The sequence below is a fragment of the Pinus tabuliformis genome, chromosome 6 (genome assembly GCF_031772625.1).
Source record: "Pinus tabuliformis cultivar Carrire ecotype Pingquan chromosome 6, CPIR1, whole genome shotgun sequence".
Lineage (NCBI taxonomy): Eukaryota > Viridiplantae > Streptophyta > Pinopsida > Pinales > Pinaceae > Pinus > Pinus tabuliformis.
Window position 1 is genome coordinate 124,802,335 of NC_142292.1, and position 144,179 is coordinate 124,946,513.

Below are 144,179 nucleotides of genomic sequence, written 5' to 3' on the forward strand. Positions count from 1 at the left end.
AAACCATTTATTTTGTTTATATGTTACATAATAATGAAGGTAATCCTCTAAACATTTGGTGTCAATTTCTGTTTGACCATTTGTTTTAGGATGATAAGCTAAAATCATGTTGAGGTATGCTTCGATCTATTTGAATTTTTTTTCTTCATAAATTCCATTTAAATTTTGCGTCTCTATCACTAACAATGAATTTTTGAAATTTGTGCAATTTGTAGACATTTTTGCAATTGCTTCAATGATTTATTTTGTCGAGTCCAATTTATTTATTCCCATGAAGTGTGCATACTTGGTGAGTTTGTTGACTACTATGAGCATTTTTCCATTTCAATCCCACACGAGTAGTCTGTCAATAAAGTCCATTGATATTTCTTTTCACTTTTGTTTTGGAATATTTAGGGGGTGGATGAATCTGGGTTTCATAATGTTCTCATTTTTATTTATTTGGCATTGACCACACTCTATACATATTTTTGAATATATATATTCACCCCTTTCCAAAATATGACTGGTGTGCACTATAGTAGGTTTTAAAGAAACCCACATGTCATGTTGCTAGTGAGTCATGGGATTCCTTGATAACTTTGGACTTAGATTCTGAATTTGGGCTTAGGTAAATTCTTCCTTTATACCAAAGAATACCATTTTTCTATTTGAATTTGAGTTTTGAATAGGATTGTTGATTATAACGCATGTTTTTGGATATTTTTCATACTCACTTCAAATTTCGTTAAGGCATTATGGAACTGCAACTAAAACTGCAAGTGATGGTGACTCTTCATCTTCTCGGGAAACTCTTGGAATAATTTCTTTTTTTTTGAATTCAACTCTTGAATATAAAGTGGTTCTTCATTAACTAATTTCGGGGCTAGTATTTCCATTTGAAGACATTGCACTTATATGCTAGTGCTCCTTTTCTGACAAACTTCACCATTTGATGGGATGATACAATTTGATTTTGAGGTGGTTGAAAACTATATAACTTATATTTATGTCCTTCCCATCTAAACTTTATAAAGTGTTTTTGATGGCTGACAAAGTAAGTGCCTAATATTTGTAGCCATTGGACACCTAGGACCACATCTACTCCTCCAAGAGGTATGGCATAAAACATGGATTTTATATTGTAGTACTAATTCTGCAATTTAATCTTATGGCATTTTCCTACTCTAGTTTTCCTTCCATATGATATCATCACTTCCATATTAAGCATTTGATATGTGAAAATATTCAACCTCTTTGCAAGATTTGTATCAACAAAATTGTGAGTGCTTCCCGTATCTATTAGAACCATTACAATGTCCTTTTTGATATGCCCATTTAATTTTAAGGTATGGGGTTGAGTTATTCTTGTCATGGTTGATAATGATACTTGTGAAACATTCTCATTGTTTGATTATAGGGAAAATTTTTGATAATCCTCAACTTATTCTATGTATGATTCTTCACTATCTGAATATTTTTTTGCTTCACATTTACCTAAATTCTTGGTATTATTTCCTGTAAAACATTTTTTTTTGGGGTCCCATTTTTCACCACAATGTTTGCATTTAACTTTTTTTTGTTATTTGGACCTATATATCAGGTTTTCCTCCTCTCTTAGATGTGGTGGAAGGAATTTTGTATTTTATATGTAAATTGTTTGGGTAATCCTTCTACTCTTTCAATTTTTTGCAACACAATTATTTTAAATTTCTTTTCTGTAACTTTTGCTCTACGTATTTCATTTTCCATAGTTTCAATATCATGTAACTTTAACCCATTCAGGATGGTGTCAATCCAGTGATGTAATACCACACTAAGAATTTTGTTGATAAACCAAGTACCCTTGTAGCTAGTGTTTCCCAATCATGTTTGAAATCATCTATATTTCCTCATTGCTAGAACCTGGTGAGTTTAGTGAATAATTTATCTTCTTTAATGCCCTAAAACGATTTAAAGAATTCATCTTTATATTTGTTCCAACTTGTTGTGTATGCCAATTTTTTCCACTACATGTACCAATTGTTTGCATATCCTTTGAGTTTCATATATGCATATATGATCTTTCCATCGTCATTATAAATGTTGTAGATATCAAAATATTCTTCTGCCTTGTTGAACCATGCCACACTTTGTTGTTCATTCCAGTCGAATTTTGACAATTCTAGTTTGGATCAAGGAGGATATACAAAAATTGATTTTCTATATGGTTGGTATTAGTTCTAAATCATCATACCATGAGTAGGTATATTTATTTTTGGATTTGGAGCATTAGGAAAAGTTTGAGGTACATTTAGTTGGGGGTTTGGTATGTGAGGCAAGCGTAGGTTTTGGAGTATTAAAAAGAGTTTGATGTATATTTAGTTGGGGGTTTGGTATGTGAGTCGAGTTGGGTGAATTAGAGGTCTCAGAAGCATTTTCTTATAAACCAAATGTGTTTTGCGATAGAGAAAGAATGAGTATGACCTTCTCTAATGATGCAGATTTTTATGTAGAAATAACTAGAAATTTGCAATTGCTAATGAAATCACACCGAAATAAATAGACACAAATTTATTCTACTAAATTATGCGGAAGGAAAACTAACAATCGAAATACATACAATCATTCAATCACAATGAACACAGTTTTTACTGGGGAACCCAGCTGGGAAAATCCCCTCCTCTGTTTGTATTATATCAAATGAGAACAATCGTCAATTACAATGACTGCTTTGATGCTTAAAGTTCAATCTACATTGCAATATTGATCTCCTCTTGACTTTGATTTGGCTAATAATTAGCCAAAAATATGCCTCCTACTTCCTCCTATTTCCTTGCACAATTCTTGCTCCTAAAGAATAGGGAAGCTCCTATCACCTTGTGAAAATCTAAAGAGAAATGGCTCACCTGCTACATGCAAACTCTATACACTCACTATTATACCATATAACAATTACAATTGTGCCTTTTTCTCCAACTTCACTAAGCAATTTGAATTGCATGCATGAATAGGGATATTTTTAGTAAATTAACTAGTTAACTGAGAGTTAGTTGAGTTTACAATAGTCACATCTACTCCGCTGAACTCATACTGACTCTATTCTAGACTATATCTCAACTAACTGACTTTCACTAAAGGTAACACCTCTAGATAGCTAGATATTAGCCACCAATTTGCGCACAACTCAACTTCTAGACCACAAACTTGAATTGACTAACATAACTGAGTGATTTGGCCATGTCAGTCCTGCTAACTACCTTCCAACTCATCTTGCTAAAGTGGAAATTTGAATTTCGTAATTTGACTAAGGCACAAGTCAAACGAAGCCTTTTCTTACTGCAATTTAACACTCCTTAGCAAGCAAAGGGTTCTAAACAACCCCAATCTTGCTCTTGTGGAACTCAAACTTTCTTATTGACAAAGGCTTTGTCAAAATATCCGCATCCTGCTCCTATGTAGGAGTAACAAAGCAATCCTCCTCTACACACATTCTCTCAGGTGATGGTACCTCATCTACACACAATCCTCCTCTACACACAACCCTTTCATAGAGTTTTATATGACTCTGATTTTCATAATTGATCAATGTAGGCTCCATCCCCTTATTGAAGAGACCAACCATGATCTTCCTCATCCAAATATCCTCGCATATTTCTTGACTAGTAGCCATATACTCGACCTCTACTGCGCTGAGTGCTACATATCTATGTTTCCTATTGTAACAAGAAACTACTATTGACCCAAAACTGAAGATTTATCCCAATATGCTCTTACTATCTAAGGGGCTCCCTGCCCAATCTACATCTGTGAAGCCTTGGAGCTTCACTCCAATCAATATTCCTATACCATAAACCAAAGTATGTTGTGCCTTCGAAGTAACTTAGAACATGTTTTTCTACTTTCTAGTGAAGCTTGGTAGGCTCCACCATGAATTGATTAACTCAGTTCACTATAAAATAAATATCGGGACTTGTGTTCACCAAGTACATCAAGGACCCCACTAGTATCTGTAGATAGTTCCATCTACTTCCTCTCTTGTAGAAGCATGCTCTTTAATCCAATTAGTACCTAGAGGAGTGGTGAGCTCCAGTATTGCAGCAAGAATGCTGCAACTCTTGGGGCTTCCTTCTTTACTTTTATCAACCCGATAGTTCGTAACAAACTTGGAAGCGACGGTGCTGTATGCACAAGTACTAGTTCTTACTGTAGTCCGTCACTTGATCAGCTGGCGCAAGTTCGCTAGGAGCTTAAACCAACTTCTATGAGTTCTCAGAAGAAGCTTTTAATTGTGATGGAAGAAAGCTAACTCTACAAGGACTATTCTACTTGCAGAAAGAGAAGGAAAACTGAAATGAAACGCAAACCCTAGCAAACCCTAGTCTACCCACTAATCCTACTTTTGCAAAAAGATATGGAAACTACTGAAATGAGTGCCATTGACTACTGAAAAGGTAAATTGCATTTATTCAATCTACTTCTGAAAAGAAATGGGAAGAAATCATCTTTTTGTACTTTTGAGTATTTTTATGTGGAATTATTATGCTTGTGATTTAGCTGGTTGTGACTGTGCAAAGGGTTAGTGGCAAAGGGAGATGGAGTTGGATTTTTCAGAAGGTGAGGAAGGTGTGGAGAGGCCCTAAGAAGCCCCTAGTACCCTTCTAGATACTTCCATTGTGATCAGACTTCGAAAAATCACTCGCATGAACTTCTACAGGAGGCTACAGGGGATCTACAGGAGGAGGCCGAAAGTGGTTTTTGGAGGTTTGAAGGTGGAAAAATGATGGGAAAAGGGAGATGAAGGCTGGACGAAGGTGTTGAGGGGTCTAGGACTCTGTTAATGAAGATCAAGAACGAAGGAGATGGTTGGATTTTTTCAAAGGGCAAGAAATCAACTTTGTGAACAACGCAGAAATTAGGGCAGATTGGCGAAATGAGGCGAATGAGTGGGGAAATCTTGAGAGATGAATTGGTATAGGCTGTGCTATGGAGGAATGATAATCTGGAATGTTCTACAAGTGAGCTTCACACTTACTTCTCTAAACTAACCCAAGAAAGAACCGAAAAACAGAGTTTTGTCTATTTTAACCTAAAATCTGACCTAAAACCAGAGAACTGCTGAACAAAACTTTATTAACAGAAAACTATGCGAGAAATCCATGGTAAATGAACATGAAAGGATCTAAGCATGTGAATCCAAACTAATATCAACTTCTCCAACTCGAAATATCACACTAGCAATTGCATTGGAAGAGCAAAAACAATGTGTTTTGGTGACAGCAGTAGTGCCTTGACCTCAAATCATGGTCCCAGGGAGGGAGAAAGGAGATCAAGACCTGCTGGTAGCCTTTTTGGATCTTCTTCTATTACTGCAGCAAACTACTCAAGCAACTTGAAGCAAAAACAACTAGTCTAACCATCAAAATCAACCTAACTTAACAAAGCAAGATTAACCTAAAGAACATAAACTATCTTATGAATGCAACCAAAAGCATATAAATACACAAAGGAGGTGCTGGGCACTTGGGTTGGGCCCTAACCCAAGAGATTCAACCCTCTAGAAAAGATCAGTGCTGGTTCAAAACTTGGTTCCTCTTCATTTATCAAAAAATAACAGTTACATCACAAAACTGTCTTCAAAAAGAGCTCGAAAATGAGCTGAGTACAAGGCTGCACAAAAGTGCGAAAATATACTATGAAATGGCTAACCTACTGAGGCTTGAAGCCTTCTTAAGTATACAAGTGGGGACTCCCAACAGTCCTCCTAAACTTAAAGAACTCGGCTGCCTAGCACTGAAGATAACAACAGCCCTACTTGAGTTGCTCGGCTGCCCCTTGGAATCATCAATGTGGGCCTTTGTACTCCGAGCTGTTAATGAAGAATTCGAGGAAGGGGTCATTTAATGAAGGGGACACCCCTCCTATCAGTCCTTATCCTTGTTTCCTCGAGTTTGACTGTCATTTTTCTCATAAATTCCTGGTCCTTGTCCAAAATTGTCCAAAAAATTTGCAATAAAGACTCATTAGACGACATGTCAAAATGACCATCCCCATTCACTCTACTGACATAAATATATTCAAAAACATGCACAAAACTATTGAGAATGGTGGATTAAATGAAAATAATAAATGAAAATAATAGGCAGAATGAGCCCATACAGTTACCCATTTCTGGGGCTCATCATCACCCCCTGCTGAATGGGTTGCTCATCCTCTGAGCAACTAATCCAGTTCTTCATCTTTAATAGATTTAACAGCTTCCCTAACATCCCAAGCCTCTGATGTGATGTCTTCCTCTCTGTCATGGAAATATGCTTTCCTGTCCACTTCCTCCCATTGTTTCTGTTCTCCCTCCTCCTTAACCCCTTCCAATAGTCCTAACAGTAGTGGATGATTGAAATTAAGACCAATCCAGTTGGCTTTCAAGTTTTGTATTGATTTTTTATATAGGGGCACTCTCATCATAGCCTCCCTCATTCTGGTTGGGGAGTGATACTCCCTGATCTTTAGGCTATGTGACAATGTATTCCACCTTCTCATGCAAGCATGAAGGAAGTCATTGCCAAATAATCTCTTCATATCTTCAAAATGAGCAATATCTTGTGCTTTCCTGTCAACATAATCAGGGAGAACTTGAGATTTCCCTGCAAGGTGTTGATGGGCATAGATGAGTGCTAATGGTTCTGCTGGTTCTGCCCTTATCATGAGGGGCTCACTTAGCTCCTTTGTCATGATTTTTTGAATTTCCACTGCTCTCTTTTCTTCATGGCTCAACCAAGAAGCCATAGCCATGAGCTGTAGGTCTCCCAATGCAACATTTGGATCCCATAAATTCATGTCAGGAAGTGCCATATTGTGTAGGTAAAATTCTGCTAGTTTGGCTTTATCCTCGGCTGAACTATTATCACATAAATGCATAAACTGGCCATAATCTTGAAATGGGATTGTGCCCCTCTGGGCCAATGTTTTAATCTGGAATTGGAGCCACTAGTCTTTGAGATACAGTGCATAGGATCTAGCTGGTTGTCTACACTGCAAGGCCTCCATTGCCCAGCTGGCCATGCAGGCCATCTGGGCTTCCTTTTCCTGCAACTGCTTTTTCAAAATCAGCACTTTAGTTGCTGCCTGAGATTCTTTTTCTTGCTGCTGTTTCATCAGCGTTTCAACATCGGTCTGTGGTTCTTCTTCTTGCTGCTGTTTCTCTGCTGCTTCATTATCTGCTAGGGGTCCTTCTTGTTGTTGCTGCCCTTCCAAGATTGGCAACTTGTCTCCCCCTTGAGGTTCCCGTTCCTGTAACTGCTTTTTTAACAGTTCATTTTCTTCCTGTAGTTGGGCTCTTCTAATGCTCTCTGTGTGCCTTACCATGCCCAACTCCCTTCTCAACTCTCTCAACTTGTTTTCCATGTGCCCTATATCTTCAACTCCTTTAGATTTAGCAATCTGCATCCAGGTGTGGGTCCTGACCCTTTCTTTTTCTAATTCGAAGAAAAGAGGCACAACGAATTTTTGTGGGATGATCTTCCCACTTTCTAGAAGATTGTAATAGGAGCCTAAATTAGGCTGAGGGCTTCGATAAGGTATTTCTTTTTCTTTACCCTCCTCTTGTGACTATTCTTCTACTTTCTTTTCCAAATTTTTAGTTTCTTTAAGCTTGGCCAGTGTCTCCTGTAGAGAGGTTTGTGCCTCCTGTAGGACTGCTTTGGAGTCCATCAATTTGATTCTTTCCTTCCAGGTGGAGGTTTTGGGACTCCCTCTCTCGTAGGTGATAGAGATTTTGGAGGGAGATTCCTCCTTTTTCACAGTAGGTGCATCCTCAATGATAATGGGTTCTTTTGATGGTGGCTGGGGCTTGCCCACCTTAATCTTGGTGCTCCTCCGAGCTTTAAAATACATAGATGTCTATCTTTTTCTTTTCCCTTTTTGCTTAGCTGGAGTGCTCAATGCCGCAAGCACAACTGCTGCTTCCCTTGCCAGTGTCTCAGGGGACACTGCAGTTTTTCCTGTGTCTACTGTTTCTATTTTTGTCTCTCCTATCTCTGGTGGTGTTTTCTCCTTCTATTGTTGAGTCTTTGCCTTCCCTGTGGCAGTCTTTTTCTGAGCTTTCTTGGGCTTCTTCTTCTCAGATTTTGTCCTCTTCCTCTTCTCTGCTTTTGATGCTGTTTTCTCTTCTGCCTTAGGTTCAACTATGGTTTTGTCAAGTTTCTCCTCTTCTTTCTGTTCTTCCTCTGTTTCTCCTTCTGTTTGAATATTTTGTGCCTCCTCATGAATTTCCTTCTCAAGTTCCTCTTTCTTCTCCTCGTCTTCACTGCCAGATGGGTTAAGATCATGTAAGATTTTTGATGTCATCTTCTCTAGACATGTTCCTGAAAATTTCCCAAGCTATGGGGATGGTGTATGTGTGTAGGGCATCTTCCACCAATAATTTAATGAGGCCATGGTGGGTCAGCTGGTCTGGGACCCCTGCATTCAACTTGGTGCCACATTCTATCAAATTTTCCAGAAGGAAATATGGGAGACTGAGTTTTCTAGCTGCAGGTAGGTCCATCCCATATCTCAATTCATGCAACAACTTGAAGTGATAACCATAAACTATACTGAATCTTCCTTCACAAGTGATATATTTCATGATCTGGTAGCTGACTTCACCCCATGGATGAGGTAAACTTGTCCTTCTGACCCCATTCTTATCCTCTACAGGATGCTCATCAGGCTGAAAAATGTCTTTTTAGCAACCTGTCCTAATGGTTTTTCTTCTTTGCTCCAAGGGAGCCCAAGTGGAAGACCTGTGATTCTGCTAATAAAATCTAGTGTAAGCTCTAGGGTCAAACCCTTGAAACTAACTGTAGCATGTGTTTTTGAATGGGGTCTTAAGGACAGTAAAAATTCCTCAGCCACCTCCTCATCATATCCCTAAATTCTCTCAAATAAAGTCATCCAGTTTGCCCTGGTGAAGAGGGCCACCACTTCGGGGTGCTCATGCAATTTGTTGGAGTTCAAAGGCTCCTTTCTCATAAAACCTCATGGCATGTTGTTTAGTGACTTCTGAAGATGCTTAGGTGAGGAAGAAGGCAACAATTTCCAAAACCAGGAATAGAGGGATAGCTGAGTTTTGTTCTGTTTTGTTTTGTTTTTGTTTTGTTTTGTTTTGTTTTGTTTTTTTTTTTGTTTTTGTTTTTTGTTTTTGCTTTTGTTTTCTGTTTTTTGTTTTTTGTTTTTGTTTTTTTTGTTTTTGAAACCAGAGAGGGAATTTCTCATGTTCTTCTTTTTCACAACATCAATTTGCAATTTTTCCCTCTCTTCAAACTGTTTTCAACCTGAATTTGCTTCTTGGTTTTTGAAAAAAATCAATGCTTTGACAGAAAAGAGAATATATAACACAATGTTTTTTCACAGCGTAGACAGACTTGCAAATTCGTTTTTTCACAGGCTTGGTTTCTATGGTTGCATCCCCTTTTTAAGGAGAACATGGGAAAGGAAAGAAAAAAAACAGATTTTTGAGCGCAGAGAAGAAAATGGAGAGACTGTATGGAATTCCAGAAAACACAGGCAGACTTTTTAAGCTCTCTTTCCTTTCCTTTTTGAACCCAATACTTTACTTCTAATCCACCACCTTGTATAGATATATCACATGCAGAGTGGGTTCCCGAGCCTACCTCTTTTCAAGATCGAATTTGACAAAAATTCTGGATTTTTCCTCTGCAGAGCTGCTCTTTGGCCTTCTTGTAGAAAGGCTCCTGTAGACGGTGTTCCTGCTCCCATAGAATGCAGTAGTGCTCCTGTATAGCCCAATAGGTGGGAGGGTTTTGAAAAACTGGCAGAGAACGATTGGTTCGCTGTTCTGAAGGTGGTAGGTGAGTGCTGCAGTCGAGAACTCGTTGACTCAAATGAAGCAAAAGGTGGTGGAGGCTTAGACTGCACTGTACTTAAGTTGATGGCGTAATCTGCGGTGACGAGGTGAGGTGGCCGGATGGGTACGTTATCCCCATCCAGACCGTTGGTCCTACGCCAATGTCATTATGGTTCTTCATGTCGCCTGACCGCCATCACCTCCCTCATTCCCGTTATACACCGCCACCACTACCGGTTCTGAGTTTTTTCTTCCCGAGTTGACGGGCCACACGTGCTGACTGCGTATCTGAACTGCGGTTTGAATTGGACGAGGCTCATTTGAACTCCACGAGGGTGTGTGAACTGAACGAGGGTGGCCAATTAGCTGGCCACCGATTCCGTTTAATCGTGACCATTGCAATAGTTTATGTTGTTCCTAAATAATATTCATGCAATCGAGGAATAGGTTTAGCCACTTACCTGCTCGTCGCTGCTGTGTTGTGCATGCTGGACTTTGGCACTTCATTTCCTCGTTGCTGTTGCTATGCATGCTCGGCCTTTGGCTTATGCTAATGATGTTTCGATCAGGCTCTGCTCCTTGCATGCTTCATACATCTTGGCTGCGCTAACCCTGTCTCTGGAGTTTGTTTTTTAAAGGGATCAGCTGCTATAGGAATCCTGCAGGATTTCCTGTAGCTGCTTCTCCTTCTAAAATTTTAGGCTGTTGCTTGAGTAGGGGCTAAAAAGACAACTGAAGAAGGTTTTGAATGAAAGGAATAACAACTGGAAGGCATCAGGTAAGAATAAGTAAAGAACGCTGCTGCTTTATTTATCAACATTTTTTGTGTTTAAAGAATGTAAGAAACATAATTTCTGTATTTGTCTGTGCAGGGAAAGAAAAGCAAATGGAAGTGTGGGTGTGTAGGGATGGAATGTAGAGTTAGGCAAATGGATGGTGGTAGGGAGGTCCACAGGCCTTCTAGACAAATTTCCAGCCCTCGGATTCTTCTCTGAACTTGATTTTGAGCTCTTTGTGATTTCTATAGGAGCGTCTTGTAGAATACACAGAGCTTCCTTTAGGATGCGAAATTTTCAGAACAAATGAGACCAAGGCCCAGGGAAGGATAATGGCGATGGAGGAATGAGTTATCAAGGGTGTATATAGCCTGGCCATGTCTTTTTCTCTTGTGTGACCCTCCTGCAACTTGCAATTTATTAAAGACAAGTTAGGTTTTCTCTGTTTTTTTTTTTTTTTGAGACAGCTGGGGCGCCTCCAGGAGGTTTTCACCCTCACTGCTTGCCCTGGGCACCTCCAAGAGGTTTTCACCCAGGGATCCTTTATTCCTTTTTCTGTTTTTTCCTTTTTTCTCTGTTTTGTTGTTGTTGTTGTTGTTGTTTGCTCAGGGTGTGGGTGGAGTGGAGACAGGGACCTGCTCCACTACCAAAACCATCTTACTCAGATTCTCGATGAATTCCTGCTTGGAAAGGGGCTTCCTGTAGATCTTCAACCTATGCCCTTGACGAGCATGGGGATGGCTTCTTCATCGATGGTCGGGATCAGGACTGAACCATTGTCATTACATTTTTCTACTGTGTATGGTCTCAGCCATCTTGTCCTCAGTTTGCCCTTGAAATCTTTATATCTTGAATCATACAGCAGCGCCAAATCTCCTTGTTGGAATTGTTTTTCTTTGAGGTGTCTGTCATACCATATTTTTCTTTGAAGTTGGACCACCTTTGAGTGGATAAGGGCCTGCAATCTCTGTTCATCCAATCCATTTAGCTGAAGCAATCCTTCCTTTTGTGCATCGCTGAGATCTAGGTCTAGCTAAGATGCCATCCTTAATGTGTTATATTCAAATTCTATTGACAGCAGAGCCTTCTTCCCATAGACCAGCTCATAGGGTGTAAACCCTGTGGCGGTTTTCCAAGTGGTGTTATAGGCCCAGGTGGTCTCAACCAATCGATCTGCACAATCTTTTCTGCTGCTGCTCACTATCTTAGTCAAAATCCCTTCCAAAGCTCTGTTAGTGACTTCCATCTGTCCATTTGCTTGCGAATGATAAGGGGTGGAAGTTCTGTGCTTAATCTTAGGGTGTGTGAGCAGGTCTTCAACCAAATTGGAGTAAACTGACTCCCTTGATATGTGACTAACTCTCTTGGATAGCCAAACTTGTAGAAGATATTTTCCCTCAAAAACTCAGTTACTTTTTCTTCTGTTGCTGCTTTGATCACCTTTGTTTTCGCCCATTTTGTCAGATAATCAGTACACACAATGATGTAAGATTTCTGTTTTGAAGGAGGGTTTATAGTACCCACAAAGTCCATGCCCCACTTCTCAAATGGCTCAAAATTCACTTGAGGTTGCAGGGGAATCTCATCCCTTGGAGTGGGTTTCCCCATCCTTTGACATCGGTCACATTGACTGAGATATCTCCTGACATCTTGATGAAGAGTGGGCCAATAGTAACCTACTTGCAGGATTTTGAAGGCAGTCCTTTTTGCTGCAAAGTGGACCCCACAGGGCCCATCATGACATGTTAGGAGGATGTCAAAAACTTCCTCCTCCCTGACACATCGCCTCAAAATGTGATCTGGGCCAAGTTTAAAGAGATTGCCCCCAATCCAGGTGAATGGGGCACTTTTCCTCACGAAATTTCTCTTCCCTTTTGAGGACAGGTGTGGCGGAAACTGTGATGAAACCAAATAATTTGCTATATCAGCAAACCATGGAGAGAGTACTGAAATAGAAAATAGGTGTTCATCTGGCATTTGATCATCCACGATTCCTTCTTCACCTACAGGCAGATCTAATCTAGACAAAAAATCAACAACAACATTTTCCTTACGTGGCTTATCAACAATGGTCAAATCAAATTGCTGCAATAAAAGCAACCATCTAATAATACAAGCATTTACATCTGGTTTATTCATAAAATACCTAATTGCAGCATGATCAGTGTGTATGAATGTTTGATAGCCAGTGATGTAGTGTCTGAACTTGTTTAGGGAATGGACTACAACTAGGAGCTCCTTTTCGGTTACAGTGTAGTTTAATTCTGCATTGGATAGGTTTTTACAGATAAAGTATATGGCATAAGGCAGCTTCTCATCAACTTGCCCTAAGGTTGCTCCTATTGCTTTGTTCGAGGCATCTGTGTGAATGTGGAAAGGTAGGGCCCAGTTTGGACCTCTCAAGATTGGGGCAGTTACCAGCTTACCTTTCAAGGCATCCAGAGCCTCTTGATAGTTGTCAGTCCATATGAACTCAACATATTTTCCCAAAAGACCAAACAATGGAGAGGCTATCTTACTAAAATCCTTAATGAATCTTCTATAATACCCTACTAAGCCTAGAAAACTCTGAACATATCTTACCTTTTGAGGAGGAGGGACCCTTTGGATGATAGAAATCTTGTTGGGATCCACCTGTAATCCTTGCTGAGAAATTGTATGCCCTAGCACGGTCCCTTTAGTCATCAGGAATTCGCATTTTTCAGGACTGAGGGACAGGTTCATTTCAATACACTTGGTTAAAACTTTCCCCAGGTTAGTCAAAGCTTCCTGGAAGTTAGAACCATAAGGGGTAAAGTCATCCATATAGATTTCCACTGAATCATGAACCAGTTCAGCAAATATGCTCAGTACTGCTCTCTGGAAAGTGGCGGGAGCATTGCACAACCCAAAAGGAAGGACCCGGTATGCAAAAGTACCCCAAGGACAAGTGAAAGTGGTCTTATCTTGGTCTTCCGGGCTGATTTGGATCTGGTTGTACCCGCTAAACCCATCTAGGAAGGAGAAGAACTTCTTCCCTGCCAGGCCATCTAACACTTGATCTATGAAAGGCAAAGGGAAATGGTCCTTCTTGGTGGCCTTGTTTAGTTCCCGATAATCTACACAGATTCTCCACTTCCCGTTTTTCTTTGGCACTAGCACCAAAGGAGAAACCCATTCGCTGTCAGAGATGGGGTAGATGAATCCTGCATCCAGCAACTTTTGCAGTTCTTCTTTGACAATGTCCTTAAGGGCTGGATTCATCCTCCTTTGAGGCTGCCTGACTGGCTTACAATCTTCTTTAATGTAAATGTGATGAGTACAGATTGAAGGGTGGACTCCCTTCATCTCCTTATAGCTCCAAGCAAAAGCATCCAAGTGATTTTTCAATAAGCTACACAGTTCTTTCTCTTGAGAGGTGGATAGGGATGAGTTGATCTTCAAAGTTTTTTCTGGGCCGAATTCCACATTCTTAACTCGGAGAGAGGTCGGATCAGCCACACAGAGATCAACTAAAGGATTGGCTTGGGTTTCTTCCACTAGCTCTTCTAATGGCAACACATTGGGGGGTGGATTCTGAATCAAGTTCTCAATAAGATCATCCTCGGTTTGTGGACCCCCCATGGTAGCCTCTACTGTACACAATGGTGTGGAATAGACTTCATCCTCATCTTCCTCCTCCAACCAGAGAGGTAAATCATGTTCTAGCAGAGGTTGGGCAGGAGGATAGAGGACTAGCTGTTTGGACATATGCCCGTTCTTGATTGTCATGTTCCTAGCTCGACAACTGATGTAGGCATCTGCAGTGGCCAACCAAGGCCTTCCTAGGATGAGAGGATACCTAGTGAGCTTTGCCTTTGGTTGGAGAACCAGGAAATCAACAGGGTACTCCTAGGAATCAATAGAGACCATTACATCTTCCACAATCCCCTCAGGGGTCACGGTGGAGCGGTCTACTAACTGTAGTACTGTTGAGGTCTTTCTCAGGGAACCCTGAAGGTTGAGTTTGAGCATCGTGTCCCTGGTCATCACATTAATGGCAGCCCCTAGCTCAATCAAGGTAAGGGGGATTATGGTGCCATTGATGTGGACATCAACTACAAGACTCCCAGGGTCTAGATATTTCAGACAGATTACCTGCCCCAACATCAGGTCGGACAGTTGTCCTATGACATTGATAGTTGGGGCATCTCTCTTGCGCTTGCCTGGGTGCCTGAAGAACTTCTCCTTGATCATCTTGTTGTATATAGGCACATCCTTTATGGCTTGGAGAAGTGGTATTTTTACACATAACTATTTCAATTCTCCCAGAAGTTCAGTTTCTTCTGGGGTTAGTTGTGTGGTTCCAGTTAGTCTCTCAGGAAAGGGTGGAATGACTTTTGGTTCACTTTCCTATTTTTCTTCCTCATCCTCCTTAGGAGGAGGTTGGCTATCTGGGAGAACCTTCCCAGATCGTAGGTTAATCTCCTGAATCTCCACAGCATAGGTCGGGCATGATGTTTCTCCACTATATACCTGCTGGGCCTGTCTGTTGTTGGGGTTCGGGTTCGGTTGAGCAGGTATTTGGGGTTGTCTTGGAGGAGCAGGAGGTAATGGTTGTGGTTGAGCAGGTGGTGGAGGCAAAAGAGCGGGAGGAGAGTTATACTGGGGCCTCCACCCCTGATGAGGTGCATTCCACTGAGGCTATGGTTGAGCATAAGGGTGAAACGAATGAGCAACTGGAGGAGCCTGGTATTGAGGAGGATACGACCAAGGAGGGGGTGTGGACCAGGAAGGATGAGCAGGGGGACCCCAAGAAGGCATGGAAGTGGCTTGATTGGGGTTGTAATAGCTCTGGGATGTCCCTTGCATTCCCTGCTGGTAAGGTCTGGGTCCATGTGGCCTCCTTTGGTTCATGAAATAGAGTGGTTCAGTGGCTCCTTCAGCCCCCTGATATGCAGCTTTGATTCCGAGCAAGGAAGGGCATTGATTCGTAGGATGGTCTTCTTCACAGACTAAACACACTTCTATAGAGTGCAATGGACATTTGTTCCTAGGATGCTTTCTAGTGCACCTAGGACAAAAGATGGCCAAAGCCCTCTCGACTTCCTCTTGTTTCCTTTTGATATGCAAGGTTTCCATTTGCATGGAAAGAGTCTGCCTCAAGTCTCTCTTGAAATCTTCCAGCCGATTCTCAAGTTTGTTTCTAAGGGATGAACTGGATGAGGATGTACTGGCTAAAGGTTGACTTCCCCTACCTCTCTTTCTAGCTGACCTGGAATGGTTTCTAAACACAGTCTTTATGTCATCATAAGGTACTTGGTAGATTTCTCCCCCAACCAGCGAATGGAGGGTATCTAGAAGGTCTCCAGGGACTCCTCTGAGTAGAACCAACTTTAGAGATTCAAGGTCAAGTGTGCACCTGGCCCTTTTATAACTGAGTTGAAACCTCTCTTCATAGTCTTCTAAAGATTCATCACTACCCATGGTCATTCGAAAGATTTCTTCCTTGGTATCCTTTGACCTGCAGTAGTCCCGATATTTGTTGTTAAAGGCTTGCTGCATCTGAGCCCAAGTTGTGATACTGTTTCCAGGTAACCCCATGAACCAACGCAAGGCTGCATCCTTGAGGGTAGAAGGAAACAGTTTCAACTTCTGCTCGTCTTCTGCATAGTCATAGGTTCGATAGAGAACAACAAATTCAAACAAGAAAGTATCAGGATCTTCGGTAGTTAGTCCATGGAAGTGAGGTAAGGCTGAAGGACTTATGTTTTTCATTTTTGTGTCCCCATTGGTCTCTCGGATAGGAAAGGCACCTTCTATTCTTTCCCCATTTCCTCTAACGTTTCTGTTTTCAGCCATGGTCTCAGGAGGAATGGTTTCTTGCTCTTCTTTTGTTATAGGATCTTCATATATCTCTGGAGGTTCACCTATAGGTTCTTCTGGATCACTGCCACCAAAGAAGAGAGAAGGGTGACTCAGTGATGTGGTGGGGGTGTTGGGTAGGAATTTTCCTGAGTTGTCTCTGTTCCTACGAGGCATGAAAGGAAATCTCTTTTTTTTGGGTGATTTTTTGTTTCTTTTTCTGCTTGTACCTGCAAAAATTCAAATGTATTGAACAACAAATTGCAACTAATTGAAATACCTTGCTGAAATGAAAATTGCGGAATTGAAATGAAAGCAAGAGATGACTAATCTATTTTGCTAAAAGGAAATTGCAAAATTGAAATGAAAGCAGGAAATGTCTAATCTACGCTTGCTGAAATGAAATTGCAGAACTGAAATGAAAGCAGGAAATGTCTAATCTACTTTTGCAGAATGGAAATGAAAGCAAGAAACTCTACTTTTGCTGAAATAAACTACTTAGCAGAATGTTGCAGTAGAAAATAGAAGAAAAACAGTAATCACAAAATACTCTGACGCTTCCCCGACAACGGCACCAAAAAGAGTGGTGAGCTCCAGTATTGCGGCAAGAATGCTGTAACTCCTGGGGCTTCCTTCTTTACTTTTATCAACTTGGTAGTTTGTAACAAACTTGGAAGCGACAATGCTGTAGGCACAAATACTAACTCTTACTGCAGGCTGTCACTTGATCAGCTGGCGCAAGTTTGCTAGGAGCTTAAGCCAACTTCTATGAGTTCTCAGAAGAAGCTTTTAACTGTGATGGAAGAAAGCTAACTCTACAGGGACTATTCTACTTGCAAAAAGAGAAGGAAAACTGAAATGAAACGTAAACCCTAGCAAACCCTAGTCTACCCACTAACCCTACTTTTGAAAAAAGAGATGGAAACTACTGAAATGAGTGCCATTGACTACTGAAAAGGTAAATTGCATTTATTCAAGCTACTTCTGAAAAGAAATGGGAAGAAATCATCTTTTTGTACTTTTGAGTATTTTTATGCGGAATTATTATGCTTGTGATTTATCTGGTTGTGACTGTGTAGAGGGTTGGTGGAAAAGGGAGATGGAGTTGGCTTTTGCAGAAGGTGAGGAAGGTGTGAAGAGGTCCTAATAAGCCCCTAGTACCCTTCTAGATATTTCCATTGCGATCAGACTTCGAAAAATCACTCGCATGAACTTCTACAGGAGGTTGCAGGGGATCTACAGGAGTTTCTATAGGAGGATCTACAGGAGGAGGCCGAAAGTGGTTTTTGGAGGTTTGAAGGTGGAAAAATGATGGGAAAAGGGAGATGAAGGCTGGATGAAGGTGTTGAGGGGTATAGGACTCTGTAAATGAAGATCAAGAACGAAGGAGATGGTTGGATTTGTTCAAAGGGCAAGAAAGCAACTTTGTGAAAAACGCAGAAATTAGGGCAGATTGGCAAAATGAGGCGAATGAGTGGGGAAATATTGAGATATGAAATGGTACAGGCCGTGCTATGGAGGAATGGTAAGCTGGAATGTTCTAAAAGTGAGCTGCACACTTACTTCTCAAAACTGACCCAAGCAAGAACCGAAAAACATAGTTTTGTCTATTTTAACCTAAAATCTGACCTAAAACCAGAGAAATGCTGAACAAAACTTTATGAACAGAAAAATATGCGAGAAAGCCATAGTAAATGAACATGAAAGGTTCTAAGAATGTGAATCCAAACTAATATCAACTTCTCCAACTCGAAATATCACACTAGCAATTGCATTGGAAGAGCAAAAACTGTGTTTTTGGTGGCAGCAGTAGTGCCTTGACCTCAAATCATGGTCCCAAGGAGGGAGAAAGGAGATCAAGACCTGCTGGTAGCCTTTTTGGATCTTTTTCTGTTACTGCAGCAAACTACTTAAGCAACTTGAAGCAAAAACAACTATTCTAACCATCAAAAGCAACCTAATTTAACAAAGCAAGATTAACCTAAACAACATAAATTATCTTATGAATGCAAGAAAAAGCATATAAATACACAAAGGAGGTGCTGGGAACTTGGGTTGGGCCCTAACCCAAGAGCTTCATCCCTCTAGAAAAGATCAGTGCTGGTTCAAAACTTGGTTCATCTTCATTTATCAAAAAATAACAGTTACATCACAAAACTGTCTTCAAAAAGAGCTCGAAAATGAGCTGAGTACAAGGCTGCACAAAAGTGCGAAAATATACTATGAAATGGCTAACCTACTGAGGCTTGAAGCCTTCTTATTTATACAAGTGGGGACTCCCAACAGTCCTCCTAAACTTAAGGAACTCGGCTGCCTAGAACTGAAGATAACAACAGCCCTACTTGAGTTGCTCGGCTGCCCCTTGGAATCATCAATGTGGGCCTTTGTACTCCGAGTTGTTGATGAATAATTCGAGGAAGGGGTCATTTAATGAAGGGGACACCCCTCCTATCAGTCCTCATCCTTGTTTCCTCGAGTTTGGCTGTTATTTTTCTCATAAATTCCCGGTCCTTGTCCAAAATTGTCCAAAAAATCTGCAATAAACACTCATTAGACCACATGGAAAAGTGACCATCCCCATTCAATCTATTGACCTAAATATATTCAAAAACATGCACAAAACTATTGATAATGGTGGATTAAATGAAAATAATAGGCAGAATGAGCCCATATAGTTACCCATTTCTGGGGCTCATCAAGGAGTATCCATGGGTTTCCAATCCTGCATGTGGAATATTTGAAGGATTTCAGAGGTTTACTTCCCCTGTCCAACAAATATTTATCCATCTCCCTGCCACACCTCCAAGCCAAGGAAGTAGTGCATCAAATGCAAATCCTTCATCTTGAACTCTCTTGAAAGGTCCTCCTTGCAAAATTGGATCAACCTGTCATCTCCTATCAATATCAAATCGTTTCCATAGAGAATTGAGATGAGTAGGCAACCATCTACCATAATGTAGTATAGATTGACATTTGTTTCACTCTTAATGAATCCCAATCAACTGAGATAAGAATATGTGTGAGTGTACCAAGACCGAGGTGCCTACATGAGACCATAAAGGGCTCTCTTGAGCCTACACACATGTGTCTCCCTGGTAAAGGTCTCGAACCCCTCAAGATGCTCAATGTAGATCTCTTCCTCAACCACTCCACTGAGGAAGGAAGTTTTAACATCCATTTGATGTATCCTCTGTTGGGTGTGGAGCCTGATTATCTTTGTAATTTAGAGGTCTTTGTTTCAGCCGAATGTATACCCCAGGAATATTGTACAGCCCTCCATGTGGGGGGTGGGGTGGGGGGGGGGGGGACTTGTCCCCCTCATGAGGGTTTGGGGGCCAGCGAGGGTGCCCCCGAAGCTAAAAATAAATGAAAATTTGCTTGTAAAATATTGTAATTTCGTAGTCAATATGGGTTGTTCATTAGGCGGATGATATGATGGTAGAAGTTATGTTAATTTAGTGTTTTTTTTTTCCCTAGAAGGAAACCCTCAATTTATATGAGGGAATTGTATTGCGACCTTGTATTATTATTCTGAGTGAGAAAGAAAGAGGGGACTATGTGAGAGCAAAGAGGAAATTACAAAAAACCTATTGTAGCTTGTAACTCTTCATTTTATTGGATAATATAAAAGGAAGGACTAGCTTTTTCTCCATGGACGTAGCCCAAATTGGGTGAACCACATATATCTGTGTCTCTCTTGTTTTATGTGTTTGTGTTTCCACAATATTTTATGTGTTCCATTTCTCTGTAATACATAATTTTATAAAATTTTCCACCCTATCTGTGTTTCCAATGCAAGTATGGTCCTAATATATTAATATCTTGCACACTGCTAATGAAATCACACTAAAATAAATAGACACAAATTTCTTCTACTAAATTCTACGGAAGGAAAATTGACAATAGAAACACATGCAATCATTCAATCACAATGAACACAATTTTTATTGGGGAACCCAACTGGGAAAAGCCCCTCCTCTGTCTGTATTATATCAGATGAGAACAATGATCAATTACAATGACTACTTGAATGCTTGAAGCTCAATCTACACTGCAATACCGATCTCCTCCTGACTTTGCTCTAGCCTATACTTATCCAAAAATATGTCTCCTGCTTCCTCCTATTACCTTGTGCAATTACTGCTCCTAAACAATAGGGAAGCTTTTATTTCCTTGTGAAATTCCCAAGAGAAATGGCTCACGTGTTACATGAAAACTATGTACACTCACTAGTATACAATAATAATTACAATTGTACCTTTTCCTCCAACTTCACTAGGAAATTCAAATTGCATGCATGACTAGGGATATTTTTAGTAATTTGACTAGTTAACTGAGAGTTAGTTGGGTTTATAATAGTTACAACTACTCAACTTAACTCATACTGACTCTTTTCTAGACTAGAGATCATCTAATTGACTTTCACTAAAGATAACACCTCTAGATAGCTAGATGTTAGCCACCAACTTACACACAACTCTAATTCTAGTCGGCAAACTCAAATTGATTGACTTAACTGAGTGATTTCGCCATGTCACTCTTGCTAGCGACCTACCAACTCATCCTACTGAAGTGGAAATTTGAATTTCTTCATTTGACTAAGGCACAAGTCAAATGAAGCCTTTTCTTGCTACAATTTAACTTTTTATTGCAATTCAACATGATTCATACAAACCGATGTCTTTAATACATAAAAACATCAACTTGTCTCTATTGATATTAATATGGAGGAAGAAGATAATTGTGTCACCCTATTACTTTCTTTTCCAGGCTCAGGATAATATGGTTGTAACAATAGGTAGTAGTACTAAATCGACATTAAAGTATGGCATGTAGTCTTATTTATGTTATCATAAGAAATGAGGAGAAAATACATGGAGGGTGCATGAAAGGATGTCTTATATATAAGAGGTCAAACCCAAGATAGAAATAAAAATAAGTCTTCGGAGGAAAATCTAGATTAGAGGTAGATATAAAGCTTCATGAAAATTTACAAAGAAATGTTGGAAATGCAATGAAATTGGGCATTATAAGAAAAATTGCATATTTAAAATGTTAATAAAAGTAAGGTATATGGTAATGACCCTTCCACAAAACAAAATAATTCATAGAAGAATCATTTTATGTTTATTTGGAATCTACAGGTACACATGTTTAGATAATGACATATGAATGATTACTTGGATGCTTAATTTCACATGATTCCTCATAGGAAGTGGTTTTGCGAATATGGAAAGTACAATGGGGGTGATGTTTTATTAGCATATGAATTGATAGCCAAAATCATGGGATGTCGAAGGGTCAAGCTATTAATTAAATTGGGAAGGATTAGAAATCTCTTCAGGGATTTACATAAAGTTGTCCAGAAACCTAATATCCATAAGTAAGATGGGTGATGTAGGGGCACAACCTTGTATTTGAAAAGGGAACTTGTAAGATTTTTTGAGGAGCGATAGTGCTATTGAGGGGAGTTCAAATTTGAACTCTATACAAGTTTTTGGGAAGCATTATTATGGATGGTTTTTGTTATCCCCCATGGGCTAACAACCTTAGAGGAACCGTCACAAGGGTGCATTTTTGTTGATTCCATGAGCCTCTTGCTAAGACTCTCCAAACCTAGATATTTTTCTCAATTTCTCCTTTAGACATATCATTGAGCTAGCTCAGCTATGACATATCAGATACTCCACTCCTACCTTCAGATTTACAAATGCACTTTTGAATGGTACAATTTAGTTACATCCTATTTTATTTTGATATTCCATGTGTCATTTTTCTACTTGGATGTGGTGCTATAAATTTTGGATCTTGTTGTGAAAGTGGTAAGCTCTATGAGATTCGATAACACTTCATAACATTACAATTTATTATTTTCCTTGTTTGACGATGGGGGACATGGTTTTGTTTTAGAAGTGTTTTCTATTGGATCTGATAACACTTCATAACATTATAGTTTATCCTTTTCATTGCTTTATAATGGGGGACATGATTTTCCTTAAAAAGTGTCATTTCTTAGGTTAGTTACTATTAGGAAACTAGTTAGATAGAGTCTTACAAATTTCAACCATACTTAACACTTCTGATTGTACCTTCCCACTCCATCCTGTCCATAAAATGAATATCTTCTTTCATGTTTGACTTATCAATGATCGCAAAAAGGGTCCAAATAAATAAAATCATAAATCATTATATCCAAAAAGGCTAAGGGGTGGAGAACAAATAAATTTAAAGTCCAATAACATGTAAACCTGAAGAGAATGGCACATTGCTATGAGACCACTTCCCCTAGTACCATGGTTGTCCTTAAATATTTAAAGAAAAAGGGACTTTCTTAATGAAACATGCACTCAAATAAAAAACCAAAAGGGGCAGTAAGAAATAGTGTTGAGGAAAGGAAACTAAATGCTAAGCTCCCTCTTTAAATGCTCTATACATAAAATGCCTAGTTCATGAAAGTTATATGACCAAAAATATAAGGCTTATGCATCATTACTTGACTTTAATGGTCATCACATGAAGTGTCCCCCTTCCCTTTCATATTTTTCTATCACCTCACCTATATTTTACTTAGGGGCTTAGAATATACTCTTTATCCAAGGACTTGGCATATGTATAAGAGTTAATTTTTTTGCCCCCATAGTAAAACTTAGGAAACAATTTAAAATTAACCTTTGTTATGTTGTTTTGGAATAAATCACTAAGGGAATACCACCTAATGGCACATCAATAAGTTGGAACCGCCACTACAAGTGTGCATTTGTATTGGGATCTATGTACCATGTCTCAAGATCTAAAACATTTTATCAAGATTTGTGTACTTATGTCTGGCCGTATCTACCGACATTGAAATCCATGCCTTTTTTCTTGGGATTCATGTACTTCATTGGGATATGTGTCATTTCATTGGGGTCAGTGACAATGCATTGGGAAATTATGGGGTCACCACATCATCATAGTTAACACATGGACCACTCAAAGATGGCCCCCTTGCTCAATTGGATGCCTTATCATCACACATGCATGATTATTCCCTCCTTGGACCATGTGTGGAAGTTTGTTGAGAATTTTTAAGACGACTATCAGGCAGATTCCATAGGGTCATAAGTTTCTATAATGATCACAATGACACGTTAGTTAACCACCTTGATTTTATTGAGGAACACCCTACTTGGCTAGACACACATTCCATCTCACATTGGACTCTTCCTTGGACATCCCACATATGTCGAGGTGATGAAATGTGGTAATTTATTGCTTTTTTCACTTCCTCACTCTTAGGAATTTTTGGGATGGGTGACCTAGCGTTTTGACCCTTGGTTGATCATTTCTTCACTTTTTAGTTGGATGTTGGCTACAATTGAGGGAGGCTTCCTTGAATTATCCTCTTTATTCTCACAAGCGTGACCCTTGGTTACATATTTGACCACATTTTAAGGGGTAACTCATGTGTTGGAGTTTTATGAGCATCATTTGATGTATTTTGCTCATTTTTTTGACTTGGGATAGTGGTTTTTTCCCATAATTTAGGATAAGCACATTATATTAAACCATTTATTGAGGAGGCTCCATATATATATAAGCAAGATACCTCTCTCATTATTATTTATTGGAGACAAATGAATACAACTTGCTTAAAGAGTTATTATGCATAGATATTTTTCTAATTTATGGTTTAGATATTTCTCAAGGGTTAGAATAGGAAATTTTTAAAGTTTGTTGGAGGAAAAAGATATTAAAAGGCCAAAGAAGGGTGCTTTTCTCCACTTGGAAGAGTAATCTAAGGTATGGTATTATAGCCTTCCTCCTTTGACCATTGAAGAATTGTTCCATTACATCATAGTAGGATGTCTTAGGGATCTTACCTCTTATGTTTCTAACCTTTAAGGTCATATTTCTAGCATTTGGAGAGGATTCTATGGGACCAACCCCTCCATCCATCTTTGAGAAAACCTAGTAGCCATAGCCAATGCTTGACAGGAAATCCTCCTTGGTGCCCTTAGCCTTGTATTATCCTAAACTTTGGGAATCACCTAGAATTAGTGTAGTCACCCCATAGTCCTCTTAAGACACTATCTATCATCTTGTTCAACTAAGAACCCAAAAACAATCTTCACATTTGATTTTGATTTTGTTTGTAGGTTCTTAATTATTTGATATTTTGACCTATGTTACTAAATCTAATACATTTCATTACTATATCATATCATTTTAAATCTTGTCATTGCTAATTGATTTTCATGGTTTATCTTTAATATTGACATGATCTAGGGGTGTTATTTGTTTCTCATTCATTGATGAACTAAATATATCTTTGGAATGCTCTTAACACTATTGGAAGCATTTTCATAATTTGATTTGGATTTGAAATGATAATGTTTTTAAATGGTGAAGCTTTATGAACATGGATAGCTCCTTGACATGGCTTCATTGAATTTATTATTATTTTAATTTTTAAAAATATTATTTTTATTGTTAATTATTTAAATAAAAAAATTTCTTTATCCATTTGACTTGACATTTAACAACATAATTGAATTTATTATTATTTTTCTCCTAATGACTAATTACTTTCTTATCTATTAAAGGCTTACTAGCACTGGCATGTCATCATTCAATATTATCTAGTCCCTAATGATGTGTGAAGTGTCCACCCAAAATGTTGGACAAGATAATAATCCTATACATGGTTCCATCTGGGAATATTCTACAGATGATGACACAAATCATAAAATGTTATTACATATTTCATGATACAAGTTATTCTAGTGTAATCTTTGTGGGTGCTAGAATTTGCCACAATTTTGCCACTCTTTGACATTTCAAGTTTGGTCTTCATTATTTTAATGTTGATGTCATTCATTTACACAAAGATAATGTTGTAATACAAAAAATCTATTTTATAACATAAATATAAACATGTTAGAATACTTGTAACTTGGATCATTTACATACATGTTAGAATACTTTTAACTTGGATCATTTACATACATGTTATAATACTTGTAACTTGGATCATTTACATAGCATGGACATACATTTAATCTATGTTACGTCCCTATGCTACTAGTGTAGCCCCTTATTGTTATTAGTGTAACCCCCTTATTTTATTTTTGTGCCCATGTAGTCGTCATATTGTTATTATTGTGCCCCATATAAGTCCATTATTGTTATTTTTGTGCCCCTACATAATTATTGTTATGTTGGCTCTGATTATATTGTGACCCCTTAGACTCCTATATATAGAAATGAGGTTTTGTCATTTGTATCATCCAAGAATTTTTCATTTGTGTAATGTAAAGGAGGTTTCTCCCTCAAAGAGGCTGATTTTGAAGTTGTTGATCTATCTTTTCTATCTTTTTGTGAGCTGGTTTCATAACATTTAGTATCAGAGCTTTGGATTCTAGGGTTTCACTACTTCAAACAGGTCATCATGGAATGTTCACTATAACTTTTGTTATACAAAGTTTCAGAAGCTGACATTAAAACCCATTTGATAATAAATCTTGATGAAACTCATGACCAAATTTTAGATCTTGGATCGCTATAGTTTCGTAGATATGAACTAAGAAAGTTAGGGTTTTTGCAGGCTCCATAATTCCATCTCAAACAGGTCATTGTGGAATTTTCACTATAACATTTTTTATACGAAGCTTCAGAATCTGAAATTAAAAATAAATTTAAGTTGAAATCTTGTTGCACTTTGCGTACGAATTTCAAAACTTGTTTCACTATATTTGCGGAGATATGATACAAGGAAGGTAGGGTTTTTGTAGGATCCTGAATTCCATCTCAAACAGGTGACATTGGAAAAATCATCATAAATTTCTCTTTGACCATCAGATTCAAATTTCATAAAAACCGATAGAAAGAGGATGGACTTTAGGATTTTTGGGTATTATTTTCAGGGCCGAAGGTCAAAACAATGAGATGTGGCACTTCGTATAAGTTCGCTCTACTGAACCAGTCTATAATTAGGTCATCGTAGGAAATTGGGCATAACTCTTTTTTGAAGAATCCAATCTCGATCAGACATATGGGGTTAGAAAGAGTACTCATAGGGATACCACAGTACATATTTTTAGAACTTGGAGATTTGAAATTACAGAGTTACAGTCGTTTCAAGATCAAGCTCCTAAAAGCAAGAAAAAGAGATACGAGGAAGTTTGATGGAAAGGATCCGGTAAATTGGATACTACAAATGGAGCAATATTTTGATCTATATGACGTGAAACTATTACAAAAGGTACATATTTCATCTTTATATTTAGAACCAAATCAGTTTGTATGGTATAGAGGGCTTTGTTCTCATAAACCACTTGTCACTTGGTCAATTTTCACGGAGGAAATGATAACACATTATGAGGATACAAAGAGCAACACCTTCTTTAGCCAATTGATAAATCTAAAACAAAAGGGTTCAATGGAAAATCACATTGAGGAATTCCAAAAATAGAATATGAGGGTAAATGATATTCCAGAGAAGCAGATGATTGATGTCTTCATAGGGAATTTAAAGGATAACATCCAACATGAGGTTCGCCTTTGGGGACCTGATTCGTTGGAGAATACATACAGGTTGGCAAGAAAAAATGAAATTAAAATTATGGAAACAAGGAAGCCTACCACTCATAACTATAAATATGGAAGTGTTGTTGCTCCTAGCCTTCCACAACCTACAAGGTTGAAATCACAACAGTTGGAAGAAAAAAGAGCAAAAGGGCTTTGTTACAGTTGTGATAGAAAATACACTAAAGGTCATAAGTGTGCTGAGAAGAAATTAATTTACATAGATGGGGAAGATGAGGAAGAAAAGGATCAAGAAATATCAAAAGAAGATGATATCCACCAGGAGCCAACCCCAGAGAAAGAAGAAATGAATCTGACCATATATTGTAATGCATTGACAGGAATTACCACTCCTCAAACTCTCAAAATAGAAGGACATATCAAGAAGAGAAAGGTAATAGTGTTGATTGCTTTGGGTAGCACCCATAATTTTATTCATTGTAAGATAGCCAAGGAATTGAATTGATTCCTTTATCCAGCACCAGAGTGTCAAGTAATGGTTGCAAATGGAGGAACCATAATTGGAGAATATGTATTGAATAATCTAATTCTTTCCATTCCAATGGGTGGTGTTTATGTTGTACTAGGAGTCCAATGGTTACAATATTTGGGACGATAGCTTTAAATTTTCAAGAACTTTTCTTGATTTTTTTTTGGGAAGGAAAGGGAGTTGAATTAAGGGGTATTGCAGGGAAACCGGGAAAGGTAATCAACTCTAATGGCATGACAAGGCTTCTAAAGAAAGAACAACGAGGTGTAATATGTTCACTACAGGTTCAAACATCGAAATAATCTATTTCTCTAGATCTCCAAAAAGTCTTGGATAATCATTCTAAGGTTCAAGCAGTGAAAGATCACATTGAGCATCAAAAACAAGTTCTCCAACTCTTAAAGGATAAACTCACTTTGGCACAGATTCGAATGAAACAACAGGCAAGTCAACATTGCAACAAAAGAAATTTTGATGTAGGCGACTGGGTATTTTTATGGATACAACCATACAAACAAATGTCCCTCAAACAAGCTATGAAGGATAATAAATTATCACCAAAATACTATGGTCCTTACAAGGTGTTGCAAAATATTGATACTATGGCATACAAATTGGAGCTTCCTGGATCTTCCCGAGTGCACCTAGTTCTCCATGTTTCATGCTTAAAGAAGGTTATAGGTGAGATTCTCCCAGTTCAAACAATATTGTCATAACTTGAAGAGGAAGGAAAAATCATGTTAGAACCTGAAGCAATCATGGAATCAAGAACCTGCGAGATACGAAATCGATCAGTTTCAGAGTATCTCATCAAGTGGAAGAACTTATCCACTGAAGATTCCACATGGGAGGACAAGAATTTTATACAGAAGCATCCATAACTACTCAAGCATTGAGGACAACACTTGTTGAAGGAGAGGGGCATGTTAGGTCACTATACTACTAGTGTAGCCCCTTATTGTTAATAGTGCAACCACCATATTGTATTGTTATGTCCATGTAGTCCCCATATTGTTATTAATGTGCCCTATAGAAGCTCATTATTGTTATTTTTATGCCCTTACATTATTTTTGTTGTGTGGTCTCTGTTTGTATTGTGACCCCTTAGACTCCTATATATAGAAAGGAGGTTTTGTCATTTATATCATCCAAGAATTTTTCATTTGTTAGATTTTAAGCTTATGTGGCTGTTTTTTGGAAAATTGTGCTTCGAATAATCCACGGTAAAATGCGCATCTTGTCGACATTTTGAATCCCAAAGGGGATCCATATTCAGGACATAAATTTGGGTGATAGATTGAAGGATGAGCTTATCAACCAGAACCAGAATTACAGGTTAGAAGCTCTTCTTTCAATCTTAATCCTTGAATTATCAAGAGAACAAATCTCATTCCATATATCTCCTCCATACAGGGAAATATTTGGAATGAGATATGTTCTCTCGAGAATTGAAGGATTAAGATTGAAAGAGCTGCCGACCTACAATTTTGGTTCTGGTCGGTAAGATCCTCCTTCATTCTATCATCCACATTTATGGCCTAAAGATGGATCCCCTTTGGGATTCAAAACATCGAAAAGATGCACATAACATTGTGGATTATCTGAATCACAATTTTCCAAAAAACAATCACAGAAGCTTAAAATCTAACATAATTTCCTTGTACGAAGGGAATATATGGAATGAGATCTATTCTCTTGAGAATTCAAGGATTAATATTGAAAGAAGATCTGGCGACCTGCAATTCTGGTTTTGGTCGGTAAGCTCCTTCAATCTATCACCCAAATTTATGTCCTGAAGATGGATCCCCTTTGGGATTCGACACGTCGATAAGATGAACATAATACTGTGGATTATCCAAATCACAATTTTCTAAAAAACAACCATAAAATCTTTAAATCTAACATAAGTTCCCTTTACGGAGGGGATATATGGAATGAGATTTGTTCTGATTAATATTGAAAGAAGAGTTTCCGACCTGCAATTCTGGTTCTGGTCGGTAAGCTCCTCCTTTTATCTATCACCCAAATTTCTGTCTTGAAGATGGATCCCCTTTGGGATTCAAAATGTCGACAAGATGCACATAATACCGTGGATTATCCGAATCACAATTTTCCAAAAAACAGCCACATAAGCTTAAAATCTAACATAATTTCCCTCTACGGCGGGGATATATGGAATGAGATTTGTTCTATAGAGAATTCAAGGATTAAGATTGAAAGAAGAGCTGCTGACCTACAATTCTGGTTCTGATTGATAAGCTCCTCCTTCAATATATCACCCAAATCTATCCTAAAGATGGATCCCCTTTGGGATTAAAAACATCTACAAGATGCACATAATACTACGGATTATCCAAATCACAATTTTCCAGAAAACACCCACAAAAGCTTAAAATCTAACATAATAGGAGATATATGGAATGAGATATGTTCTCTCAAGAATTCAAGGATTAAGATTGAAAGAAGAGTTGCTGACCTATAATTCCGGTTCTGGTCGATAAAGTCCTCCTTCAATCTGTCACCCAAATTTCTGTCCTGATGATGGATCCCCTTTGGGATACGAAACGTCGACAAGATGCACATAATAATTTGGATTATCTGAATCACAATTTTCCAAAAAACAACCACAAAAGCTTAAAATCTAACATAATTTCCCTGTAATGAGGGGGTATATGGAATGAGATCTGTTCTCTCGAGAATTCAAGGATTAATATTGAAAGAAGAGCTTCCAACCTGCAATTCTGGTTCTGGTCGGTAATCTCCTCCTTCAATATATTACCCAAATTTCTATCGTGAAGATGGATCCCCTTTGGGATTTGAAACGTAAAAAATATGCACATAATACTGTGGATTATCCGAATTACAATTTTCCAAAAAATAACCACAAAAGCTTAAAATCTAACATAATTTCTTTGTACAGAGGGGATATATGGAATGAGATCTGAGTTCTCGAGAATTCAAGGATTAAGATTGAAAGAAGAGTTTCCGACCTGCAATTCTGGTTATGGTCGGTAAGCTCCTCCTTCAATCTATCACCCAAATTTCTGTCTTGAAGATGGATCCCCTTTGGGATTCGAAACGTCAACAAGATGCAAATAATACTGTGGATTATCCAAGTATTTTTTTTTCCAAAAAACAACCACAAAAGCTTAAAATCTAATATAGTTTCCTTGTACGAAGGGGATATATGGAATGAGATCCGTTCTCTCAAGAATTCAAGGATTAAGATTGAAAGAAGAACTGCTAACCTACAATTCTGGTTATGGTCGGTAAGCTCCTCCTTCAATCTATCACCCAAATTTCTGTCCTGAAGATGGATATCCTTTGGGATTTGAAACGTCAACAAGATGCACATAATAATGTGGCTTATCCGAATCACACTTTTCCAAAAAATAGCCACATAAGCTTAAAATCTAATATAATTTCCCTGTATGGAGGGGATATATGGAATGAGATTTGTTCTCTTGAGAATTTAAGGATTAAGATTGAAAGAGGAGCAGCCGACCTGGAATTTTGGTTCTGGTCGGTAAGCTCCTCCTTCAATCTATCACCGAAATTTTTGTCCTGAAGATGGATCCCTTCTGGGATTCGAAACATTGACAAGATGCTCATTTGTGTAATGTAAAGGAGGTTTCCCCCTCGAAGAGGTTGATTTTGAAGTCGTTGATCTATATTTTCTATCTTTTTGTGAGATGGTTTCATAAAAATCTATCAAGGAACTTGGCCCCAAACATTGTAACAATATGTTATAAAATTGGTGGAAGTATACTATAATGAGCTCTCCTCAATTAGAACCTAACCACTTTTCACTTGGCATCAGAAGTATATATTGAATTATATGTCTTGGCTCGACTTCATTAGATGATTTGTTGTCCTTTTTGATCTTTCAACTATTTTGAAATTGATCACTATTGATTCTTGTTACTATTATGGGGTTAAAATTTAAGTTAAATGATAATAATAGAGGTGCATGAATTATGAAAACATTATATCCTAATGTGCTTGCTATGGTGAATGTACTTGAAGATCAATATTTTAGGATTACACACTATCAACCCCATTTTTCTTGATAATGATGATACATGCCATGTTTCTTTGGTATACCGTTATGACCACATTAAGCTCTTATAACATTATTTACTGAAGATAACCCTTAATATTGATGATATGATGAACAATTGAGGTGATTCCATTGGTCATTATCTTATGTTTCACATTTATTTCACTTGTGAATGGTTTATTGAGCAACATTTATTTCTAATTTTCGAGCATCATTTGAATAAACTCTATTTTACTAAGTTAAAAACACATTGCATTTGTTCATAAAAAATTGACACGCTATTGATGCATAATTGAAGCTTTCTTTATATCCTCGAGTGGATATTTTCATTTATTAAGTTTTTTGTCAAGCCAAGCTAGAAAAGTTCCCCTTATTCACTACATGACCTAACTTAGCTTGACCTCTAGGAACACCCTCCTTAGGTTTTAAATTGCCTTAGTTAGCCTTAAAGTGAGAGGCAAGGTCATCAAGGTGATAGTGGGTGCTTTACTTGAGCGTTGCCTCTTGGACCTCCTAGTGAGGTTAAGAATTTTCCCCTCAAGCGAGAGTTTTAGTCACAACATTTTGGCATTATTTCTAGGGAGAAAATCCACTTCCCAAGTTAGGAATCCCATAGATTCAACCTTATTAATGAATTTATAAGCTTATGTAGTGACTCCACAAAAATAACATATGCCAAGGAGGTACTCCACGAGATCATCTTCTGAAGGCACTCTAATGTTGATTTCCAAACCTAAAAAGTTATTTCATCAAAAAATTAACAAGGAATCTTAGAAACATAGTATCTCCAAATGTTGTAAGCATTGTCCACTCTCTTCAAGTAATCATGGGTGATTGTATTGTTGAATTGAATAGACTTTTCAAACTCACCAACATTTAAGGTCAACTTCATGATCATCTTGATAAGACTATTGGTAAATTGTTAATTTTCTAAGGGAATAATCTTGTATATGCAGTTGATAAATGCAAAACTTTCAAGGGCTTGATTAGGACACAACAAATAAATAAAAAGAATGTAAAGATGAGATCATTTTCCCTTTTTATAGAAGATGACACAAGACATTGGTTTATTTCCTTACCTAAAACTATTATTAACACCTATGTTGAGTTATAAAGTGTGTTTATGGAAAAATGGGGTGAGAAAATGGATAGCACACACTTGTTGGATACCCTTAGTTCAACAAAGAAGAATGAGAATGAAACCATGTGGGTGTTTAACTAGAGATTCTCTCAAATTGTGAAAAAAAATGAATAAAATGTCAAGCCCCATGAGCAAGCCATTCTCATTTATTACCTAGATGATATTGATGGAAAGATTACAATTCATCCGAGACAACAAGAGCCTCAAAATATTATAGATGCCAAAGGATGTGCCATCAAAATAGACAAGAATATGTCTATATTTGATACATATAACAATGCTACCTCCTTTAGGACTAATACTTATCTGGAAAAAAAATGACGCCAACACTACTATGTATGAAAATGAGATGATGAATTCCATATCTAATGTTGTGAAGAGAATGGAGGCCAATTTTTCCAGGAAAACTAAAGTACTTCAATAGCAAAATTAGGCCATGTAGAACAAGATAGTTCTTTTGGAGAGGCAATCTCAACAAGCTAGATTTAAACCAAGAAATGGCGGGTGGGATAAGAAAATCAAACTCAACAAAATCAATATAAAAGACCCTTAACCAACTTGAGGATAACAATATGATGAATCAAGAAGCTTATTATTGGCGTAATCCTTGAAATTTGCACATAATCAAGATACATGTTTGGTAGTTCAGGAAGCCACTAGATTGATGCATGATATGAAAGATGATGGGTCAAATGATGACATGAATTGCATGTAAGATACACCAAACGCAATATACAATGTTGCAATTGATCAAACAAAAAAATAAACCTTGATCCAACAATTATTGCTAAATTTTTGGCATCTAAGCCTACCCAAGAAGTGATCAAAAAAAAAATTGAGAAAATATTGGGTGACCTATCAATGGAGAGGAAAACAAGTCCAACAAGTGATCCCATTACTAGTATCCCTAGCCAAGGACAAACCAAAGGAAAAGTCAACACATTCCAAGTTGTCAATCACAAGGTCCTCCAAAAGACAATCAACCAACTCAAATTTTGCAAAGATCAAGCTTCAACATGTCAAGAAGTGAAGATGGTGATATCGAAATTGACTTGAAAACTGTCAGGCCAGGAGATAACTCCTCAAAATGTAATTGATTTATTGATTCAGGTTATTCATTAATGTATACAAGAGGGAGTGGCTGTTCATTTCATCTCCCGATGACTCTCCATTTCTTCTATTATTTATTTTCACTAATTACAGCTATTCACCCAATCCCTATGATTAGGTGTCACCATTCCCCCCCTTAATCTGAAGGGATGTTGGTGAGTCCAAGCATCGTTCTGAATCTCTCAAGCTTTTCTCTTCCGAGCGGTTTCGTGAAGATGTCTGCAATCTGCACATTAGTGGAACAATGACGAAGATGGATTGTTTTGGCCTCAACATGATGTCGAATCAGATGATATTTTGTATTGACGTTCTTAGTTTGATCATGGAACTTTGGGTTCTTGGCCAAATTTATTGCCGAGGTATTGTCAATCATGAGTGGAGTCGATTGTACTTTTTTTACCTGCAAATCTTCAAGAATTTTCCTGAGCCACACAATTTCTTTTGTTGCCTCAGCTGCTGCCACATATTCTGCCTCTGTTGTGGAATCTACTGGAACTGATTGTTTGCATGATCTCCAGGAGACATCTCCTGATCCAAGACTCATAGCATAACCTGAAGTAGATACCCCAGTTTGTTTATCTCCATCAAAGTCTGAATCAGAGTATCCAATCAAGTTGAAGTCTCCCACCTGTGTATACTTGATTCCAAAGTCTTGAGTTCCCTTCAAGTACTTTAGAACTCTTTTTGCAGCAGACCAATGTCCCTCACAAGGCTTTTGCATAAACCTGGAGAGGATTCCAACAACAAATGAAATGTCTGGTCTGGTAGTAGTTAGGTAATTGAGACTTCCTACAAGTTTTCTATACTTTGTTGCATCCTCAAATTCTTTTCCTTCAATGGATGTGAGCTTTAAGTTTTGTTCCATTGGAGTAGTCAGAGGATTGCATTCAGTCATGTCAAACCTGTTCAATAGATCTCCAATGTACTTCTTTTGAGAAAGGAATATGGACTTCGGATGTTGAGTTACTTCAATACCAAGATAGTAATGAACATAACCCAAATCAGTCATTTCAAAACCTTTTCTCAATTCATTTTTTATGGATGCAATGTAGCTCTAATTGTTCCCTGTCATCAAAAGATCATCTACATATACCACAAGATATACAACTGTTATTCCAACCTTCTTGACAAACAAAGTTGCATCATGAAGATCATAATGTTTGAAATTGAGTTTCAGAAGATGCTCAGTTAGTCTTTCATATCAGTCTCGCTTTGCTTATTTGAGGCCATACAAGGAATTCACAAGTTTGCATACTTTATGTTCATGTCCTTTTACAACAAATCCTTCAGGCTAGGACATAAAAACATTCTCTTTTAGATCTCCATTCAAGAAAGCAATTTTTACATCCATTTGATGGAATTTCCAACCGTTTTGAGCTGTTAGGACAAAGAGTGTCTGGATGGTAGCCCATTTTGCTGTGAGGGAAAATGTCTTCTCATAATTGACCCCTTCCTTCTGTGCAAAATCTTTTGCGACAAGCCTGACTTTGTGCTTGTCAAGTGAGCCATCAGCTTTATACTTGTTCTTGTAGACCCACTTGCAGCCAATTGGTTTGGTTCCCAATGGAGGATCAACCAGCTTCCAAGTGCCATTATTTATTAAGGCATCATACTCCTTTTGCATTACTTCTTTCCATTCATCATGAGAAGAAGCTTCTTTGAAGGAAGTTGGTTCAAAATCTGTAGACAAATTCAATTCACAATCATAAGAAACATCCATATCAACAGGTGAATCAGAGTCATCTACATCACCTCCATTTTGCCGGTTTGAATTTCTAGTTCCTGTCTTTCCAACCTCATCAGGATGAACACTTTCAAGTGTCTTTGTCAACCACTTTGGGGGACCTTTCTCAGATGGTCCAGGCTGCTCCGTTGATTGAGTTGGGATTGAATCAAGATTGAGTCTCCCAATTCTGTCAATCACATCACTCAAAGTATCATCCATTGTTGGAGTTTCATGTGGGGGAGAGAGTGCTTCAGAAGAAGATTCCACAGGTTGATCTAGTATAGGAATCCCCCCTTCAAGATGTGGAATCTGATTATCAAATTCTTGAAATGATTTTGCATTTGCGAATCTATCCAAGTGATCAAGTTGCCGCTCAACAACATTGTCAGTTTTGGATGATTCAAGAAAGATTACATCTCTAGATACAACAAACTTTTTATTGACTTCATCATAGAGACAATATGTTTTGGAGGTGTTTGAATACCCCAGGAAGATACACTTACGACTTCTTGCACCAAGTTTGTTTCTATGTACCTTTGGTATCAAGGCATAACATGTAGAACCAAAGACCCTGAGATACTTTACTAAAGGAATGTGCTCATACCACATTTCATAAGGAGTCTTGTTTCTAATACCATTAGATGGAAATCTATTCTTTACATATACATCACATAGAACTGCATCAGCCCAAAACATCAATTTTACAGTTTTGAAAAACATCATGGAGCGTACCATATTTAAGATTGTCCTATTCATTCTTTCTGCTACTTTGTTCTGTTGGGGATTATAAGGCACAATTGTTTGATGTTTGATCCCATGTTGGCGAAGATAGTTTTCAAATTCATTTGAAGTGTATTCTTTTCCATTATCAGTGTGAATAGAGCCAATATGAGATTGTGCATCATTTTCAATCCATGTATGAAAGTTCTTGAATGTTTGAAAAGCATCAGATTTGTTCTTCAATAAATAAACCCAATGCATTCTGGTGTAGTCATCAATAAATGTCATCATATATTTATTTCCATTTGCAGAAGGAACATGCATTGGACCACATAAATCTAAATGAATGAGTTCAATTTTTCTATGTGCTCTTGAATGTGAATAATGAAAAGGCTGTTTGCTATGCTTTCCTAGAATGCAAGCATCACATTGCTTAAGTTTCCTAGGAATTGTAGGCAAACCAGTAACACCATTTTTCTTCAACAAGCAGAGGTTGTCATAGTTCAAGTGTCCAAATCTAGCATGCCATAATAAACTTGATGGAAATGCACCTTATTCATAATGAGAATTGTATGAGAGATATTGTGCACGAGCAGAGGTACCCTGCAGCTTGAGAAACCTTTCTTCTTCTATACCCGTCATGACAAGTGAGTGGTCTGATGCTTTTCTTACCTCAAGCTTGCCATCAAACATATGAATGGAGTGTCCTTGCTAGTGGATGTGGACCAAGGACAACAAGTTTCTCCTCAGCTGTGGGAGATATTGAACATGATGCAAAAGAAAGTCTGGAAGACCAGACAATTTAAGCCTGATTGTTCCAAGCCCTGATGGCTTGAGTTTTGATTTGTATGCAAAGTATACTGCTCCATCAACATTGTGAGTAAATTCTTCAAAAAATTCTCTTTTAAAATTCATGTGACAAGTTGCTCCTGAATCAAGCAACCAATCATTTTTCCAAGAAGCAAGTGAAGCATTAAATAAGCCTTCATTTAATCCAATGTTACAGTGTGCCACAACATAGTGAGAAGATTCAGGTGCTTTACCTTTCTCTTTGTCATTAGTTTTACCTTTGGGTTGGTTTCTTTCCTTCTCAATTCTGTCCCAAGGCAACTTTAATGTGGATGCATCATGTGATCCTTCTCTTTTGCAGCGTATGCAGTGCAAATCTGGCTTTTCTCCTTGAGAGTGTCTGCCCCCCCTTGCCTCTGAAATTTATTCCTCTACCTCTTCGACCACCTCTTCCTCTGGAAGAACCTTGAGCAAGATTATTTTCTCTATGAGCAAGGCACACAGCCTCTTCAGAAGACTCAGGAGCGGTCTTCTTCCCAAAAGCTTTCTCTCTTTCAACAATTTTTTTTACAAGGGAGTCAAAGGTAATATCTTCGAGGTTTCCATTTTCTTGCAATGACTCAAGATAATTTGAGTAAGTGGGATAAAGTGCCTTGAGAAAAGCTATTAGAGGAATATCCAATTCAACATTAGTGACTTTGATATCATGCATTATAGATTTTACTTTTGATGCAAGAGTAAGAGGATCATTATTTTGTAATTCAAGGGTGAAGAGTTTAATCATTAGTTGAATAACTTCAAGTGCAGAGTGTCAGTCATAGAGTTCCTTCAGTTTTTTTAAGGCTTTGAAAGCATTTGAAAATGGAAAAATATGGTGACTCACCTCTTCATTTATTGATGCCACAATCAATTTATAAGCCTTGCTGTTCTTATTTTCCCAAATGGCGAATTCCTTGTCTGAAGTAGGCTGTTCTGGCTTTTTGACTTTGTTTCCAACACACACTCCTTTCCAAAACTCATTAAAAATGAGAGTGTGTTTGATTTTGCATGACCATTCTGGATAATTCCCCTTGCCGGTGAGAACCACTCCCATAATAGATATCAATGAATGCATTTTAAAAAACTGTGTACTGTAAAAAAATATACTTATGCTGGTAAAAAATGCAGTTCTGGTGGTTGGAATGCAAAAAAAAAATAATCTAATATTTATGGCAGCGGTATACCAACCAGGTATGGCATCATTAACACTCCAGTATTATGGGTCCACAAAGGGCGGTTTGCAATGATGGGGGCAGTGTATCACTTCAACGGTGGCATTGGGAGGTATTTTATGACAGTATGTATAGGGGACAATGATAGCGTAATGGGAAAATGTATTATATGAATGGGAGCAGTATTACAAACCAAGCGGTAGTATGATGTCATTGCTCGAGTATTTAACTCTGTTGTCAATGGGGAGTCTCTCCATTATGTTGGACACACACACGACCAAGTAGTGTGGTATTGCACACAGCAATACAATGACACAGTGGAGTGGGATTACTGGGTTTGGTGGCATGCTTTAGGCAGTGGAGCGGTTTTTATTGCACAATGTTCAACAATAGTCACATACAATAAGTAAATACCATCAACCGATGCCAATACACTCGCCATACACTGATAACCAATATTCAAACGGAGTATACAACGCACTGTCAGTCAATGAAGTTTTGTTTTTCAACATTGGTAAGAACAACACCAACACACATCGAGCACAGTCCTTCAATGGCACAAAGCAAAACCCTCAGTCCTTCAAAGGCACTGAGAACAGTCCTTCAATGCTCAACAACTGAGTATGGGAGCAGTGTATGTGCGTATGGTATATTCACAAATAAATTGTAGGAATCAGAGCAGGTTGCTACCTACCATACAATCGCGAATCCTTTCTCATGCACCTCCACAGTCAGCCCTCCACGACTCCATTTTCTTATAATGACTCTGCCAACAACATTCGACGCACAATAGTGATTTGTCAGTCTGAAAAATAAAAATGCAGAATGGAGGTAGAATAGGAAGAATAGGCAGAATGGGAAGATACCATGGGAGTTACAAAATAGAGAGGCAAACCAAAAATGGCGCTGGCTCTTATACCATGTCAAGCCAGGAGGTAACTCCTCAAAATGTAATTTATTTATTCATTTAGGTTGTTCATTATTATATACAAGAGGGAGTTACTGTTCAGTTCATCTCCTGATGACTCTCCATTTCTTCTATTATTTATTTACACTAATTACAATTGTTCATCCAATCCCTATGATTAGGTGTCAACAAAAACATATTGAACTATATCGCATGTGGTTTTCCCCTTCCTAAAACTTATCAATATTAACTCCTGGAAGGATGAAGTGGGGAGAATTTGCGGATTCACTAACATTGATGAAGACCCTTCCCAAAATGCTTTATAATTTTGAAAAACATTAATAAAGGAGGACCAAATGGTGGGAAAACATCTTTCTACGTATCTTTTATGGCGTGTTACATAATTGCATGTTAGATTAAGGGGAATCAACCAATGTCATACCTTAGAAAGTAATACATCAACTAGGCCTCAACACAATTAGGCCATCTAAGAACATTTGTGTTTTGGAAAAGAAAGAGGTGAAGTTCATTAGAGGAACTTTGTGGTCTAAAATGGGCATCTTAAGGAAAATAATAAAATAGTAGCTAAAATAATAAAATAAAAGTAATGAATTTTTAAAGGAAAAGAAATAAAATTGTTTTAATTTTAATTGTATTTTTGGCATATCTCCTTATAGGCCTACACAAATGTCAAGTGCAGTTACTTGTTGGATGTGTTATTAAATGCCAAATTTAATAAGTACCAAATTTTCATACTTTGAGTAGACCCACATCAAGAAAAAAAATGGAAAAAATGTGTTTCTCAGTGTGGGTCTACTCAAAAGTATGCTAAGTAGTACTCATTGGATGTGGAGTTTAATTCCACATCCAAATACTGCCTACACATGACATTTGAATAAATCTATAAGGATATCATTCAAAAATATGTTTAAAAGTGGTATTATTTTTCCTCCAAAAATATTTACCCTTGCGGATGACATCATCATCTTGAATTATATTGGTTCTTTTAAACTTGACTTTGATAATATTTTTGTTTGTTTTCTTTGAGGCCTATATTTTAGCTCAAAAATTCTCTAATAGTTTGTATTAATCAAGTACTTGGTTGTGATTTTGAATCGATATCCTGATATATTCATCCTTATGGACATCATGGTCATTAATCTTCCTTACTCGTGGGGTATGTTATTGTTAAGAATTTTTTTAGTTGATTTGGGCTGGTCTTTACAAATAGATTTGTATATGTTACTATTCCTACTAGTGATGGTTCCTTTGTCACTCAGTATAGGGAGAATTCTAAAAAATATCATGTGGAGAGTCTTAAGGAACCCGTAAATAAGTTTTTTTCTCCTTTTTGGATGATGATGTGAGAAATTATGTAATTATTCATGTGCCTTTTCTCCCGAAAGCAGTAAAGAAGGAGCATAGTATGATGAATATGAGGTTGGAAAGGTTAGGATTATAAATGAGAACATCATGCATTCCTTGCTTTATCATTGAAGTTAATATTTGAAGAGTTACTTCCTTTTTAAAGTTATTTTGCCTAAGGAAATGTATTTTCATGATTTTTATGGGTATCGAGTGAAGACCTTTGTTATGTAGAGTTTCATGATCCTTGTGATTTCCCACTCTTGCATATTCTTTTACCTTTTGATGAGATCTAATTAATGGATGCCTTGAGTGAGTATTTACAAATCAATAACTTTTTCTTTTCATACTCAAATTTATATACGCTAGTTCAATGAAGGTAGCTCGTGTGTACACGCAACTGTCTTTAAAGCAACTAGTGTATATCCAACAAACTTATGATTCAGTTAATTCATCATATGTTGATCTTTAATCAGCGCATCAATACTTCATTAACCATATAAATAGTAACCATGTGCAGTAATAATAGAATAAACCATCACACATAAGCAACACACATGAACACCAAGATTTAAGGTGGAAACCTGATGCAGGACAAAAACCACCTACCGCTGTCTTCTTTTAATATAAGAAAAACCTGTTTACAATCTTGTACTGGTGTAGACTCATACCAGTACGCAAGCACCCACCTGTAGAAGGCTACCACCATCTCTCGTTCTCCAGCTTCTACTGGAAGGGAGCTACAACCCCCTAGCTCTTGTACTAGATGATCCATTTACTAGTACGCAGGCACTGGCCTACAGAAGGCTCCAACCTTCACTCATTTTCCAGTTGCTACTAGAAGGGAGCTCCAACCCCCTGGATCTTGTACTAGCTGATCCATTTACTAGTACGTAGGCACCGACCTATAGAAGGCTACGACCTTCACTTGTTTTCCAGCTGCTATTGGAAGGGAGCTCCAACCCCCTGGCTCTTGTACTAGCCGATCCATTTACTAGTATGTAGGTGCCGACCTACAGAAGGCTACAACCTTCTCTCTTCCTCCAGGGACCATGTTTCATAAATTCTCAGATTGGATACTCCTGGAACACAATACTACAATATGAAGGCCACATATCAACAAATTTTCACACTGGACCCATTAGTAACATTAAAGCTCTAAATCAATCACCACTACAATACAACCATCAAATACATCTGCAATAATCAATTACTGAAACTCAATCATCAATCTCTGAATAAACCACAACTAAATCAATCAATCACTGAAACCTCTGACACACTGAACCAAACAATCACTGAACCTCTGACAAAACTGAATCAACCATTCATTCAAACTTAATCAAATTCAACCAATCAACTAGAGTGGACAGATCACTGTAACTAGTACTTAGATCTTAACCCAGAACACTGTCACCAGAACACAATCACCAGAACACAGAGCAGAACCCATAACTCAACATCAACAACCAGAACCAACTGCAACTTCAAACATCATAGTTGATAATGTATACGCTACTTCGGTGTGCCGAACCAATGTGTATATGCGCTTTTATCAAAGAAAACCAGCGTACATATCTTCAAATACTAAATTAAAACATCATAACTATTCCAGACTTTAGTTATACCCAGATCAAAACATTTACAGTGTAAATCATTCGTTAGCATTCAGATCTAGATCAAACCACATATGATAATTCATTTCAGGCCTTATGATCCTGATCCATCATTAGATCTCATCCGTCATAAACCACTAAGGTTCATCCTTAGTTTAGATCAAGCAAAGCACTAGAAACCCATAACATGCATATTTGCTTTTGATCTCACTCTTCATAAGATATTCATTACTTGCACATCCTTGCCTAATGATCGTCTCCTCCTTATATAGTTTTAGGCCTTTCTCAATACCTCGGACCAAAACCACTTACAACCCATGGTATTCTTGGATGGGATCAAATAGTCGTTACTCTGCTCAAAATTGTGGGCTAATACCATGGTATTGACCCCTGGTATTGTCTCCTCTTTAATTTCCTTGATTTTCCAACCTGTACGCGCTTTTTCCTCTTGCGAGAGTGCGTGTATACATCTACACTCTTTTTGTTCTGTGGAACAGCGTGTATACGCTACTTGGAAAAGGTGAACCATCGTATAATTCTTAAACCACTCTCTTTCTTCAATCTCTGGAGTCTGATCTGTAATCCTTTGCTATTAACCTGTTGCACTGTGAATTGTCATCTATGTGAGTTGCCATCAAGGACAACACCTGTATCATAATGCCAACAATCTCCCCCTTTGGACGTGATGGCAACCATAACACCAAGATACTCTCCCCCTTTGACATCCAGAGAAAAGGGCAGACCAAGATATTCTCCCCCTTTGATATACATTATGCTGTCCATGCTCCCCCTGAGTACATGCAGAGTCTGCAAAGATATTTTTCAAAAAATAACATGACTCTATAACTCAACTAAGTGAGCATAAATTCCCTAAGACCAATGACTCATACATACATCAATCACCCAACCAAGTGGGGATACACAAAATTTTACTCATCCACCCAACCAAGTGGGGATATACCAAATGTTTATACATGACTGACATAACAATTATTACATCATCCTTCCCATGCATAACGGGATTACAAATTAGGTATTTTCATGACCTTTACATCAAATGACATTTATAACAAGGAGCAATTATCTAAATAAGACCATGATAGTCATCAGCAACTATCATATGCCATATATGATCTGCACCATCAGTATCTGTTAGCAACATCATGATCAATAGCCTGTATATTTCCATCATCAAAAGAGTCACCTTAATCAAACAACTATGTGGATCAAGAAATATAATTATCATCATGTACCAAGGTATTCTAATATAATGCCAACAATGCATTATTAGAAACATATGCTCCCCCTGAACCTATGCCAACTGTTCACTATTAGATCTGATCATTGCATTTGTTAGTAAGAATCATAAAGGCATCATCATCAACCATATATTCATCAACTTATTGATAGCTTATGAGGGCCAAAAACACTTCCACATATCATCAACAGACTGTAACCATCATCAATCAGAACATAATAGATAATTGATAATTGACTGAACCATATCAGACCCCTTTTCCTGAGTCTGTCCCACTGCTTTTTCTTCAAAACACCATAAACGCGACTGTGCAGCTTATAACTCGCGTATATAAATGACTTATCTTCATAATAACTACATATGAGAATTGGTATACTAAAGTTTTAAACTTTCATCTCCCCCTGGGTCTGTTATGTCTGTAAACTCTACTATGCCACATCTCTTTGATTGTACTTCATTGTTCTTCCATACCTTGGAGTGTGATGATGTTTTCTCCTGCATTCTTTTGATATATGCCCAAACTTGTTACAAGCATAACATCTTATATGGTTCATATTCTCTATATAGCAGTCAATGCCTTTGTGACCAAACATATTGCAAGAAAAAAATATCCCTTAAAGTACCTGGAAGCTGATGATCTTTCTGTGTGATAGTCTTGAACCATTCTATTTCTACATCTCGCTGCAACATGTCCAAAATTATGACATATAAAACATTCAACATTATTCATCAGAGGAAATAACCGACTATCTTTTTTTGTGTAAGTCAGAGATTTATATTAATAGAGAAAAACTATAGTACAAAAATTCTGCACTAGCAGATCGAGGCCTGAAGAATATAAGCCAAACATTCTGATTCCCACCCCTAAAAACCACAAAAATGGCTATCACCTGCACACCACGCAGGGTGGCTGTTTCTGCTATCTAACACCACTTGTAAATAGAAAATACTGACACGAGGACCGCAATCCTTCAACCCGCATAGACTATGGTAATAACAAAATCCCATATTTTGGGGAGACCAAAGAAACCGGTCAGGATATATGAGCATTCAGGAAGAAGGATGAGAGATAACAACAGAACCCAAGAATTACGGAGACTGCCCAAACCTGATCATCGTATCCAAGGCCTGTTCCAGCACATGGCTGTCAACTCTTGCTTGCAGGGAGTGATAGCTGCGTCATTCCTCCTGCTTTTCCTGTAGGCCTCCAGTTTGTTTTGCATCTGGACTGAGCATCTGCCTGAGGAGCTTTATGAGCACCGTAACTTTCTTGGACAGTGAGTCAACCATCTCATGCACTGCAGTGACTTTGAAGACTTTCTTTCCTTGGTTGTTGATGGGATTGATCTCTTATCTCCTTGTTGAGCATTTCAGATTTTTTATTAGAGTTTCTTGCCTCATCTTGTGAGCTAGATTCACCTTCAATGGTTTCATGAAAACCAAGACCAATCTTGATGGTAGAAGACCTTTGACTACTAAGCATATTATCCAAAATCTTAGTACTATCTTGAAATCGTAACAATATATACTTTTCTTCTAATTTACCTTTTAAGATATTTACCTCAACTTGATATTTCTCTTCCTTTTCCAGATATTTCTTCTTCATGATTTCTTCATCCTTTCTTCCTTCTTCCACTTTTTTCCTTAATTTGAGAATCTCATTTTCTTGTTCTTCACCTGCTTGAGGTAGTTCTTCATTATGCTTGTTTGAATTGTCAGGATCTTCTTTTAGAGATATGATCTTAGCTTCAAGACTTTCATAGTAACTGGATCTATCTTTAAGTCTCATAATTGTTCTACTCTTTTCATTTACTTCATTTCTTAATGATGTCACTTCATCCTGCAGCTTTTGACATTGATCTTCCTTTTCATTGTACTGCTTCCTTACTTTGTTTCCTTCCTCCAACTGAGATTTTAATCTGGTAACTTCTTCTCTGAAGGCACACTGTTGTGGAGGTAAATCCTCTCTGCGGACAGAGACGATCCCTACTAGCCCAGACCGGGTCTAGCAACAATCACACAATGCTATCACGCAAGTCCCTAATTGCAAATACAAAGTGGATGGTGAAAACCTACTTGGATTCCAACGCTAGTGTTCGTAGAAGAGATGTCACCCTCGTTCCTTTGCCTTGGTCGGTCACGATCCGCACGATCTCCATGATTGGAAACCTGCACATGCAAAGAACAACACGATAACAAGCATAAAATCTATTAGATGCAATTATATATCAGTCAGAAAAGATATAACTCAACATCAAACATAAGACAATGAGAGTGGAACCATAATGATAGTCATCTATTATTAATAAATAACAAAGAAGAATACAACCATTGTTCTGACGTCAAATCCTCCTTTGGCTGGGTAGTCAGCTACACAAGTCTTGCAAAGCTTGTTGGGATGAGGAACAAGCCTCTCTCTCTTTGGGTGACAAGAATCTCCTTACTTAGATTTGGCCTTATGGGTGCAAAGAAGGCTCTTGCAGCTTCAAACTCTTAAACTCCTGGAACTATTGTAATTCTTGTGACTAGCTTGCTCAAGACATAGAGGCAAGCTTTTATAGATGGAGAGGGAAAGAGATAGGATCAACCACATTATTCATGGGATTGGCTTTATCACTTAGAAGCTTCCATGAAAGGTGGCAAACCACTTTCCCTCCTTTGGAGATTCGAAGCCAAACCATCCTAGCTCAACATAGATTCAGTTGGTGAATGGGTTGAAGAGAACCTTCGGGAGTTTGGTCGTTGAAAACTTTACTCAATTCGGTTGGCGTGAGTGCGACTCTGGGACAGAGCGCCAATGGCGTGCCCTTTATAGAGTATTTCCCTCATTGGCACGGGCAGTGAACTGTGAACCCGCGCTAATGTAAAAAGAGCTATTTTCATGAGGATTTTGCAGGAGATGTCTTCAGGGAAAATGAAGCTCATGCTAAGAGGAATATGATGCAAGTGGTTTCAGGTCATGTCACTTCTCATAGGTCCCGGAATGAGTCCTCCAGTGTACAGGTGAGGGGTAACAGGGACGGTGACAAACGGTGACAAATTGCTGTGTAACAGATGCCCCCTAAAGCATGAGGCCCGAGAGAGAGAGGGGTGAAATGCTTTACAAGAACATGCGTGACTGAAAACACGGTTGCCAGAGAACCTGCGTAAAGAAGTACAACTGATATCTCAAGTACATGATATATGTGTGGTATGGGCGCAACCATCCGTAACAGAGTACATAATAATCTAGATCCAAGGTATGGACGCAGCCATCCGGAGAGGATCAATAAATAGACTCAGGCATGGTCGCAGCCATCCAGTAAATGAGTCATGTAATCATAATAATCCACAAATCGCAGCCTGGATCTCAATAGACAAAATCCAGGGTCTTGCGCTCTGTCTCGACCCGTACAGAGTACAAGTTCAAGCATGCGAATGTATGAGTTGAAGTCGAACATGCATGAACATCGTCTGATTACCAGTCAATGATGAAAACTGTTAACAGATGTGAGAGGTACCATCAATAATGACAATGGCCCTCAAGGTACTATAGGTACAATCTACGGCGTGTGAATGAATGAGCTGGCGTCGAACACCCGTAGAATCATTCGATCGGAGGCCAATGATGAAAACCTCTCGTCGAACACGAAGAACCTGCCATTGAGGCATGCAGGCTCCAAGGCACCAAAGGGAGTCTCTAGATCAACTTCCTAGATAGTGAGCTGAAGTCGACAGGAAGTGATATTGATCAAAGGTGGGCCATAATGTTTCCCACATCATTGACACGAGACAGAGGAAAGATGTTGTGGTGATGCAAAATTATGTGAGGTATCAGAGGGAGGTTGTAATTCTGCAGAGGTCAACTTCTCTTGAACATATCAGCGGCACGATAGTGGACTTGGCAGTATTTGACATCAACGGATCAGAGGTCATGGTGACGAGGCAATGAATAGATGAGAGGTCAAATAGGATCACCCAAACCCACGGAGGCAAGTGTAAAAACAGGATGAGATGTCCCCACCCAGACACGAATGCAAACAAGTGCCATGTTCAAGAGCGACATACTACCGACACGACAATAATTATGGGTCCATTTTCCCCACCATTTCTGGCGAGTACCCCAGTTATTTTTAGCAAGCTTGACGGGGATAGCATATGCTTGTGAGCATCATTACGACGGAATCCGATGTCATTAAGTTTTAACGAGTCTGACAAAGGAAGAACTCGGCGTCTTTTCCTATTTAGAGAGTCTGAAAAGACAGCAGAAAAGCGAACTCCAGGGGGGTCCTTTTTCGTAAAGTTGTGTCTCCCGAGCCCGAAAAAGTATAAAACAATGCTCGAAAGAACCGCCCGACCATTACGATCGAGGAGTACTTTTCATTTATAGTGACATCGATCTGAAAAAGTAAAAAAGCGACCGAAATCACGTCGTTTCGTAACCATTAACGAACCTGAAACGACAAGGGTCCGACGATCTTTTCGTTTTTACACGGTCGGAAAAGAGTTTAAAGACGACCGCCTCTTATTTACGTTTAACGAGTCAAGAGGAATAACTCGGCAATCTTTTCGTCTTTAAACGGTCGGAAAAGAGCTGAAAGTAGACCTCCATTTTTATTCTCTTTTATAAGCTCGCATGCCCCCAACATAATGACGCAAATCGAGGTACATGCCCCCCAAGCTTCATTGCATTCAACAAAGTGGATGGAATGAAGGTTCACTCGCGAGAGCGATGAAAGACTCGACTTGTATTTTACGAGATCTTAATCAGAAGACTCGATTTGGAAAGGGAGTTGTTTCATTTTTTAATGAGGTTGACATAGTAAAAGAACTATCCTCAAAACCCTTATTTCATTTTTTAATGAGCTTGACACAAGATCAGGAACTATGCTCGGCCAGACCTAGTTTCATTTTTTAAGGAGCTTGACATAGGAAAACGAACTATGCTCTGCCCGAACTTCATCATAATGAATAGAAAGTCGGGGCTTCCAAAATTGCCACTCCCGGTGGAAGGGAAACATATTGGAAGTCAGGGCCCAATGCCCCCAGGACACTATGCACGATGGCGGCATCACTGGATCCAAGCTGGGGATAGGTGGCCACGTAGTTGATCTGTGGTGGGGTAGATGCAACTGGTGGATGAAAACTAGGAGGGGACGACAATGGCGCAGGAGGCATCGGGGGACTAACGAATGACACTTGATCGATAGTCACAATTCTTCCATCATGCGGAAAGCAAACCACATGGAAAAGAGAAGAAATGAGGGCCCCCATGGCATAAACATAGTCGCGACCAAGGAGAAGACTAAAGTCTAAAACACCTTGGGTAACCAAGACGTCTATATAGACGGTTTTGCCCCCCAAAGTAATAGGGAACTTCGGGAGAACTCCTAGAGATGGACAGGCTCCTCCGTCGAAGGCCAACAGATTCTGAGTGACTGGCCCGAGCTGCGGGGAACCTAAAGCTTGCCAAGTAGTGTACGGCATAAGACTGACAGACGCCCCTTCATCCAAAACAGTGCCAGGTACTGCCTTAGCACAGGCATGTACTGTGATCTGGAAAGGCATATGGGATGGAAGGCGACCGGCGATCAGGCGATTCCAATCAAAGGAAGCGACCAGACTACTTGGTGGGGGAATCGTATGATTACCCCCATGTGCTAAAGGAACCGAAGGAGAACCTTCGGGAGCAGCTGGGTTAGGAGAGTCATTTCGGGACTCAGGAGAATCTGAAGAGACGAGAAGAACATGGGCGTGATGCTCTTCCGAAACAGAGTGATCGATGGGTGGACTCAGATCGACACTCTTTCTGACCAATGGTTGGCCTAGAACAGGCTGGGGACACCCGGGTCTGGGAAGAGGGGCCTGGACAAGAGAAGAATTTGAAGCAATCTCTTTGTCAGCAGGGGAACGATCTGCGGCTATAGAGAGACGTTGATAACCAGCAGGAAGTTGGGGTGAAGGAGCTGTAAAACTTTCCAAGACAACGGAGGCTTTATCCATGAGTGGACAAAGGTGAAGGGGATGATTGCCTTCACAAAGTCTACAGGGGATTCGAATCTTCCCTTTTCCCTTACCATTCCCGACTGATAAGGTAGCATCGCCGTGAGCTTCAGAGGATGATGAGGGGCGGGCCAGATCATGAGACCATACTTCTAAGACCCTAGGAATGCCAGGACAATCGCGAAGAAGATGGTCCTCCTTGCATAATCGACAAGGAAACTTGACCTTCCGCGGAGGAGCGGAAGGGGGCCCGACTTCAGGTGTACTCGAGGGAGTAGCTATACTTGTAACCTCTCCTTTAGGAGCCTTCTTCTTCTTCGTCTTCTTCTTCTTCTTCTTAGCCACCTGGTTACTTGAATCCAGACTTTCACCAGGCGAAGTAGAAGATGAGGACATAGAAGTAGGCGTCGAAGGGGAGAGGTCCACCTTAGAATCAACATGATGTTGTTCAGGTGGAGGAACTGATTGACCAGTAGTTGATACGGTAGGGACCAAAGAGGTTGAGAACAACCAAACAGGCAACCCAATAGTTAACCCTGGGAGGGACAACGTTGCCATGTAAGGAGCAACAACATTCCCAAAAGGAGGGAGGTGACCAGGGTTCCCGTCAGAGGGGATCGCTAGGTTGGTGAACCCTGGAAAAGTTGCCATCGAAAAAGAAACCTACTCAAGCTAACGCACACAAGATCTAACCAGGTAATGTTTATCGTGGTCAAATGAATTTTAAGACGCAAGGACACAACTTGACCTTTTCATGTTTTAAGAGTCAAGAAAAGGACAAAAAGGTGACTCTAGTCGCCTTCGAATGTTTTATGAGCCCGAAGTGACAAACTGCTCAAGTGAGCCTTTTCGTTTAAGGAGTCTGAAAAGGATCAAAAGTGACTACTCTGGAGAGACTAGGCAAAGGGTTTACCAAACAAATCCGTAAAACTGCATATACACATTGGCAGTCATATGAAAACCAAGGACTTCCCGTACGGCAGTCAATCTTCCCGAATGCTGTATTCGGTGCGTTACGGCTTGTAAGGCGGCAGACACGGCTTCCTGTGGATAAAGGATGATAACCTAGTGGGGTCTCCCCTATATACGCGACGGTATGTGGGAGCTCAAGTCCGTGCTAGACCACTATCGAGTCACAAAAGGAGGAATCACCCAACCGTAGTGTGAAACAACAGTGACTAGGTTTAACGACGCCGGAGCACGTCTCTAGCCTAGACCTCTACTTAATGAGCGTTATGTTCCAATGAGTTTTTAAGTTCATTCAGTTCATTTTATGGTTGATCTTTGATTAAGTTTCAGTTTTAGGTCCTACCGTATGTAATCTCTCACAATCTCCTAAATGCAAACTACATGCCAAAGAATATCATTTCGTTCGATGAATGCTAACTACAAGAGAGTTAAGGATTTTTCAAACAAAATGACCACAAACAAGCACGAATCACTTTGATGCAGCTAATGACAAATAAACGAAACTTTTCTTTTGTCTTAAAATCACTTAATCAATGAAAAGCTTCTAATTTTAATTAACTAATGCAACGCAAAAGAGATTATTCGCTTTTTTTTTTCAATGGAAAAGTGCACAAAATGAATTTTGAGAGATAGTAACACCGAGCAAAAGACCACTTTCACTCAATGAGAACACAAACGGATCCCAAAAACACCAAAACAGTCCTTCAAACCAAAAAGGAAATACAAAGACCTCTTATGAGCTATGTGATCCAAGCTCAAACGAAGCCAAGTGAAACCCAAGCGATAAAGAAACAAATCACTTGCATAACAAAAAAAACTTTGACAACTACTGAGCGAATGCAAAGGAATAACCATAATGTTGACTGGATGATCAAAGAACACAAAACACCTCCGGGAGGCTCGACGCACAAAACCACTAGATGCCCTAGGGCTAAGATGTGAAACTGATAGAAAAAAGCAAACACCCGAATGATGAAGGTCTAAAACCAGTCAAATCAGGATCAAACACACTCCAGTAATTTAAAAAAGAGACAGCTAGACACAAATCCAAACTCAGAGGGCTTAAGGACAAGCGAACTTGAAAAGTTGACATGCCTGGTGCGACTGTCAGGCTGCAACTCGCGCCTTTATAGGATTGGCGCGGGTTGTCTTTGAGCAACTTGCGCCAATAGCGCGACTGTTAGGCTAAAAAGCGCGCTAATCAAGTTAACTTAAATCGAAACAAAAGCAGGTGACCCAGGGCTTGAGGACAGTATCTAGGCAAACCAGGAAGCAAGAAATAGCAAGAAATTTGACCCAGAAAGCTATCTAAGCAATCAAAACAAGAAAAAACCAAAGTGACAAGACAAACTCCAAGTTGTTTAGTCCGTAAACCAAACCGGAGATTGACTGAAGTGGCGTTGATCTACTTCGCTAATGCAAAGCAATAGCGTTTCGAAGGCTACCTGGCCGTACTTCAGGCTCCGTCTAAAGTTTACAAATCAAACAACAAGATCTCCCCAGCGGAGTCGCCAAATTGTTGTGGAGGTAAATCCTCTCTGCGGATAGAGACGATCCCTACTAGCCCAGACCGGGTCTAGTAACAATCACACAATGCTATCACGCAAGTCCCTAATTGCAAATACAAAGTGGATGGTGAAAACCTACTTGGATTCCAACGCTAGTGTTCGTAGAAGAGATGTCACCCTCGTTCCTTTGCCTTGGCCGGTCACGATCCGCACGATCTCCGTGATTGGAAACCTGCACATGCAAAGAACAACACGAAAACAAGCATAAAATCTAGTAGATGCAATTATATATCAGTCAGAAAAGATATAACTCAACATCAAACATAAGACAATGAGAGTGGAACCATAATGATAGTCATCTATTATTAATAAATAACAAAGAAGAATACAACCATTGTTCTGACGTCAAATCCTCCTTTGGCTGGGTAGTTAGCTACACAAGTCTTGCAAAGCTTGTTGGGATGAGGAACAAGCCTCTCTCTCTTTGGGTGACAAGAATCTCCTTACTTAGATTTGGCCTTATGGGTGCAAAGAAGGCTCTTGCAGCTTCAAACTCTTAAACTCCTGGAACTATTGTAATTCTTGTGACTAGCTTGCTCAAGACATAGAGGCAAGCTTTTATAGATGGAGAGGGAAAGAGATAGGATCAACCACATTATTCATGGGATTGGCTTTATCACTTAGAAGCTTCCATGAAAGGTGGCAAACCACTTTCCCTCCTTTGGAGATTCGAAGCCAAACCATCCTAGCTCAACATAGATTCAGTTGGTGAATGGGTTGAAGAGAACCTTCGGGAGTTTGGTCGTTGAAAACTTTACTCAATTCGGTTGGCGCGAGTGCGACTCTGGGACAAAGCGCCAATGGCGCGCCCTTTATAGAGTATTTCCCTCATTGGCGCAGGCAGTGAACTGTGAACCCGCGCTAATGTAAAAAGAGCTGTTTTCATGAGGATTTTGCAGGAGATGTCTTCAGGGCAAATGAAGCTCATGCTAAGAGGAATATGATGCAAGTGGTTTCAGGTCATGTCACTTCTCATAGGTCCCGGAATGAGTCCTCTAGTGTACAGGTGTGGGGTAACAGGGACGGTGACAAACGGTGACAAATTGCTGTGTAACACACACTCCCTTTTGTTAAATAGATGTTGTTGATCTTTGATTTTATCTGCGAGTCTTTTAACTTCTGCCTCTATTTTTCCTTCACGATCACTTTCAATATCTTCAATATTACATGAATAGAGAAAAGTATCACTAGAAGACCAAAACTTTGTACCTAATACTTCTTTTGCTTGTTCATCTTCAATCTGAGGTGATTTTGAATCTGAATACTTTCTTCCACCTAACGGCCAATTGTCTCTCCTCCTGTCACTGTTCCTTTGAGATGTCTTATTTTTTTGAGGTGCTTTCTTCTTTAGCTTCTTTCCCATTGTTTCTACGGATTTCCTTCAAGCGATCAAGCTTCTGCCAAAGGACCTGCTCTGATACCAATTGTTGGAAATAATACTGAGAGGGGGGGGGGGGGGGTGAATCAATATTTACAAATCAATAAATTTTTCTTTTCATACTCAAATTTATATATGCTACTTCAATGAAGGTAACTTGCGTGTACATGCAACTGTCTTTAAAGCAACCAACATATATCCAACAAACTTATGATTCAGTTAATTCATCATATGTTGATCTTTAATCAGTGCATCGGTACTTCATTAACCATATAAACAATAACCATGTGTAGTAATAACATAATAAACCATCACACATAAGAAAGACACATGAACACTAAGATTTAAGGTGGAAACCCTATGCGGGACAAAAACCACCTGCTACTGTCTTCTTTTAATATAAGAAAAACCTGTTTACAATCTTGTACTAGTGCAGACTCATACTAGTACGCAGACACCCACCTGCAGAAGGCTACCACCTTCTCTTGTTCTCCAGCTTCTACTGGAAGGAAGCTACAACCCCCTAGATCTGTTACTAGCCGATCCGTTTACTAGTACGTATACGCTGACCTACAGAAGACTCCAACCTTCACTCATTTTCCAGCTACTACTGGAAGGGAGATCCAACCCCGTAGATCTTGTACTAGCCAATCCATTTACTAGTACGTAGGCACCGACCTACAGAAGGCTACGAATTTCACTCGTTTTCCAGCTACTACTGGAAGGGAGCTCCAACCCCCTGGATCTTGTACTAGTTGATCCATTTACTAGTACGTAGGCGCTGACCTATAGAAGGCTACAACCTTCTCTCTTCCTCCAAGGACCATGTTTCTTAAATTTTCAGATTGGATACTCCTGGAACACAACACTATAATATGAAGTCCATGTTTCATCAAATTTTCACACTGACCCATTAGTAACATTGAAGCTCTAAATCAATCACCACTGCAATACAACTATCAAATACATCTGCATCAACCAATCACTGAAACTCAATGATCAATCTCTAAATCAGCCACAACTGAATTAATCAATCACTGAAACCTCTGACATACTGAATCAAACAATCACTGAACCTCTAACACAACTGAATCAACCACTCATTCAAACTTAATCAAATTCAACTAATCAACTGGAACAGATAGGTCATTGTAACCAATACTCAAATCTCAACCTAGAGAACTGTCACCGGAACACAGTCACCAGAACTCAACATCAACAACCAGAACCAACTGCAACTTCAAACATCATAATTCATAATGTATACGCTACTTCAATGTGCTAAACCAACATGTATATGCGCTTTTATCAAAGAAAACCAATGTACAAATATGCAAATACTAACTTAAAACATCACAACTATTCCAGACTTCAGTCATACCCAGATCAGAACATTTACAGTGTAAATCATTAGTTTGCATTCAGATATAGACTATCCATGATCGGACCACATAATGATAATTCATTTTAGGTCTTATGATCCTGATCCATCATTAGATCTCATCTCTCATCAACCACTAAGGTTCGTCCTTAGTTGAGATCAAGTAGAGCACTAGAAACCCATAACATGCATATTTGGTTTTGATCTCACTCTTCATAAGATATTCATTACTTGCACACCCTTGCATAATGATCTTCTCCTCCTTATATAGTTTTAGGCATTTCTCAATACCTCCGACCAAAACCACTTATGACCCGTGGTATTCTTGGACGGGATCAAATAGTCGCTACTCCTCTCAATATTGTGGGCTAATACCATGGTATTGACCAGGGAAAATTTTAAGAACCCCCCCTAAATTTATAAATATAATAAATGGGCGAATCTCCATGGTATATAGGAAAAATGGAAGGCGATTTTATCAATAATATAATATGTATATATAATTTTTTGGCGAATGTCTCACCAAGCATGGCGAATATTTTACTCAATTATAAAATCTTGTAAGATCTTGGCGAGTCTTTCACTAAATAATAAAACTTTGTAAAGTCCTAGTGAATCTTAGCATAGGCTACATGCTGGTTTAATTCCCCCATTTAAATAGGCTACATTCCAGGTGAATACCATGGGTCAATACCATGTGCCATTTTGGTGAATACCATGGGTCAATACCATGTGCCATTTTTATTTTTATTAATTCTAATATTAGGGTTAATAATGGTTTTTTGCATGGTATTAATAACAATCTAGTCCATGGTATTTGTCCCATAGTATTTTGGCCATAGGTTTCACCTAAATATAACCCATTTTTTGAGTGTTCGTAAATATAAGGTGACTTATGGAGTAAATATAAAAAAATGTTTTATTTGTTTACCATACTTCTCGTTTATTTATATTTTTATTAATTTACCATACCTCTTTTACAAATATGGTATTTGGCCCATAGGATTCACTTAAATAAAACCTCTTTCTCGAGCCTTCATAAATAGAACGAGGATTATGGACTAAATATAAAAAGAGGTTTTATTTATTTACGATACGTCTAGTTTATTTATATTTTTATTTATTTACCATACCTTTTGAGTAAGTATAAAAAGACGTTTTATTTATTTACCATACCTCCACTTTACTTATATTTTTATTTGTTTACACCCTTACATGTATATAAGGTGACTTATGGAGTAAATAGAAAAAATGTTTTATTTATTTACCATACCTCTCATTTATTTATATTTTTATTAATTTACCATACCTCTTTTATAAATATGGTATTTGGCCCATAGGATTCACTTAAATAAAACCTATTCTTGAAAATGGGCGAATGGATTCACTTAAATAAAACCTATTCTTGAAAATGGGCGAATGGAAGGTTGTAAGTCCTAATTTCAAGGGCTAAATTTACCTTTTTTACCCTCTCCCTTAAAATAAGGTGGGCTATTTGAGGTGATTTGTAAAAATGTACTATGATACAAAATATTCGCCCACTAAAAATTTAAAACCCCTTAATTTCACCAAAGGGCGAACATTCGCCCCTAAAATTATCCTTGGTATTGACCCATGGTATTGTCTCCTCTTGAATTTCCTTGATTTTCCAACATGTACGCGCTTTTCCTCTTGCGAGAGTGCATGTATACATATACGCTCCTTTTGTTCTGTGGACCCACGTGTATAAGCTTCTTGGAAAAGGTGAACCAGCGTATACTTCTTAAACCGCTCTCTTTCTTCAGTCTATGGAGTCTGATTTGTAATCCTTTGCTGTTAGCTTGTTGCATTGCGAATTGTCATTTATGTGAGTTGCCATCAATGACAACACCTGTATCTTAATGCCAACGATATCCCCCTTTGGACTTGATTGCAACCACAACACCGAGATACTCTCCGCCTTTGACATCAAGGGAAAAGGGCGGACTAAGATATTCTCCCCCTTTGATATATATTATGCTATGCATGCTCCCACTGAGTACAGGCAGAGTCTGAAAAGCTATTTTTCAAAAAATAACATGACTCTATAACTCAACTAAGTGAGTATGACTTCCCTAATAACAATGACTCATACATACATCAATCACCGAACCAAGTGGGGATATACCATATGTTTATACATGACTGAAATAATAATTATTACATCATCCTTCCCATGCATAGTGGGTTACAAATTAGGTCTTTTCATGACCTTTACATCAAATGATATTTATAACAAGGACCAACGATCTAAACAAGACCATGATAGTCATCAAAAACTATCATACACCATATATGATCTGCACCATCAGCATTTTTCAGCAGCATCAAGATCAACAACCTGTATATGTCCATCATCAAAAGAATCTCCTTATTCAAACAACTATGTGGATCAAGCAATATAATTATCGTCATGTACCAAGGTCTTATAATATAATGCCAACAATTTATTATTAGAAACATATGCTCCCCCTGAACCTGTGCCAACTGTTCACTATCAAATCTAATCATTGCATTTGTTAGTAAGAATCATCAAGGCATCATCGTCAACCAGTTATTCATCAACTTATTATTAGCTTATCAGGGCCAAAAACACTTCCACATATCATCAACAGACTGTAACCATCATCAATAAGAACAGAATAGATAATTGATAATTGACTGAACCATATCAGACCCCTTTTCCTTAGTCTGTACCATTGATTTTTCTTCAAAACACCATATACACGATTGTGCAGCTTATAATTCACGTATATGCGTGACTTCTCTTCACAATAACTGCGTATGAGAATTGGAAGTTTGAAGTTTTACACTTTCATCTCCCCCTAGGTTTGTTATGTCTGTAAACTCTGCTATGCCACATCTCTCTGACTGTACTTCCTTCTTCTTCCATACCTTGGAGTGTGAGCATACCCCCTTGGTGCCACCGGTGTCGAGGGGTCGAAGGGCGGGGTCGAAGGCCGAAGTTGGTAGGCTGAAACCAGAAGTTAAACAAAGAAAAATCACTGATGGGGTTGGCTGATGGGCTGGGCCAAGGATGAGATGAGGAAAGGCAAATTAAAAAAAAATAAGCCAAGGGCGGGGTTGAAGGGTCCAAGGGGCCGAGGGGCTGGCCTATGGAGGTGGTAGGCTGAAGCCAAAAGTATAAAAATAAAAAGGACACACTGGGTGGGGCCAAGGTGAGGGGCGAGGGGATAGGGGATTAAATTTTAATCTTGTGAAGCTGAACTGGTTGAAAGCCTGTTGGCCGGATAAATCGATCTTGCGGACAAGGACGATCTCCCTAATATCTAAAGATATCTAGTAACAAGCAGAACAAGCAAATCTACTTTTCTCTAAACATATTGCGATTCATAATAAAAACTATAGAGGTATTAGGCCCTACCTTAAGTCCAATGCTAGTTTGTAGCAGCCAACCTTCAACCGTCTGAAAGAGTTTCCTTTTTAGAACCTACAAACACAAACAAGCACACATCAAATAACACCTGCATAGCTAATATCATAAAACATGTTCATTATGGTGATCAAGGAGTCCATAAAATAAACCATAAAACATAGCTTATTGAGAAAAATAAACTTGATTGTATTAACTTTGAAATAGAAGAAATTTGCAACCTTTGGTGCCTTGATGCTGTACAAGCTCTTCCCAGGGTTCGAAACAAGAATCTCCTCTACTTTGATAAGCCTCCACTCTTCCCAATGAGATCAAAAAGGTATGTAATCTCTCCTCTCAAAAGCTCAATTAGGAAGACTAAGTTCCAACAACATTTCACCTCAAAAATATTCATCTTTCAACCCCCCTAGTAACCAGCCCAATGCCTCATTTTATAGTGCAAAGGAAGGAGGTTACAGGTCCACCTATGAAGGGATAGAGTCCTCCTTCAAAGGGATAAGCTCCTCACATCAAGGGGTTAGCTCCTTAAGGTATGGGATGCATGAACCTTAAAGGAGCGAACTTGCCACCACAAGATTCCTTCTAGAAGATTCCAAAAATGACTCAAAGTGAGTTTTTAAGAATGTACTTGAGCCTTTTTGACTTTTACAGGGGTCCGCACCCATTACACAGAGACAGAGCGGTCAGGTGCGCAGGGGACATGACCATTAGGTGCGGGACCGCAGGTAATTCTAAGAGAAAGTGCGAAACCAGAGTTTTAGAGATTTTTAAGGGCTTTCTCTTATTTTCAAAGCTTGAAATGAAGAACTGAGGATTAAGACTTGCAAAGGAGGAAAGTATGAGTGATGATAGACTCACATAGATTGCAGAATGTCATGGTGACAATTTTTAGTGCAACAGATTGCCGCCTAAAGTGCGAAGTCTGTAATAGATGAAGATGAAGTCTTTCATGTATGAAGAGTGAAGTACTTTGTCATTTCAAGGATCATCCTGCGGAAACCCCAGTCAGAACCTGTAAAAACATTCAATGCAAAAAATATATATGTAAACATATCATCGCTGAGGTAGGCATTCCCATACTCAGATTAAAACTGACTAGAAAACTACCTAAAATGCTTTGATACAAGAATGATTTTGTAATACATCACGAGTATAGACATATGTAGACATAGTATGGGCGCAACCATCTGTTTATGAATAGTCCACTGTATAATGAATAAAAAAATTCCTCGCAGCCTGGATGGTGGAAACTAGATCCGGGGTCTTGATTTCTGCTTCCCGAACTAGTACATTTCTATCCATGTGAATGAATGTGTCGAAGTCGAACATGGTAGAAACCACTTGATTACCAGTCAATGATGTGAACTGTTAACAAGTGTGAGAGAAACCACCAGTATTGTCAATGGCTCTCAAAGTACTCAGTACAATCAATGAAATGCGAATAAATGAGCTGATGTCGAACATGTCATAGAATCCTTTGATCGAAGGTCAATGATGCAACCTGTCGTCGAATGCGAGAAACCTGCCATTAGGGCATGTAGATTCCAAGGTATTGACGATTTCTATATCATCTTTCTAGATAATGAGCTGAAGTCGATAGAAAGCGATTTGTCGTAGGCAAGCCCACAACACGAAATCATAGATCAAGTTTTGAAGAAATATAGTAGCAAGGACCGACTCAGGGATGGTAAAAAATGGATGACAGATATTTTGCAAATGAATGGTTTATTTGAACTGATCTCTTGAACACATAACGAAACTGCAGATGGTTTGGTGACAATTGACCCAAAGCTAATACCCAGAAACCGACTGAAGACTTTCAATATGGTTTGATTAACTGTTAGGCAAAGGATTTCCCAACCCAAGTGAACAAAAAGTGTCGTGTTCAAGAGTGGTTGACTGCTTTTCTAAAACACAAAGTATAACAAACAGGTTCATTTTTCTCTCTTTTCCCCCACCATTTCTGGCAAGTACCTCTTTATTTTTGACAAACTTGAGGAGGATAACATTTGTTTGGTTATAAGCTCATCCTTCGGATGAGTCCAACTTAGTTTAAAATTTGAACCTTAAGAAGGAGTGGTTCGTTCCTGTTTAAAAATTGAACAGGTCCTTTACTGTTAAATTTTAACGAGTCCAGTATAGGGAAAACTCGGTTTTTTCAATTTTAGGGAGTCAGAAGAAAAACTTAAGAAAACTCCATGGGTGTCCTTTTTCGTAAATTTGTGTCTCCCAAGCCCGAAAAAGTATAAAATAATACTTGAGAGAACCGCTTGACCATTACGATCAAGGAGTACTTTTAATAATTAGTGGCCCTGATATGAAAAAGTAAAAAAGCGATCAAAGACACGTCGTTTTATAACCAATATCAAACTTGAAACAAAAAAAATCCAGTGATCTTTTCATGTTTATACGGTCAGAAAAGAGCTGTAAGTGGACTGTCCTTTTAATTCCATTTTAACGAGTTTAAAAAGAAAAACTCGGCAATCTTTTCATATTTTACGAGTCAGAAAAGAGTTTAAATAGGACTCGTCCTAGAGGAATGAGTGGTATAAACGGTAGCAACTGGTTCCAGTAATGGTGGAACTACTAAAAACATGTAATGGTTAAGAGGTTGGCTAACAAAACCACTCATAACTGCGGTCCCTCAGGGAAGGAAAAACAACCAAGTGAAAGCATATGATCGGCCAAAGAGATGGTGGCGATGGAATGAAAACAACCAAGGCTCATCTAACAGAATTTAGCGGATAAAGGCGGCAATCACGAGATATAAATCAGATATGGGTTCATTTTTACACAAGCTTGAACCATAGAGAACTCTGCTTGAATTCAGTTTCATGTTTAACCAAGCTTGAAATGAAAAACTTTGCTTGTTATAAGTTCGCATGCCCCCAACATAATGACGGAAATCGAGGTACATGAACCTTAAAGGAGCTAACCCGTTGATGTGAGGAGCTTATCCCTTTGAAGGATGACTCTATCCCTTCATAGGTGGACCTGTAACCTCCTTCCTTTGCACTATAAAATGAGGCATTGGGTTGGTTACTAGGGGGGTTGAAAGCTGAATATTTTTGAGGTGAAATGCTGCTGGAACTTAGTCTTCCTAATTGAGCTTTTGAGAGGAGAGATTACATACCTTTTTGATCTCATTGGGAAGAGTGTGAGGCTTGTCAAAGTAGAGGAGATTCCTGTTTGGACCCTAGGAAGAGCTTGTACAACATCAAGGCACCAAAGGTTGTAAAGTTCTTCTATTTCAAAGTTAATACAATCAAGTTTATTTTTCTCAATAAGCTGTGTTTTATAGTTTGTTTTATGGAATCCTTGATCACCATAATGAACATGTTTTATGATATTAGCTATGCAGGTGTTATTTGATGTGTGCTTGTTTGTGTTTGCAGATTCTCAAAAGGAAACTCTTTCGGACGGTTGAAGGTTGGCTGCTACAAACTAGCGTTGGACTTAAGGTAGGGTCTAACACCTCTATAGTTTTTATTAATGAAACAATATGTTTAGAGAAAGGTAGATTTGCTTGTTCTGCTTGTTGCTAGATATCTTTAGATACTAGGGAGATTGGCCTTGTCCGTAAGAATGATTTATCTGGCCAACAAAGCCCATGGCTTATAGGTTGATGGATTATTTATATATATGAAAAAAGATAACCCAACAAGGTTGGGTGGGGTTGGTGGATGGTTAGAAGGTGGGGTGATGGGGCCCCATCAAGGCTCAAGGAGGGGCCACATCTTACTAAATGATGCAGAATTGGCCAAATCCAGGCTTGAGGGTTCCATTTTGGGGCAACACCATGTTTTCTCCTTTTGGTATGTTGGACGAAATTTGCTCCTGCATTCTTTTTCTATATGCCCAAACTTGTTACAAGCATAACATATTATATGGTTCATATTCGCTCTATAGAAGTCAATGGCTTTGTGACCAAACATATTGCAAGAAAAACAATATCCCTTAAAGTACCTGGACGCTGATGATATTTCTGTGTGATGGTCTTGAACCATTCTATTTCTGCATCTCACTGCAATATGTCCAAAATTATGACATATAAAACATTCAACATTATTCATAAGAGGAACTAATCGACTATCTCTTCCATAGTTAGGAGTAAAATATTTTATTTGAAAACTTTATTTCCTTGGTTGTTGATGGGATTGACCTCTTATCTCCTTGTTCAGCATTTCAGTTTTTTTATTAGAGTTCCTTGCCTCATCTTGTGAGGTAGATTCACCTTCAACAGTTTCATGAAAACCAAGACTAGTCTTGATGGTAGGAGACCTTTGACTACTAAGAATATTATCCAAAATCTTAGTACTATCTTGAAATCGTAACAGTTTATCCTTTTCTTCAATTTACCTTTTAAGATATTTACCTCAACTTTATATTGCTCTTCCTTTTCCAGATATTGCTTTTTCATGATTTCTTTAGCTTTTCTTTCTTCTTCCACTTGTTGCCTTAATTTGAGAATCTCATTTTATTGTTCTTCATCTACTTGAGGTAGTCCTTCATTTTGAATGTTTGAATTGTCAGGATCTTCTTTTAGAGAGATGATCTTAGCTTCAAGACTTTCATAGTAAATGGATCTATATTTAAGTCTCTTGATTGTTGTACTCTTTTCATTTACTTCATTTCTTAATGATGTCACTTCATCCTGCAACTTTTGACATTGATCTTCCTTTTCCTAGTACTACTTCATTACTTTGTTTCCTTCCTCCAACTTAGATTTTAATTTGGTAACTTCTTCTCTGAAGGCACACTCCCTTTTGTTAAATAGATATTTTTGATCTCTGATTTTATTTACGAGTCTTTTAACTTTTGCCTCTATGTTTATTTCACGATGAGTTTCAATATCTTCAATATTGCATGAACATAGAAAAGTATCACTAAAAGACCAAAAATTTGTACCTAATACTTCTTTTACTGTTCATCTTCAATCTGAGGTGGATCTGAATCTGAATACTTGCTTCCACCTAACAGCCAATTGTCTCTCCTGCTGTCATTGTTCCTTTGAGATGTCTTCTTTTCTGAGGTGCTTTCTTCTTTAGCTTCTTTCCCATTGTTTCTACGGATCTCCTTCAAGCGATCAAGCTTCTGCCAAAGGACTTGCTCTGATACCAATTTTTGGAAATAATACTGAGATGGGTGGGTGAATCAGTATTTACAAATCAATAAATTTTTCTTTTCATACTCAAATTTATATACGCTACTTCAATGAATGTAACTCACATGTACACTCAATTGTATTTAAAGAAACCAACATATATCCAACAAACTTATGATTCAATTAATTCATCATATGTTGATCTTTAATCAGTGCATCAGTACTTCATTAACCATATAAATAGTAACCATGTGCAGTAATAACAGAATAAACCATCACACATAAGAAACACACATGAACACCGTGATTTAAGGTGGGAATCCAATGCGGGACAAAAACCACTTGTTGTTGTCTTCTTTTAATATAAGAAAAGCCTGTTTACAATCTTGTACTGATGCAAACTCATACCAGTATGCATGCACCCAGCTGCAGAAGGCTACCACCTTCTCTCGTTCTCCACCTTCTACTAGAAGGGAGATACAACCCCCTAGCTCTTGTAGTAGCCGATCCGTTTACTAGTACGTAGGCGCCGACCTATAGAAGGCTCCAAACTTCACTCGTTTTCCAACTGCTACTGGAAGGGAGGTCCAACCCCCTGGCTCTTGTACTAGCCGCTCCATTTACTAGTACGTATGCGCCGACCTACATAAGGCTGCAACCTTCACTCATTTTACAAATGCTACTGGAAGGGAGATCCAACCCCCTGGCTCTTGTACTAGCCGATGCATTTAATATTATGTAGGCGTCGACCTATAGAAGGCTACGACCTCCTCTCTTCCTCCAGGGACCACGTTTCATAAATTTTCAGACTAGATACTCCTGGAACACAACACTACAATATGAAGGCCACATTTCATCAAATTTTCACACTGGATCCATTAGTAACATTGAAGCTCTAAATCAATCAGCACTGCAATACAACCATCAAATACATCGGCATCAACTGATCACTGAAACTCAATCATCAATCTCTGAATCAACCACAACTGAATCAATCAATCACTGAAACCTCTAACATACTGAATCAAAAAATCATTGAATCTCTAACACAACAGAATCAACCATTCATTCAAACTTAATCAAATTCAACCAATCAACTAGAAGAGACAGATCACTGTAACCAGTACCCAGATCTGAACCCAGAACACTGTCACCAGAACACAGAGCAGAACCCAAAACTTAGCATCAACATCTAGAACCAACTGCAACTTCAAACATCATATTTCATAGTGTATACACTGCTTCGATGTGCCAAACCAGTGTGTATACACACTTTTATCAAAGAGAACCAGCGTACAGATCTAAAAATAGTAACTTAAAACATCACAACTATTCCAGACTTCAGTTATACCTAGCTCAGAACATTTACATTGTAAATCATTCGTTATCATTCAGATCTAGACTATCCATGATCATACCACATAATGATAATTCATTTCAGGTCTTATGATCCCGATCCATCATTAGATCTCATCCCTCATCAACCATTAAGGTTCATCCTTAGTTTAGATCAAGCAAAGCACCAGAAACCCATAACATGCATATTTTCTTTTGATCTCACTCTTCATAAGATATTCATTACTTACACACCCTTGCATAATGATCTTCTCCTCCTTATATAGTTTTAGGCATTTCTCAATACCTCGGACCAAAACCAGTTAGGACCCGTGGTATTCTTGGACGGGATCAAATAGTCATTACTTTGCTCAATATTGTGGGCTAATACCATGGTATTGACCCTTGGTATTGTCTCCTCTTGAATTTCCTTGATTTTCCAACCTGTACGCGATTTTTCCTCTTGCAAGAGTGTTTGTATGCGTATACGCTCTTTTTGTTCTAAGGACCCGCATGTATACGCTGATTGGACAAGGTGAACCATCATATACTTCTTAAACCACTCTCTTTCTTCAATCTCTGGAGTCTGATCTGTAATCCTTTGATGTTAACCTGTTTCACTATGAATTGTCATCTATGTGAGTTGCCATCAAGGACAACACTTGTATCATAATGCCAACAATCTCCCCCTTTGGACGTGATGGCAACCACAACACCAAGATACTCTCCCCCTTTGACATCAAGAGCAAAGGGCAGACCAAGATATTCTCACCCTTTGATATATCTTATGCTGTCCATGCTCCCCCTGAGTACATGTAGAGTTCCCAAAGATATTTTTCAGAAAATAACATGACTCTATAAATCAACTAAGTGAGCATGAATTCCATAAGACCAATGACTCATACATACATCAATCACCCAACCAAGTGGGGATACACCAAATTTGAATCATCCACCCAACCAAGTGGGGATATACAAAATGTTTATACATGACTGAAATAGAAATTATTACATCATCCTTCCCATGCATAGTGGGGTTACAAATTAGGTCTTTTCATGACCTTTACATCAAATGACATTTATACCAATGACGAATGATCTAAATAAGACCATGATAGTCATCAACAACTATCATACACCATATATGATCTGCACCATCAACATTTGTCAGCAACATCAAGATCAACAACTTGTATATGTCCATCATCAAAAGAGTCACCTGAATCAAACAACTATGTGGATCAAGAAATATAATTATCATCATGTACCAAGGTATTCTAATATAATTCCAACAATGCATTATTAGAAACATATGCTCCCCCTGAACCTGTGCCAACTGTTCACTATCAGATCTGATCATTGCATTTGTTAGTAAGAATCATCAAGGCATCATCATCAACCAGTTATTCATCAACTTATTAACAGCTTATGAGGGCCAAAAACACTTCCACATATCATCAGCAGACTGTAACCATCATCAATAAGAACATAATAAATAATTGATAATTGACTGAACCATATCAGACCCCTTTTCCGCAGTCTGTACCATTGATTTTTCTTCAAAACACCATATACACGATTGTGCAGCTTATATCTCACATATATACACAACTTCTCTTCATAATAATTGCGTATGAGAATTGGAATACTGAAGTTTTACACTTTCAGCTCCCTATGGGTCTGTTATGTTTGTAAATTCTACTATGCCACATCTCTCTAACTGTACTTCCTTCTTTTTCCATACCTTGGAGTGTGATGATGTTTTCTCCTTTTGGTATGTTGGTCGAAATTTTCTCCTGCATTATTTTGCTATATGCCTAAACTTGTTACAAGCATAAAATCTTATATGGTTCATATTCACTCTATAGCAGTCAATGGCTTTGTGACCAAACATATTGCAAGAAAAACAATATCCCTTAAAGTACCTGGAAGCTAATGATATTTCAGTGTGACGGTCTTGAACCATTCTACTTCTACATCTCGCTGCAACATGCCCAAAATTATGACATATAAAACATTCAACATTATTCATCTGAGGAAATAACTGACTATCACTTCCATAGTTAGGAGTAAAATATTTTCTTTGAAGACTTTCTTTCCTTGGTTGTTGCTGGGATTGACCTCTTATCTCCTTGTTGAGAATTGTATATTTTTTATTAGAGTTCCTTGCCTCATCTTGTGAGGTAGGTTCACCTTCAACGGTTTCATGAAAACCAAGACCAATCTTGATGGTAGGAGACCTTTGAGTACTAAGAATATTATCCAAAATCTTAGTATTATCTTGAAATTGTAACAGTTTATCCTTTTCTTCTAATTTACCTTTTAAGATATTTACCTCATCTTGAAATTTCTCTTCCTGTTCCAGATATTGCTTCTTCATGATTTATTCAGCCTTTCTTCCTTCTTCCACTTGTTGCCTTAATTTAAGAATCTCATTTTTTGGTTATTCATCTGCTTGAGGTAGTTCTTCATTATGATTGTTTGAATTGTCAGGGTCTTCTTTTAGAGAGATGATCTTAGCTTCAAGACTTTCATAGTAACTAGATCTATCTTTAAGTCTCTTGATTGTTGTACTCTTTTCATTTACTTCATTTCTTAAGGATGTCACTTCATCCTGCAACTTTTGACATTGATCTTCCTTTTCCTTGTACTGTTTCCTTACTTTGTTTCCTTCCTCCAACTGAGCTTTTAATCTGGCAACTTCTTCTATGAAGGCAGACTCCCTTTTGTTAAATAGATCTTGTTCATCTCTTATTTTATCTGTGAGTCTTTTAACTTCTGCCTCTATGTTTCTTTCACGATGACTTTCAATATATTCAATATTGCATGAACAGAGAGAAGTATCACTAGAAGACCAAAAATTTTACCTGATACTTCTTTTGCTTGTTCATCTTCAATATGAGGTGATCATGAATTTTAATACTTGCTTCCACCTAACGGCCAATTGTCTCTCTTGCTTCCATTGTTACTTTGATATGTATTCTTTTTTTGAGGTGCTTTCTTCTTTAGATTATTTCCCATTATTTCTATGGATCTCCAAGCGATCAAGATTCCGCCAAAGGACCTGATCTGATACCAATTGTTGGAAATAATACTGGGGGGGTGAATCAGTATACACACAACTGTAAACACAACTGTCTTTAAAGAAACCAGCGTATATCCAACAAAGTTATGATTCAGTTAATTCATCATGTGTTGATCTTTAATCAGTGCATCAATACTTCATTAACCATATAAACAGTAACCATGTGCAGTAATAACATAATAAACCATCACACATAAGCAACACACATCAACACCAAGATTTAAGGTGGAAACCCAATGCGAGACAAAAACCACCTGCTTCTGTCTTCTTTTAATATAAGAAAAGCCTGTTTACAATATTGTACTAGTGGAGACTCATATTAGTACGCAGACACCCACCTACAGAAGGCTACCACCTTCTCTCATTCTCCAGCTTCTACTGGAAGGGAGCTACAACCCCCTAGATCTTGTACTTTACTAGTACGTAGGCGCTGACCTACAGAAGGCTCCAAACTTCACTCGTTTTCTAGCTGCTACTGGAAGGGAGTTGCAACCACCTGGCTCTTGTACTAGCCGATCCATCTACTAGTACGTAGGCACTGACCTACAGAAGGCTACGACCTTCACTCGTTTTGTAGCTGCTACTGGAAGGGAGCTCCAACCCCCTGGCTCTCGTACTAGCTGATCCATTTACTAGTATGTAGGTGCCAACCTATAGAAGGCTACAACCTTCTCTCTTCCTCCAGGGACCATGTTTCATAAATTTTCAGACTGGATACTCCTGGAACACAACACTCCAATATGAAGGCCACATTTCATCAAATTTTCACATTGGACCCATTAGTAACATTGAAGCTCTAAATCAATCACCACTACAATACAACCATCAAATACATCTGCATCAACCAATCACTAAAACTCAATCATCAACCTTTGAATCAACCACAACTGAATCAATCAATCACTGAAACCTCTGACATACTGAATCAAACAATCATTGAACCTTTGACACAATTGAATCAACCATTCATTCAAACTTAATCAAATTCAACTAATCAACTGGAATAGACAGATCACTGTAACTAGTACTCAGATCTGAACCCAGAACACTATCACCAAAATACAGTCACCAGAACACAGAGCAGAACCCAAAACTCAGAATCAACAACCAGAACCAACTGCAACTTCAAACATCATATTTCATAATGTATATGCTACTTTGATGTGCCGAGCCAGCGTGTATACGCACTTTTATCAAAGTGAACCAGCGTATATATCTACAAATACTAACTTAAAACATCACAACTATTCCAGACTTCAGTCATACCCAGATCAGAACATCTACAGTGTAAATCATTCATTAGCATTTAGATCTAGATTATCCATGATCATACCACATAATGATAATTCGTTTAAGGTCTTATGATCCCGATCCATCATTAGATCTCATCCCTCATCAACCACTAAGGTTCATCCTTAGTTTAGATCAAGCAAAGCACCAGAAACCCATAACATGCATATTTTCTTTTGATCTCACTCTTCATAAGATATTCATTACTTGCACACCCTTTCCTAATGATCTTCTCCTCCTTATATAGTTTTTGGCCATTCTCAATACCTCCGACCAAATCCACTTAGGACTCGTGGTATTCCTGGACAGGATCAAATAGTCATTACTCCCCTCAATATTGTAGGCTAATACCATGGTATTGGCCCCTGGTATTGTTTCCTCTTGAATTTCCTTTATTTTCCAACCTGTACGCGCTTTTCCTCGTGCGAGAGTGAATGTATATGTATACACTCTTTTTGTTCTGTGGACCCACGTGTATACGCTTCTTGGACAAGGTGAACCAACGTATACTTCTTAAACCACTCTCTTTCTTCAATATCTGGAGTCTGATCTATAATCCTTTGCTGTTAACCTGTTGCAGTGTGAATTGTCATCTAAGTGAGTTTCCATCAAGGACAACAGCTGTATCATAATGCCAACAATGCACTTAATGGAACACATTGCCAAGTTTACCCTTGTAAATAGATGAGACTCTTGAGAAATAATATATTTTTTTGTTTGATTGCTTGCTAATTTTCATGTTTCATTTCATGAATTACTTGATTGATTGCTTGATGCATCTTTTGTTTTCCTTAGTTTAATTCACTCACAATATTTTCATATTTCTTGCTTTTGTCTTGCAAATTAGAATTTGTTTCACTTGGAGTGGTAGATTGGCCCTTGCTAATGCTTTCCTTGGGTTATATGTTGTGTATATCACAAGTGATAAATAGATTTTTGAGTTCTCATAAATTATTGCATAGAGTGCATGTCCCCAAGTAGGAGTTAGATGTTATCCCCCATGGGGTAACTACATTGGAGGCACCCTCACAATTCCATGAGCCTCTTGCCTCAACTCTCTAAGGATAGTTTTATTAGTTTCTCCTTTAGAAATATCATTGTGATAGATCATGTGGTTTGTCAAATATACCACCTCATCTCTCATATTTACAAATGCACTTTTTTATGGTACAATTTCGTTACAACATGTTCTATTTTGATATTCAATGCACCAATGTTCATAGTTGGATGTCATGCTATAAATTTTGGGCCTTGCAATGAAAGTGGTAAGCTCTTTGAGATTTGATAACACTTCATAACATTATAGTTTTATTATTTACCTCATCATACCATGGGGAACATGGTTTTCCTTTAGAAGTGTTGCCATGTCTTGAGTATTTTTGTCCCATTGGGAAACTGGTTAGGATAGTGCCCTACACATGCCAACCATGCTTAACATTTCCCGTTGTACCCTTTCATTCCAATGCATCCATAAACGCAATATCCCCCTTTTTTTTTGAATTATTAGAGATCACAAAAAGGGTCTAAATGAAGAAAAACCTAAGTCATTAGAGAAAAAAAAGGTTGAGAGGTGGATAGCAAATAAAGTTAAAATCTAATAAATGTAAATCTTAAGTAATCCCACTTCTCTATGAGGTTGTTTCCCCTAGCCTCGTGGTTGTCCAATAATATCTAAAGAAAAAGGGACTTGTTAAATGAAACAAACACTTCATGAAAAAATGAAAAAGAGCTAGTAAGAAAGGCTACCAAGGAAATGCAACTTAATGCTAAGCTCCCTCTTTAAATGTTTCTATACATATCCTAGCTCATGAAAGTTATATGACCTAAAATATAAGACCTTGTATAATTATGGTTCGTGAAATTTAATTCACAATTTAGAACAACAATCACAAACATGCAATAAGAAGAACCACACATGCACAATATTTTTCTAGGGGAAAGAAACTGCTAAAAACCCCTTAAGCCTGCTTGCATTAATCAGATGAATAGAGAATGTATTACAATTTCTTGCTTTCTCTGAGCACAACTTTCAAGTGGATAACCTATCTCTCTTCTCAATGAGAAGCTCTGACCCAGACTTAGTCAAATTCTGCCTCAGCTTGAGCCCCTATTGCCTTGCACAAATACTGAGGAGTAGGCTCCTATTATTTAGGATTTTCCCTCCATTTTATTGTGAAATTCCCAAGGTTGATCATTTGATTGCATACAACACATGTACACTCAAGAATAGTCTACACCCGATGTTACACTGCCTTGGAATCTCCACCACATCTGGGGAACTCTAATTCTCTGCATACACTACCTATTTTTAGTTGATTGATCAATTAACTGGATGATCATTGAGTTAGAATACTGTCCTGCTACACAACTGACCTTCCACTAGTTCTATCAACCATTAGAACTAGTTTAATTGAATACAATCGGAAATAATTGACCTTGATTGTTACAAATTAGCAATCAAACCTACTTAACTGAACTTCAAGCCCTCTAACTTGAATTTACTGAGTAAATTGAGTGACACAAGCCATGTCACACAAGTTAACTACCTCCAAGTTGTCTGTTGATGTGGAAATTTTGAATTTACTCAATTTGACTAAGGCAAAGTCAAATTGAGCTTTCTTGCTAATTTTTTCAACATTCCCTCTTAGAGAGAAAGGGATTTTTAACCACCCCTATCTTGCACGGAATTCAAACATCCCTCTTGACAAAGCCTTTGTCAAGATTTCAACATCTTGTTCCTCTGTTGAAATTATTGTAGCAACATTATCTGCCTCTACACACAGTCCCATAAATGATGATACCAGATATTTATATGCTTGGATCGATCGTGAAATACCAGATTCTCAAACATCTTAATGCAACTCTAATTATCACAATAAATCATAGTTGGATCCATCATCTGACCAAACAGTCCCACCAATATCTTTCTCATCCAAATCTCCTCACATGTTGCTTAACTTGCAGCCATGTATTCTTCTTATGTTGAGTTGAGCACCATAGATATTTTATTCTTGTTGTAACAGGAAACCTTTGCAGACCCAACACTGAAAATTCCACCTGATGTACTCTTCCGCTCAAATGGGCTACCTACCCAATTTTCATCTGTGATGCCACAAAAATTCACTCCCTCTATCCATATGTACCATAATTATACTGGGTAGTGCCTTTGAGGTATCGTAAAACATGCTTTGTTGCCTTCCAATACAATTTTGTCAGCTTGACCATAGCTTGGCTCAGCTGGTTGACTGCATAGCATATATCTGGTCGTGTGTTCACAAGATACATAAGCAAACCCACTAGCTACTAGTAAATGGTAACATCAACCTCTTCACCTGAAGTGACATTCTCCTTCCTCTAGTTGGCCACTAGAGGTGTCTCCATGGTCTTACAACTATCCATGTGAAATATCTGTAGTATCTCATTGGCCTACTTGCCTTAAGACATAAAAAATTCACCATCGCCTTGCCATATTTCCATCCCGAGGAAGTAGTGCATGAGACCCATATCTTTCATCTCAAATTCCCTTGCAAGGTCCTCCTTGCAAGAGCTGATCAATTTCTCATCACCTATTAATATTAAACCATCAACACATAAAACAATGATAATAAATTTACCTTCTACCAAAATATGATAGAGGTTTACATCTACTTCACTTTTGGTGAAGCCCAATCCAGTGAGATAATTGTTGATCTGAGTGTACCAAGCTGAGGGTGCATGTTTGAGACCGTACAATGCTCGCTTGAGTCTGCACACATGAGACTCCCGATTAAATGTATCAAAACCTTATGGTTGCTCGATGTACACTTCCTCCTCAACAACGCCATTGAAAAATGTTGTTTTTACATCCATCTGGTGGATCTTCCACCCCATATGCACAACTAGTGTAATAATTGATCTAATGGATGGATACCTTGCTACAGGAGCAAAGGTTTCCTCATAGTCAATTCCCTCAACTTGAGATAATCCTTTGGCCACAAATATGGCCTTATACTTCTCTAAGCTTATGTATTTTGCATTCTTAACCTTGAATATCCATCTCGAACCCACAACTGATTTATCTTATGGTCTTGGGACCACTTCCCAAACACTGTTAGTCATGATGGATTCATATTCTTCCACCATTCCATCAACCCAAACTAGTTTCTAACCTAATTTCTCATAATAGGATATCTCAGTCTCTACAAGATCAGTGATTAGAGCCATGTAGCTATTCTACCTCTCAGGTGACCTCCTTTTCCTGCACAAATTTGAAGCAGCTCCCACATTTTCCCTCACATCCTGCGCCAAACTATTAACTTCCCTGGTTTTTTCTTCCCTTGTATGGATGGTTTTTCTTGAGTGGATGTCTCCACTCTGCCTCCTGTCCGATCCTCCATTTGTGGCTGCTCCACAACTTCCTGAGGCTCCTACTTTGGAGCTAAAAGCTCATGTTTCGTTGGGATCTGAAGCTCCCTCTCAAGAGAGCACCACATTTTTTCCTCCTCATCAAACTTTACATCCCTTTGTACGACTATCATTCTGAGGGAAAGTAAGTAAACACGGTAATTGTGTGGAGTTTCAGTGTAACCCACAAAAACTCCCAACTCTATTTTCGGCTCAGGTTTCTTCCTCAAATCTTTGGAGACATGGCAGTAAATAGAGATCTAACTTTCTCCCCGAGAAAGCCTCCTCTAGTGTAATCATATCGAGAATATGATGAGGACTCCAGTTCTACAAGTAGACTGTTGTGTTACATGCCTCTGCCCACAAATGTAGTGGTAGGCCTTGTTCATGTAGCATAGCTCTCGTAGCTCCAACAATTCTCCAATTATTTCTCTAAGCTATCCCATTATACTACGGGTTGTGGGATGTTCTTAGCTCTCTTTTAATGCCTTCTTTCGCATAGAAATCCTTGAATTCATTCGAAACATACTCACCTCCATTGTCGCTCCTAAGAGCCTTCACCTTCTTGTCGGTCTCTTTCTCAACTAGTGCCTTGAATTATACGAACTTTGAGAATGTATCATCCTTCTTTTGCATGAAGAAGATCCAACACTCTCTTGAGAAATAATCAATAAAGATAACATAGTACTTATTTCTGGTAGTGGAGGTTGTCGAGAAAGGTCCACAAACATCAGAGTGGACTCTTTCCTAGACTACATGTGCTTTGTTGTCTCGATCATGGAATGTGGATTTTACATAGTTCCCCAAGATACAACCTTTTTAGACATCTTGATGCTCAAGTGCTCCTTTAGGGAGGCCAGTGGTTATTTGCTACATAATTTTCAGGGTGACATGATGAAAATGGCCCAATATCTTGTGGCAAAGCTCATCGACATCGCAACTCTTCACTTTCTCTACCTTACAGCTTAATGCAACACAATATTCCAAATCAAGTTTATATAGGTTCTTCACATGAACCTCAATATGCTTCACCTATTTAGTAGATATGTGCCTAAGAAAGGATTTACCTTTGTTGAATATCACATCATAACCAAAATCTTCCAAAATTGCTACATATATGAGATTCTTCTTTAAGCTTGGAACAAACATGACATCTTTGAGGTGAAGAGGGGATCTCGACTCCCTATAAAAAACTACTGTACCAATCGTGGTAGCATTGTACCTACTGTCATCCCCAAGCTCCATATGAATATGGAGATATTTCTCCTTCAGGTCACTAAAAAACTCTCTACGACCTGTCATGTGGAACAAGGCACTCAAATTTAAGTACTACACACTCCCCATCACAGTGTTGGCCATGCATGCAATCAGGGTGAATTTTAACTCGAAAAGTGAAGCCAAAGCTTCATCTATCGCTCCTCCTAAGTTCTTCTTGCTGGAATTTTTGTGTGGACAATTTGTAGCATAGTTCTTGAATTCATGACAGTTGAAGCATTTTATTTTGGACAAGTCTTTCTTCTTGAAACCATGGTTGGATTCTGGTTCTTTTGGATATTTCTTCCCTTTTCCCTTCTTTCCCTTTCCAATCAATGCAAAATTTTCTTCACCCTCTGCTTTGGATGAATTTCCATCCTAGTTATTTCTGCTGAAATCTTCCTGAACCAAATCAGACCACAAGCTTTCCCACTTCAGTAAATTTTCCCTTCCATTCACCGAGTCCTAGTAGCTATACCGTATTTTGGGAAGGCCTAAAACATTTAGGCTCACTAGGTCCTCTTCTGCAACGTTCACACCAACCCCTCCAAGCTCATCCCGAACTCGTGTAAATTTGGTGAGATATTGCAGGATAATATAATTCTTCTCCATTTTATTTTTTCAAAGTTTGTCTTTGAGGGCCAGTTTCCTATGGTCACTGTTATTATCGAATGGCTCGTTCAATGCCTTCCACATTGAAAAATGAGTTTCTTTGCCATGGATATTTTAGACAATGTGGTATCACACTCCCTCCAAGATTATTCTCCTCGCCTTGGCTACATCTTTATTCCATTAGGATAGGTTCTATGTAGTAGCTAATCTTAGTTTTGCAACGTCTGGATCGACATATCCCAACAATTTGTTGTCATGAAGCACCGCCTCCATCTGATCCTTCCATGCAATGAAATTCGAGATGCCTTCCAAGGAATAATCTAATCTTAGTCTATTGAAGGTCCTTTTCTCAATCCTGAAGAAATGCTGCTATACTAAAGCTGCAAATTAAACCTCCCGAGAAACAATTTTGAAATTCATGTTCTAATGTGAATCTAGCTTCGATAACATGTAGAATTATGGTGATAGAATTGCAATTGCTCAAGAAGTTTGATATAAAATCAAGAGACAAAATTCTACTCTACTGATATGAGGAATTTAATTCACAATTTAGAACAACAATCACAAACATGAAATAACAAGAACCACACATGCACAATATTTTTCTAGGGGAAATCAATTGCTAAAAATCCCTTAAGCCTGCTTGCATTAATCAGATGAATAGATAATGTATTACAATTTCTTGCTCACTCTGAGCACAACTTGCAAGTGAATAACCTATCTCTCAAATCAAAGAGAAGATCTAACCTAGACTTAGTTGAATTATGCCTCAACTTGAGCCCCTATTTCCTTGCGCAAATCCTGAGGAATAAGCCCCTATTATTTAGGAAAATTCCTCCAATTGATTGCACAATTCCCAAGGTTGATCATATGGTTGCATGCAACACCAGTACACTCAAGTATAGTCCACAACTGATGTTACGCTGCCTTGGAATATCCACCACAACTAGGGAAATCAAATTCTCTGCATGCACTAGCTATTTTGAGTTGATTGATCAGTTAACTGGATGATCACTGAATTAGACTACTGTCCCACTACATAACTTACCTTCCACTACTTCTATCAACGGTTAGAACTAGTTTAACTGAATATAATTGGAAATAACTGACCTTGATTGCTACAAATTAGAAATCACACATACTTTCAATCACAGAGTGGAGATCTTTGCAACAACTCATCAGAATTCGAGATTTAACAATGGTAAACTCCAGAATATAAATTTGAACTAAACTCCAAGCCATATAGCTCGAATTTACTAAGTAAATTGAGTGACACAAGCCATGTCACACAAGTTACCTACCTAAAAGTTGCTCGTTGATGTGGAAATTTCGAATTTACTCAATTTGACTAAGGCAAAGTTGAATTTGACCTATGCATCATTACTTGAATTTGATGGTTATAATTTAAAGAAAAATCCAAAAAAGATTGTAAGAAACAGTGCCAAGGAAAGGAAACTCAATACCAAGTTCCCTTTTTAAAGGATTATATATGTAAAATGCCTAGATCCTGAAAACTAGACGACTAAAAATATAATAGCTATTCATCATTATTTTTTTAGGGTAATCACATGAAGTTTTCTTCTTCCGCTTTTGTTATTTTTCATCATCTCACGTATCTTTGACTTAGGGATTAGGAAAATACTCTTTTTGCTAAGCCTTGACACATGTATATGGGTTAATCATTATCTCTTGTTTTAATCTAGAGAAAACTACACATGGTTTCTAGTATCATAGACATCAAGTATTCACATAGAAAAGCACACAACAGAGAGAAAGATAAGAGATATAGGTAGTGGATACCTAATGGAAGCATACTTTGTATTATTTCTATTAAAAGCCAAGTAGAACCGATACATTGATACATAGACAAATATTTATATAATGTCGGGATAGTTACAATAGTTTAACTATCAAACCAAACTCTTAACTAATCTGACTTTAGTTATCTTAACAATTGTCTTTACATTGTATGTTGTTTAAATCGACTAGGCTAGTCAACTAAGTCGACTAGCCCCTCCAACATCTCCCCCACCCTCAAAGAATTCTCCGTCCCAAAGAAGGGAAGATTGGAGTGATACAAAAATATAAAATATGATATATACAATTCATTGTCGGCTCTCTACAAGTTTAAAACTTTTACAAAATTTTAATACAAAATAAATTGAAGAATAAAAGATAAATCAAGGAAGAATTTTTGGTGTTTCTTCGACGAGTGCATCTGAAGGCTTAGTCGGATCTTCTTGAATTGGTTTTGCAGATTGGTGCAATGCTTTATCCAGTTCAAATTCATGTGATTGTTGTTCTGAATATGTAACACATGTCAAGATGCTAGGTTCAAAAAACTGATGGGTAGGTCGTGGTGGCTGTGGCGACAAATAATGAAATGATGGTGGTGGTGGGATGTTACGGAAAGTAGTTTGATAGATGGATGGTATGAAAATTTGTAAGTTTTCATTAAATATTGACCATTCATGAATTGCTAACCTTTCCTGAGCAATTGATTCCTTGAGATCTGCTAAAAACTAGATTCTTTCTTCCAACAGAGTCCCCTTTGAGGCCCTTTGGTCGAAAGGCTTGACTTGTTTGATCTGCTAGACCTGGTTAAGTATACCCTACAAGAAGTCAAAAGCATTATTTTCTTTGAGTTGTGCTTTATTTCCTTCTTTGAGCCATTGACGCTCATATTGCATCAACTGGGCCTGGAGCTCCCTTTCTTGTTCTAACTTCATATCCAATGCCTATTTAGCTCTCATATATGTCACTTCCCTTGTAGCCAAATCAAGAATACTATTTCTTGTGCTCTAATATGACTATGATTTTATCCCAAGTAAGTGGGCCATTTGTTGAGTGTCGCCTTCAAAGACAATCCTTTGTCAAGTGTCTACTCCACTGTTTGCTTGGAAACTAGAAACTCATGATGATATTTTTGAAGTATCTCTATGATTTTTTCACTTCCTTCCACTGTTGGTCTGGTCTATAAGTTTTTTATTTGTGCACTAAGCTACTCATTTTTTTCAATTAACTGATACACCAACTGCTGGAAGGTGATGGTATGATCATCAACTTCGACAAAAATGTCAATATTAACTTTTTTTGTTGTTTGGTGCTGACAATCCAATCAAATCTCCCTTTCTCATTCTTGTATCTGTTGAAGCTTAGTGGTGTCTTTCTTTTTGTTTTTCAACTGCAATTTGGTTTCTGTTACAAAATTCTCCAAGACTTCAAAAATCTACTTATCACTGGTAAGCTTTAGGTCAGAAAGCTTAGTGCGAATATCAATAAGTTATTTCTTGATTTGAGTTCCTTGTGTGCTTGTTGATGTCGGTTCAAATGAAGTTATGTTGGTCGAAGAAGGATGAGTGACTAATGGATTGGTCGATGGAAAATCAATCAATATTATTTGTTGTTGGTTTTTTGGCCAAATCATCATTTCTTATGTCTACTCATTATGAGTTTTGACTGTGTCATTCGACTGAGTACGTTCTAATGAATTATCTTGATATTTTTGTTGGTCTGACACATTGTCATCCAATTGATGATGCTCCTCTTTAATATGCACTGGGGAGGTAGGTGGAGTATCCTTAGTTAAATAAATTTTAGTCACTTGAGTCTTAGTCTGTGTGCCTGCAACCTACTAGAATTATCATTGTGTTTGTCAGGCCAGGGTAACTCCAGAATAAGCAGAAGAAAAACTGATATGTAATTTCATTAGAGAACTATTGATTATATACAAAAAGGAGACGGAAAAGTTCATCTTCTTGATGACTGTTCACGTTCTAGTTCACCCATCCGTTGAGGATTAGGTGTCAACATTCCCCCCCTTAATCTGAAGGGATGTTGGTGAGTCCAAGCATCGTTCTGAATCTTTCAAGCTTTTCTCTTCCAAGCGCTTTGGTGAAGATGTCTGCAATTTGCTCGTTTGTGGAACAATGACGGAGATGGATTGTTTTGGCCTCAACATGATGTCGGATCAGATGATATTTAGTATTGATGTGCTTAGTACGATCACGGAACTTTGGGTTCTTGGCCAACTTTATTGCAGAGGTGTTATCAATCATGAGTGGAGTTGATTGTATTTGTTTTACCTGCAAATCTTCAAGAATTTTCCTGAGCCACACAATTTCTTTCGTTGCTTCAGTTGCTGCCACGTATTCTGCTTTTGTTGTGGAATCTGCTGGTACTGATTGTTTGCGTGATCTCCAGGAGACAGCTCCTGATCCAAGACTCATAGCATATCCTGAAGTAGATACCCCAGTTTCTGTCTCCATCGAAGTCTGAATCAGAGTATCCAATCAAGTTGAAGTCGTCCACCTGTGTATACTTGATTCCAAGGTCTTGAGTTCCCTTCAAGTACCTTAGAACCCTTTTTGCAGCAGACCAATGTCCCTCACAAGGCTTTTGCATAAACCTGGAGAGGATTCCAACAGCAAATGAAATGTCTGGTCTGGTAGTAGTGAGGTAGATGAGACTTCCTACAAGCTGTCTATACTTTGTTGCATCCTCAAATTCCTTTCCTTCAATAGATGTGAGCTTCAAGTTTTGTTCCATTGGAGTAGAAAGAGGATTGCACTCTGTCATGCCAAATCTGTTTAAAAAATCTCCAATGTATTTCTTTTGAGAAAGAAATATGGATTTTGGATGTTGGGTTACTTCAATGCCAAGATAGTAATGAACATAACCCAAATCAGTCATTTCAAAACTTTTTCCTAATTTTTTCTTTATGGATGCAATATAGCTTTCATTGTTCCCTGTCATTAAAAGATCATCTACATATACCATAAGATATACAACTGTTTTGCCAACTTTCTTGACAAATAAAGTTGCATCATCAAGATCAAAATGTTTGAAGTTGAGTTTCAGAAGATGCTCAGTTAGTTTTTCATACCAGGCTCGTGGTGCTTGTTTGAGGCCATACAAGGACTTCACAAGTTTGCATACTTTGTGTTCATGTCCTTTCACAACAAATCCTTTAGGCTGGGACATAAAAACATTCTCTTTTAGATCTCCATTCAAGAATGCAGTTTTTACATCCATTTGATGGACTTTCCAACCGTTCTGAGCAGCTAGTGCAAAGAGTGTCCGGATGGTGGCCCATTTTGCTGTGGGGGAAAAAGTTTCCTCATAATCGACCCCTTCCTTCTGTGCAAAACCTTTTGCCACAAGCCTAGCTTTTTGCTTGTCAAGTGAGCCATCAGCTTTGTACTTGTTCTTGTAGACCCACTTGCAGCCAATTGGTTTGGTTCCAAATGGAGGATCAACCAGCTTCCAAGTTCCATTCTTTATGAGGGCATCATACTCCTTCTGCATCGCTTCTTTCCATTCATCATGAGAAGCAGCTTCTTTGAAGGAAGTTGGTTCAAAATCTGTAGACAAGTTCAATTCACAATCATAAGTAACATCCATATCAACAGGTGAATTAGAGTTATCTACATCACCTCCATCTTGTCGGTTTGTATTTCTGGTTCCTGTTTTTCCAATTTCATCAGGATGAACACTTTCAAGTGTCTTTGTCAGCCACTTTGGGGGACCTTTCTGAGATGGTCCAGGCTGCTCTGTTGATTGAGTTGGGACTGAATCAAGATTGAGTCTCCCAATTCTATCAATTACATCACTTAAAGGATCATCCGGTGTTGGAGTTTCATGCACGGGAGATTGTTATTCAGAAGAAGATTCCACATGTTGATCTAGTATAGGAATCCCCCCTTAAAGATGTGGAATCTGATTATCAAACTCTTGAAATGATTTCGTTTTTGTGAATCTATCCAAGCGATCAAGTTGCCGCTCAACAACACTGTCAGATTTGGATGATTCAAGAAAAATGACATCTCTAGATACAACAAACTTTTTATTTACTTCATCATAGAGACGGTATGCTTTAGAGGTGTTTGAGTACCCCAGGAAGATACACTTACGACTTCTAGCACCAAGTTTGTTTCTATGTACCTTTGGTATTAAAGCATAACAGGTGGAACCAAAAATCCTGAGATGTTTTACCGAAGGAACATGTCCATACCACAATTCATAAGGAGTCTTGTTTCTTATAGCACTAGATGGACATCTATTCTTTATATATGCAACACATAGAACAGCATCAGCCCAAAACATTATCTTTACATTTTTGAAGAAAAGCATGGATCGTACCATATTCAAAATTGTTCTATTCATTCTTTCTGCTACACCATTCTGTTGGGGATTATAAGGTACAGTTGTTTGATGTTTGATCCCATGTTGGCGAAGATAGTTTTCAAATTCATTTGATGTATATTCTTTTCCATTATCAGTGCGAATAGACCCAATATGAGATTGTGCATCATTTTCAATCCACTTATGAAAATTCTTGAATGTTTGAAAAGCATCAGATTTGTTCTTCAATAAATAAACCCAACACATTTTGGTGTAATCATCAATAAATGTCATGATATATTTATTTCCATTTGCAGAAGGAACAGGCATTGGACCACATAAATCTGAATGAATGAGTTCAAGCTTCCTATGTGCTCTTGAATGTGAATCATGAAAAGACTGTTTGCTATGCTTTCCTAGAATGCAAGCATCACATTGCTTATGTTTTCTAGGAATTGTAGGCAAACCAACAACACCATTTTTCTTTAATAAGCGGAGACTGTCATAGTTTAAATGTCCAAATCTAGCATGCCATAATAAACTTGATGGAAGTGTACCTTCTTCATGATGAGAAATATATGAGAAATGTTGTGCATGAGCAGAAGTTCCTTGCAGTTTAAGAAGTCTTTCTTCTTCTATACCCCTCATGACAAGTGAGTGGTCAGATGCCTTTCTTACCTCAAGCTTGCCATCAAACATATGAATGGAGTGACCTTGCTGGCGGATGTGGACCAAGGACAACAAGTTTCTCTTGAGCTGTGGGAGATATAGAACATGATCCAGAAGAAAGTCTGGAAGACCAGGCAGTTTAAGCCTGATTGTGCCAAGCCCTGATGGCTTGATTTTTGACTGATCTGCAAAGTATACTGCTCCATCAACATTGTCAGTGAAATCTTCAAAAAAATCTTTCCTATGAGTCATATGACAGGTTGCTCCTGAATCAAGCAACTAGTCATTTTTCGAAGAAGCAAGTGAAGCATTAAACAAATCTTCATTTACTCCAATGTTACAGTGTGCCTCAATATAGTGAGCGGATTCAGGTGCTTTACCTTTGTCTGTGTCATCAGTTTTACCTTTCTGCTGATTTCTTCTCTGCTCAATTTTGTCCCATGGTAGCTTGCATGTAGAAGCATCATGTGATCCATTTCGTTTGCAGCGAATGCAATGTAGATCTGCCTTTTTTGCTTGAGAATGTCTGCCCCCCCTGCCTCTGAAGTATCTTCCTCTTCCTCTTCGTCCACCTCTTCCTCTTGTAGAATCTTGAGCAGGATGCTTTTCTTTATGAGCAAGGCAAACAGTCTCTTCAGAAGATTCATGGATTGTTTTCTTTCCAAAGTCTTTCTCTCTTTCAGCAAACTTTTTCACAAGAGACTCAAAGGTTATGTCTTTAAGATTTCCATTTGCTTGTAAAGACTCAAGATAATTGGAGTAGGTAGGATAGAGTGCCTTGAGAAAGGAAATAAGAGAGATATCCAGCTCAACCTTAGTGGATTTAATATCATGCATTATAGACTTTATTTCAGATGCAAGAGCAAGAGGATCATTATTTTTCAGTTCAAGAGTGAAGAGTTTAATCATGAGCTGAACAACTTCAAGTGCAGAATGTGAATCATAGAGTTCTTTCAGCTTTTGTAAAGCTTCAAAGGTAGTGGAATAGGATGAAATATGACGACTTACTTCTTCATTTACAGACGCTGCGATCAATGCATAGGCTTTGCTGTTCTTGTTTTCCCAAATGACAAGTTCTTTATCTGATGTAGGCTGCACAGGGTCTTTTTCTTCTTCTCCGACACACACTCCTTTCCACAACTCATTGTAGATGAGGGTGTGTTTTACCATCCGAGACCATTCAGAATAGTTCTCCTTGCCAGTGAGAACTATTCCTACCATAGAAATGATTGAATGCATTCTGTAAAAAAATACTTCTGCTAAAAAAACTTCTGCTGATATAAAAAACTTTTACTGATGTACAGTGAAATTGTACTCAAAAGATTTCTGTGGGAAATAAATTTGGTTGTTTAAAAATAATTAGTCATTCACCGCGAGCTCTACAAAGTTGGAGCAACAACGGTATTAACCGCGAGCTCTACAAAGTTGGAGCAGCAACGATATTACAATTTCAAAGTTCACTGAAAAGACTAAAAAATCACCATAAATCCCTTTGATTCTCTAGACCTGAGCCCATAACCAGATTGACTCTCAGCCCTTACAAAAACCCCCGCATTATGGAATAATGTCAGATTACACTCATGAATGATGTACTCACTAAAAAACGTTCAATGCAAACCATCCCTGTGGGTGTTAACAGCAAGCTCCCAAGAAGCACATAACAAACTCACATGCTGCAACATAAATGGATTTTAAATCACTAAGTAAATCGATACCAAACACTAATGCAGTCCGTCCAGTTGCTTGTAATGTTCACTTGAACGGACGTCTATAGCAGGTTCCAAGTTAACTAATAACATAATTTAATAGATTACTGCAGAATTCACCACAATGTAGTTCGTCCAGCAGCTTAAAAGTCGCGAAGAGCCGATTCCGCTAAGCCTTCGATTTTAACAGATGAAGCAGAAATTCCGGCACAGCATCGACTTCTCAGGCCGAGTACTACATGCACGACCAGGGATCCCAATTCGTTCCGCAGAACTACGTGGAGAACACCTTCCAAGATTGCTCTGCAACTACGGGCACGATGCAAGCAAGCTATATCAGCAGATGGAATATTAGTGCGGGATTGCCTTCAAAAGTTATCTTACGCAACTGGTCTTTACCGTACCGATATAAGGCAGCATTTTACTGTATCGGATCTGTCAATTGGCTGTATTTGTTCGCACAGGATTTTGGCTTACAGCTAAGGGACAGGATCAGTTTGATATTCAAATTGAAGGAGAGAATTCTTTTGAATCTTTAAAACAACAGATTGGAGAGTTGGTTTTGGCTATCCGCTTCAAAGACAAGAAGGTCGTGGCTCGTATAACGATAGATGCATGTTACTTGTCTCAATGGAGATGAATGTTCTTGGGTAGATTGATAGATGGGAATATAAAAACTGGAGAGCTGTTGAGTTGCTCCGCCCAATATCTTTACCATCAACCAATGGTCGAACAAGTAACTGTCCACTTCTTGCACGAATCATAGCAACAACAACTCAACATGGAGGCTTTTGGAGAATTGTTCATAACAGGCTTTGATGGTCAGGTCAAAAATCGATTTCGTCGTGGGAAAATTTGTTTGAAAACGATTACCATGCAGATGCGCAGGGTATAATGAGGCGCAGATAATCAATGATGCGCAGAGAATTCAATGAGGTAAAGAGAATCACGCAGAGGAACACTGGAACGATTTTGGACAAAGCAGGTGTGGCAGATTGTCATAGCTGTTTGAGGACAGAGCGCTGGCAGAGGCAGAGGAGTTACAAGGCACGCCAGAAAAAGGGGCCTGGGATCTGCGCTTTGATACCATGTCAGGCCAGGGTAACTCCAGAATAAGCAGAAGAAAAACTGATATGTAATTTCATTAGAGAACTATTGATTATATACAAAAAGGAGACGGAATAGTTCATCTTCTTGATGACTGTTCACGTTCCAGTTCACCCATCCGTTGAGGATTAGGTGTCAACAGTGTTCTTGAGTAGAATCATCATTTTTGTAGGTTTTAACCCTGTATAGAAATTACCTGCAAATGAATTCTTCAAATAAAAAAATAAACAATGGCGAGAACAAAAAACAAATATACACAAATTTTCCCTTGGATCCCAAAACCAAGACTACTAGATTGATTTTTCATTATATTCCTTTCATTGTTATAATACATATATGTACATGCCGAATCATTCATAAACCCTAATATATTAACCTTGGATTAGAACATAAGCATAGTTCCCTTGACCGGATCTACAAAATACCATGGGCAGAAAACCATCATGCCCAAAACCATTTGCAAAACCCATGCACAAAACCATGGATAGGTCCACCCACCATATTTGGGTCCACCCCCCATCCTTGGGTCCACCCAACTATTATTGGGTTTGCATAATAGTTTAATACTAGTCGTGGAAAGAATATAACACACACCCAATAGTTTTTCCAATTGTTAACGATGCCATTTTGCAAAATATTTTACTTAATGAAGCTTGATAAATTTATTGCTTTTTTTGTCAAAATTTTTCCAAAAAAGAATCCTTATCATTTCCTACCTCTTGTTATATATTTTCTTCAACATATGAAACCGTTGTTTTTGTCTTGCGAGGACTTTTGAATACTTTTCATTTTTCTTTGGTAGACTCTACCACTTTTCGAACAACTTCATCAAGTTGTTGTTGTTGTTGAGGGTTTTGTACTGAATTTTTGATAACATCTCCCGCTGAATTCCTTTAGAAGAATTTGCAGTGGTCTTAGGACTCTAAGACTCTTTCCATTTTTATTTTTGTGATGATTCGGCCAATGGGACTAACAAGTCGACCCTAGCAGGCTGCAAATACAATGCAACATTTTCCTCCACCCACTTCGTTAGATATTCCACTGTCGTTATGATGTATTTTTCTTTCATCTGTCTATCTCTTTGGGGAAATGGTTTAATGAAGTCGATTACCCAAATATAAAATGGTAATGACAAGACAATTGAATGCAACGACATGTGGTGTTTGCGTAGTGGTCACCCAGATCTTTGGAATATATTGCATTTTTGTACATGTAGTCGAGAGTCTCAAAATATTGTTGGCCACCATAACCCTTCTTGCAGTATTTTCCTTGCGATCATATCACCTTAATAGTGACCTACGAGTCCCCCTTTATGTGCCTCATAAAAAATGTCCTTCCTTTTGTGTTCCAAGGCACATCTCCGTAGTACCTCGTCAATACCCAAATTGTATAATTTTCCTTTTATCAAAGTGAATGGTGCTACTTTAATTGCAAGATTTTTTTATTCTTTTCAGATAGTCTCTCTGGTGCCTTTCTAGTATGCAAAAATTATGCTATTTCAACCAAATCTATCGGGACTGCTTCGATTCTAAACAGGTGCGCATTTGGGAGGTCATTCTCATTATCCGTCGGCTCTTCTCTAGATTGTAGTCAGGATAAATGATCAGGACTGACATTCTTCTTGCCGAGATAAATAATAACTTTGAATTCAAATTCTTGAAATTGTAAAAGTCGATGAAAATGCACCCTTGATGAACTTGTTTATTAATGAAGCACCACTTTTGTGCTTGATGATGTGTATAGAATATAAATGGGCTTTCCAGAAGATAATGTTAGAACTTATGCAAAGTGAAGATCATAGCTAAGGCTTCTCTTTTAGTGATTGAATAATTTTTCTCATTTTTGTTGAGTTCTGATTAGAACAAGAATTAGGGTGATCTATTGATTCATCGTCAGGTTGCACTAGAACTTCTCCAATTGCCACATTTGATGCATCGACACACAATGAAACTATTTTGACCTATCAAGAAACTTGAGAATAGGTGATTCAACTAACTTTGTTTTTAGTAATTGGAACTATTTGTCACACTCTTTTGACCAAATGAATGGAACATATTTCTTTAAAAGTTCATCTATGAGGAACGTTATATCCGAGTAATGCTTGATGAACCGTCTATAATAACCAATATGACCCAAAAATATTTTTAATTTTATTTTGATTTGCAGGGGGTTTCAAGTCTAAAATCACTTTAATCTTCGCCATATCAACTTTGATCCCATTCTTTGAAACCACATGGCCTATAAATATTCCAATGGGTGTTGTAACGATACATTTTTTGACGTTTAATGATAGTATACATCTTTTCAACATTAATCTTAGCCATTGTATGTGATGTTTGAGCAATGTATAGACCGTCTAGTCGTTAAAGTAGACTTCCATTGTTTTATAAATATACTCTTATAAGGCTTTGACGACGATCTGTGAGAATACTGTTGGTGCATTTTTTAGTCCAAAAGGAATTACACAATAGGCAAAAGAATCAAACTCAGTGACAAACATTGTATTTTATCCATGTTGGCTTGAGGGGGCCTGGCCCAGGTTCAACATTATTTAGCCAAACAAATCCCTACACTACTGGCCCTTTCAGCATCAGCCCGGGGAGCGCAGACTGAAGTCTCACCCGAAGCAGTATGGGGGGGTGCTGGAACCAAGTTTCCGCACCCTTGAGATGGTATGATGTCAGTTATTTCCAACTATTCATGCCTTTGCTAAGGTTGCTTCGCGTTCTGTTTTATCCTTCAATACCTTCGCGAAGTGTTACAAACAACTTTCACGCAGCCCTAACTAGGGGCTGAAGTCCTTTCGCGCTACTAGAGCAGGATCTAGGCTGTCTCTCAAACTAGGCTAAGTATCTTAATCTTATTATCAGATCTTAGTTAGCTTCACGTAAACATATGTTATTACTTGCGTTAGCTTAACCAATACAATTATAAACATTCGCGCATCATATAAGCATTAGAAGCGAAATTCATACCTAATATAACAGATGCATAAACAGGAAATAAGATGAAAAATTTATACGAAACTTCTCTTTATTAATACTTGTAGATGATTACAGACTCGACTCGCCCTGCGCACTCAGCTGCAGGGGTCTGCGCATTCAGCTGCGGACTACTAGGCCTCTACACACTCAATTGCAAAGCCTCTACCTACGCTACGACCAAAAACTTGGACTTACACTTCAGAGCTATCTTGCATACATCTTCATTGATTTTCCATATTGTATTAGATTCTTTTGACTACTTAGAGCTTCGCTCTATTTATACAATCCCATGATCCGTGGACCATGGGTAGATCTTCTACAACCGACATTACATTATGAAAATAAGGGCGGACAAACCTATGACTCTTTAACAACTACGCACTCTGCGCCCACAAATTGCAGAGTCTTTACATTGGAATTACAAAATTGGATCAAAATATGGGCTCTAAGCCCCAAAACTACCCTTGCAGGATCCCGAACCCAACAAGCCCCCAACACAAACATCGTGAATTGCCCTTGAGTCACTCTACATGTGCGGAGATCTTAGAGAGAAGACCCCCCAGATTTGCTTGGATTGCTGCAACTTCAGTAGCGCACTGAATGACTGCCTGGTGAACTTCCTCCACGCGTTGTTTGGTGAGCACTACTATTGAACTACTGCCCTGAATCCTCTGCTGAGTTGCTTGCAGTTGTGCGAGCTTTTCTTGAATGGAGGCTGTAATTGTATACGTCTTATCAATCCATGGATGTAGGCACGCTTTTAAGACTGCTTCCTTATGCCGAGCGACATCCACATGTTCCTTGAGTGCCTTTGCCTCCTGCATCCTTGCAAGCCTTTGTGTAAGGGCAACCGTCTACGTGGTCCCTTTTACTTCGTCATACTTATGTTGTAGCTCACGCACCTCTGTCTCTAGGTGCTCTACATTCGGGTCCTCCTGCAGGGTAGTTAGGACCTCGAATGACTGCTCGAACAGCTACATGTAGTCTTCCACTGCACTGTCAATCGCCGCTGTTGTTGCTGTAACAACAGTAGTTCGCTGTTCCCTGATTTCTGGCGGAGTTGAAGGCTGAGCCTTCAACTACAATTCTGCAATTTGCAGGTTCAGCTTTAGCTGAACCTTGGCCATCTCTTCTATAGCGTCGCGCACCCTTCTGGCCAATTTACGGACGCGCGCCTCCATCAAGTCCTCTGCTTGAATGGCCAAATCCAGGACCATTTTGCAGGCTTCCTCAATGACTTGCATTATCTGTTTGTTTTGCTCTACTGCTTCGTTGCGCTGCAGGATCAACTACTCAAGGTTGATGCACAGCTCGCTCATCACCTATATAGCGCGACTCTCCTTGGCTCGCAGTTCCATGGTGACTCGATCCTGCAAGAGATAGAGCGTCTCCCGAGGGAGCGCGACCATATTTAATCTGACTCCTTTCAAACTACTGACTGTGGCCCTGTCGGCCTCCTTCTTTGTAGTGAGTGACCCATCTAGTAGCACTATCATGTTGGTCACCCTAGTGTGAAACATTTCCTTGGTAGCTGAAGTGTTGATCGCGAGGCTGGTGGACATTGTGCTAGCCTGTGGAGTGCGCACCTGCAACTCTTGTATTTCTGTCGGAGAGCGCCCAATACCAATTGTTGTTGTTCCTCAAACTGCTGGAGGGCCTCCACGGTGACATCCCTCACCATTTTGCCGATATCATGTAAATCCTCCTCAGTGAGGGTGATTGGGTCGAAAGAAGTCTTTGAGGTTTTTGTCATCTTTCACGGCACGGTCTGCTCTCGCGGTCGCGGACGCTTAAGCTGGATGGACGTCGTCTATGGGTCCATGCCACCTTGTTTTGTGTTGGTCTTTGGTTCGGGTGAATGTCACTTCTGTCCTTCGCGCTCTTCTTCTGCTATTTTCTGTTGCTGTTCCGCCAACTTTGCAGCGTCGCGTGCTGCCTGGACCTTAGCTGTTGCCTCTTCCGTTCCGCACCTTTCTTCCAACTGCACCATTTGAACTTTTATTTCTTCTTTTTTGCACTGCGCAACAGACTTCTCTGTTTCCACCACGGAGCCAACTGGAGCACGCCAATCCGGTGGCCAAGACTCAAGGACTGTGAATATCATATCGCTAGTCGCCAAATATGGTAAATCATGCCACATCTTCGTAGGGTCCTTCTGCACCCTGATGAAGACATGGTGGAAGTATACTTTGAACTCAGCAAAGCTCTACAAACTGTTGTAGAATATGGGCAATAACTACGGCTTGCAATTGATCCCCATCCGGATATTCATCTCCATGAATATCCAAAATATCTTGCTCTCCTTTATCCTCTGCGTGTCCTTGGTTGCCCAAAGTGAAGTGTACTTCGTTGCCTCTGGAAGGTCCAGCGTGACCGAAGGGAACTGGCTATCTTCGGGCAGCTCCCATGCCACCAGTACGATCGACAACAGGAGCCATGCGTAATGAAATTTTTTTCCTTGCTCCTATGCCTCACGACAGTTCTCAAGGAACTCACTACATAGGTAGTTCACCCAGTTGAACTGGACCCCTTCCATGCATTGCGCCGCTAGTGTAACCACTAGCATGGGCACCTCATCTGTGCGGAACTTCCGCATCACCTTCCTTGCCAATATTTGTGTCGCGACATTGACTGCAGGGTTGTTGATGCTGGAGATGGCATACCCTCGCTTCTTCTTCTCCAAATTAAACTTCTTTTTCATTGCCTCCGCGAGTGCCAAATCGCCACCTTTTCCCTCTAAAATGTTTGCTGGGTCCTCTCCTGAGCAAGGTAGCCTGTAATCCGGTGAATCAGATGGTCTATGATGGGGATGGGCTCCTGATGACAAAGACGGTCCTTAGGGCGTGGTGGTAATGCGGTACCCAAAGCAGGTTTAGAAACCCAACCTTCTCTACACCTCTGAGCCATTTGCGCGGCTCCAATTCAATCATTCCATCCATCGCGTCCATCTTCTGGTGCATTAGCTTCCCAGTCGCTAAATGCGGGAACTTCTCATGGTCTACGAGGTCCTAATCTTCAAATTTCAACACATGAACCCGTGCCAAGTGCGGTCCCTCAAAGATAATATCGTCTGGGAGTAGCGGAGTCTGCAGAGAGCTCTTGCTCTCATCTATATCCTTCAGCACCTTGGCTTTACCCTTTCGTAGAGGAACATATTCAGGTAACTGGGTAATAGGGTCCGCACTTTGGGTTTCAACTTCCATCTCTTCACCCTCCTCCTCCACCAGGATTTCTTCAAATTCCTCCTCTTTTGCCTCCAAATTAATGGCCTTCCCCTTTTCCTAAAATTTGAGCTTGGTCCTTAGTGGATTTCTAGGTGAGACGCACACTGGGATCATGGCCTGCTTATCCTTTGTAGGTCTCGGTGTGAGCAGTGATTTAGGGACCTCAACAATTATTCTGGCGCTCTCTCAGGCTTCCACTTCTACAATTTCCTGCACAACTACCTCGGTTGTCACTACTCCTGTGTCCATGGCTTCTTCGGGTGCTGACATAGCGCTACTCCACAATTCCTTCAATGTCTCGGGTAGTCAAACAACGAATTCACTTTCAGAGTCTCGAATAAGTCTCGGTTCATGAATACTTCAGCGCACAACAACTCTGTTCTCAAATCTCCAAGTGTTGTTTGCTGGACAACCATTTTTAATTTATAGCGCCTTTTGAATTTGAATTCGACCATTCCCCCCACATTCGGTCCATTAATGCTAGATTGGCGGCAGATTTCCAAGAATCTAACCCATAAAGTCCGCCTTAAATGCCTTCCGCCCACTCCATTTGGCCTCAAAATAACCATCAAATTGTAAATAGTGACTTTAACGGTCACTTTCCAGTAGACCTGTGTGCCAACGCAGCTATCTTTGCCTGTCACGGACTCTGTGACACTTCGCTACTGCGTGTAGTCCTGACATTGCGCAGTTCCTGGGTAGAGTAGTTTATAGTCCCGTGCCTCCTTTCAGCTGCCTGGAGCGCTAAGACTGTACCACTTTCATATAGTCACATCGCTAGATCGCCGATGTATGGCTTCAAGCGACTTCCATTCACCTTTCCTGGGAAGGATTCTCCATTTAACTTGAACAACTATACTGCGCCTCCATCAGTAATCTCCTTAATAATATACGGCCCTAACTAGTGCATCCTGAACTTTCCGGGGAATTGATCAAAATTACTATCATACAAAAACACCAGATTGTTTACCTTGAATGTGTGCGACTTGATGTGTCGGTCGTGCCATGCCTTTTCACACTGCTTTTGGACCTACTAGTGAAATCCAGCCAAAAATCATTCTTCTTCAAGCTCATCCAACTGCGCGAGCCTCTCCTCAAGGGCTTCGCGATCTGTCATACCTGTGAGTGCCGCTATGTGCAGACTAGGCATGATGTATTCCATAGGCATTACGACTTCCACTCCATAGACAAGCCTAAAAGGTGTCTGTCCCGTCAGTTTCTTGCATGTCGTCTAATAAGCCCATAACACTGCAGGTATGCGTAGATCCCAATCACTTTGCTGCGCATTGCATACCTTGGTCAACGCGTTTTCATGCACTTTGTTGAACGCCTCCACTATCTCATTAGCCTGTGGGTGATAAGGTGTGCTCTTCTGGTGATACACTTGAAATTCCTCTTTTAGCGCGTTGATCGTCTCATTTAGGAAGTTTGTACCGCGATCTCTCATCAAGATCTTCGGACATCCAAATCGCGTCAGTACGTGTTCAAATAGAAACTTCATGGCAGTCACGCTTGTGCAATCCTTCATCGGCTGCGCTTCTGTCTAACGAGTCAGATACTCTGTCGCAGTGATAATATACCTTGCGCCTGTCTTCCCTTGAGGTTTAATAGGTCCTACAAAATCTATTGCCCACTTTTTGAAAGGTTGCAACATCATTTGTGGATTCAAAGACATTTCATCCTTTTGTGACGACCTTCCTGTCCGTTGGCATACATCACATGCCTTGCAATATGCTTTTGAATCCTGATGAAGGGTTGCCCACCACAACCCGACACATAGAATCTTCTGCGCGGTTTCTCTTCCTGCATAATGTCCTCCTGCGACGCCCCCATGAGCATCCATGAAGATGCTGCTTTATTCAAACACAGGTACATACCTTCGCAATATTTCAGCGTTCCCCATCTTGTATAGATGCCCAGCAATGAGAAAGAAGTCTGCCACGCGTACCACTAATTCCTTCTTCTGCTGGACAGAGTATCCTTCCGACGTAGTTCCAGTTGTTAGAAAGTGTATTATATCTTCAAAATGTCCATCCTCTACGCGCACAACAAAGAGCTGCACATCAGGTAATCCTTCCTCCAAACTAGTAGGTTCCTCCCCTATCTCGATGCGTGACAGGTGAGCTGGTCCTGCGTTCAAATGTCCAAGATTCACAACAACTTCAAAATCGTATTCTTGGAACAATAAAAGCCATCTACAAATGTGCCCCCCCAACACAGGCTTATTGACCAGGTACTTTAGCACAGAGTGATCTGTATACATCTTAAAGTGGCCTCCTAGCAAGTAGTGTCGGTACTTCTGGAGCGCATACACCATAGCTAGCCCCTTGCGCTAAGTGGTGGAATAATTCTTCTTTGCTTTGGATAATCTGTGGCTTGCGAACGTGATAGGGTGATCCAAGCCTTCTCCGCCATCCTGCATCAGTATTGCCCGCAGCGCTATACACGATGCGTCGACATGTACATGGAACTCTTTATTCCAATTCGGGAAGACTAGAATCGGCACAGTAACCATCTTTTCTTTCAATATATCCAAGCTTTTCTTACAGTCATCGTTCCAGCAGAACGTGACATCCTTCTTCAACAATTTTTCCATCGGCGTGGTGATCTGGGCATAGCCTTGATAAACTTTCTGTAATATCCTATATGTCCCAGAGTAGCGTGCATTTGTTTCACACTTCTCGGTGCTTCCAAGTTCAGAATCGCCATGATCTTCGCGAGGTCTACCATCAGCCCTTGTCTGCAAACCACATGCCCTAATAGGTTCCCAAAAGGAATGAGAAACAAACACTTCTTGAGGTTGAGTGCGATTTGGTATCTTCGACAGGTATCCAACATCAAGGGCAAGCTCGCTACATGGCACTTAACCAGCCCAAATATAGTCCAATCATCAAAATAGACCTCCAAGAACTTATGAATATATTCCTTGAATGCTGCAACAACCACACGTGAAAAGATAGCAGGCACATTCTTCAATCCAAACGGCATGACAGTATATTGAAAGCAACCCCACTCAGTCGCGAAGGTTGTCTTGCTCCTATCCTCTGGCACAATTTTGATCTGGTGGTACCCCAAGAACCCATCAGTGAAAGAATATGCTTCCTGACCACCTACATTGTCCAACACTTCATCCGTGAACGGAGTTGGGAATGGATCATGCACACAAGCGTCATTCAATTTTCTGAGATCCATGCATATCCTTATCTCGTCCTTCTGCTTCTTCTCTTGCACCACCATTGGGCTTACCCAATCGGATTCTTCCACATGCTCAATGATGCCTACTACGAGCATTTTGTCTAGTTCTACGCAAACCTTCTCCTTGTATTTCAGATTTAAGTGGTAAGGCCTCTGCTTAACTGGCTTCACGTCGGGCTTTAACGTGATCTTCATCACTCCTAGATCTCCGATTATTCCTTTCAAATACATAAACTTGGTTAGGAATAAGTCCTGATGTTCATGGAGTAATTCAATGACCTTATCCATCGTTGCGTCGTCCCAGTAGTCTTCGATCTTCGCAAATTTGGGTTCTGCCTCCATACCAATGTTCACCTACTTAGTTTTCACTGGCACGACTAAATTAGGGTTCTCAATCTGTGGTCCTTGAACCTCGTGGTGGCCTTTTATTTCTGGAATGTTAATATTCTGTGGATCCTCATCCTCCTCTTTAGCAGTTACATTATAACATTCCAGCACGTGACTCAGCTGAGTAGCCCATTCAGGCTGAATCAAGTCTACAGGCTCCTGTGGTATCCTAAAGGTGGCTGCTTTTACCTCTTGTAGCGCTTCATCAATACTGTCCCTCCCATCCTCAAAAATGAAGGTCATCATGAACCCTTCACACAGGATATCCCATTCACCTATCCCATGGCGGAGCTCTATTTCTATATACTGGTTCATTGGTATAACATCTAGGGTATGACCGAACAGGTGCACCCACTTAGGTTGTGGTTTTTTTCCATAGGCTTGCGTCCACTTGGCCATATACGTGCATGGATCGTCTTGGCCATCATACTTTTCGGCCAGTCGCACCTTAGGCTTCCCAAATCATACTCGCATCATTCTCCTACATTCACGCCAATCATCAAAGCTTCCTTTGTGCATACCCCACCATCTTGCGAGCGTAGCGCGCAGTACCTAGTCCAAGGCCTGGAAGCGTTGCTTTTTCGGCACATCCCTTTCAAATGCATCCAAGAAGGTATCTACCTCATTTAGACTGTCATAAGTAGGTATATCTCTTACTTTTTTCGACATGCAGCGTAGCGACTGGGTCATCATGTTACAATTCAACGTAGTTACTTTGTGTAACTGATTTTACCATCGTTCTACTTCTTCGTCAGAATCTGAAGTGCAGGAACTCTCGCGCTCCCATGTAATCCATCCCTCCATGGTGGGATTCACCCAGTCTTGGTTTTGCGTTGTTATCTTGTAGATGCAGTCCAGATCATCATCACTCTCATAGTCACGGACTAGTTCTGTATAGCGATATCCCTCAGCAGGATCCGAGGGTATTATTATGCGCAGTGACTTCTTCTCAAAGATCATCTCCTGATTCTTCAGATTAATTACCCCATTCATATTAGTGGCCCAGTAAATTCCCAAGAGCTCGGGGTAGGGATTAATGTCATCAACAATCTCTATTGCTTCAAAATCTACCAGCACTCTCACTCCCTCAATATCCACAGTTTTTCCCTGCAATCGCCCCATGAGTATGATTCTCTGCAGGTTCGCCATTCTTAGTTGAATCGGACACCATTGCAGTGCGGGTATTCCCATTCGCTCCCATGTTTGCTTCGGTAGAACATTCACATCTAATCCAAAATCCAGAATGACTTGATCCATCTTGTATTCTCCGATCTGCGCGATGAGTCTCATTTCACGCCCCGTCCTTGTTTTATGTTTTCCGATCTTTCGGATGACGCATGGTTCTCCTGGCATGGTCCCAACACATCTATTGATAAGTTCTTGTAACCTTTTCACAACCTTACTGTCGCGCAGTAACTTCATAAAGGTTTCCAAGAAAGTTGTGAGCATGGAGGGATCCATTTTCGGCTCAGGCTGATCTTTGCTTCCTGAAGTGGAGGCCTCAACGAAGCCCTTCTTAGCTTCCATGAAGGTTTCCCGAGCGTGGTCCAAATCAAACTCAACTTCTTTTGCTAGGGCTTTGCGAAGCTAGGTATTGTATTTTGGTTGTTTCCCTTTGTCATCTCTCATCATGATTCCACTTCGGAGCACAATATTTACGTTCGGATCTTCCTCGCGTGTCTCAGACTTCATCATCTGCAGGTTTTGAGTTGGGGGAGGGGGTAGCACTCCTTTGTCACTAATCCTAGCTATCGGTGTAGGACAATCTTCTATCTCATGATCAAACAACATGCAATACTTGCATGACAGGCGCTTTGGGTTAGTGCAATCACAGTCATAGTGTCTTGACCCTCCGCAATTGTAGCAAATCAATTGTCCGCAACCTCTACCAGGTCCTCCTCTTCCTCAGCCTCTTCCGCACCCCTGAAATCCTGTCCACGCCATTCCTGCATTCTAGTCAAGGGATCACGTTTCGGCCTGAACTCTATAGGCAGGAGTTTTATCCATCATCAATTCATAGCTCCTACAAGTACGCTCGTCATGTCCCACCGACCTACAAAAGTTACAGAAAAACTGTTGCGGAGTTTGCGTATACTTCTGTAACAAGTGGCAGTTATCCATGGCATGATTTCCGACTATTTAACAGATAGCGCACCACAAAGCAGGCGTCACGCTAGGTCCTTCTTGAGCTTCCATCCTTAGAGGCATCGATCCTCCTCCTGCAAGGTAATTTGTGAAGATCGGGTAGTGGTCTTTGTCATGACCCTGACTCTTGCATTTCACGCACCATACTTCTTCGCGCACTTTTGGTCAAACCGTCCTATCCTACTTCAAGCTTTGCATCTCAAGGCACAGATTCTTCAGCTGCACATGAATCTACTGAACTCCTAGATTAGGATCTTGCATCGGGGTCTCATGTAGTCTCATGGCAATCTCTAGGGCCTTTGCCTGAGTTGTTATCTTTTGCTACGACAACGCACTCCTCAAGTGTGGTAGTAGGAAAGCTACAAACCACTCACGATGTTGTCCATCTGTCGGATTCATATTTGCTTCGTGAATCGTACATTTCAACCTATGATCTAGTTCCCAGGGCGTCTTTCCTGGTAGCATCGTGATTTCTTTGAATCCAATAATCTACTGCGCTTTAGATTTAGGCCTGCTAAATTCCATATTTAGTGCTGCTTTGATGTCCGCTACTCTCGCATTTGGGTTATCGTTGGAGTACTTAATATACCAGGTCAGCGTGCGATCCTGTAGGGTGTTAATCAGTGTTGCTTTATTTATATGGTCATCTATGACACCTTGAGCTTCCCATACAGCCTTCACTACAAACCAGAATTAGTCCGGATCCTCATTTCCCAAGCCTTTGAAGAAAGGCAACTTCACTGTGCTCGCCATACTGAATCATAGTGGTGGTGGAGGTGGTACGGGTGAAGATGGAGGTGATGGAAGTGAAGCTGGTGGTGGTGTGGGTGGAGGTGGGATTCACAGAATTCTTTGTCTTATAAGATGAATAGCACTTTGCAGAGAGACCTTCGCGAGCTCTTCCTTGTCCCCTCGCAGAGGTGAAATCAAGGGGCTATTTTCTGGATCCTTATTTCCTTCATTCCTGTAAACCTTTCCGCTTTGCGTAGCCCCGAACATCAAGGTAACTGCATAACCTGCTTTTCACACAACAACATTTTAATCCAAGTATTTAAAGATTTTACGTACTTACCTCGCGGTCCTTTGAGAAAGCGTCGCTCTGCCTCGCTATAGTTGACTGAGGTGTCAACTGCGAACTCAGTAACAAATCCTCCTATAATGCGATCAAGCCAATGATCGACGACGCATGTGATCTTATCCTCTGATGCTTCCAACCTTTGCACTAGCTTTGGGGTCCACACAATAGGACCGTCAAGTTTCCACCTTCCTTGGCTATCTTCTAGATTCGTGATCCACTCGTATAGCTCAGTAGGGAAGGATGCGAAAAATATTTTGTGGATCTCCGTATATAGGTAGCTATCTAGCCACTGTTCTTTTGACAGTCGCGGGTTTCTGTTTTCCTGTGCCACGAACTCGTGAATTCTTTTGTCCAACCAGCCTTCGATTTCTTTCTTAGTTGGATTCCAATCATACGACATAACACATCTCTTATGCAGATTCTGGTCCCGGCAATGGAACCATTTGTTGGCTTGAGGGGGCCTAACCCAGGTTCAATGTTAGTTAGTCAAACAAATCCCTACACTACTGGCCCTTTTGGCATCAGCCCGCGGAGTGCGGACTGAAGTCTCAACCGAAGTAGTATGGGGGGATGTTAGAACCAAGTTTCTGCACCCTTGAGATGGTATGATGTCGGTTATTTCCAACTATTCTTGCCTTCGCGTAGGTTGCTTCGCACTTTGTTCTATCCTTTAGTACCTTCGCGAAGTGTTACAATCAGCTTTCGCGCAGCCCTAACTAGGGGCTGAAGTCCTTTCGCGCTGCTAGAGTAGCGATCTGCACTGTCTCTCAAACTAGGCTAAGTATCTTACTTATCTTATTATCAGATCTTAGTTAGCTTCATGTAAACAGATGTTATTACTTGCGTTCACTTAACCAATATAATTATACACATTCACGCATCATATAAGCATTAGAAGCGAAATTCATACCTAATAGAACAGATGCATAAACAGGAAATAAGATGCAGAATTTATAGGAAACTTCTCTTTATTAATACTTCCAGATGATTACAGACTCGACTCGCCCTGCGCACTTAGCTGTAGGGGTCTGCGCACTCAGCTGCAGACTACTAGGCCTCTACGTATTCAGCTGCAGAGCCTCTACCTATGCTACGACCCAAAACTTGGACTTACACTTCAGAGCTATGTCACATACATTTTCATTGATTTTCCATATTGTATTAGATGATTTTGACTACTTAGAGCTTTGCTCTATTTATCCAATCCCATGATCCACGGACCATGGGTATATCTTCTACAACTGACATTACAGTATCAAAATAAGGGCGGACAACCCTATGACTCTTTAACAACTACGCGCTCCGCACAAACAAAATGCGGAGTATTTACCTTGGAATTACAAAATTGGACCAAAATCTGGGCTCTAAGCCCCAAAACTACCATTGGGGGATCCCACGCCCAACACCCGTTTTCTTCTGCAATAGGTACTTGATTGTACCATGACAAACCATTTGTAAAGGAATAACATTCATTTCCTGCAACTTCATTTATAATTTCTTCTATAAATGGAGTAGGAAATGGATCAATCATTGTTAATTTTTTTAACCCACGTAGTCAACACATATGTGTAATAGTTAGGTCGTGCTTTTTGGTTTGCACGACCATGGTAATGGCCCATTCTAATGTCTCTATTGGGCAAATGATACCAACAACAATCATCCCCTCAATTTCCTTCTATACAATGGGTATATACTTATGAGAAATATTATATGGTCTCTTTTTTATTGGCTTAGCTCCCAGAATGAGGTTGATTTTCATCTCCCCCATTTCTTTCACAAGTCCCTTTAAATCTTTGTAATCACGAGAAAATACATGTTGATATTCTTTGAGCAAGTCGATGAACTCCGTTATTTGTTTTTCTGACCAATATTCACCAAATCGGGTGATCATTGGTTGATCGTCTTTAGATATGTCAACTTATCATATTTTTTTATATTTATGATTGGAATTACTGAGAAGGGGGGGGGGTGAATCAGTAATTCAAAATTCTTTATTTTTTTCTCAACTTAATCTTCTTCTTATGCAGTTAACGGTTTATGTTAGTGCTCAATTATTATTGAATTCATTTTGTAGGTGTCAAGGAGAGAAATTTGTAGATTTATTTATCAAGAATTCATAACATTCATACAACATGCAAGAATAAACACATGAAGACACCATATATAAGTGGAAACCTCGAAGGGAGAAAACCAAAAATTTTAGGCTCAAAGCGATGTGAAGGCAATATGCTACTCCTTATTACATCAGATTTTTGTAGGCTCCAACCTTTGAAGGGGCTCCTACTTTCAAGGAAGCTCCAACTCCCACAAGGTTTCTGCAGGATACAACCCACAAGAGGCTCCTACCTCAACATGATATAACTTGTTCCTTTTCAAGCTACAACATAGAAGGGAACACAAATATCTCAATCACAACATCAAGTCACAAAAGTTGGTTACCTCATATACAATTCTATTGTCAAACTACTGAACTGCTTCTTCTTTTCACTCTTTTTCTCTTCTACCACTGTTCATCAACTCTCTGATGTAGACTCCTTACCCTCAAAAAAATGTTTATTTTTCATTCCACATTATATATTTTATAAGAAATCCATCTTGGTTGTTTGTTTCTTTGCAAGAATATGAGATAAATCATAGTCTCTTGGATTGCCAAAAATGGGCTCACAAGCTTATCTCTTCATTTTCAGTTCTGAAAATTATTTGTAATATAAAATAGAGCTGAGATAACATCTCAATCAGTAATAATTACAAGAGACAAATCAGATTTTTATTATCTACATTTTCTGTTCAAAGAAATATATGTATTTCAACTTTTGTCTCAATATTTTATGTCCCACATTGATTAACATAGCCTTTGCACTTCACATCACTTTCAACCTTCTTCAGTTCAAGCCATCTAGAATTCAACATAAATCAGCCTTTGAGAAACATTCTTGCTCATGATATGCATACAACAAAATAAGCCAACATCATCATCTCATCAACATCCCAAGCTCAACATTCTTATTCACATAGCTACTCCTTTACCATCAATGACAACAATACCAACAATCCCCCCCTTTGGCATTTATGGCAACACATTCGTCCTCCCCCTTTTGTCCTGAAAGATATTTCTCATTGTTGTCCACAACCTCTACTTACCTCCCCCTTTGACATCAATGGAAAGGGGTTATAGATGCCTTGTAGCCCTCCAATCCACATTTATCCATTTTCTGTTATTAAGGTACTGAAAAAAATATGGTCTTCAACTCACTGTAAAAGAGCGCTACAAAATATTGTTGTGAGAACACTTTATAAAAAGTTTCAAGAATACTGTTGAGAGAACACTTTGTAAGGAAAGCATGACATGCATGAGAATTACATTATATTGAGAAATGTCCTCGTGCAAAAGTGCAAAGAATATAAGAATAGGGAAATAATTTGCATCTCCTGATGGACAAATCATTGTTATGAACTTGCATTCTTCTAAGCTATGTCTTAATGTTTTTGAAGTCCTGATAAGTACCATAATAACCGAGGATCATATTTATGGTCACTGTATCAATTAACTTCTTTAATTTTCCAATGATCCCTCTCATCATCTAGTGGTCATACCCTTCTCAGTATTGATGTCGTTTTCTCTACCTTTGTTCAAACGCCAATTTTTTTTTGTTCACATCTTCCTCCATGCACTTACAAATATCCAAGAATGACTTTGTCTCCATGATGAAGGCTACTCCATAATGAACTCTTAGGGAATAATCATGTTAGGGCACAAAACCATAATTCATAAAACTATGCTTGAGAATGTATTAAAAACACTTCCAATGCATCAATTTCCAATGTTGCTTAATGTATTAATCTCCAAGGCTTCCTAGATTTACAACATTACACAGTGTTTAAAGTAGTAATAACACAGTGTAAATGCATAAACTCAGAGGAAATGTCAATGACATTAACAAATTCTGACAACAAGCTTTGCTTCCATTTTTCTCCAACAAATAACCTCCATCCCATTCATTTATGTCTCATCATGTGCCAAGGCAGGAGAGAAATGTTATATCATATGGTTATCCACAATTTATCTACACGGCTTCAAAACAATGCCCAATGAATTAACATTATATTTCTCATAGTATTATAAAAATGATTCAAATAATCCATAACCATTTAAACATTATTATCAAAGTACTCCAAGTAAACAATAACGTTGCGTTGCTCCATATAATGCTGCTTGGAGTGCTATGCTCCATACCATCTACTATACTCCATGAATAATAACCTTCTCCAAATATATAGGTTTCCATATTATAGATCTCAAGGAAGGTCGAGTTGCTTCATGTTATGACACCCAGCTCAAGGGACGAATTGAGGTCATCTTCAGAAATTTCATTGCCATAGAAGTCACTGATTTCTCACTGTTTTATGACCAAATATTATCATCAAGAGGGTCGAGCCATTTCTATGAGGAATCTAAAATTTCATGTGGTTCCAACACCCTAAAATTATTCAAGAGGTCGAGTTCATGAACCAGTGTTGTAGCAGCTTGTCAAGAAGGCCGGATTATAGTAATCCTCAAGTCTAGTTTCGCTTATCAGTTGGAAAATTGCTCACTGGAGTAAGTAGAATATGTTGAGCTAGACATTGAGAAAATAATAAGATATACCAATATGTTGGGTTGCATGTGGTAATAGAAATGCATTGAGCTAAAACAAATATGTTGAGTTGCAACATACACGTTGAGCTGCAACAAATACGTTGAGCTGCAACATATACATTGAGTAGTCAATTACGTTGGAGGAAATGTATTGAGCTACAAGAAATACGTTGAGTTGCAACAAATACGTTGAACTGCAACATATACATTGAACAGTCGATTACGTTGGAGGCATTGGCCTTTATGGTTCATATCTAAGGCTGCAAGGTAAAGTTAAAACAACATATTTGAAATGTAGGTCCCTATAAAATTTGATTATCACCCAATTATAAGAAAGTTGAGTGGTAGCTAGGGATCAAAACCCTAATTTGACTCCTTAATGTAAGAGTTGAGTTTAGCAGCGTTTCTGGTTGTATCACCATGGTAAACAAACCAAAAGTAATTGTGATTGCTTGGCCATAATAATTCAATAATGAATGCAACATTAATATTATTGTTTAGTAATAATAATGATTAAGCAACGATATATTATCTAGTGTTGGATACCTATTGTGTAGTAGTAATAATGCTAATGAACACTTGATAATTCCATTGGAACGTTTGATAATGATAATAATGCCATAATAACCACTAATGTTGCTCCAAGGTAATTAATGTTGAAGGAATCAAATAGAACTTCTCCAATAAAAACGCTGCCATGGAATATATGAAAGTTGAATATAATTATTCCACTGTACATTATTACTATGTTGAGCATAATTATTCCACTGTCTCAGGATATTTCATGATATCTCAAAGAATTTTAACGTTGCTCCAATCCACTAGCTATCAATACTATGTATGGTCATGCCTTTCTGTCCTTGAAATATCTAATCCGGTCAAATTTTGACCTTCATAATTGCAATTAACGTTACTCTTCTATTTTTTTGCGTTACTTCCTTGTCACTATTCATACCTTATCATGATACATATAAATCATTTTGAGTGCTTGGTTCTCTTTGATGGATGCCAATTTTTCCTTTTATGCTTACTTTCTCCGATTTCTTGAACTTTTATGTACCTCTCCCATTTTTTTTGAATATTTTAGTGCAGGAAAATGATCAATGCTTAGTTATTCCCTTTGCAATAGCATGCACTGGTAGCCTCTTATTCAACAATTTATTGTTCTCTAGATTTTCTTAGAGTTGAATGCCTAGAAATTGCATCTCAATGACTGTAGAGAATAGGTTGTACATTACAATGGATTTAAATGTATGTTCATTTGTTTTCTGTGAGGTGTATGAGGTTTATTTTGTGAATCTTGTATAAATATGTAGAATTCTTTCTTTATATAATTCCACTTCTTCTTTTGTGATCCAGGTCTGGGTGTGAAGAAGGACCCTTCCAAGACCTTTTACTTTCATGATGTGTTAAATTGGTTTTTTAAAATAACATTAATGAATACATTTGCATGCGGAAAAGAAGAGGAGCATATCAATCATCAACACATGAAAACATAAGCATTGATAACAGAGTTCTTCCAGGAGGGACTACGTCTCCAAGCCCCGGTGTCAAGATGGTGTAGGCCGCTACATTAAGTGCTGTCAATAAAGGTGATGTACACAAGAGATGATGTCGCGATCATACAAGGAAAAAATTCCCTCACGTAGGAGTGGCTCTAAGAGATATTCCACAACCAGAATTCTCAATCAAAAGACTCCTATCAGTATGACACAAAAACATGCATGATGAACATCCCGCCAACACGACACAAAAGGGATTTCAACAACAAACATGCATGATGACAAAAAGAGTATCCCAACGACATACAACAAGGGATCTCAAAACATAACATAATGAGTTATGACAACAAGTACATCACATAGAATATTCTGCATCAAATCAGCAAGGAATCATGACAACATGTAATAAACAACATCCTGCATCAATATCGATCAAGGATCCATGCAGCATAATGTATAAAGAAGAAGGACATGAACAATAATCATATACCTCACTACAAAGGGACCATCTGAAGCTTGATGTGAATATCCTTAGCAAAAACAATCCACGGTGAATAACATGGTTCACATTGTCGCTGCGCAGGCAGGGCCCATTACCAATCTGGACTTTGGCTTCCCTTGCATCGATAGTTTTCTGGCTTATCACAAAAAGCTATCAATGTGTTGAAGCTTGCTCGGCCATTGATCTCATAACATTTCTTGTAAGAAGAAGACTGCTCTGGCTATCTGCAATGTAGCTCTCTGGTAATCTGGCTTTGTAGCGCTCTGACTATGTCACTACAGTTCTGCAGCTTTGCCTGACCCTCTGGTTCTTTGGCTCACCTTCTCGCGTTGCCTCGATCAAGCTCTGTGGCTATACAGCTCTTGACGCTCTTGCTTTCAAGTGCTCTAGCTTTCAAGCTTCTCTGAGTGACTTGCGCATTCTCCAACTATCTCTGGTTTTATCTGGCCCTCTCGTTCTGCGGCTCTCCGTCAGGCGCAGCCTCTTCCTTGGCTCTCTGGCACTCAGGCTCTTGGGCTATCTCCCTAGCACAGGCTCTCGGCTCTTTGGCACATAGCTTCTTGGGCTCTCTGGCATAGGCTCTCGGGCTCTCTGGCACAGGCTCTCTGGCCCTCTCTCCAGTCTCGGCTCTTTGCATCCATCATGTTTTATAACATGTTTTGGGACAAGGCCGCTTAAAAATCAGGGTCTATTTTGTTTATAATAGAATTTGTTTGTATAGAAGGATTGGCGGCGCAACAAAACCACAAAAATGGCCTTTTTTCTATTTACACACAACTACATGCGAAAACACAAAAAAACTGAAAACCCCGGACTTCAAATTTCATGAAATCGAGTCTATAAATCTATCGAGTCCATGCTATATCGCAATCTCATACCTCTGATGTCAATGGACCTGTATATTGGGGGATCGCTGATAAGCCAATCCGTCGATCGCTGATATGCCGATTAGATCTGGATCGTTGATCTGTTCCTTGATCGGACGGTTCAGATTGCATCGCTGTCACTATCGCATCGCCCCTTGGTATCTGGGATCGCCGATCTCCCGACTGCGAATTTAATCCTGGCTGTTGATCTGTTTCCGATTCGACGTCTAATATCACGCGTCGTGGATCACTATCGCATATCGCAATCGCTACGACCCAGGGTTCCTGACTTCGGCATCCGCTGATGCCGATCGCTGATCGCATGTCTTAAGTCCCGATATCGCCAATAGCCTGCCCCTGATTGCGATTAGTCAGAGATTGCTGATCGGAGGTTCATCTTGCCAGCCTTTAATCTACCCTTTGGACTCCTCCGATTGCAATTTGCCCTTATAACGCTTAAAACCCATTTTTAGGAGAAAATGCCTCATTTTCAAAGGAAAAAAGGCAAACTCTTTTCACGATAACTTCATCATCCAGACTTGGATTGCAGTGCCGTTCACACCATTGGAATTGGGACAACGAGATCTATGCTCTGGTCCTGGGTCGACATCATTCTGAACACTTTTATTTTCGAGTGTTCATAAACCTCTTTGTCTTGTGTGTCTTTTTGGAGCCACCTAGATCAATCCTCCCCACTGAGGAGCTTTTGGTCCTCCAAAAGCATGAAAAATAATCTGCAACTTTCTCTATACCCTGTCTGCATCACAAGCGTCCTAAAAAGGTCTCGCTTCCATCTCCTTCACCTTTGTTCTTCGGAGCCTTAAGCGACGAACCGACACCTGCTACCTCTGCATCTTGTAGTACATTGTTTTACAAATTACATGCTTGAATGACATGACCAACTAATGACCCAAAACGTCCCATACTTGCCACGAGTTTATAACACATACTCGGTGGTCAAGTTTACAACAAGATGGATGCAATACTCCAACTATGACAACAAGGCCAACATATCATTGTTGCTTCAAAAAGTGATGGAAAACACATCATCACTGCAACACATGATTTACATACATAAGGCCAAACACTATTGTTTCGAAAAGTGATGGAAACATAACATCACTTACAGAGTTTTAACATGCAACTCAAAATACGACTCAAAACATGACCAGACATCATTGTTGCTGACCAAGTGATGGAAACACATCATCACTTTTACACTTTAAAATGCAACAAATGATTTACAAAAGAATGACCATGAAACGACAACATGTCTAGAAACCATTTTTCACTGATCAATGTGAATGGGTCACCTCCTTGAGGTGGTTTTGCTTGTCGAACAACTGCTCTTCCTGGTTCACGCACCGACGCTTTGTCTTTAAGGCGCTGCTCTGGATGGAGCCTCCAACAAGTGGCTCTTTGATGGCCATTTCTATCGCAATGACTGTAGTAGGTTTTCTTCCTCCATATCTGCTTAACCTGTTTCTTTTCATGTTGTTGAGAGGGTCTTTCATGCCTCATGAGTGCTGCCATTCTTTTCCAACACTTAGAAAAGGTATGGTTAGGTAAACCACAAAAGGTACATGTTTTCCGATGCCTTGATCTTTGTTCATTATTAACAACATGATCATAATCAAAATGAGCATTCAAAGATCAAAGATGGTTATACCTTCCCTTGCTATCTTTGATGTTAGTATGGCGATGAGAGCTTGCCTCAGCTCTCTCCCTGCAATGGAGACTGCCATGGGATGATGGGGATGTTTTCCCATCATTCTCTTTCCTCGACGATGTCTCAGATGAATCTAACACCTTCGAGCACTCTCCTTTAGTGTACCTTGAGCCTGCAAATTGATGTTCGTGCACAACCTCCAAAGGTTGAGTCATGTCTTGGTTATTAACACCAAGTTCTTCTTTCTCCTTATGCCTCATCCATGTAAGGATCCTAATTTTGTCCCTGTAATTGGGATCTCCAAATCTCAAACAGACATCATACTATGAGAAGATGAAATCGAAAGGAAATCAACATATTTTACCTTCTCTTTCGATTTGGAAAGAACTGATGAGGGTTTCTCATCATCCGTTGTTGGTGGTTTGCTTGCTGTCTCAGCGCATTCCCCAACTTCTTTCCTGACATACCCAAGTCCTGCCTGACGGGGTAATTCCTCTACTTTGATGGGATTGACAATGCCTTGGCCATTAACGCCCAAACCTTTTCCTTCATACCCCATTCTCTTTAATAGTTTGGAGCCAATTCCTGTGGTATGATTTTCAAAAACAACGAAATCATCATCAGGAAATATACATGAAGATGGAGAACTACTTTTTACCTCGCATGGGTCTCACTATAGCTTTTCCAAGGCCTCGTCCTTTGCTTGCAGCTATCGTAGTAAACTTTGTTTTTCCTCTTTCTCTTCATGTAGGTGCATCTTCAATTCATCATTATCTGTTTGAGGATTATGTTTGTTTTGCTTTAGTTCTTCCATGGCCTCTTCTGTGGCTTGCAACTGAAGCTGCAATCGCTCCTTTTCCTCTGTCTCTTTCTATAAAGTTTCATACACGATCTCCACTCTTTTGGAAATGTTGACCATGGTCTCGTACATCGCTCTTTCATCCTCTGTCATTGTTCACACTGTAATTCACATCAACGCAAAGACCACTCCGATACCACTTTATCCAGGTACGGGTGTGAAGAAGTACCCTTCCAAGACCTTTTACTTTCATGATGTGTTAAATTGCTTTTTTAAAAGAACATTAATGAATACATCTGCATGCGGAAAAGAAGAGGAGCATATCAATCATCAACACATGAAAACATAAGCGTTGATAACGAAGTTCGTCTAGGAGGAACTACGTCTCCGGGCCCCGGTGTCAAGATGGTGTAGGCCGCTGCATTAAGTGTTGTCAATAAAGGTGATGTACACAAGAGATGATGTCGTGATCATACAAGGAAAAAATTCCCTCACGCAAGAGTGGCTCTAAGAGATATTCCACAACCAGAATTCTCAATTAAAAGACTCCTATCAGTATGACACAAAAACATGCATGATGAACATCCCGCCAACACGGCACAAAAGGGACTTCAACTAAAAACATGCATGACAACAACAAGAGTATCCCAACGACATACAACAAGGGATCTCAAAACATAACATAATGAGTTATGACAGCAAGTACATCACATAGAAGATTCCGCATCAAATTAGCAAGGAATCATGACAACATGTAATAAACAAGATCCTGCATCAATATCAATCAAGGATCCATGCAACATAATGTATAAAGAATAAGTACATGAAAAATAATCATATACCTCACTACAAAGGGACCATCTGAAGCTTGATGTGCATATCCTTAGCAAAAACAATCCATGGTGAATAGCGTGGTTCACTTTGTCGCTGCGCAGGCAGGGTCCATTACCAATCTGGACTTCGGCTTCCCTTGCATCGATAGTTTTCTGGATTATCACAATCAGCGTCATTTGAAACAGAAGCTATCAATGTGTTGAAGCTTGCTTAGCCATCGATCTCATAGCATCGCTCGTAAGAAGAAGACTGCTCTGGCTATCTGCAATGTAGCTCTCTCGCAATCTGGCTTTGTAGCACTCTGGCTATGTCGTTGCAGTTCTGCGGCTCTGCCTGACCTTCTGGTTCTTTGGATCACCTTCTCACACTGCCACGATCAAGCTCTATGGCTCTGCGGCTCTCGACACTCTCGCTTTCAAGCGTTCTCACTTTCAAGCTTCTCTGAATGACTCGTACACTCTCCAGTTATCTCTAGTTTTGTCTGGCCCTCTCGTTCTGCGGCTCTCCGTCGGGCGCAGCCTCTTCCTTGGATCTCTGGCACTCAGGCTCTCAGGCTATCTCCATAGCATAGGCTCTCAGCTCTCTGGCACGCAGCCTCTCGGGCTCTCTAGCACAGGCTCTCGGGCTCTCTGGCACAGGCTTTCTGGCCCTCTCTCCAGTCTCGACTCTCTGCATCCATCATGTTTTATAGCACGTTTTGGGACAAGGCCGCTTAAAAATTGGGGTCTGTTTTGTTTATAATAGAAGCCATTTCCATAGAAGGATTGGTGGCGCAACAAAACCACAAAAATGGCCTTTTTTCTATTTACACACAAATACACGCGAAAACAAAAAAAATCGAAAACTCCAAAATTCAAATTTCATGAAATCGGGTCTATAAATCTATCAGATCTGTGCTATATCGCAATCGCATATCACTAATGTCAATGGTCCTGTATATCGGGGGATCGCCTATCGCTGATCATCGATACGCCAATCCGCCAATCACCAATACGCCGATTAGATCTGGACCGTTGATCTGTTCCTTGATCGGACGGTCCAAATTGCATCGCTGTCGCTATCACATCGTCCCTTGGTATTTGGGATCGCCGATCTCCCGACCGCTGATTTAATCCTGGCCGTTGATCTGTTTCTGATCCGATGATTGAGATCGCGTGTTGTGGATCACTATCGCATATCACAATCGCTACGGCCCAGGGGTCCTGCCTTCGGCATCCGCCGACGCCGATCGTTGATTGCATGTCTTAAGTCCCTATATCGCCGATAGCCTGCCCCCAAGTGCGATTAGTCAGAGATCGCTGATCGGGGGTTCATCCTGCTGGCCTTTAATCCACCGTTTTGACTCCTCTGATTGTGATTTGCCTTTATAAGGCTTAAAACCCATTTTTAGGAGAAAATGCCTCATTTTCAGAGGAACAAAGGCAAACTCTTTTCGTAATAACTTCATTATCCAAACTCGGATTGGAGTGTCGTTCGCACCGTTGGAATTGGGACGACAAGATCTACGTTGTGGTTTTGGGTTGACATCATTCTGAACACTTTGATTTTTGAGCGTTCATAAACCTCTTTGTCCTGTGTGTCTTTCTGGAGCCATTTGGATCATTTTGTAGGGTTACTGACTCTTCATTTACTCTTTCAGATGTAGTAATTTGTTCTTCCTCAACTCATATGATGATGCTTTGCAGAATTTCCTCCATAGTTTCACTTTGATCTTGTAGCATTAATATTATATAAATATTTATGGCCATAATAATGAAGCTGAAGTGTTGCAATTGGGTGAGGAATGGTGTTTCAATCGCCCATGGCCTTCATATTGTAGAGACATTTTCACAATTTTCCTTTCATACTGCAATGCAATAGATTTAAATGTCGATTTTTGAATTGAATTCTTCAATATGTTTATTTGAAAGAATTTTCTCGTAGGGTATTTGATATTGTAGAGCCTCATTTTATTCAAATGGCTGTAGCTGCTTGATATGTCATTGATGAGCAAAAATAATTTCATTTTTTCTTCTTTTGGAATGGAGAATGATCTCTGGGTAGGCTAAAATTTCTTTTGCACATGAGATTTTGATTAGAACAATGATTAATTCCTGATGAATTGAGTCCATACTCAAATTCCTATGAGCATGTGGGTTTTTACTGGAACAACAAATTATACTTCGTTCAATTGAGTTGTTGAAGTACTTTAGAAATTTCGTCTTTTGTTGATAAATTCATTTTACTTCTTCAAGAATTCACATCATTCAAATATTCGTGGTTATGTAGCGCTAAACGATTTAGAGAGATCCTAATAATGCACTAAGACGTTGAAATGTAGTTTAGTCACATGCCTTTCTGGTTGTAGAAACATGTTCATAATTTTTTTCAGCAATAGTTCTTTGCAACCATAACAAGGATCTATGCATGAAATAATTCTTTGCAGTAGTTTACTCTTGATCTTTTATTGAGATATATTTCTTCATGTGCAACTTGCAAATGGTGTGGTTCAGATGTCGATCTCATGATTCTACATGATGAAGACTTCTTGGAAACTTGCCACAAAGATAACTAAAATCAATATGCTCCTCTTGGCTTGATGGTAGCATACATGTTTGAAGATATCTCAAACTTTGAATGTAGTATTGCACCTTAATTACTTGAATTCCTTTGGAGTTGAGAGCCATTTTACTTCCATAGTGGTCTCTTTGCTTCTGGTTGTATGTATATATATGTTTGAATGGATATCAGGTTTTCATAGATCAATTGTCAATTAATACATGGATCATCATAATGTAAAACAATGTATTCCATATAAACAATCAAAGGATGAAGGATCTTTGAGAAAATTATAGTCATGTCAACATGATTTGTCTATTTATTTATTTACATGCTTATATACAGGATATATACATGTGTACATTTTTCTATAAAACCTTGCATTAAAGATTGAACTTTTGAATGGTGCACCTGATTGATGTCGCTTTCTCAAGAAGAAAATGACTTGATCTCGCAACTTTATGATGCCTTTGTTCTTGTTGCTTCTTAGTGACTTCAAATTCTTAAAAAAATCATATGATTCTTATTCCTCTTCTTTACTTCTTCCTGCTCCTGTAGTCTCCCCCTTAGATGGTGCATTCAATTTCAAGTTTTAGACTCTCCTTTTTGAAGTTACATCAGTGAGGAGCACGTGCAAGCACTATCCCTAGCTTGTTTCTCAGATACTCAAATGGTTATTTAGAAAGGGGATTTGTAAATATGTATATGTTCCCTTGTGGGTATGTACTTCATCTTCACTATTTTCTCAGCCAGTTGTTCTCTGAGAAAGTGGTATTTTATAGGGATATGTTTAGTATTTGAATGAAGCATAGGATTTTTCAAAATGCTTATTGTACTTGTATTGTCACATTTTATAGAGATAGGCTCACTAAAATTTACCTTCATATCCTAAAGTGTCTGCTTCATCCAGAACACTTGTGTGCAACATGCTGCAACTACTATGTATTCAACTTCTGTTGTAGACAGAGAAACTGTTGTTTGTTTTTTGCTTAGCCATGCCACCAAATACTCTCCTAGGTAGAATGCACCATCGCTTGTACTTTTTATGTCATCTACACAACTGGCCCAATCTGCATCTGTGTATTTTGTCAATGTAAAGTCCTTACCTTTTAGATACCATAGTCCATAGCCTGTAGTCCTCTCAAGTATCTGAATATATTTTTTGTTGCTAGCAGATGACTTTGTTTGGGTGTTGATTGATATCTTGCTACTAATATGAACGTCAACATTATATCTGGTCGAGAAGCTATTAGGTATAACAAAATTCCTATCATAGATATGTAAATATTTTGATCCACATCACGTGATTCATCATCTGCACATATCTTACATCCAGTAGTCATGGGGGTTGAGACAGGTTTACAATCTTCCATTTGGAACCTTTTAAACATATCTCTTAGGTATTTCTCTTGAGAAATGAATATGCCTCCAGGATTTTGTAGGATTTGGATCCTTAGGTAGAAGGTAAGTTCTCCAATCATATACATCTCAAACTTGGTCTTTCTCTCTTTAACAAACCATTCTCCTAGATGATATTTATTGCTGCCAAATATAATATCATCTGCATACACAACTATAATTAGTAATTCATATCCATCAACCTTTATGTACATAGTACTATCAGTTCCTCCTCTCTTGAAACCCTGTTTGATTTTCTACCAATGCCTTAAATGTTTTAAATTTATCAAATACTTCTGAATTATTTCTGAGAAATGTCACCCAAGTCAATCTCGAATAGTCATTGATTACCAACATGAAATATTATTCTCCTCCTGGTGCTTCCATTATGGAAGGCCAACACAAATCCATATGAACTAGCTGCAAAGTCTTACTACTTGATAGTTTATCTTTGACTTTGAATGATGTTTGTGTTTGTTTACCCATTTGACATGAATTGCAGATAGTATTTTGAGGCTTCTTTATTGTTGGTAGATCTCTGACTGCTCCCTTCTTGTTGAGTTTGATGATGTGATCAAAGTTGAGATGCCCCAATCTCCTATGCCATAGCCATGATTCATCTTGTTTTTCGATGTATCATTCCTCACTCTCTTCTTTCAAGACATATAAATTGTTCTTAGTTTGAACTGCTTTAGCCAGGACCTTCCCTGTAGATGTTGACCTGATTTCACATTCATAAGCTCTAAAGAGAACATCACACCTTTGTCACACATTTGACTTACACTCAACAAGTTATGTTTTAGACCATCTACAAATAGTACATCTTGAGCCTTTCCTCTTCCGTTGTTTAGACTGACTGTACCTTTTCCTCTAATTCTTCCTACTTCATCATTACCGAATGTGAAATTTCCAGTTTTATTTTCATTCAAGGAAACAAAACTTCTTTTATCTCCTGTCATATGTCTAGAGAAGCCACTGTCCACATACCATTTATTTTTTTGATCTTGAGCATACAAAACTAGATCACACTTATTAGGTTTCTTTTCTTCTACCTTCTTTCTCCATTGCATGCATCCATTTGTTCTATAAATGTTCTGAGATGTTAATCTATTGTATTTAAGCTGACATTCATAAGATTTGTGCCCAAAGTTGTGACAATAGAAACATTCAATGATATTAAGGAGAGTAGAAAATGAATTTTTGTCTAGATTCGTGTTTGTTTTAATGTTTGGGAATCCATTGTTTCTCATCTTAAAATTTCACAAATCAATTATTCTGACATAAGCTCTACAATTTATGGCTTTATGTCCATTTTTTTACAACAGTAACAATATCCATAAAACAAAAAAAATTAGCTGGTAGTGGATGTTGTTTGAGAATCTGACCATCTTGACATTTGATAATCCTTATGTACTTTACCGACCATGTTCCTTTGCATTTGTTCACTTGATGTTGAAGTGTTGCTCAAATTTTTGTTCTCAGATTGATGTGAGTTGTCATCCTCTCCCCTAACAATTTTTACAAAGGTAATTGTCCTTTTATCCACTGCCTTAGATTTACTAGATTCTTCTTCATAGCCTAACCTAGTATTTATGAGTGGAGGCCTCTAAGCATTTAATATAACATCCAATTTTTCGGACCCTTTTATCTGTTGAATATTCATGTTTAGTTCAGTTTGACCCTTCTCTATATTTTTCTTTAAACATACCACCTCTTCCTCCAACCTTTCACACTCCTGTTTTTATCTTTTATTTGCTTCATTAAAATGTCTTCCACCTTATTTCATTCTTCAAGTTCAAATTTCAACTTGATAATGTCTTCTGAATTTGATTCTTCCTTTACATATTTCAATATGGTCTCTTTCTGCTTTCTATTCTTTAGTTTAAGCCTTTCTGTTCCATCTAGGGAACTGATTAACTCCCCCTAAAGGTCTACCTCACCTTCCTCTTCTTCTTCATAGTCCTTGCAATCCTTTTCAAGTTATTCCAAGGCCATCAGCATGAATTCACTAGTTCCATCTTCACTAGAGAATTCATTAAAACTTTCAGATCCACTGCTATCTTCTTGAGCATAGAATTTTTTTCTTTTGAATTGTCTCTCTTTCTACATTTTGTTAGACTTGTTCTTCTCTTTCCCTTTAGGCTTATTTTCCTCTTTCTTATAAGGGAATTTTAATGCATAATGTCCCACTCTTCCACAGTTAAAAGACTTAAATGGAAGTTTTCCTTTATACTTACTTGTGCCTTTCCTCAACCTTCTGACAAATTTTTGCTTCTTCTTCATCAGAACCTGAGCATGACCGCTCCTTTTCTTCTATGGGTTTGTCTTCTTTGAAAGTTACCTCTCTATTGAATGCCTTCCCTTTTGGAATTCTCATCTCATATATTTTCAAAGAGCCACGCAGTTGATCTTTGTTCAAAGTATCAAAGGTTGTTATTTCTTCTATAACTGAAACCTTAGGATTGAATTTAGAAGGTAATGACCTCAAAATTTTTGAATTATTACACTTCCGTTGATTGTCTTTCCTAGACCCAACATGATATTTACAACTTCATCGACTCTTAAAAATAATTTAGCTATATCTTCATCTTCATTCATTTTTAAGGTCTTAAACTACATTCTATACACTTGTAATTTGGCTATCTTCACCTTTTTATCTCCTTCACGAATATTTTCTAATTTAACCCAGATATCTTTAGTTGTCTCACAATGTATTACTTCGATAAATGCAGACTCGCATAGACCACTTAGAAGTGATTTCATAGCTTTTGCATTAGCTATAAAATTCAGTTTGGCATCTTTGTCACTAGTTGTCTCCTTTGGTTCTTCATACTCCATCATCACAGCAACCCATACTTCTATTCCTAGAGACATTAAATATGTCTTCATTCTTACTTTCTAGAAGGCATAGTTTGTACCAATAAATACAGGGGCCTTATTTCTTGAGCATCCTTCTTGACTAGCCATTTTACTGACTTAGAACCTCCTTCTAGTTGTTAGATTGTTACTCAAGGAACCATGCTTTGATACCAATTGATATTTATGATTGGGAATTACTGAGAGGGGGGGTGAATAAGTAATTCAAAATTATTTATTTTTTCTCAAATTAATCTTTTTCTTATGCAGTTAATGGTTTATGTTTGTGCTCAATTATTATTGAATTCCTTTTGTAGGTGTCAAGGAGACAAATTTTCAGATTTATTTATCAAGAATTCAAAAAATTCACACAACATGCAAGAATAAACACATGAAGGCACTAGAGATAAGTGGAAACCCCGAAGGGATAAAACCACGAATTTTAGGCTGAAAGTGATGTGAAGGTAAGTTGCTACTCCTTATTACATCAAATTTTTGTAGGCTCCAACCTACAAGAGTCTCCTACCTCGAAGGAAGATCCAACTCCCACATGTTTTCTGCAGTCTACAACCCACAGGAGGCTCCTACCTCAACATGATACAAATTGTTCCTTTTCAAGCTGCAACATAGAAGGGAACAAATGTTTCTTAGTCACAACATCAAGTCACAAATGTTGGTTACCTCATATACAATTATGTTGTCAAGTTTACTGCTGAATTGCTTCTTCTTTTCACTCTCTTTCTCTTCTTCTACTGCTCATCAACTCTTTGTTGCAGACTCCTTCCCCTCAAGAAAGAGTTTCTTTTTCATTCCACATTGTATCTTTTATAAGCAAGCCATCTTGGATGTTTGTATTCTTTACAGGAATATGAGATGAAGCATAGTCTCTTGGACTTCCAAAAACTTCTCACAATATTGTCTCTTTGATTTCAGTTCTAAAAATTATTTGTAATATAAAATAGAGCTGAACTAACATCTCAATCAGTAATAATTACAAGAGACAAATCAGATTTGTATTATCTACATTTTTTTTCAAATAAATATATGTATTTCAACTTTTGTCTCAATATTTTATGTCCCACATTGATTAGCATAGCCTTTGCACTTCACATCACTTTCATACTTCTTCAATTCAAGCCATCTAGCATTCAACATAAATCAACCTTTGAGCAACATTCTCACTCATCATATGCATACAACAACATAAGCCAACATCATCAGCTCATCAGCATCCCAAGATCAACATTGTGATTCACATAGTTTCTCCTTTTCCATTAATGACAACAATGCCAACAATTTTTACTTCATCATCCATCCATTCGAGTGCCTTCGACTCATTGAGTCGTTTCTCCCTGACTTTTATTTCTTGGTAGGCAGGTGGAAAATCTGACTTTTTTGGTTTCTCATTTCTTGTTTGTCAGTTTTGTGCACTGATTTTATTCTTTTGTGGTTCTTTGGATGATTTTTTTTCCAGCAAAATATTTGTCCAGGGATAAGGTCTTCTTCTATTTCCAATCGAATGGCCATTTTTGGCTCTGATGTAATTGACGTGAAATTACATGTCGATGAGGTATTAATTGTTGATGTTTGATTGTCGGTTGGGTTTTCTTTTATAAATTCCTTTATTTTTTTAACTGCATCACTTAGTTCTTGTTCCTCTGTTTTAAATTCAAAATCTTTGATGAAGTTCTCTCTCAATACTTTTTATTGCAAGGATTTCCTTCGAGCTTCTTCTATTTTATACCACTTATTAGGCAAGTCGTCTAAGGTGTTCGGGAACATAAGAGGCCAAACTCTTTCATCTCTATATCTGATCCATCCCCATTCCGACTCACAGTTTTGTTTGTGATGAACAAGGTCTTGTCAAGGAGTACCCATGTTGCATACTTTCGATGGACCCTACTAAACGAAAAATGAGAAATACATGAAAAATATGATTGCAATCACGTTTTTCATGTATTTGTCATTTTCTGTGTAGCAGGGTACATTGAAAGTATGCAACATGGGTACTCCTTGGATGAGTAATCAATAAGTTCCCCCTCTCTAATTTTTACTAAAATCGTAGGGAGATAAGTTGAAAATACGAGTTGAAAAAAAGTTTTTTCTTTTTTCCCTCTAAATTTTGATCATGTAATCTGATCTTATTTTATTATTTCCACTATTATTTTATAATATTCCTTAAGAGGCCCATTTTAGACCTCAAAATTTCTCTAATGTAGAGCTTTGATCCATGGCTTTCCTTCATGTGGGTCCAAAGGAATAATAATTTTCTTATCCTTTCCTTTAAGCTTAATTTTGTCTTTCTGTAGTAATATAGTTTCTTTCATCATCTGACCCCACGGTCTTATGACTAGAGCAAGATATGCAGGTATTATGTCAACTAAATCAACGACTTGAAAATAAACCGTCGTTGGGATGCCCATAATTGAAATTTTCACTTGCCTTAACGTCCCAATAGGTTCTATGAATATTTGATTAATAATTTTAAGATAGTTAGTCGTATTATGTAGATTTGGTCTACCCATGCTTATCCATGTTTCTCACGGAAGTATATTGACTTGAGATCCAATTTGACGACGACTTGTTTTACCATATGTCCATTTATTTCAAGGCTGACTGTGGATCATGGTTGGCAAGTTTAAGATAGTTGTAGAATTTTTGTAGAATTTTTCTACAAATCAGCTAGCTCTGATACCATGTAGAAATTCCCACCTATGGATCACCTAGTAATGCAATGTACTAAAGCAAAACACTTGATCTACTTTTATAAACAATTTAGCAGAAGCTTAATCAACCATGAGCAACATCAACCATGAACACATATAACTGATAAGAAGGAATCAATCACACATAACACAAAATAATTTACCCGGGGAAAGCACCAGCCTAAAACCCCATCTCTGTATTATCATACAAGTGGAAATCCTCAACAAAATACAAAAAGAATCAGCTCAAAAGCTATCCTGCTCTCTCTGTACTCTAATGATAAAGCTCATGGACTACCTAGCATTGTATATAAAGGCTGCACCTCAGGTCCAAGCTCCTATTTCCTTGCCCAGTTTTGATTGGGGTCCAATTACAAAACACATGTAAATTGGCCTGATCATACCTGTTGTCAACCTTAGGTCCAACTACACAATACTTGAGGACTCAAGTTCCTCCTGCATGCAAAGAATACTTACTAGAAATATCCTAGCAACTGACAGAACATTGTCCCACCATATGATCTCAACTGGGTATCTGTCTGAACTGCCATGCATCAGTTATCCATGAGAAAATACTCAGTTATCTGAAATAATAGTTGTCACATGCATGCAAGCATCAACAAACTATATCTCATTAATTTAACAACTTGTTAAATTAATCTAACTGAACTTGACTAAGTTAAACTAAGTCAACTGATCCTCTCAATATAGAACTCATCCTTAATTCCTCAATCAGTGGAGCAAATCAAGGACACATTCCCCAATTAGTGGAGAAATAATTGCATGTTCTCACAAATACTTCAATTTCGCTTCTCCTTAACTAATTAACTCATGGAGAATTATTAATTAATATTCCAAACTGCTGGTAAGACCAAATTCGAATTTTACTTCCTATTTTAGACCAGGGATTGTCTAAAAATAGGAATCCAACTGCATTGATAAAAATAGAACTTCTATTTTTATCACTTCCATTTTTCATTCCCTGTTTCCCAATCCAGCACTGATGCCCAAACTGCTATTTTTAGCACTTCTGTTTTTAGCAATTTCTTGTTGCCAATTTTCAACAATAGTTAGTCATCTTATGTAGATTCGGTTTTCCCATGCTTATCCACGTCTCTTGCAAAAGTATATTGACTTGAGATCCAAAGTCGACAACAACTTATTTTACCATATATCCATTTATTTCAAGGCCAAGTTGTGGATCATGGTCTACTAGACGATCGACTGAATGTTCTTCTTTTAAAAGTTTTAAAAATTCTTCTAATATGACATCCTTCACCAATTTTTGTGTGTCATATTATTTGGAAAATAAATCAACTGCTTTTGCCATTGTGTCATTCTATGTCTGCGATCCAGGTATCTAGTCGCATTTATGGTTGTTCAAATAGCTTGTTGATTATTTTCTCTTCCGACGCTCGACCTCATAACAACATGAAGATTATACAAATTAGATATATCTTTCTTTGGAACAGTTTTTAGTAGATGGACAATTATTTTATTTAAAACTTTTTCGATAATTTTTGGGGCAATCTTCTAATGAATGATCGTCCAAGCCACACATGTTATGGAAGCACATATTGGTCTTATCTTTTAATGGATATTTCGGGTCTATATGTCCTTCCTACCAACAGGTGAAACAGTAAAAACTTCCCCAGCCTCAACCACAACCTTGACCTTTGCCGTCCATCGATGACTACCATAACCTGATCATACTTGCTGTCAAACTCAGGTCCAACTACGCAATCCTTGAGGACTCAAGTTCCTCCTGCATGCATGGAATACTTACTAGAAATATCCTAGCAACTGATAGAACACTGTCCCACCATCTGATCTCAATTGTGTCTCTGTCTGAACTGCCATGCATCAGTTATCCATGAGAAAATACTCAGTTATCTGAAATAATAGTTGTCACATGCATGCAAGCATCAACAAACTATATCTCATTAATTTAACAACTTGTTAAATTAATCTAACTGAACTTGACTAAGTTAAGCTAAGTCAACTGATCCTCTCAATATAGAACTCATCCTTAATTCCTCAATTAGTGGAGCAAATCAGGGACACATTCCCCAATTAGTGGAGAAATAATTGCATGTTCTCACAAAGACTTCAAGTTTGATTTTCCTTAACTAATTAACTCATGGAGAATTAATTAATTAATATTCCAAACTGCTGGTAAGACCAAATTCGAATTTTACTTCCTATTTTAGACCAGGGATTGTCTAAAAATAGGAATCCAACTGCACTGCTAAAAATAGAACTTCTATTTTAGCACTTCCATTTTTCATTCCCTATTGCCCAATCCAGCACTGATGCCCAAACTGTTATTTTTAGAAGTGCTATTTTTAGCACTTCTATTTTTAGCAATTTCTTGTTGCCAATTTTCAACACTCCCTCTCAACAAGAAAGGCTTCCTCTCGAACCTGATCCTGTACCTCTGGAATGTTCTGCATGCAACACATCTACCAAGTGTGGTTGCTCTAGCAACTCTCGAAACAAAAAAAAAAACTCCCAACTGACCTCTCTATTGGGCTAGAAACATACTCTGATGTTGAAGCTCTACCTGCTTCTGACAAGTGCTTCCTCTCTGACTTCTTCGCTATTGCAACATCTCCATGCATCTTGCATAGTTGCACCCTTCTTTGTGCTACCCTGCACTGTGCAACACACTTGTGCCTCTCACATTGATGCAGCCTGGATGCTCTGCGCTGTCCTGGGATTCCCTACACTGTAGCTCTCTCTGCCACTCTATCCGCATCTGTCTCTACCCAATCAGTCAGTTCCTGCTACTCCACATCGGGGCTCTCGTAGCAAAGTCGAATCAAAGAGGTTGGGTACCTCAAGGATCCTGCCCCTCCTCCTTGGGACGATCACACCACATCACCCCACCTCCTACCTGGAGGTATGGCTGCATGTGATCCCTCAGCCCACATAGCTTGAAGTTTCCCCCTACTGAAGGTCTCTGCATGAGTAGATGTATCTACTTGATCTCCACTCAGCTTCCCCTATTGTGGCTGCTCCATAGCCTCCTGAAGTTGCTGCACCAATCGTGGCTCCTCCACAATCGTCTGAGACTTCTTCTGGCACTGCATGTTGAGAGGTAACATACCTTCCCTCTCAACCACCAAGTCTCCATCAGTTGCCTTGCTGCTCAAGGCTTTGCATGCATCTTGAACCTCAAGAGCATACAGGTTCTTGACCCGTGAACCGATCTGCTTCACCTGTCTAGTGATGATGCGTCTAAGGAAAACCTTTCCCTTACTGAAGACTACATAATAGCCTTTGTCTTCCAGCATCGCGATCAACACCAAGTTTCTCTTTAGTCCTGGTACATACTTGACATCGATCAAGGTAAGGTGAGCTCCATGCTCCCTCTGAAAAATAACCGTGCCTACCCCTGAGACACTATACTTCTCATCATTACCCATCACTATGAGTATCTGGAGATCTTTCTCCTCCAAAGTACTGAACAAAATCTTGTCACCGGTCATGTGGAAAGAAGCTCCACTGTCAAGAAACCAACCACTTCCCACCATGGATGAAACCATGCATGCGAAGAGTGTGAAATCCAACTCAAACTGTGAAGCAATTGCCTCACCTTCAAATCCTTCCCCGGATCCCTTCTTGGATTTCCTCTGTGGACAATTTGTAGCATAATGGCCCACCTCATGACAACGAAAGCAACACACTTTCTATTTTTCAACCTTCTTCCCACCATTGGAAGAACTAGATTCGGAAAGAGAAACATTCTCCTTCCCCTTCTTTGCCTTACTCGCTAAGGCACAGTTCTCCTCATCCTCCATGGATGAAGAACTGTCTCTGGTGCTCCGTCTGATCTCCTCCTGCATCAAATCCGACCATAGTCGTTCCCAATCTGGTAGTTTCTCCCTTCCATTAATCGAGTCCTGGTAGCTATGCTAGCTCTTAGGAAGGCCAAGGAGTGCTAGACTCACCATATCATCATCAGCTGTCATGACCCCTACACTTGCAAGCTCATCCCTGCATGTGATGAGCTTGGTCAGATACATAGAGATCGTCTCATCCTTTTCACACTTGATCTTTCGAAGTTTGTCCTTTAGTTCTAGCTTCCTTTGATCACTGCTATTCTGATATAAATCTTTCAATGTTTTCCACATTTCAAGTGGAGTCTCCTTCCCATGGAGGCTCGAGATAATGTGATCTTGCACTCCCTCCAAGAGAATTCTCCTAGCTCTAGCCACACATTTCTTCCATTCTGCCAGTTGAGTAGCATCAGTAGGCTTAGGGACTTCTTGATCAATGAAGTCCTTAAGGCCGTTATCTTCCAATACTGCCTCCATTTGATCCTTCCAAGCTATATAGTTTGAGCTTCCATCAAGGGCATACTCAAGCCTCAAACCATAGAACGCCATCGGTGAAATAGATGTGATAAGAACTTGAGATCTATATCCTGAATAATAAACATCGAATTCCTTCTTGTATATTGTTCTTCCTTGAACACTTGTGCTCCGATACCATGTAGAATTTTTGTAGAATTTTTCTACAAATCAGCTAGCTCTGATACCATGTAGAACTTTTTCTACAAATCAGCTAGCTCCGATACCATGTAGAAATTCCCACTTGTAGATCACCTGGTAATGCAATGTACTTAAGAAAAACACTTTATCTACTTCTACAAACAATTTAGCAGAAGCTTAATCAACCATGAGCAACCTCAAGCATGAACACATATAACTGATAAGAAGGAATCAATCACACATGACACAGAAGAATTTACCTGGGGAAAGCACCAGCCTAAAATCCCATCTCTGTATTATCATACAAGTGGAAATCCTCAACAACATACAAAAAGAATCAGATCAAAATCTATCCTGCTTCTCTATACTCTGATGATAAAGCTCATGGACTACCTAGCCCTGTATATAAAGGCTGCACCTTAGGTCCAAGCTCCTATTTCCTTGCGCAGTTTTGATTGGGGTCCAATTACAAAACACATGTAAATTGGCCTGATCATACCTGCTGTCAACCTCAGGTCCAACTACGCAATACTTGAGGACTCAAGTTCCTCCTGCATGCAAGGAATACTTACTAGAAATATCCTAGCAACTGACAGAACACTGTCCCACCATCTGATCTCAACTGGGTCTCTGTCTGAACTGCCATGCATCAGTTATCCATGAGAAAATACTCAGTTATCTGAAATAATAGTTTTCACATGCATGCAAGCATCAACAAACTATATCTCATTAATTTAACAACTTGTTAAATTAATCTAACTGAACTTGACTAAGTTAAACTAAGTCAACTGATCCTCTCAATATAGAACTCATCCTTAATTCCTCAATCAGTGGAGAAAATCAAGGACACATTCCCCAATTAGTGGAGAAATAATTGCATGTTCTCACAAAGGCTTCAAGTTTACTTCTCCTTAACTAATTAACTCATGGAGAATTATTAATTAATATTCCAAACTGCTGGTAAGACCAAATTCGAATTTTACTTCCTATTTTAGATCAGGGACTGTCTAAAAATAGGAATCCAACAGCACTGCTAAAAATAGAAATTCTATTTTTATCACTTCCATTTTTCATTCCCTGTTGCCCAATCCAGCACTGATGCCAAAACTGCTATTTTTAGCACTTCTATTTTTAGCAATTTCTTTTTGCCAATTTTCAACAATAGTTAGTCATCTTATGTAGATTCGGTTTTCCCATGCTTATCCACGTCTCTTGCAAAAGTATATTGACTTGAGATCCAAAGTCGATAACAACTTATTTTACCATATATCCATTTATTTCAGGGCCGAGTTGTGGATCATGGTCTACTAGACGATCGACTGAATGTTCTTCTTTTAAAAGTTTTAAAAATTCTTCTAATATGATATCCTTCACCAATTTTTGTGTGTCAGATTATTTGGAAAATAAATCGACTACTCTTGCCATTGTGTCATTCTATGTCTGCATATCCAGGTATCTAGTCGCATTTTTGGTTATTCAAATAGCGTGTTGATTATTTTCTCTTCCGACACTCGACCTCATAACAACATGAAGATTATACAAATTAGATATATCTTTCTTTGGAACGGTTTTTAGTAGATGGACAATTATTTTATTTAAAACTTTTCGATAATTTTTGGGGCAATCTTCTAATGAATGATCGTCCAAGCCACACATGTTATGGAAGCACATATTGGTCTTATCTTTTAATGGATATTTCGGGTCTATATGTCCTTCCTACCAACAGGTGAAACAGTAAAAACTTCCCCAGCCTTGACCACAACCTCGACCTCTGCCGTTGTATCCCCATCGGTGACTACCATAACCTCCTTGATTGTTTCCTTGTCCGCCATGTGATGGTGGCTCATTGAACTGATCTGGTCTTGTGTATGGTACACAACATGGTAATTTGGATTCTTTTTTTTTTCCATTGAGCAGAAAATTTTGTATTGATTGTGTATTATCTTCACAAATGGTGCACCACTTAGGCTTAACATTCTGAAGATTGTACTGGGAGTCTGTAGTTGTACGATTAGGAGAAATTTGACATATGTCAATATATATATATATATATATATATATATATATATATCAGACTATATTCATCGGACATCCTGATCAAAATAATCAACATATTTACAAGATTACTTAGTATGTCCTTCGATCCAACAGTTAGCGCACCACAAGTTTTTCTTTTGGAGTGTCAACGACAACAATGTTTTTGCAGTTGCTCAATTTTGTCTTCAATTTTATTATTAGTCGATGGGATAATTTCCTGACCTTCATCATTTGTTTCAATGTGTTGTGTCAGTTTAAGAGCCTCTTTGCATGTTGTAACTTTGTGCATTCTCAAGGGGTTGTAGATCATTTGGAGGAGACTAACCACATACCATTGGACTAATAAGTGTTCATCAATAATGTATGGGATTTGACTGAATAGATATTTGAATATTTTATCGTATTCTCTCACTATTGCATTTGGTCGTTATTCAATTTCCTTTAGTTTTTGTGATACAAGATGTTTGACATCCCAAGCCTTGAAGAAGTTGAGAAAGTTTCTCTTTATTTCATCCTTTGATTCTGGTTTCTTGTCCATAAGATTCACGATCTATGTTAATGCATGCTTTTTCAAGGTGGCTACGAATTGAGCCATTTTATTATATTCATTGGTAATATCATTTGCAGACCATAATTTTTCACAAACAAACCAACGTTTTCTTGGATCTTCATCACCCTCATAGAGTGGAATGTGATTTAATCCCATTTTGCTTGTTGAAGGTTTTGATGTTACAAATGTCCAACTATTGCTTGAACGATAATTTATGGAAGGATCAATGGTGGGTCAACTGCTCTGAGGCGTGCTAATTTTTTCCTTATTGAACATGTCTCCTGACAATGACTCATCGGTCTAGCACACTTTATCTATGTATTCGGTAAACTTAATCACTCCAGGTCACATCTCTTCACTGACCAGATTCGTGCTTTCATCTTCTTCGACAAATACTAATTGTAGCAAGGGGGGCATGATCATGAGATTGATGAGTTGGAGAAGTATTTGTTAAATTTCTTAATTCTCACTGATTGGTTGATTTCATCAGAATTTATGACTTCTGGTTGATTTATTCGATCATTTTCATTATGCCAAACAACGAGTACCTTTGAATAATGTCGCAATGTTTTCTAAAGGAATTCTCTCACATTGGGACTTGCTATAGAGACAGTCAAAATCCATCAGATGGTAGGACTAGAGTCATCAATTTCCATTGCATGTACCTGTCCTCTATGAACTACGAGTATACCATTGTTTTTTGTCGGAGCGGGTGGTGCAACACCTCTCAACTCATCTGAGGAGTCTCATGCATCTTTGCTCACACGCTGATGATTTGGAATTCTCATTCTCTGGTGTTTTTCTCTTATTTGTTACCATCATTGTTGTCATTTTTCCCTTGCTATTTTCTAGATATCGATCCACTATTTGTATTTTTCTTATAGATTTGTCAAGTGCTTTCTTGTTGTTGTTTTCTAGCAATTGACTCTCTTCCTTTGATCTTTATGACTACTTCTCCGACTATATTTATTTCTTTTTATTTTCTTTATTTCTCATGATTCGTTACCCCCCCATGTCATCCGACTTAGTGTCGGGGAGCGAGGGAGTACCTAAAAACCATGTTTATTTGCTTAAAAAGTAATCCCAAACTTCTTTTGTATCTTTACAGTGGACATCTAGGAATTCTAGTCAGTTTTCCACTTTTGTCGGTTGGTATTTATTGGAGTTTGCAATGGACGCTAGTATTTGATAAGATGACCTGCACCCTTGTCAAGGAGGAACTTATGGAAAAGGATCAGTGATCCAGGTGGATCTTCCGATATAATGGCATGGAAAAGCTCCAAATTAAAAGTGGTAGAAAAGCAAGTATCCTAACATCAGATCGAAGTGCTCGTCACCCTGATTCCAACGATGCGAACGACACTCCAATCTGAGTTCGGATGATGAAGTTATGGCAGAAAGAAGGTTGCCTTATTCCTTTGGAAAATGAGGTTTTTCCCCTAAAAATGGCTTTAAGCCTTTAAAAGGCAAAATCACAATCGGAGAAGTCCAAAGGGTGGATTAAAGGCTGGCAGGATGAACCCCCGATCAGCGATCTCCAATTAATTGGAGTTGGGGGCAAGTGATGGCCGATATCGGGACTTAAGACCTGCGATTAGCGATCAGCGTCAGCGGATGCCAAAGGTAGGACCCCTGGGCCGCAGCGATAGTGATCCATGATGTGCAATCTCAACCGTTGGATCAGAAAACAAACCAACAGTCCAGATCTAATCGGCATATCGGCGATCGGCGAATCGGCGGATCGACGATCGACGGATCGGCATATCGGCGATCGACAATCCCCCGATATACAGGTCCATTGACATCAGTGATAGCGATTTGCGATCAACGCGGACTTGACAGGAAAATAAATACCAATTTCATATATTTTGAAGTCTGGGGTTTTCGGTTTTTTAATGATTCCACGTGTATTGTTTGTTTAAACAAACAAAGGCCATTTCAAGGTTTTTTGTGAAGGACGAGCGAATTCATCGCGCCCGACTGATCCTTCCATTCAACGAAATTCTATAATAATCTGACAGACCCCGATTTCAGCGACATTGTAAAAAATCTAACATTATAAAAGCCCGATGATTGGAAAAAGGACGGGGGGAGAGGATTTTCTGGCACACAGTTCGAGGCAGCAGCTTGCAGGAGGAGAGATTGATCATTTTGTCTGAATTGGGCAATTTTTATATGGTTTCTGCCCCTCTCAATGCCACGGATGCAGTGGTGCTATCCATTTCTCCATCTGAGTTCAAATGGAGGTATAATACTCCTTTTATGTAACGAATGATTGTAATTCACTTATTTTCATGCCATTTAATGAATGAAGGCCTCCCCATTGATCGAGCAGGGCCTGGAGACGTAGTCCAAGTTGGACAAACTCCGTTATCAAGTCTTGTTGTATTCTTTTTGTTCCTTTATGTGTTCCTTCTTCTTTTATGTGTGCACATTAAATTTCTGTGTTAAGCTGCAATTTTCACATGTGATTCTTTTCATACATCTATAAGAAAAAGATCCCTAGATCAAGTGGTATCAGAGCAGGTCTTTTTAGATGTGAATTGCATGTTTGTATGCTAACAAGAGACAGACTTCAAAGAGGCGAAGGGGAATTAGAGCCTTTCGATCCCGAAGCGGGGCGTGCACATCGAAGGAGAAACATGGCAGAAGATGAAGCTCATCTTGAAGAGGAGTGCAATTTCCGCAAGACCTTCTATTCAATGGCAGAGAATATCAGTCAGTTGGTTTTAAGGCTGGAGAAAGCAGAAGAGAGAAACCCAGAAGAACAAGGTTCAGCACATGGAAATGGTGGAGAAGAACCCCCTCCTTCTCCTTCCACGAGTGAAGGTTCTCCTTCCTCTCACCACCATAATCATAGAAATTCAAAGGATGCATCTAAGAAACCTTTCTTTAAATTAGATGTTAAATTTGATCTTCCCATGTTTAATGGTGAAAGTAACACAGAGAAGCTTAATAATTGGATTAGGAAGATTGAGGTCTACTGCAGGATTCAGCAGATCATGGAGGATGAGGCAAAGATTCAACTGGCCTCTCTATGGCTAAGCAGCACCGCTCTCGTTTGGTGGGAGAGAAAATTGCAGAGCAGTAAGAATGTGGGTAACCTCTTTTCCTCATGGCCTGATTTTATTTTTGCATTAAAGGAACAATTTTATCCCTTGGGATACAAGAAAAAAGCATTAATGAATTTGCAGTATTTAAGGCAAGGCAAAGGTCAGGATGTTCAGAGTTTTACAGAGGAGTTTAGAAAGCAAGCACTGAATTTGGGTATTGCACTTGATACACCTGAAGTTGTAACTAAGTATATTGGCTCATTGCATAGCTACATTAGGCATTCATTGTTGTTGTTTGAACCAACCACTATTGACTCAGCTAGTGTAAAGGCAATTCATATTGAGAACAGGGGCAAAAATGAAAGAGATGATCATTCCAGAAAACCACCGTTCAAACCTCCCAATGGCAAATCTAAAGCGAAATGGAAAGGAAAGGAGAAGAAAACGACAACAACCAAAGAAGGAGAAAGGTCATATTGCAATCACTGCAAAAAGGAAGGCCACAATGACGATCACTGTTGGAAACAACACCCAAAAAAGCGTCCAAAGAAGTATGGAGGAAAAGGGAAGCAGAAGACAGTGGAAACTGCGCAGCAAGACCTTGGATCGGATTCTGGAGATGAAGCATTAATCACAGCCACGGGAAAAAAAGGTACTCTTACACCTCATATTAATTCTGAATCACATGAAGGCACTAGTTTTGTAAATGAGTCCCTTCCTAATGATAAAAAGAGAATTGAATTGTTTCGTATCAGAGTTGTTATAAATCATACTAAAGTATAAACTCTGTTTGATACTGGATCCCAAGCAAACTTAATTGCAGAATCCCTGGTAAAGAAACTCGGCTTAGAAACAAAACCACATCCGAAACCTTACCTGCTTGGATGGATACATGATAAAGTAAAGCTGAATGTAACCAATCAGTGTAAAGTAAAATTTGTAATCGCTTCTAAGCTAGTGGATGAAGTAGAACTGGATGTAATCCCATTGGATATTTGTGGCATGGTGTTGGGGAGTCCATATCTATATGATAGAAAGGCAGTATTTTTCCGTCATGAAAATAAATACCAAATCACAAAAGATGGGTTAGAATATATAGTAAGGGCTCATCAAAATAAAATCAATGCCAACCTTGTAAGCACTAGACAAATGAAAAGGCTGGTGAATTCCAATAAGGGTTGCATGCTTATGGTTGTAAGGGAAAAAGATGCAGAATTAGCTGACGCTTTCCAGGGTTGTGATCAAGAACATAAACAAGAATTATCTAAATTAATTTCTAATTATGATGAGCTGTTTTAGGAACCGAAATGATTACCTCCGAAGAGGGAAATCCAACATGAGATCCATTTGCAGGATGATGCTCCTTTACCAAATATTGGCATGTACAGGATGTCGACCATTGAGATGGAGGAAATCAAGAAACAGGTGCAAGAATTGTTGGACCAAGGGGTCATCAGGCCGAGCACTTCTCCATGTGGCTCACCGATTGTCTTAGTCCCAAAGAAAGACAACACATGGAGGATGTGTGTGGATTACTGCACACTAAACAAGATCACGGTGAAAAATTGCTACCCTCTTCCACGCATTGATGACTTATTAGATCAATTAAAGAATGTTATTTATTTCACCAAATTGGATTTGCGCAGTGGTTATCACCAGGTCCGAATTGTAGAGCAGGATGTGTGGAAAACCACTTTCAAGACCAAACAGGGGTTGTTCGAATGGATGGTGATGCCATTCGGACTTTGCAACGCTCCAGCCACTTTTATGAGAGTCATGAATGATCTCTTTCGGCCTTTCATTGATGAATTTGTTCTTTTATATTTAGATGATATACTTGTCTTTAGTAAAAGTTGGGTTGAACATGTGTGTCATGTGAAGAAAGTGCTTGATGTATTGGAAAAAGAAAAACTCTATGTAAAGTTGTCAAAGTGTGAGTTCGGGAAAATCTCTTTGGGTTACCTAGGTCATATTATTGGTCATGGTCAGTTAAAGATTGATCCTTCTAAAGTTGAAGCAATTGTAAATTGGCCTAAGCCTACTAGTGTAACCAAGGTCTGTAGCTTTTTAGGTGCAGTCCAGTATTGGAGGAGATTTATTTCTAATTTCTCTGTTATTGTAGCACCTCTGCACACATTGACAAGTGTGAAATAGGTCTTCCAATGGGGAGGAAGATAGCAGAAGTCCTTCGAAACATTGAAGGAAAAGATCAGCACCACACCAGTCTTAGCCTTACTCGATCTCCAAAATCCATTCGAGATTGAAACCGATGCCAGCGGTTATGCCATGGGAGCTGTACTCATGCAACAAAAGAAACCGATTTGTTACCATTCTGAGAAGTTTTCTCAGGATGTGATAAACTATCCCACTTATGACAAGGAGATTTATGCCTTGGTGCAGAGTGTGAAAAAGTGGAAACACTACCTGATCGGCAAGAAGACCATCATCCATATGGATCATCAACCCTTGCAGTATCCTCAGTCACAGACCAAGTTGTAGCAATCTCGTCATTTCAAGTGGATGGGTTTCCTTCAACAGTTTCATCTGGTAATAAAGTATAAGAAGGGCACTAGCAACAAAGTGGTCGATATGCTATCTCACCCTCCTATTTCTGCTTCTGTTATTTTGCATAATGCTTCATTATCTTTTGAGAGTTATGCTAAACAATATGCTAACGATGATGAATTTAAAGATATTTATGCAAAACTAACCCATGGTTCACAGGTGGACAACTATCACTTGCAAGGGAAACTATTGTATCACCTTGGTAAATTGTGTATTCCCACAAGGGAAAGAGTACATGTAATTTGAGAGGCCCACACCTCTCTTGTGTCTGGACACTTTGGTTTCGAAAAGACTTTATGTCATGTACAAAGATTTTGTTTTTGGCCTCATATGAAAAACATTATGACTCACTATGTAAAGGGTTGTGTGATGTGTTCTGTTTCAAAGCCCTCTAATAGAAAACTCGGGCTCTACACACCACTCCCTATTCTGAGTCACCCATGGGAAAGTGTGTCAATGGACTTTGTAGGAGGTTTGCCTTTGTCTAAAAAGAGTCATGACTATTTGTATGTCGTCGTTGACCATTTTAGCAAGATGTGTATTCTTATGCCTTGTAAAAAGCATATCACTGCAGAGTAGACTGCTTCTCTTTTCTTTTAGCATGTTTGGGTTTATTTTGGATTACCCACATCAATTGTGTCAGATCGGAACTCTCACTTTCTCGAAGAGTTTTGGACTAGCTTGTGGAAGATGATGGACAACAAATTGAAAAGAAGCACGACATTTCATCCATAGACTAATGAACAGATAGAGGTTGTCAATCGTACCGTGGTACACTTGTTATGAGTCTATTGTGGGAAACATCCCAAGGTGTGGGATGAGCATCTCCCATATGTATAACATTCCTACAACCGAGCAGTGCACTCATCTACATAGTGTTCACCATTTGAGACATGTTTTGGTTACCTGCCAAAGGACCCATTTGATATGGTCTTTGGAAGGGAAGATGGCTCCAGTGGACGTAATGATAGGGACAAATCTCAGTAGTTCATTCAGCGAATCAAGTTGATTCACCAAGCATTACAAGAGCAATTGGAGAAAAGTCAAGCTCGTTACAAGGCTCGACATGACAAACACCGAGTCGACCATCAATTCCAAGTGGGCAACAAAGTGTGGTTCCACATCAGCAAGGATAGGATGAAGGGAGAAGGGAAGAAGTTACGACCAATCTGGTATGGTCCATTCACCATTCTGGAGAAGATTGGGAACAATGCCTTTCATCTTGATTTGCCGATATATATGCAGATGTACTCAGTAGCGAATGTGGAGAACTTAAAGCTGTATGAACTACCACTGATCATGGACACCGATGAGGTGGGCACAGTTCCTACAGTTGATGATTTTGCACCAGAATATCTCGATGAGTTACCTGAAGACATCATCCTTGATAAAAGAACCAGGACTTCACGGCGAGGAGATGTTGAATACCTTTGAGTTGGGTTCAAGGGAATGTACCCCAGCAAGGCAAAATGGCTGGAGAAGGAAAGGGTGAGGGGACAATTCCCTCACTTTCCAATTGACTACAGAAAGATTTTGGCGGTCCAAAAGCTCCTCAATGGGGAGGATTGATCCAGGTGGATCTTCAGATATAATGGCATGGAAAAGCTCCAAATTCAAAGTGGTAGAAAAGCAAGTATCCTGACATCAGATCAAAGTGCTCATCACCCTGATTCCAATGGTGCGAACAAAAATCCAATCCGAGTCCGAATAATGAAGTTATGGCAGAAAGAAGGTTGCCTTGTTCCTTTGGAAAATGAGGTTTTTTTCCCTAAAAATGGCTTTAAGCCTTTAAAAGGTAATATTGCAATCAGAGAATTCCAAAGGGCGGATTAAAGGCCAGCGAGATGAACCCCCGATCAGTGATCTCCGATTAATCGGAGTCGGGGCAAGCAATGGCCGATATCGGGACTTAAGACATGCAATTAGCGATCGGCGATCAGCATCAACAATCGGCATCGGTGATCGGCATAGGCGATCGGCGTCAGCGGATGCCAAAGGCAGGACCCCTGGGCTGTAACGATAGCAATTCGTGACGTGCAATCTCAGCCGTCGGATCGGAAAACAGAGCAACGATCCAGATCTAATCGGCATATCGGAGATCGGCGGATCGTCGTATTGGTGATCCCTCGATATACAGGGCCATTGACATAAGCGATAGCGATTTGCGATCAGCCCGGACCCGACAGGAAAATAAAGCCTGATTTCATGTATTTTGAAGTCCAAGGTTTTTGGTTTTTCAATGATTCTGCGTGTATTGTTTGTTTAAACAAACAAAGGCCATTTTGGGGTTTTTTGTGAAGGAAAGGCGGATTCATCACACCCGACTGATCCTTCCATTCAACGACATTCTATAATAATCCGACAGACCCCGATTTCAATGGCATTGTAACAAATCCAACATTATAAAAGCCCGATGATTGGAAAAAGGACGGGGGGAGAGGATTTTTTGGCACAGGGTTCGAGGCAGTAGCTTGCAAGAGGAGCGATTAATCATTTTGTCTGAATTGGGCAAATTTTATATGGTTTCTGCCCCTATCAACGCCACGGACGTAGTGGTGCTATCCATTTCTCCATCTGACTTCTCCATTTCACAGCCATTTTCTAGAATGGAGGTATAATACTCCTTTTATGTAACTGATGATTGTAATTCTCTTCTTTTCATGCCATTTAATGAATGAAGGCCTCCCCATTGATCGAGCAGGGCCCGGAGACGTAGTTCGAGTTGGACGAACTCCGTTATCAAGTCTTGTTGTCTTCTTTTCGTGCCTTTTTGTGTTCCTTCTTCTTTTATGTGTGCACATTAAATTTCTCTGTTAAGCTGCAATTTTCACATGTGATTCTTTTCATACATCTATAAGCAAAAGATCCCTGGATCAATGGGAATCGATAAAAATAAGTTGTCTTGCAAATCGTCAAAGAATATATCTTTGACATAAATGATAGAAGTTCATGCTTGTATTGCTCATTGTTCACAAAAATCATCCAAAATCGACTCAACCCACTTATTTAAATTTGTCCAACCATCATTTGAGAGCTTCAATAAAATTTGAGCATTAGATTCACTATGTGGTTTTTTCATGAGCGACTCGATAAAGGAATTTTTTGATATCTTTCGGGGCGCCTTCGATAAACTGCTCATGCTTTAGTGAAAAAAATGGCTTTGGCTTCTACCAAAGACAAACGGTTTCTTCATGCATAATTCTTTAGGTAGTTATTTAATTTGTCTCCCACCATGACTTTATCTCTTCCAATGTTAACATTTATGCTTTCTATTGTAGTGGCTACAAACACCCTCCAAAATTTTGCCTTCACTTTGTTTTGGAGCCTTCCTCCTTAAATATTAACAACTTGTCTTGTGTTGCCCAGGTACTTATGTTTTGATTTGAATTTCTCTTTCACTTTACAACTTCTGTTTTCTTACTTGCTTTACCGTTTAACCAGAAGCTGACCCCATGACTTGGTTGCAAAGCAGTTCTAGCACTACCTTGATGATGTTCACAATCCTTGAGGGTAGCCAACCTTGCTCTCAAGAAATGCGCAATGTAACCCAAAAGTGAGCTCTGGCTCCATAATTGCGCAGACCCTACTGACAACTTGTCCTTAGCTGGGAAACTATGTAAAGAAATCCAAGCCAACAAGTGAGCCTTCAAATCCATAATTGCGCAGAGCTAACTGACAGTCAGCCTTCAGTCCAGTAATTGCACAGTTCAAACCCACAATGAGCAATCAAGCCCAGAATTGCATAGAGCCAACTGAAAGCATGCCTTCAGCTGGGAAATTGTGCAGAGCTTGAGAGGTAGCCCAGAGCCACTCAGCCTAGAAATTGCGCAGAACCATACTATGCTAAGAAACTATTAGTGAATGAACCAAAGAGTTTCTAGATCCTACCCAGAACTACACAATCTTTATGGGCAGTGTATGGCAGTGTTCCTGAAAACAAAGAATCTAAGAGGAAAAGCATCCCTGGGAAGTGGGGAATCTATAATTAGCTTCCCGAAGGCGACACATTTCCATCTTTAGAAGTTTCTGCTAAGTGTCGTTGTTGTCCTTGATCTCAAGCATACACGTCATAAACTCCATTTACTCAAATATATGTAATGGACACATTTAGTGCTCACTTATGCATTCGATCATCAAGCTCTAGCTTCCTTAGGAGATCAAGGAGCCTTCAAAGCATTGTCATCTCTTTTCGGGGTTAGTTTTCTTTTATTTCCTTTTGATGCTTTTTCTGTGGATTTTGTTTGTTTAGATGGTGAGAGTGTTTTTTCACTCATTTTGTTGAACGGACACTGGAGTTTTAACTTGTAGAAGTGTTGTTTCATGTCATATACTTCATTCCCCAAGCGTCATATGAGTTTTCCCGTTTTTGCACCAAAATTCGTTGATGCAGTGACTCCCTTCACACACTTCGTGTTCCTTCAGTTTGATCCATTGTTGCACTTGTTTTACATGCATACATATACACTTAGTCAGATCTGAACTCATCCTTACATCATCCTTCAGATATTCCTATTTTCACACTCCCCATGGACAAATCTAGGCTCCCCCTGCCCGAGTCTCACATTCACTTACATGCACTGCGCAATCTGGCAGCTCAAGGCCTCTCCTTTGGCTTCAGGAATTGTACATAGGTTGTCCTAGGCTGGCTCCAACTATGCATTGTGCAGTTCCAGGAGCCAGTCTCCCAGCTTGGTCACTAATACTGCATAATGCACAGTCTAACCCAAGCTCTGTCCCATACTGAACTGCGCATTTCACAGTTCTCACAGCCAATCAGTAACCCCTTGTTAGTCAAAACTACACATTTCCTCTCATCAGATGCCCTGGCTGCTGCTTGATCATTTTGTAAAGTTAGATTTGTAAGAGCTAATGTTTGCTTGCCTTGAGTGTCCTTTTTGTCCCACAGGTAACACATTCGTGAAGCGCTTCTCTCTAGTAGTCATTATACCATGGCACCAAAGAGAGTTGTTTCAGGAGCAACCACTAAAAGTAGTACTGGGGAAGCAGTTGAGAAAGAACTAGTTTACTTGCCAATATATGCAGATGCCCAACTGTTTACAGAAAATAAATCAACACTAACATGGCATCAAAACAAGAAGAAGTGGTAGAAGGAGGCAATCCAGTACAGGATCAGGGAAAGAGGAAATCACTCACATAATAGAGGGAGGAAAAAGTTGCAGAGAGAAAGTGCATTCAGTCTTCATGCAGGAAGATTTGACAGTAGAAGAAATAGGAAGCACAAGGGACAGATGATAGAGCAAAGGAAGAGAAAATAGCAGAGCTTGCAAGTAGCAGAACTGAGATCACAACAAGCAAAACTAGAGTCGAAGGAAGAACAAGAGCTGAGAAGAAGAAACACGAAGAAGAATAAAGCCATGGCGCAATGACAGAGAAAATAGTGCTAATACAGGATGATGATTTGGAACAACCAGTTATTGAGCAAGAGAGTGAATAGATGTAGTTTCCCTCACCAAAGCTAAGCACAAGAACCAAGTTCGGCTAGAGGTCGACAGGTACATGGAGAAGTTGATGTGCGAGGCCACCAGTGATGACTTGTAGTTGATCACAGACAAAATGCATAATTACATTGGTGGTCCAGCCACACTTAGGACAATGTTGCGCATGCTTTAGGACGAGACAGACATAGGTTCCAAGACCACATGCCCGGATGCCATGGAGGCAAGAGTTCGATTTTAGCAAGACAATGTCAAGCAATTGATGGACATCACAACACAATACCAATATTGGTAGCAGTAAATGACCGATAAGAATCAAGTAGATGTTACCGAGTTGGTCTTTCCGCAAACCTCAAAGTCATAGTGTTTTGTCTTGTTAGGCTGTCTCTAGCCTATTTTGTCTCACATGGGTACATGTTGAAAATTGTATTGTTGTAAATATGTTGTTAGTGAAATTTTAAGTGTCACAAGTGGAATATGAAAAATCACTATGTAATGTGAAGAGTCGTGAGGGTAGTCCAAGAGTCAAAGGGGAATGTCGAGGGTCACCCCACCCTTTGCTATAAATAGAACCTCATAACCCATAGAACAAGCTTTTGGCTAGGAATTTCTTAGAGAAGGCTTGGAGAGTATTGTGATGAGCCTTGGCTTCTCCACAGTGTAGAGCGAGTACATCTCCTTGGAGGAGCAGGCATTGTTGACTGTAATGTTCCACTATTGGGGTTAATGGCTGTCAATGGTGTATTTATGGATGGAACTTTCACTTAATATATATAACTGAGCTAGCACGTTTTCATGCATATGTTGTTATTGTAGTTCGATTATGTTGGTTACTTTAGAAATGTATGTTATTTCACTTACGCATTTGTGTATGAACTATTTTGTATGCAATTGTATGAATATTATTGAAGACGTGTTGTTGTGTTAACCCATCACTTTGGATTGTGGACTATTCCGCTTCCATCCTGTGATGTCATTCAACTTGTGTGTTCCTTTCAGGTTGTGTACTATTACAGGCTTCTAAGGGACACACTTCCTTTTCCCATCTATGTCTTAGAAACCCCTTTCCTATCACTTGACTCACTGCAAGGTCACACACTTGATTCCGAAAAAGCTATCATACTTACCTCTGGGTGCTATCGCATTCAAGGCACTACTGTACTACCCACTGATGGGACTCCAACTCCAAATGGTCTGAGGTCTAGTTGGGGCTTCTTACCAGGGAGATCCCCTGACATGTTGTTGGGTCCAACACCACCAATATTTATGGTGCTAGAACGAGGGCCAGATGACAAGATGAGTCCTTAAAGTATGTTATGAACCTCTACACATCATTCATGACTTACATTACAATCATACCTCCGACATGTTTTTCTCATGCACATGATTTCAAAGTTTCAGAGGACGTCATTGATGACTTGTCACATTTTAAGTATGACGGTGAAGGTGGAGAAACCCTGCTAAGGAATGGAGTTTCCTTCGCAGGCTTCTATCATAGGAATGAATTCCCCTCGAATGAAATTGTTTGTGGGTTGTTCGCCTACACATTCGAAAGGTGCGTCAAGAAATGGTGTCACACATTTCCCACATCCTCCATTCGCTCTTATGATCACATGCTTGATGAGTTAGTATGTGCTTTCTATCATTATGACCATAAAGCACTAAAAAAAAAAATGGAATTGTGGAAATCACTTGATGAATCTATTGCACAATTTTGGGAGTGCCTCCTGAATCTTGCCTTTCAAATCCCCGAATATGAAGTTGATTGAAAATTTCTTAGGGAATTGTTTCAGTGTCTTCTTCACATATTTGAAAATCCTCATGAGTTAGAATCATTCGAACCCCTCCCAGCATACCTCAGTGTTAGAGCTTCCAAACCCAAGACGGACAAAGTTGCTATCACAAGTGACCCGCCATCTGCTCCTCATCAAACAGCTCTAGCTCCGTATGACAAGGTGGGAGAAGTTGTGAACTCATCTGTTGAACCATCACCTCCTCCCACCCCATTTGCTTTGAATATCTGTGTAGATTTGGATTGAAATCGTGTTGGTTGTCACGTGGACTTGTTTTCTCAACCTTCGTCCTCTCGTTCAGAAGATCCTTCGATTTTGGTGTCTTGTGTTTATCCATTCCAGACTCCACATGTGATGTTCACGAGGATCAAGTTGTGGACGAAGTTGGTGTTGAGAAACCAACCCGCGCTGTCATTTTTTTATGAATATGAGTGGGAATCTGAAGAAGAATGCGCAGTGAAGGATGACCTCCTTCTATCCGCACCTCGTCCGTTATATCCTGACATATTTTGTGATCCTGCCATTTTTTATTTGTCTTGTGAAAATTCATTAACGTTCCCACTTCCGATCATTCATAGGACCCACAAGATGCTAGTCCATCGTTTGATTGCGAAGAGGACAAATATTCCTTTATGAATCCACCCTATCTGTCATCTTTTCTTTCTGGAAATTCAGAGGGTGAAAATTTTTGTTTTCTCATCAACCGCTCTGTATGATTCGTCAGATCATGAGGATGTCGATGTACATCTCGAATTTTCTGATCATGTTTGTCGTGGTCTCTTCACTCCTTCATTTGATCATGATGTTGATTCAATTGCTATTGATCTTTTCAAGCCACCGGTCTTTTATGATCTACCCACTGATGAAGTGGAGATCCCTCAAGTTGTCGAGGCACTTCAGCCCGAGTTGATGGTTATGTCAGGTTCTCACAGTCTTGAGGTAAGTTCCACTCCCGATCAAAAATATGTTGAAACACCCCAGGCTCCTCATCACTCTCCCGTTTACATTGAAAATCATTCTGATATGCACATCTTACATCCTCCACCAGAATCACATGATCCTATCACTCATGCATTGGCGGAATCATACGTAGCAAGTTATGCTACGAAGCGAAATTTTTCTTCTTTCTGCATGGTTGCTCGTATGTCAAGGTCAAAAGAGTGTACATGCTTGTTGTCTGCACACAGTGCACTGCTACACCATGGTACATCCACAAAATGTCTGTAATGTGCTTTTACTCTTTTATTTTTTGTGGACGCATTCAAACTTCAAGCGTGTTGGTTTTCATTATTCTATCTTTCTTGCATGTTGGTTTTCCTGAACATCTTTCTTGACGATCGTGCCTTCACTTACATGGGCCAACCAATGTGCCAGTGGCTCCATTAGAAGTATCACTTCACGTGAGTAGGCCCATGTACTGTTTAGTTTAGGAGGAGTAGTGTTTGCTTTCTTGTTTGCTTTTTTTCATGTTTTCTTTGCTTACTTGTTTTGCTTCATTTTACTTCTGTCCTTTGCGTGTTTGTTCATTGCACCCGTAGGATTTGATTCACATGAAACCTCGTTTGGCTCTTGAGACAAGCAAGGTGAAGTAAAAGAGGACTTGTACAACTATCAACATTTGGTTATTTGTTATCCTCTCTCTTTATGAAGAGCTTGTTGTCTTCGGTGAATGATACCCTGATGGAAAATACATTATGTTCAAAATGAGTCTTGGTGAAAACACAACGCTTGCACTTTAGCTAGTACCACCTACTCTAATCAGTTTCTATATTTAGTTAACCCTTGTCAACTTAGTCAAGTAGAGTAAGGTGAGGGGGGAAACCTGAACAAGTATGTCATAGGTATATATAACATACTTCTCTGAAGGGAAAACCTCTTATGCTCTCAATAAGTCGGGATCCCTCTTATGCCTCATGAAATAAATAAGTTCCTATGCACAATTTTCTGAAAAATGAAAAAATGAAAATGAAAAATAAAATAAAGGTGAAAGAAGAGAAAGGATTCTTGTGCAGATAGGTGAAGAAATTAACTCCAATGGGGTATTGTCCAGGCTCGCTGGCAGCGGAGCAATGATTTTGTTCCTTAAGTGACTCTACTAGGGTACTGTCCAGGCCTACTGGCAGTAGAGCAACACCAGAGATGAAACTAAAACTTTGACATCCTATATCACTTATGCATCAATATATCCCTCATACGCAATCGAAACAACTCATTTGACTTTGCTTCATATGTGTGTTGATTGATTAAGAGAATGGTAGGGACGATATCTTTAATCCAAGCTAGTGTGGAAGACATTACGATCAAAGAATTGAACAATACTTCCAGAGGAGTTAGACTTTCTTACACGAGACAAGGTCCATACACAGAGCTAGAGTTCTACCAGTGTGTCTCCAATGTTGTAGCGGCTACAACCACCCTCCAAAAAATTTCCTTCACTTCATTTTGGAGCTTCCCTTCTTAAATCCTAGCAACTTGTCTTGCACTGCCCAGGTACTTGTGTTTTCATTTAAATTTATCTTTCACTTTACAACTTGTGTTTGCTTACTTGATTTTTTCTCTAACCACAAGCTGACCCCATGGCATGGTTGCAAACCGGTTCTAGCACTGTCTTGATGATCTGCGCAATCCTTGAGGGTAGCCCGCCTTGCTCTCAAGAAATACGTAGTGCAACCCAACAGTGATCTCCGACTCCGATATTGCATAGACCCAATTGACAACTTGTCTTCAGTTGGGAGACTACGCAGAGCAATCCAAGCCAGCAAGTGAGCCTTTAGCTCCAGAATAGTACAGAGCTAGCTGAAAACCAACCTTCAGTCTAGGAATTACGTAGTCCAAACCCACATCAAGCATGCAAGACCAGAATTGCAAAGAGCCAGCTGACAGCCTACCTTTAGCTGGGAAATTACACAGAGCCTGAGAGGAAGCCCAAAGCCACTCAGCCCAGAAATTGCGCAGAAGCATACTGTGCTCAACAAATATCAATGCATGAAATAGAGAGTTTCCCGGTCCTCGCCAGAACTGCGCAATATTTCTAGGCAGTGCATGGCAGTGCTCCCGAAAAGCAAGAATATAAGAGGAAAATCATCCTTGGGAAGTAGGGAATCTATTATTAGCTTCCCAAAGGCGATACATGTCCATCTTTAGAAGTTTCTACTAAGTGTCGTTATTGTCCTTGATCTCAAGCATACACGTCATGAACTCCATTTGCTCAAATATATGTAATGGACGCCTCTAGAGCTCACTTATGCATTCAATCATCAATCTCTAGCTTCCTTGGGAGATCAAGGAGCCTTCGAGCATTGACATCACTTTTTAGGGTGAGGTTTTGTTTTATGGCCTTTCGTTGCTTTTTTGTGGCTTTTGTTTGTTTAGCTAGTCAAGGTGATGTTCCACTCATTTTGATGAACAACCGTGGGCGTTTTAACTTGTTTTAACTTGTAGAAGTGTTGTTTCAATTTATACATTTCCTTCCCCAAGCGTTGCATGAGTTTTCTCATTTTTGCACCAACAGTTGCTGATGCGGCGACTCCCTTAACACGCTTCTTGTTCCTTCAATTTGATCCATTATTGCACTTGTTTTACATGCATACATCTACACTTAGTCATATCTGCACTCATCCTTACATCATTCTTCAAATCTTCATGTTTTCACACTCCCCATGGATAGATATAGGCTCCCCCTACCCGAGTCTCACATTCACTTGCATGCACTGTGCAATCTGGCAGCTCAAGGCCTCTGCCTTGGCTTCTGGAATTGCGCAAAGATTGTCTTAGGATGGCTCCAACTGTGCACTATCTAGTGCCAGGAGCCAATCTCCCATCTTGGTCACTTAGTCTCTCAGGCCCTATCCCAGACTGAACTGCGCATTACGCAGTTCCAGTCAGAAGGCTTCCACACTGATTGTCAAGACTGCGCAGTGCGCAATTCCCATAGTCAGTCATTCACCCCTTATCAGTCAAAACTGCGCATTTACTCTCATCAAATGCCCTGGATGTTGCTTGATCATGTTTTAAAGTTATATTTGTAAGGGCTAATGTTTGATTACATTAAGTGTCTTTTCTGTCTCACAAGTTCCACACTTGTGAAGTGCTTCTCTCCAACAATCATTGTACCATGGCACCAAAGAGAGTTGTTTCAAGAGCGACCACTGAAAGTAGTATTAGGGAAGCACTTGAGAAAGAACCAATTTACTTGCCAATATATGTAGATGCCCAATTGTTTACAGTAAAGGAAAAAATGCTAACATGGCAACAAAAATAGCAGCAATGGCAGAAGGAGGCAAGCCATTACAGGATCAGGGAAAGAGGAAATCGTTGACATAACAAAGGGAAGACAAAGTTGTAGAGCAAAAGCGCATTCAGTCTTCATGCATGTAGCTTTGACAGTAGAAGCAAAAGGAATCACAAGACACAGACAACAGAGCAGAGGAAGAGAAAATAACAGAGCTTGCAAGTAGAAGAACTGAGAGTGCATTAAGTAGAATGAGACTCGAAGGAATAACAGGAGCTCAGAAGCATAAACAAGAAGAAGAAAAAAGGCAAAGCACAATGACAGAGAAAACAACACCAATACAGGTTGATGAGTTGGAACAACCATCAACTAAGGAAGAGAGTGAATAGATGCAGGTTCCCTCACCAAAGCTAAGCACAAGAACCAAGTCCGGCTGGACGTCGATAAGTACATGGAGAATTTGATGTGCGAGGCCACCAGTGATGACTTGCAGTTGAGCATAGACAACATGCAGAATTACATTCGTAGTCCAGCAACACTCAAGACAATTTTTTGCATGCTTCAGGATGAGACAGACACAGGTTCCAAGACCACATGCCTGCATGACATGGAGGCAAGAGTCTGCTTTCAGTAAGAAGACATCAAGCAGTTTGGGAACATCACATCACATTACCAATCTTGGTAGCAGTATGTCATGATCGAGAAGCATCAAGTGGATGTTGCCGAGTTGGGCTTTCACCAAACCTCAGAGTCATAATCATTTATCTTGTTAGGATGTCTCTAGCCTATTTTGTCTCACATGGGTACATGTGGAAAATTGTGTTATTGTAAATATGTTGTAAGTGAAATTCCAAGTTTCACTAGTGGAATGTGAAAATTCATTATGTAATGTGAAGAGTCATGAGGGTAGTCCAAGAATCAAAGGTAATTTCAAGGGTCAACCCACCTTTTTCTATAAATAGAACCTCATAGCTCATAGAATAGGCTTATGGGAGCCAAGCTTTTGGCTAGGCATTGCTTAGAGAAGGCTTGGAGAGTATCGTGATGAGCCTTGGCTTCTCCACAGCATAGACCAAGTACACTTATTTGGAGGAGCAGGTGGTGTTGACTGTAATGTTCCACTATTGGGGCTAGTGGCTATCAATGGTGTATGTGTGGATGGAACTTTCACTTAATATATATAACTGAGCCAACACGTTTTAATGCATATGTTGTTATTATAGTTTGACTATTCTGGTTACTTTAGAAATGTATGTTATTTCACTTACGCATTTGTGTATGAACTATTTTGTATGTGATTGTATGAATCTTGTTGAAGATGTGTTGTTGTGTTAACCCATCACTTTGGATTGTGGACTATTCCGCTTCCAGCCTGTGATGTCATTCAGCACATGTATTCCTTTCAGGTTGCGTACTAATACAGGTCCCTAAGGGACACACTTCCTTTTCCCCTCTATGTGTTAGAACCCACATGCATCTCACTTGACTCACTTCAAGCTCACGCACTTGCTTCCGACAAAGTTATCATACTTACCTCTGCGCGCTGCCGTAGTCAAGGCACTACTATACTACCCACTGCTGGGACTCCTACTCCAAACAGTCTGAGGTCTAGTTGGGACTTCTTACCAGGGAGATCCCCTGACATGTTGGTGGGTCCAGCACCGTCAACACTTTCATATTTTTCATGACTCAATTCCAAACTACCAGCAATGAAACAAATGTTGTGCACATGGTTACTAGTAGCATAGACATCAAGTATTCACATAGCAAAGCACATAACAGAGAGAAATAGAAGATATACGAGTAGTGGAGAACCAACGAAAGCACACTTTATATTATTTCTCTTAAAATCCAAGTAGAATCAATACATTTATACATAGACAATATTTATATCATGTCGGGACAATTACAACAGTCTAACTATCCAACCAAGCTCTTACTTAATCTGACTTTAGTTAT